The 121,896-nt window shown below is 45.0% G+C and overlaps 1 protein-coding gene and 1 long non-coding RNA gene across 12 annotated transcripts in view; one reads left to right on the top strand and one right to left on the bottom strand.

The window, feature by feature from the left end:
• Nucleotides 1–449: 449 nt before the first annotated feature.
• LOC138736045 (protein mono-ADP-ribosyltransferase PARP11) lies at nt 450–89,626 on the bottom strand. Of its 11 annotated transcripts, none has more exons than XM_069884874.1 (9): nt 82,292–82,384; nt 70,536–70,652; nt 51,075–51,205; nt 40,551–40,671; nt 20,192–20,267; nt 7,599–7,671; nt 7,386–7,516; nt 1,882–2,033; nt 450–1,746 (listed from the first exon to the last, which is right to left on the bottom strand). In XM_069884874.1, exons 3-9 carry the CDS (start codon nt 51,192–51,194, stop codon nt 1,451–1,453), a joined length of 969 nt encoding a protein of 322 aa, XP_069740975.1. In that variant the 5' UTR covers nt 51,195–51,205; nt 70,536–70,652; nt 82,292–82,384; the 3' UTR covers nt 450–1,450. The 11 variants fall into 11 exon arrangements, with proteins under 11 accessions (XP_069740975.1, XP_069740977.1, XP_069740984.1 ...); XM_069884876.1 differs by lacking the exon at nt 82,292–82,384 and adding an exon at nt 81,817–81,836; XM_069884883.1 differs by lacking the exons at nt 70,536–70,652; nt 82,292–82,384 and adding an exon at nt 89,557–89,626.
• An 18,755-nt stretch (nt 89,627–108,381) lies between these two features.
• The window catches only part of LOC138737506 (uncharacterized), a 14,077-nt gene continuing 562 nt past the window's right edge, over nt 108,382–121,896 (top strand). Inside the window, exons 1-2 of the long non-coding RNA XR_011340986.1 lie at nt 108,382–108,501; nt 121,437–121,896. The exon at nt 121,437–121,896 is cut by the window's right edge and continues 562 nt beyond it. This is a non-coding gene — a long non-coding RNA (uncharacterized lncRNA). The remainder of the gene's footprint in view (nt 108,502–121,436) is intronic.

The following is a 121,896-nucleotide window of genomic DNA, read 5'->3' as shown; positions in this document are numbered from 1 at the left end:
ATGTGTGTCATGGGACTCACTTTCATCATGGTCACTACCATCCATCCACACATATCCATCCCCAAACCAGGTGTTGATCCCCTCCCCCAGCTGGATAATGGCTCGGACCTTTCCTAGGTCAAGCTGTCAGCCACACCAGAGAGCTGCTGTGTTTCAATCAGCTTGAAAGCTGCCTCCATGACTTTCATTTCTAGGTTTGTCACTCGCACTTGGGTAGTCTACACTGCCTTCTGCAGAGCACAACAGGGATTCTGTATCCCTATCTCTCTGTGCATCCTGTTGGCCTAATTCTCCTGCATTTCACATTGGTTTCTGAGGAGAGACTCGCATGCACACACACACTCCTCGTGTGTATAGCCAAAACTTTGAACCCTGCTCCCAGCTCCAATTGTTGTGGTTGGAAAGTATCAGGTTCGATGGGTTCACAGAGAGACAAGTTTGAACACGTGTTACATTCAAAGGTAACTTTATTGAACACAGGGGAGACAAACAGGAAGACGTCAAATGATACTTAATGACTACTACTAAACAACTATATAGCCACTCACATCAGACCCAGGTTGGACTTCGATACCAGTGACCGCTCCTGCACATGTATGCCCTTCACAGACAGGGACTTTCAAACACACTCCCGGTTCCCTGTACCAGTGGAAATCTGGCTCTCTGCAAGCACTGATCTATCGCTGTACTACAGCTCAATTATAGTACATACCTTACCTGCAACTTCTCCAGCGATGTCCACAAAAGCGACCCGGCATGGAGTGATGTCCTGGTCTTGGACCAAGAGGCAGAGAGAGCAAAATGTAGTGTGCATCGATGTACCATTCCGTGATGGGTATTGCGCCAGCAATGACACAGAGTCATTTAAATGAGCCAATGGTAATGTGTGCACTAATGGGTGGCCGGTATCGAACCTTGATTGGCAGGTGATACGACTTCCAAACAAGTTTCAGACAGGGAGACCACATGTTCCTCCACAATTCACAGTCCATCTGTTTGCTACAAGGTGCTTGATGCACAGAGAGAACTGGGCTCCATGTGTTCCATTGCAGCCTGTGTTCCAAAAGGGCTGCACTGAGCTAATCTGATGAGATTAAAAACATTACTTGCAAATATTTGGGATAAGGCAGTGAACGTTATGACCACAGGAAAAACAAATGTCAAACTTCTCCAGATTTTAATGGGCAGAGTGGATATCAATATCAGATACTCTGCGTTTTTAAACCTGCTAGTCACTCTATTCCAATGGCTGCTTTGACTACAAAGTGCCAAGTTCCAGGAAGCATTTAGAAAATACAAATGAGCTGTAAGACAATTGTACCATTGAAAGAGTATAAACAAGTTTCACTGCTTTAAGAAATGTCTATATTAATCGAAGCATTTTATCCAATTGTTTATTTTCTTCGACATTTTACTTTCCCTGATAATTCAAGAATTGTTTCATTTCTGCCTAACAAAAATTAATGAGGTATTCTGGATAGATATGGTTTGCATCAAATATTACAAAAATCTTTGGATTCCATTTGTTGTCCACACAGCTATCGTAAAAGTTCACCAGGCTACCGTCTTTCGATGGAGGCCGAATATATTTCGGATATCCTGTAACATAGTCACCCACGAGAACTCGAGCAAGAAACATAGTTTTAAATTGTGGCTTCCATAGATGTGGCTGAAAAGTCATCTCACTCTTCTCATCAACGTGACAATAACTGCTGGAATACGAGGAATCGCGAGCAAAGTAAGTCCCTGTATAAAAAAAATTCAAAATATATAATAAATTCATATACTCTGAATTCTTGGACTAGCAAGTCCATAAGAACATGCAATTTTACTTGAAGTTGTCATGTCTTGTGAACTGCACTGTCATGAGAACAGGTTTACCTTTTCCATAGACGGTGGCATGGGCTCCATTTATTCTCCAATCAAAATTCTGCAAGCATATCGCTTCCACAAATTCATTCCTTGTGCCATGGAACAGCAATCTCTCATTCACTTCCAGCCCATTTCTCATTTTCTGCAAATGAACTTTTTTTCTGAAAAAGTTAAATATTGCCAAATATCAGAATGTCTGGATTAATAATACAAAACCTAGATTCTGGAGAAAATGGCTGAATACAATGGATAAAGCCTTGTCTGACAAAATGTGGAGGTAAGTAAACAAGAACATCTGCAGAGACTGGGGTCCCATGCAGTTCACAAAAGTGATGGAAAAACTCAGATCCCACAGCATCCATAGGACATAAAGGGCAGTTAACATTTGGGGCCTGAGCCCTTCATCAGTGATGTCAAAAATCAGGTAGACCCTTGACTAAAAAAGTAGGGGAAGAAGGGGGAGAGGAGCAGGCTTAGAGGTAGGAGGTAGGGAATTGTGGGGCTCTTCCTGTAGCAAGCAGGGCAAGAATATAGTAATTAAACCATTAACAAAGAGTTGAGTGGTGGTTCTCAACCTTTCTCTTTCCACTCACATAGCACCTTAAGTATTCCCTATGCCACAGGTGCTCTACGATTAGTAAGGGATTGCTTAAGGTGGGATGTGAGTGGGAAGAAAAAGTTTGAAAACCTCTGTTTTAATCATCCCTAATTGACTCGTTATGTGCACGGTTTCAGAACTCAAAAGGAAATGGGTCAATGACAATTTTTCTCCAGCAAAATATTTCAGTAACAATTGGATCTAGAGCAGTGATTCTCAACCTTCCCTTCCCATTCACATCCCACCTTAAGCAATCCCTTACTAATCACAGAGCACCGATGGCAAAGGGATTACTTAAAGTGGGATGTGAGTGGAAAAAAGGTTGAGAACCACAGAGTTAATGCTTTAATAAACAGCTTAGTAAGGACTTTTTAGTAAAATGGCAGACTAGAAAGTTATGCTTTGAGAAAACCATAGAAAGTATATTTTCTGTGGACAAGGAAGAAAGTCACATTAGTTAGAAAGCTGCGAAATATGTACATCATAATTAAATGACTTATTTAACTTGTACATTTTGTTACATACAGAAATATAGTCAAACAAAAGGAGTCTTCAAAATTAACAGCTGACAATCTTTCATTGTGACAGAAAGATAAGCAGGAACAGAGTTTCTCACAGCACGGAAACAGGCCATCTTGGCCCTTCTGATCCGCACCGAACCAAGTCCTCTCCTCTAGTCCCACCTACCTGCACCCTGCCCATAACCCTCCATTCCCCTCCCCATCCATATACCTATCCAATTTTTTTGTTAAATGACAAAACTGACCCTGCTGTCACTACTTCTCCCGGGAGCTCATTCCATACAGCCACCACTCCCTGAGTGAAGAAGATCTCCCTGAGTGAAGAAGTTCCCCCCAAAAAGCTGACAGAAGCAAAAATATTGAATTGCCAATTAGTCAATAATTTGTGCCAATTAGTGAGCCTCTTGAGCCAAGACCTTATTGAACCCCACGTAGTCATTGGTCCCAGTTTACTATATAAATCACACCTGAAACCTGTGTGAGCTGAGTGGGTACACAGTACAGTACTCTTCCTTGTACCTCCTCATTCCCACTAGCATCACTGTAGATGAAGAAATAAACTGTTTGTATTTTAAACTGGTTCTGTGGATCTGTATTCTTTATTCACAGATTTATTCCAAGTACTGTGTGACTTTAACAGTAATAGGCAGATACAGTGGAAGAGTAAAGAAAAAAGAAACTGAGAAGTGATGGGGGGATGGGGTTAGAGGGCTAAGCAAGATAGCTCACTGATATAAGGGGGGTAGGGAGCTGGAGGAAGAGACAGAGGGGTAAGGGAGAGAGATAGAGCCTGGGGGAGGGGATTGATGGAAATTGAAGGTTGATATTGATGCCAACTGGTTGGAGACTGACGAGACAGAATACAAGGTGTTGTTCCTCCAATTTGTGAGCGGCCGCAATGTGGCAGCACGTGAGACCAGGGACCGACATGTCGGTGAGGCAATGGTGTGTGGAATCAGTGGTTAGCCACTGCGAGGTCTTTGCTGCTGTGTCCAGAAGAAGGGGAAAGGGGGAGGAGTACAGGCCAACAGCCAAAAGGGCATAGGATGGTAGGAGAGAATAGCTGAGAACTGAGATGCAGACCAGGAGATTGCTTCGTGGAGCACCTCGGCTCTGTTCACAGAGATAGCTGGGGTCTGCCAGTGGTAACCCATTTCAGTTCTGTGCCCCATTCCCATGGTGACATGTTGGTCCAGTGTTTCACGCACTGTCAAACTGAGACCAGCTGCAAATTGAAAGAACACTACCTCATATTTCATCTGGTCACCCTCCATCCAGAAAGCTTTAACATCAACCTCTCCAGTTTCCATTAGCCCCCCTCTTTCCCTATCCTTCTATCTCCTCCAGCTCTGCATTCAGAGTCCCCCAACCTCTGATCAATTCTCCGTTTTTCTCTCCTGCCCTCCTATCCATAGCCATCTATGGCCTTTTGGATGTTGGCCTGTTCTCTGCCCCCTTCCCGTCTTCCCTCCCCCACCCCACTTTTTTTATTCAGATTCCTTCCTGCTTTTTGCTCATAGCTTGATGAAGGGCTCAGGCCTGAAACGTTGGTTATATCTTTGTCTCCTATGGAGACTGCAAGACCTGCTGAGTTTCTCCAGCATTCTAGAACAATATTTGCTGGTCACAGCAAAACACATTGGGACCATTAACACTAATTCTATTAAGGTGAGCATGGTAGGCGGCGGGGGGGGGGGGTGGGTTCTAAAACTAAAGGGCATGACTACAAGCTCCAGTTTTAGTAAAATAGGATTATCCTTGTAAGGGATAGTATAGACAGGAGGAACTGAATGGTCACAATTAACATTTAACATTTCACACAAGCACCATCACAAGTCACAGCCCAGCAATAATTCGCTGCATTGGAAGAAATGAGGGAAGGATTGCTTAAGGTGGGATGTGAATGGGAAGGGAAGGGAAGGTTGAGAACCACTGCTCTAGACCCAATTGTTACTGAAATATTTTGCTTGAGAAAAATAATCATTGGTCCATTTCCTTTGGAGTTATGAAATGGTGCACATAACGAGTCAATGAGGTACAATTAAAACAGTGGATTTCAAACTTTTTTCTTTCTACCCACATCCCACCTTAAGCAATCCCTTACTAATGGCATAGCACTGATGGCACAGGGAATACTTAAAGTGGGATGTGAGTGGGAAGAAAAAGGTTTAGAACCACTGATGTAGAGGGTAATGAATAGTGTCAAAGGCAGCTGAAAAGGACAAGCAGAGGTAGATTATCTTTGTCACAGAGGACGTCGGTACTTTTGGGAAGAAACCTAGTGAATAGGATTTGCTCATGGAATTCCGTTATACATCAAGGAATTGGAGCTAGAGTCAGATGAACTCAGGATTATCTGTGAGGCTGAGAGAGTAGTCAGAGTTTGCAGCTGTAGGGTGTGTTCACACCTTAGGTGCAGGCTGCCGGTGACTACTAGGTAAAGGAAATAAGCAGGTAGTGTAGAGTTCCCTTGTATCCATTCCCCCTGTCAACAGGTTTACTGCTTTGGATACTGTTGAGGAGGATAACCTATCAAGGGGAACAGGAGCACCCAGGTCAGCAGTACCACAACTGGCTCTGGGGCTTAACAGGGAAGGGTTAAGTCAGCTAGAGAGAAGGTCAGATAGATTTAACTGTCAGGGACATGTGACCGTCCTGTGGTAGTACGAGATTCCAGGATCAAGGATTTCTCTGAGTGAGTACACATCATTGCAAGAGGCAAGGGTGAATGTGGTTCATGTTGGTACTAATGACAGTTAGGAAGGACAATGTATTGCTGAAGAATGATTTCAGGGTGCTTCAGGACTGGTAAGGTAAGAAATAAGCTGAGAATTCATCCTTTGCTGTAAGTGGCTGATAAATGCCTAAGGAACTAGTGTAGGAGGGAGAACTTCAGATATATGGATCAGTGGGCTCTCTTCTGAGGCAGATGAGACCACTACAAGAGGAATGTGTTATACCCAAACTGGAGGGGAACAAAGTTATTATCATTATCTGACTGTACATGTTACAACCAGATGAAACAGCATTTCTTCAGGCCCATGGTGCACACACATGATATACAGCACATAATATTTACATTCCTGTACATACAAAAAATAGAATATAAAATATATTGGAATAATTTACTTGTTTCATTTACATTATAAGAAACTCAAGGTGACAGGATACCATTCATCAATCTCACAGGCATTTCCCAGTCTGGCAGCCCTGATGGTAGTAGGTCAAAGATACTGTGTGATGTATGGTAATAATTCTCAACAATTTGTGGAGCCTTATTTAAGCAACATTCCCAGTGAATGTCATCAATAGAGGAAGGGAAGTCCCAGTGATCTTCGCAGATCTTCTGTTTTGAACTCTGGGATGTATTCCACATGGTGAATTGATAGCATGAATTCAAAATTGGTTGTGCCACCGAAGTCAGGGGTCGTGGACGGAGTGTATTATTTTGGCTGGAGAGCCATGAAATCTGCTGGGACCAGTATTGGGACATTTGTTTATGAAAAGTTTGGAGATGACATTAAGATTGGAGGTTCAAAGTGTATTGCAGTTTCTTGGAAGTCTGACTCCTATCTAGGTATGGCACACTGGAATGTAGAAATGCATCGCTGTGTTCCCCTTGAGAAAATTACTTACAACCTAAGAAATAAGTATGGCATATTTGGAGACCCTATTTACATATCTCAGGTGTAAATCTTTAGTTGAATTTATTCCAGTCCTTGAGTTAACATTAACCTTCTCTAAAGGAGAAGATTAGTTAAATAATAAATTGAAATCCGTGGAGTGAAAGGCACTTTCCAGTGACCTTTCTTATTTTTCCATTCTATTCTTTTTTCTTTTTCTCTTCTCACACACTTAAAGGGATTACTTAAAGTGGTGTGTGAGTGGAAAGTTAAAGGTTGAGAACCATTGCTCTACATTGATGCCATTCCACTAATACCCATCTGAATTGGACTGCACTCATCTGGTTCCATTCTTATTTATCGAGTCATCTCCTTCAATAATCTTTCTTCTTCCATCTGCAGCATCTCCTCAAAGGTCTTCAAGGAATCTATTATTGCCTCCTCTAATTTCTCAACCATTTGTTGCCCAACAAGATCATCTACAAATTCATACTCAAATGACTTTGCTCTGCCTCACTATAACATTCTTAATCTGTGCAGTATCACTGGTTTCTCCAACACTAGAAATGGATAAGTAGGGGGATGAAACCTTGGTTTCATCTACCACTGTCATGAGGAGCACAGAACTAGATGTTAAATTTTGGCAAAACACGGAATTCTTTTCCTACAAGAAAAATACAAAGATCGTTCTAATCATCAGTAGATACATTTTTCTCATTAAGAAAAAGTGTTGATAAAATCCAAACCAAATGAGATAGGCCTCAGTATTACCTGCAGTAGAACTCCCACAAATCTAAATTCTGAATTCTTTGAACTTGCTTGATTCGGTTCTGATCCATTGTTTGTCCAAAGAGTTTTGCCACTTCCTGATATTCATTTGAAGTGTTATGCAATGGAAAGAGCTATAAATAAGAGTTTATAAGTAAAATTAATTGGTTCGGATGCATGTAGGGTTTTTGAAATCAGGTGCATGAAATTACCTACCTGGTATGGTTTGTCTTGATCTATATTCTCCCAGTGCAAGGGAATGGGAATTTTTTCATTTCCACATATAAAACTTTGAAAGATGTCAGAACAGATATTAAAATTACTATTCCATACCATAAATAAAAATAGAATATATAATATAGAGCACAGAACAGTACAATACAGACTTTTCAGCCCACAATGTTGTGCTAAATTATATAAACCACATTCAATCTAACCCCCTTCCTCCCTTAGACCATTTTTTCTTACATCCATGTGCCTATCGAAGAGGATTTTGAATTCCCTATTGTACCAACCTCCACCACCACCCTGGGCCATGCTTTCCAGGCACTCACCACTACATTGTTAAAAACTCTCTCTGACATCTCACATTCCTCCACTCACCTTAGACTGATGTCCTCTGTTACTGGCCATTACTCCCCTAGGAAAATGGTGTTGGCTGTCCACTCTATCTGTCCCTTTCATAATCTTATACACCTCTGTTAAATCACCTCATCCTCTAGCTTGCTCAGTCTTTCTTCATAAGACATGTTCTTTTATCCAGTTCAATATCCCGGTAAAACCCTTTGCACCCTCTAAACCTTCCATATCCTTTCTCAGAGGTGATCAGAAGTGAACTCAATACAGTTTGAATTCATTATTAACTGATGGTACATGCACAATCTGATGAAATAGCAAGTTTGTGGACCACAATGCACACACATTGCACAGAACATAATAATCACTCATATATAATTTAAATAAAGATGCATAAATATTTTGGGATGATTTACTTGGTTACAGGATACTGTTCAATTTCATAGCCTTTGGGAAGAGGCTCTTCCCCAGCCAGTCAGCCCTGATTTTGATGCTTCTGCTCCTCCTTCCTGGTGGTAGGGATCAAGGATATTGTGCGCTGGATGGAAAGAGTCATCTGTAATTCTTTGAGTCCCATTTAAGCCACGCTTCCAGTAAATGTGGTCAATATAGCAAAGGGAGACCCAGTGATCTTCTCAGCCATTTTGATGATCCTCTCCATTGCCTGCTTTGTAGCTACTATACCATGCATGATGCTTTCAGCTGGACGCTCTCAACTGTGTTAAGATGGGAGCCGATAGCCTTGCCCTCCTCAGCCTCCTTAGGAAGTGTACGCACTGCTGCGTCTTCTTGACTAATGAGATATTGTGTGTGTTCCTTGGTGTGCTTATAGGTCGTCCTTCATATGCATACCAAGGAACTTTGTGCTCTCCACGATGGAACAATGAATGTGTAATAGAGAATGGTTAACCTTCTAAATTAAAATTTTTAAAAATTAGACATACAGCATGGTAACAAGCCCATTTGGGCCCATGAGTCCATGCCATCCAATTTACACCCCAGGTACGCTTCGAACAGTGGAAGCAAACTGGAGCCCCAGGGGAAAATCCAGGCAGACACGGGGGAGAACGTACAAACTTCTTACAGACAGCATGGGACTCGAACCCTGGTTCAGATTGTTGGCACTGTATAGGTGTTGCACTAACCGCTATGCCAATCGTGCTACTCCAGCATCCTCCTGAAGTCCACAATCATTTAAACAGAGTTTAACCAGCTCTAACATTAAGGTTTGCGAGAGAGCTACAACATTACCTTGAGGCTCCTGAACTAAATCTCCTGACGAATGAAGGTCAGTACACCATATGGCATTGTAACCATCCTTTTAACATAAGCAGCAACCTTGCGGATCTATGAACTTGTATCTCCACAATGCTAAGAATTGTGCCATTAACCATGTACTTAGCCTTCAAGTTTATTCTTCCAAAGTGCATCAATTCACACATTTCTGGATTGAACTTCATCTGTCACTCTCTGCCCAACTCTGTATCCTATCTGTATCCCGTTGTAATCTATGACAACCTTTTAAATAAAAATTAGACTGACAACACGGTACAGGCCATTTTGGCCCATGAACTTGTTCTGCCCAACGGCACCCAGATAAGTTTTGAATGGTGGGAAGACCCCAGGGAAAACCCATGCAGACATGGGGAGAATGTAGAGACTCCTTATAGACAGCATGAGATTTGAACCCCAGTCCGATCCCTGGCACTGTAATAGCATTGCGCTAATCTCTATGCTAAACTTGCCGCCCTAATTAGTTCATCCAAACTTCACTGCTTGTCTCCTAGTTCATACCAAGTCCCATTCACTCACCACTTCTGTGATTGCTGACCTATTCTGACAACTAGCAAGGATGGCCCAATCTTACAATTCATATCCTGGTTTTCAAATTGCTCTACCGTCTTGCTGTCCTTCTGTAACCTTCCACAACCCTCCAAGGACTTAGAGCTTATCCATCCTTGAACTCATTTCTACTTTTCTACGTCAAGCGCAACCACCATTGGATGGTTGGTCTGCTGTTGATATGCATTGACCAAACTAATCAATCAAAGTATATTTCTATTTTTAATAAAACCTGTTTGATCAACATGTATCAATTTAGGTAAATATTTGGCAAGTCAGTTTGCTAACACTTTTGCTATAATTTGATAATAGACATTCAATAAAGAAATAGGTCTATACAAAGACACTTTCAATGGGTCTCTATCTTTTTTCAGGATTACAGTAATTAAAGCACTAGTGCAAGATTCTGGTAACTCATGCTGTTCAGTCACTTGTTGTAATACCTTCTCAAACACTGAAGATAAATCTTCATAAAAAGTTTTATAAAATTCCACCGAAAACCCATCATCGCCTGGTGACTTCCCATTGGGAATCTCCAACATAGTCGCCTTAATCTCTAATTCTATAAACGGAGCTTCGAGATCCATAACATCCTCCTCTTCTAATGCTGGTAACGCTAACTTAGATAAATAAGAATAGAACCACTATCCTGTTTCCCCTCAGAAGTATATAACTTTTTATAAAATGAATAAAACTGGTCATTAATTTCCTGAGTTTTATAGGTAACCATTGAATTCTTTTTTACAGCATTAATAGTCCGTGAAACCTGTTCCAGCTTTAACTGCCATGCCCTTATGTGCCCTCTCACCCAACTCATAATAACACTGCTTAGATCGATTAATTAAATGTTCAAATTGATAAGTCTGCAATGTATTATAACGCAATTTCAGTTTAGCCAAAGCCACTTTTTAAAAATCTTCTGTCACTTCCTTCTGAAATTCCTTCTCCAATTCATCAATTTGCTTTTCTAATTCTAAACTTTCTGCTATATACTGCCTCTTAACTTTAGTGGTATAACTAATAATCCATCCTCTCAAGTAAGCTTTTAATGCATCCCACAACACAAAATGACTTTCTACTGAATTAGCATTCAGTCAAAAACAAAGTAATCTGTTCGTTAACAAAGGTAACAAATTCTGTTTTTTTCAACAACATTGTGTTAATTCTCCATCTATAAGATGAATGTACCACTTCTGAACTTACGCAAGAAAAAAATAATAAAGGATGATCTGATATAACCTTGCTTTTATATTCCGCCTGTAATATCCTTCCTTGTAAATGTGCCGATACTAAAAAAAAATCTATTTTAGAAAATGAATCATGTCGAGATGAGTAAAAAGAGAAATCCTTCTCTGTAGGATTGATCCTTCTCCAAATATCTACCAGATTTAAATCCTTCATCAAGGCCCCAATTTGTATCGCCATCTTTGATTTCTTTATACTTTTTGAGGATCTATCCAGCAAAGGATCCAAGACACAATTAAAATCTCCCCCAACTAAAATATTTTCATTAGCTTGATTTAACAACAAAAAAGCATCCGAAATAAAACACTCATCATCCACGTTAGGTGCATAAACATTAAGCAAAGTCCAAGATTCAGTAAAAACTTTACAATTCACCCTTAAAACCCTTCCAACATTCCCTTCCATAGTTTGTAATTCAAAAGGCAAATTCTTATGAATTAAAATTGCTACACCTCTTGCCTTAGAATTAAATGAAGAAAAAAAACACATGCCCAACCCAATCTCTCTTCAACTTCAAATGTTCTTTTTCAGTCAAATGTGTTTCTTGTAAAAAGGCAATATCAATTTTCATTTTCTTGATATAAGCCAAAACTCACTTTCGCTTGATTGGATTATTTAACCCCTGAACATTAAAAGTTGCAAATTTCAAATTAGACATCCTGATAAACTAACAATATAATCACTTACTACAAAATATCGCTCCCCTTATAGTAACTTAAAACCACTCTCCCTCCCCAAATATTAAAAATGTTAAAAAAATTATTCCCCCCAAAAAAATATCCAAAGCCCTAAAAAACTGGGTGTGGTAAACCCCACTAGTGGCAGATGACTATCAAAGATTTCAGTGCCATCCACCCCCCAGCCAGAAATACATCATTCACATAAATACAATCCAGTACTGTAAATATATTCAACCCAATGACTCCATTCCCAATGATCGTTCCGGATCTTCAATGTCAATAAGACTTTCTTTCTTTCCATTTCTTTCCATTTTTCCCCATTCTGCCCATTTCCATTTCCATTTGTTCTCTTTTTAGGCGACGGTGGCGAAACTCTTCCATGTCCTCGTAAATCCGGTAATGAATTACCAAAAATTAATGCATCATGGTCATTCTCAAAAAAATGAGATTGAAAGTTGCCATAAAAGACTTTTAACATGGCAGGGTATCAGAAAGCAAATTTATAACCCTTTTGCCACAGTACTTCTTCAGCCGAATTAAATTCCCGTTGTCGCCTAATAATCTCCTGACTCAGATCTGTGTAAAAAATTACTGTTATTTTGAGTCATCATTGGAGATTGACTTTGTCGTCCCTTCTGTCCCGCCCACCATAGTATCATTTCTCTGTCCTGATAGTTCAGGCACCGATCTACGACCGCCCGTGGCGGTTTCTTCCATAATGTTCTATGTGCCCTCTCCAATACTAAGCCTTCCGAAAAAATCTCTTTGCCCAACACCTCGGGAATCCAATTCTTGAAAATTTTTATTGGATCAGACCCTTCAATGTCTTCTGGGAGACCCACAATTTTCACATTATTTCTCCGACTTTGATTTTCTAATGAATTGATTTTTTTTCAGTAAGCCTTTCTTCTGGATTCCCCAATCCACAAAAGAATCTTCCACTTTCTCCATTTTTTCCTTATTACGTTCAACTTGAATTTTACATTCAGAAAAAGCTGTTTCAATTTAAAAACATTTTTTTTGCACTGTATCCACTGATTTAATACATTTACTGACATCCCTCTTAACTGTAGATACATCTTCAGACATATTAGATATTTTAGTTGTCACATCCAGAAATCCTTGAGTCATTTGTTTAAACATATTGTCCATTTGATAAGCAATCCCTTCCAAGACTGTGCAGACTCCATTCCAGATTCCAATTCCACATTTTGAGGCCTTCCTTCTCTGGACACCACCTCCAATTGTTCCCGTGAAATGCTCATTAAAGGTAAGTCTTCCTCTTCTTCCAGCGTTGTCGGTCCTTTCCCGGTGCGGCTGGGGGTCTGCACACCTGACGGCAGTATCTCGACCATGTCGAGATGCTGCCGCTCGGCCCCCCCACAGCCCACACTCGATCCAGTAGTTCATGGACCCATGAAGCACCACATATGTCCAGTAAGGCCAGGGACTGCGCAGAGGCGGCTTCCGACGCCATTCTCTGCGTCCCCAGCCCACCTGACGGCAGCCTGGATTCAAGGGCTCCTCTCAGCCGGGTCGCCCGCGTGCCTGATATCGCGAACGCACGGATCGATTCTGGCCGAGCTCGTCATCATGCCGGCGCCATCTTGTGGAGACCAAGATCGGCGCCTGTGTAATACTCAGCCTGCCAGGAGTTCTCTGTGCCTTGGAGGTTCCAAACGACAAGTCCGTAGCCTCAGTTGAACAGGTAGGCCTCAAGTCTTCAGCACTTTTAAAATGCAATTTCTTCTGTAGTTGAGCTTTCGTTTTTTTAACATTAGTCGCCATTATGACCCACTAATATTCCAAAAATAAAGATACAACTTTTAATCACTTATATAAACTTTAAAGACGGGTGCTTCAAAAAGTGGCTGAGGAAGGGTGGGATCACACGTCTGCCCTCTATGCCATCTTGCCACGCCCCCCCACCATCCAACTCTTTCTTGAAAGCAACCAGAGAATTGGCCTCCACTGCCTTCTGAGACAGAGCTTTCCACAGATCCACGCCCTCATGGTGGAAAGGATTTTCTTCAGCTCCATTCAAAATGGCCTACCCCTTATTCTTAAACTGTGGCCTCTGGTTCTGGACTCCCCCCCAACATTGGGAACATGTTTCCTTCATGTCCAATCCCTTATACAGGTACACGATCCTTTATCCGGACTTCTAAAATTTGGAAAGCTCCAAAATCCAGTAAGTGGGGAGAGAGGTGGCTAGCGCTTGGGGGGAGGTGGCCGGCGCTTAGGGGGAGGTGGCCAGCAGTTGGGAGAGATGGCCAGGCAACTGGAAGGGGGTGGGGGTGGATATGGCAGCACAATTTGGGTGGGCTTTCTGAAATCCGGAAAAATCTGAAAATCGGAACACACTGTGCCCAAAAGGTTCCGGATAAAGGATCGTGTACCTGTATGTTTCAATCAGATCCCCTCTCATCCTTCTAAATTCCAGTGTATTCAAGCCCAATCACTCCAATCTTTCAACATATGACAGTCCTGCCATCCCACAAATTAACCTCATGAACCTACGCTGCACTCAATGTCACAGTCATTCCAAGAGTCCTTCCTCAAACTTGGGAGACCAAAACTGCAAACACTCCAGGTGTGGTCTCACAAGGGCCCTGTACAACTGCAGAAGGACCACTTTGCTCCTATTCTCAACTCCCCTTGTTATGAAGGCCAACATGCCATTAGCTTTCTTCACTGCCTGGTGTACCTGCACGCTTACTTTCCTAACGAAACCATTCAGATAGTAATCTGCCTTCCTGTTTTTGCCATGAAAGTGGATAACCTCACATTTATCCACATTAACCTGGATCTGCTATGCATCTGCCCACTCACCCAACCTGACCAAGTCACCCTGCATTCTCATAACATCCTTACATTTAACACTGCCACCCACCTCTCCTCTTATCATATTCAATTAACACCTTTTGTTGACCTGGACTCTTTCCCCAACCAGCTTTGTCTTTATTCTGATGCCTTCTCATTCTTTGATCATTCCTTGATGAAGGGTTCAAGCCTGAAAGGTTGGTAATATATCTTTACCTCTTATGGATGCTGCGAGACTAGATGAGGTCCTCCAGCATTTCTGTGTGTTTTTACTACAATCACAGCATTTGCAAATTTTGTGTTTCACGCAGCACTATTAATACAACTGTTAAGCCATTCATTTTAAAGTTCTATTCATCAAGACAACCCAAATTTGCTATTCCTGTGTGTTGGAATTGTCAATGCCTTTGTATATCTTTGCAGATTTAAAAAAAACAGGCTATATTCTGCAAAGATTAAGAACAATGCGTGATGACGGTCTCCATTTGTGGTGTCACTTGAGAAGATTCTACACCAGCTGTCTGCATTTGACCAATAGCTGCCAAACTCCATGCTAGTTCACCACCCTAATTCTTAATTCTTCTTCCATAAAATGCACACATCCCAACCCATTTATGCTTCAGGCACTGCCTTCCTCACCATCTTACTACACATACCGTCTTTTTCTTTGGCTTGGCTTCGCGGACGAAGATTTATGGAGGGGTATGTCCACATCTGCTGCAGGCTCATTGGTGACTGACAAGTCCGATGCAGGACAGGCAGGCACGGTTGCAGCGGTTGCAAGGGAAAATTGGTTGGTTGGGGTTGGGTGTTGGGTTTTTCCTCCTTTGTCTTTTGTCAGTGAGGTGGGCCTTCTTCAAAGGAGGTTGCAGCCTACCGAACTGTGAGGCGCCAAGATGCACGGTTGGAGGCGATATCAGCCCACTGGCGGTGGTCAATGTGGCAGGCACCAAGAGATTTCTTTAGGCAGTCCTTGTACCTCTTCTTTGGTGCACCTCTGTCTCGGTGGCCAGTGGAGAGCTCGGCATAGAACACGATCTTGGGAAGGCGATGGTCCTCCATTCTGGAGATGTGACCCACCCAGCGCAGTTGGATCTTCAGCAGCGTGGATTCGATGCTTGCGGATTCTGCCAGCTTGAGTACTTCGATGTTGGTGATGAAGTCATTCCAATGAATGTTGAGGATGGAGCGGAGACAGCGCTGATGGAAGCGTTCTAGGAGCTGTACGTGATGCCGGTAGAGGGCCCATGATTCGGAGCCGAACAGGAGCGTGGGTATGACAATGGCTCTGTACACGCTGATCTTTGTGTGTTTCTTCAGGTCATTGTTTTTCCAGACTCTTTTGTGTAGTCTTCCAAAGGCGCTATTTGCCTTGGCATACCGTCTACTTTTTCACTAACTGCTCCATCATCTGGCCTAACACTGTAAACCCTAATCCCCTGCCAAGCTTGGTTAAACCCTCCCTAAATCAGTCTAATGAATTTCATTCACCTGGTCGAGCAAGTAGATCCATTCTTCAGTGAGGAGACCAAAACTACACAGAGTCAAGAATGCCTTTGCCAGGAATTTGTGAAAATAGATCTAGCAAGACTTCCATACTTCTGGACTCAGTAGAGCAAGCATGCCAATTGTCTTCTTAACTGCATGCACCACCTGCATGTTTGTTTTCAGTGACACCCAAGTCTTGCAGTATCAATATTTGTCAGTCCATCATGTAATAAGTAATGGTCTTCTTTCGATTTTCCATGGTAAAGTGAAAACTTCACACTTCTCCATGCATTACTGGATCAGTTTTATATTTTCAACTCGTCAAAATAACCTTGAAATCTTTTGCACCCAACTGCAAAATTAGAAATATTACATCAGGTTCCATAAACCATAGAGCACCACAGGCCCTTCAGCCCATCTAATCTATGCCAAACTATTTATTTTGCCTAGTCCCATCAACGTGCATCCCTCCAATCCATGCAACTTTCCAATCTTCTCTCTAATGTCAAAATTGAACCCAGATTCACCATCTCAGCTGGCAGCTCATTGCATACTCTCACTATCCCTCTAAGTGAAGAATTTCTCTCTGACATTCCCCTTACACATTTCACTTTTCACCCTCTGTGGAAAAAATCCTGTTTGCATTTACCCTATCCATACCACTCATTCTCCTATGCTCCAGGGAATACAGTCCTAACTATTCAACCTTTCTCTATAATCACTCTTCAAGTCCTGGCAACATCCTTATAAATTTTCTCTACACCCTTTCAATCTGACATCTTTCCAGCAGGTGATTAAAACTGCATACTCCAAAAACTCCAAATTTAGGCTCACCAATGTCTGAAACAACTTATGTATTTAATACTTTGATTTATGAAGGCCAATGTCAGATTAGATACGATTTACTGTCATGTAATAAAAGAAATGTTACATTACACAAAATGGTCTTTAATCTGTCAATGAGGCAAGCAAAGATTTGCCATTAATATTGCCCGATGCCCCTTACAGTCAGAGAAAGGGAAGCAAAAGAGAATCTGAGTGCCTCCAGTGCTCTCGCAGCCTTTGCCACCGCTTAAGCCGCCAATGCAGTTCAAACCATCACCCGAGGCCAGATCCAAACCTCCAACCCGATGAGGAAGCATTTAGGGAGCCATTCTTGCCCTCAGCACCCTCTCGAATCCCGGTTCCATACCTGGTTCTTATGAGCCAATCTCTGGTGTGAGTCCTTGGACCTCAAGTTGCCAGCAACATGCAGCCCACAAGTCGCCATCGGTTGGCCACCTCTGTTTGTCCTTCAGACACTGGGCCCCTTGTTGGTCTGCCACCTGGTCACAGTCCTCAGTCCAATTCTGATAGTTTTAATGTCGCAAACTTACACTACAACCCTACCTACTTGTTACCCCACTTTTGAAGTATCTATATTCCGAGATCCCTCTGCTCTACATTCACTGTGCATATCCCACCCATGTTAGACTTCCCAAATGCTCTTGAGGAAGTAGAGATGCTCATGCAATTTCTTGGCTATTGCACCAGTGTGTGTGGATCAGGATAAGACATGTTTACACCGAGGATTTTATACCTGTCTTCTATCTCCACCTTTGCACTGTTGTACAGACTAGGGAGTGAGCTCTGGTCTTCTTCTGGACTAGCTTCTTGGACTAGCTGACAATGAAAGGTTATTGTCCTGGCACTAATCCCACCATCTCCCTTCTGTACTCCAACTAGTCATCATTTGAGATCCTGCCTGGAATGGTGGTATCATCTGCAAATTTATAAATGGAGCTGAGTGGAGTTTGGCCATGCAGTCATGAATGTTCAGGGAGGGCAATCAGGGACTAAGTGCACAGCTTTGCTGTGCCCCAGTGTTGAGAACAATCGTGTAGGAGGTGATGCCACCAATCATCACTTATTATAGCCTGTGGGATAGAGAGAACAGATCCAATTGCAGAGAGGAGGGCTTGGATTAAGCTCGTGGAGTTTGGAACCATTGTGTTGAAGGTGAAGGTATAGTCATCTGACATAGGTATCCTTGCTATTCAGGTGTCCAAAGTCTAAGTGTACGGCCAAGGAAATGGACCTGTTGAAATGGTAGGCCAATTGGAGTGGATCGAGGGTGACTGGAATAAATGTGAGCAATGACCAATCTTGAAGCACTTCATTAAGGTGGACTTCAGAACAACCGGCCAGTACTCATTTAGGTCCATCACTGCATTCTTCTTCAGCACTAGGATTCTACTGGCCTTCAAGAAGCAGGTGGGTACTTCTGCCTGTTGGGGAAAGAAGTTGAAGATGCCTTACATAAGAGTTTGAGGGTTGATCTTATAGAGATATTTAAAATTATGAGAGGCACAGATAAAGTAGAAGATTCTGAAAGTAGAGGGTAGAGTTTTAAGGTGAGAGAGAGAGAAATTTAAGATGTGTGCTCAGCCACCATTGTTCATGCTGCTGTCTCATGATGGTACTGCCAGATTCAGCTCCAATAGAATCATCGGATTTGCAGACGACACAACAGAAGTTGGCCTCATCAGGAGCATCAGAGAGCAGGTTGAAAGGCACATAAAATGGCACGAGAACAACAATCTGAGTCTCAACGTGGACAAAGCAAAGGAGATGATTGTGGACTGAAGGTGGAACATTCTCCACTGCACGTCAATGGTTCCACCATGGAAAGAATGGAAAGCCAAAGTTCCTTGGTGTGCTTAGAATGGATGATCTATCTTGGACCCACAACACCTCCCCATTAGACAGGAAGGCGCAGCAGTGCCTACACTTCTAAAGGAGGCTGATGGGGGCAAGGCCCCCATCTTTACAACCTTTTTACTAGAGCATAGCTGAGAGTGTCCTGTCTGGCCACATAATTTTGTGGTATGGTAGCTGCAAAGCATTAACTGGAAATCTATGCAGAGTTTCATTAAAGCAGCTGAGACAATCACTGGGATCTCCCTTTCCTCTATATATGACATTTACTGGAAGTGGTGTCAAAAGAAGGCTCAAAGAATTATGGAAAACCCTTTTTATCCAACACACATCTTCAACCCACCATCATCAAAATGAGGTGTCGGATCATCAAAATCAGGACTGCCAGACTTGAGAATAGCTTCTTCCCACAAGCTGTGAGACTGCAAAACAGTACAAATATTTATATATGTATTGTGTATGCAACATAGTGAGGATCATCAGGTTATAAATGTACACAGAGATGATAATAAACGTGAACATATGGACAGATACATTGACAGGAAAGTTTAGAATATGGGTCAAATGGAACTATTCAAGAATGCCAACATGATCAGCATGGGTAAAAATGGCAGCTGCGTGGATCTGGGAGAGCAGAGAGATAGTGCTGCTCCGAAGGGCTTCACGCTGCCGGCTCCACACAGGCTTTCAACAGCCTGTTAAAGCACCCGATGATGTCTGTAAGTTAAGTCCTGCAACCGCAGAGGTCTGTGCCCAAGATGGCAATGCTCGTGTTCGGCAGCGGCCAAGCAGGGTTGCGACTCCAGGTTGGTGCAGGGTACCCAGAAATGGGGAGAACACCCCCTCACCACTGTTGAGAAGGAGAAGCAGAGGGGACAACACTACAGGATGATGACCATGGCAGCGAACCAGCGAGAGGCTCAGTGGCCGAGGGACCCTCACATGCTGCAGGCGACTTGTGGTTGGGGGACCCACACAGGCTGCAAGCTGCTGGAGACCGGCTCATGAGAACGAGGTATCAGAAGTGGGATTCGATAGGGTGCTGAGGGCAAGAGGAGTTCCCGAAAGGCCTTGGACACTGAAGGATTCCTGACTGTGTTAGAGGTTTGCATCTGGAGTTCGGGTTGCCAGTGGACTGAAATACGAGCCTATATGGATGCAGAGGCTGCGGGAGCACTGAAGGCGAATCCACGGACACTCTTGTTTGACTTTCTCTCTTACTGCAAGGGTCATGGGGCGACACTAATGGAAACCCTTTGTCTGCCTTATTGCAAGCAGAGGGCAATTTTATGTAATATTATGTTTTGTACTATTATATGACAATAAAAGAAACGGAATCTGAATTTGGGCTCTGTGCTATACAACTCTAAGGTACAGAACACTCTCTGTAGATTTTAGCTTGATCAATGAGTTATTTATGGTCAATTTTCTTTATTCTGGTAATAAAGCATTCCTGACCTGAAAGCAGTGACAGAGAAGGCTGCACGTTTCACAGGCCTTTGTTTGCCAGTTGCTGTATTAGTTTGTTTCATTGCTGCAACACAAATACATTGGTTTATTCATTCCAACAATTTGTAACCATATTCCAAATTTAAACAGGACAATCACTGCATGTAATTATGGCAACTGTAGCAAAATCATACAGATCCAAGAGATAACATGATGATATACTGGAGAAGGTCAGACTGATAACATCAGGGAGGCATGGTTAGCGAGGCGGTTAGTGCAACGCTACCACAGCGCCAGTGACCCGAGTTCAAATCTGGTGCTGTCTGTAAGGAGTTTGTACGCTCTCCCCGTGTCTGTGTGGGTGTCCTCCGGATGTTCCAGTTTCCTCCCACCCTTCAAACCGTACGGGGGTTTTAGGTTAATAGGGGTATTTGGGTGGCATGGCTCGTGGGCCGAAGGACTAGCTGTATGCCCAAATTTAATTTTTAAAAACTTCAAATTTAAAACATTTAAATAATTGATCGTCCTCTTGAAATAATACTTCTTCATTCCCTCCAATATATTTGTTAATCATCTGCAAATGCATTGGTCACAGTTTGCTTTTCCAAAGTTCCAAGCAATTTTCAGAAATTCTTTGGGACAGTCTGCCTTTTCAGAAAGACAGACCAATTTCAGATGTATATATGAGTATTGAGGAAAGATCATAAATGACTAATTTGATTGAATGTTTTGAGGAAGCAGAGTGCTTGATCATCGTGGAGTGGGGCTGGAAAAAGATCATGTTAAGACTGCATATAAAGATAGTAATCAAAAAATTGTGCAAAGTAGAAATAATGCTTTGAGGTGTGTCCATTTCAATGCAAGGAGTATTGTTAGAAAGGCAAGTGCGCTTAGAGCGTGGTTTGGCATGTGGAATTATGACGTGTGTCCATTAGGGAAACTTGGTTCCATTAGGGGTAGGCAGATCAGATTCAGCTCAAATTTCAGATTTATTGTCAGAGTACATACGTGATATCACATACCACCCTGAGTTTCTTTTTTCTGCAGGCGAGGCAGAATGACCACTCATTGGTGGTGCAAAAAATGGACACAGCGTATTCATATAAAGAAATCAAGAACTGTAAACAGATAACGTATGTAAAGAAACTCTGCAATTCAGAGAGAATTTAAAAAAATCAATAAGGTGCACAAACGAGACTCCTTAAATGAGTCTCCAATTAAGTTTGTTGTTAAAGAGTCTGATGGCAGAGGGGTAGCAGCTCTTCCTGAACCTGGTAGTGAGGTGCAGTCCTGTGGCACCTTGACCTCTTTCCTGATGGCAGCAGCAAGAACAGAGGGTGCACTGTGGATCCTTGATGATTGTTGCTACTCTTTGATGGCAGTGTTCCCTGTAGACGTTCTCGATCGAGGGGAGGGTTTTGCCTGTGATGTCTTAGGCTGTGTTAACTACTTTTTGGTGGGCTTTTTGCTTAGGGCAGGGGTTCCCAAACTTTTTGTTCCTCTGTACCCCTTAGGCATTTTTATAGGTTCCCGTGTACCCCTAAAAATTAAGGATCTGCAATCTGACTGCAGATTACAATATCTTGTATTGTACAGTAGTGGTTATTCTCTCAGACCCAATGTACCCCTGAAATGTGCAAATGTACCACTGGGGGAACATGTACCCCAGGTTGGGAACCCCTGCCTTAGGGTATTAGTGACCCCATACAGCCTTAGGGTATTAGTGACCCCATACAGTGATACAGCCGGTCAGCACACTTACCACCACACATCTATTGAAATTTGTCAGGGTTTCTGGTGTCAAACAAAGCTTCTGCAAACTCGGCAGCTCAACGTTCTGATGTTTCAAACGTGATAAAGGGGAAATGGTGCCATTGCTTGTCAGGTAAACTGTTACAGCAATGCTTAATGCTGAATCTATATGGGTGGAACTAAGAAATGGGAAAGGTATGACCATATTAATTGGATTGTATTATAGACCACACAGTAGTCAGCAAGAAGTGGGGAGCAAATCTATAGTGAGATAGCAGACGGCTGCAGGAAAAAAAAAATGGTGATAGTAGATGATTTTAACTTTTCACATATTGACCGGAACGGTAAAAGGGCTGGACGAGTTAGAGTTTGTCAGGGAATCTTTTCTAAATCAATAGAAAGAGGTACCAACTAGACCAGTGATTCTCAACCTTTTTCTTTCCACTCACATACCACTTTAAGTAATCCCTTACTAACCACAGAGCGCCTAAGGCAATAGGAACAATAGGAAAATCAGGTTGGTGTTGGATCCCAAGAGAAGGAATTTGTTGAATGCCTGCAAGATTGCTTTGTAGGGGAGCTTGTGGTGGAGCTCACTGGGGAAAAGGAAATTCTGGATCTGGTGTTGATTAGGTCAAAAGAACCAAGAAGAATTAGTAATTACAATATGATAGAATTCATCCTGCAGTTTGAGAGGGAGAAGCCAAAATCAGATATGACGGAATAACAGTGAGTAAAGGTGACTACAGAGACTTGAGAGAGGAACTGCCCACAGTGGATCAGAAGGGGACCCGAGCTAGAAAAAGAGTAGAACAGCAATGGCAAGACCTTATGGGAATAATTCAGAAGATGCAAGACCATTTCACCCCAAAGAAAAAGTAGTATTCTAAAGGGAAGGTGAGGGAACCACAGCTGGGAAGGGAAATCAAAGACACCAAACAATAACCTAGACAGATTAAAAAAAAGAGGAAGTGGTGCCAGTCTTGAGGAAAATAAGGGTGTTGGCCCGCCGCGGCGGCAATCGAGCCAGTGCTCTGGGCGGCGAGCTCAACCAAAGGCCAGCAGCCCGTTCAGCGGCACTGCCCCCAACAAGCGAACCTGTGGGTGAACAGCAAGGGCATCTTAAAGGCCAATGACCCCAAAATGGCGCTGGCCTTGCTGCGCAGCCAACAAACAGGGACAGTGCGCAGGGAAGAAGGGCATTATTATGCAGGAAAGTACCCACATGCTGGATACCTGTTTTTGTTATGCTTATTGTGACATCAGTTAAGGGGGGCTACGGCGGCAACAGAGCAAGTATAAAAGTCAGTGCTGAGCCCCAATAAAACTCAAGAGCTTAATCTGACGACACTACATGTGTGGGTCTTCCTTCGAGTAGCGCATGGCTACAATTGGTGACACCGACGGTTTAGACAACATCTAAATCCAACGATGAGTTAACAGGCAGCATCAACGCAGTCACTCTCAAGCTGCCGACCTTCTGGACAAATGGACTATGTGTGGTTTGACCAGGCTGAGACACAGTTCCAGATCCAGCAGAGTCCACCCGGTACTACCACGTGGTGAGGGCCCTTGACCAGGACACAGCAGGCCGCGTGGTCAACTTCATCCAGGAGCCCCCATTGGATGGCGCGTACACCGGCTTCAAGGACTTGCTGATCAAGATCTTTGGGCTCTCACAGCGTGAGCGAGAGGCATGTCTGCTCCTCCTGGACGGGTGAGGGGACAGGCCCCCGTCAGCCTTAATGAATGAGATGCAGGCCCTCCTGGGCAAATACGAGCCCTGCATCATGTTTGAGCGGGCATTCCTGAAGCAACTGCCAGAGGACATCCAACTGCTCCTGGCTGACACAGATTTCAGTGACCCCAGAAATTAACAGCATGAGTGGACATTCTGTGGAAACAGAAGAGAGAGTGCTCGATGTCCGTGGGGCTTGTCACTAAACTCAACAGCCAGACTCATGCAGAGCCGCTGAGAGAACAGCAGCGCCCCAGAAGAGGTGATCCAGATGACCAGTGGTGCTTCTACCACCAGAGATGAGGTGCCAGAACCCGCCGGTGCAGGCCGCCATGCACGTTTCAGGTACGTCAGCCAAGGGGGGGCCATGGCGGGAACAGTGCAAGTATAAAGGTCGGGCCTGAGCCCTAATAAAACTCAGAGCTTATCCTGACTACACTACATGTGTGTGTGTCTTCTTTCAGGCTACAGGTGAATAAATTCTCAGGGCCTTACAAATATACCCTCAGACTTTGAGGGAGGTTAGTGTAAAAACTGCAGGGACCCTGACAGATATATTTAAAAAGTCCTTAGCCACAGATGAGGACCTGGAAGACTGGAAGATAGCTAATGTTGTTCAGGAAAGGCCCCAAGAATAATTCAGGAAATTATAGGCCAGTGAGCCTAACATCAGTGGCTGTTAAATTATTGGAAGATATTCGAAGAAATCCAATGTACAAGTATTGTGACAAACAGGCTCCGATTAGGGATAACCAACATGGTTTTGTGCATGGTAGGCCATGTTTGACCGATCTAATGCAGTTTTTCAAGGAGGTTACCAGGGAATTTGATGAAGAAAGGCTGTGGATGTTGTATACATGGACTTTAGTAGTAAGTTGTACTAAACCTTGGGTTTGGGGAAGAAGCCAGAAGGTAGTAAATGATTGCCTCCCTAATTGGCAGCCTGTGATTAGTGGTGTGCCTCAGGGTTCAGTCCTGGATCCATTGTGGTTGTATTAACAATCCGGATGATAATGTAGTAAATTGGATAAGCAAGTTTGCATATGGCACAAAGATTGGAGGTGCAGTCAACAGGGAGGAAGGCTTTCAAAGCTTCCAGCATGATGTGGACCAGATGGAAACATGGGCTGCAAAGTGGCAGAATTTAATGCGGACAAGTATGAGCTGTTGCACCATGGGAGGGCTAACCAGGAAAAGACATACACGATAAATGGTAGGGCACTCAGGAGTTCAGTTGAACAAAGGGATCTGGGAATACAGATACATAATTTCCTGAAAGTGGCATTAAAGGGCAGAGTTGTAAACAGACCTTTTGTTACGTTAGGCTACATCTGCCTAACCTGTGAGGCTGATGCATGATTGGCCCTTGCACAACGACAGATTAACTATCACCTGAGACCTAGGCTGAGCTTTAGTAAGCAACCCCCCCCCCCACCACCACCTGAAATATTCCCCTCTACCCTTTCTTTCCTGTGAGCCATCCCAATGTGACCTCCGACGCGCAGTCCCAAAACTGGTTGGCTTCCTTCAACCGGTCTCAGCTCAAACTCTCTTGCCCAAATCAGTTCTTTGCCCCCACCCCTCCCTTTTCTCCTGAAGCATTGACAATGCTGGAAAAGACTATCTCCCTGTTTGTTGTTTCTAAATGTTTCCCATTGGCAACTGACAATACAACCCACCGACCTCTTAGCCATGGCCACTGGGGAGAGAGCTGTTCACTTGTTGCAGCTGCTTCAAAAGGGCATCTTAAGCTGTGAGCTGCAGCCACTCATTACACAGTGCCTGTGGTTGGTTGGTACTGTAGGTTTAACCCTCATTTTTTCTTTGGCTTGGCTTCGTGGACGAAGATTTATGGAGGGGTAATGTCCACGTCAGCTGCAGGCTCGTTTGTGGCTGACAAGTCCGATGCGGGACAGGCAGACACGGTTGTAGTGGTTGCAAAGGAAAATTGGTTGGTTGGGGTTGGGTGTTGGGTTTTTCCTCCTTTGCCTTTTGTCAGTGAGGTGGGCTCTGCGGTGTTCTTCAAAGGAGGTTGCTGCCCGCCAAACTGTGAGGCGCCAAGATGCACGGTTTGAGGCGATATCAGCCCACTGGCGGTGGTCAATGTGGCAGGCACCAAGAGATTTCTTTAGGCAGTCCTTGTACCTCTTCTTTGGTGCACCACGGTGGCCAGTGGAGAGCTCGCCATATAACACGATCTTGGGAAGGCGATGGTCCTCCATTCTGGAGACGTGACCTACCCAGCGCAGTTGGATCTTCAGCAGCGTGGATTCGATGCTGTTGGCCTCTGCCATCTCGAGTACTTTGATGTTGGAGATGAAGTCGCTTCAATGAATGTTGAAGATGGAGCAGAGACAACGCTGGTGGAAGCGTTCTAGGAGTCGTAGGTGATGCCGGTAGAGGACCCATGATTCGGAGCCGAACAGGAGTGTGGGTATGACAACGGCTCTGTATACGCTTATCTTTGTGAGGTTTTTCAGTTGGAGACAAGATCTCCATCCTCAACCGATGGTCAGAACACTTCCAATCTCTTTTCAGTGCCAACCGCTCAGTCCAAGAATCCGCCCTGCTCCAGCTCCCTCAACAGCCCTTAAGGCTAGAGCTGGATGAGGTCCTCACCCGGTAAGAGACATATAAGGCAATTGAACAACTGAAAAGTGGCAAAGCAGCAGGTATGGATGGAATCCCCCCCAGAGGTCTGGAAGGTTGGCGGCAAAACTCTGCATCCCAAACTGCACGAGTTTTTCAAGCTCTGCTGGGACCAAGGAAAGCTGCCTCAGGACCTTCGTGATGCCATCATCATCACCCTGTACAAAAACAAAGGCGAGAAATCAGACTGCTCAAACTACAGGGGAATCACACTGCTCTCCATTGCAGGCAAAATCTTCGCTAGGATTCTCCTAAATGGAAAAATACCTAGTGTCGCCGAGAATGTTCTCCCAGAATCACAGTGCGGCTTTCGCGCAAACAGAGGAACTACTGACATGGTCTTTGCCCTCAGACAGCTCCAAGAAAAGTGCAGAGAACAAAACAAAGGACTCTACATCACCTTTGTTGACCTCACCAAAGCCTTCGACACCGTGAGCAGGAAAGGGCTTTAGCAAATACTAGAGCGCCTCGGATGCCTTCTAAAGTTCCTCAACGTGGTTATCCAACTGCACGAAAACCAACAAGGTCAGGTCAGATACAGCAATGAGCTCTCTGAACCCTTCTCCATTAACAATGGCGTGAAGCAAGGCTGTGTTCTCGCACCAACCCTCTTTTCAATCTTCTTCAGTATGATGCTGAAACAAGCCATGAAAGACCTCAACAATGAAGACGCTGTTTACATCCGGTACCGCACGGATGGCAGTCTCTTCAATCTGAGGCGCCTGCAAGCTCACACCAAGACACAAGAGAAACTTGTCCGTGAACTACTCTTTGCAGATGATGCCGCTTTAGTTGCCCATTCAGAGCCAGCTCTTCAGCGCTTGACGTCCTGTTTTGCTGGAACTGCCAAAATGTTTGGCCTGGAAGTCAGCCTGAAGAAAACTGAGGTCCTCCATCAGCCAGCTCCCCACCATGACTACCGCCTCCATCGGGCACACAAAACTCAAAACGATCAACCAGTTTACCTATCTCGGCTGCACCATTTCATCAGATGCAAGGATCGACAACGAGATAGACAATAGACTCGCCAAGGCAAATAGTGCCTTTGGAAGACTACACAAAAGAGTCTGGTAAAACAACCAACTAACCCTCATTTAGTTACTTGTTATACTGTGCCCGTGGGTGGTGGGTACTGTGGGTTTAACCCTAGTTTAGTTACTCGGTACTCTACTGTGTCTGTGAGTGGTGGGTGTTATGGGTTTAACCCTCGTTTCACAATCGTGAGTTGAGATTATTTTGCAGTGATTTTCTTGCACCGAATATTATTGCTGTGTTTTTGAATGTGTTCCCTTTTAGGAATTCCCTTATGTGTAAATAAAGAGTGTTGTTGAATTCTAACACTTGTCCAGCCTTGACTCTCTTTGAACCTGTATAACCTATTCTGTTCATAACATGGCATATGCTTCATTATCAACTCGACATGGTGCACAAATGTAATGGTCAAGTCTCAGCCTGCTCCCTCAAACTGGAACATCCGGCGATCAAGTGCCATCTCTTCTACCTGCCAAGGGAGTTTTCAGCCATCATGCTGGTTGCCCCAGGATTAAATTCTGCCCCAGACTTACATCAGACTGGCACTGGAGGGGCTGGACACTGTAATCAGCAGCCACAAGGCTGCACATACGGATTCCTTCCCAATCATTGTAGGGGACTTCAACCAACCAAGAAGTATCCGCCAAACTACCATCAACATGTTATCCATGCAATCAGAGGAGCCAACATACTTAACCACTGTTACACCGTCATCAGGATGCTTGCTGTGCCATTCTACGCATGCACTTTGGCAACCTGATTACCTGGCTGTACTTCTACTCCCGGCGTACAAGCAGAGACTGTGGACCACAGCAACAGCAGGACTGCTTTGAATTGGTGGATTGGACTATATTCAAGGATTCCTCTTCAGAGTTGAATGAATATGCCACCAATGTCTCTGACTTTATCAGGACCTGTGTAGATTAGTGTGTGCCCACACATACATGTCGAGAGTACTCTAACTAAAGCTGTGGATGAACCAAAGGATTCGCGGTCATGGAGGGCTAGATCGATTCTATAGAAGACCTGATATGATCAAAGAAGCAATTTTGAGAGAATTTTAAAACAGAATCAGATACACACTAGCTCTACAAGGCGAAACCCAACATCATAAATGGCTGTGATACTTTACTACCCAATTAGCTGCTCAGCTTATTTAGAAAAGGAGAATTCAACTGTGCCTGTGAGGAAAAAATACAGAAATGCTGGAGGAACTCAGCCAGTCACGCAACATCCATAGGAGGTAAAGATATATTGTCATGGTCACATACTTACCTGCATTGGGAGCGGTGCCAGTCGCTGATGATGTAACCAAAGTGATGGATGGGAATAACAGTATGCATGTGTGGGTTGGCTAAGCAGTCAGCATATGGGGGGATGGATCTCGGACACAGGAGGAAGAGAGTGAGAGCATCAGGATCACCCATGTGGCGGTGAGCCAATGATGTCAGACAGGTTTATCTGGGTGGTGTTTGGGGAGTTGAACAATGCAGTGGGAGTCTGAAGAGAATAAGGAAAGTCAACTCCATTTTTGTGCCTTAAAGAAATGAGTGAGTGTATTCTTTAAATGTGTGTAAACAGTGCTGTTACAATATAACCAACATTTTGCACCTGAGACCTTCTTCAAGTTCTCCACCTTCAGGGCCAAGCCTCCATTACTAACTCTTTTTCTGGCACCTCTCACCTTTCCCCTCCCCTCTCTGACTTCCCCAATCCCCCCCCCTCTCGGATCATCCTACCTTCCACCACTTGATCCACTCCAACATCCTTACCCCCCTCCTCCCCTGCACCCCCCCACCCCCCATTGACCCTGCGCCCTCTTCCAATTCTTGCCTGGTCTTTATCATCCCCATCTGACCTTCCCCTCTTGGAGACAGAATACTTTGTCCTCAGTAGAGGCCTCACCTTCCTCTCACTTCGCCCACACCTCAACGTGTTCTGCACACTCCATGATGCAAACTCTTCTTCTGTTGGCTCCGTTTCTGTGCCCACTTCTACAAACAGGATTCTCCAACCCCCACTACAGTCCACTTCTTTCACTTTAAACCTTTCCTATGGAGACTGGGAGACCTGCTGAGTTCATCCAGCATTTCTGTGTACCTTCTACAATCCCAGCGTCTGTAGTCCTTCAGAGGCCAACACCATTACATTTTTCATGAGGGTGAACCCTTGCAAGGCATCAAGTCCTGATTGTGTACTTGGCAGCATATTGAAAATCTCTGCCAACCAACTAGTGGTAGAACATAACAGGACAATACAGGCCCTTCAGACCTTGATGTTTTGCCGACCCAAATAATTCTAACAAAAAAAAGTACTAAACCCTTCCTTCCTGGTAACCCTCTTTTTTTCTTATATCCATGTGCCTGTCTAAGAGACTCCTAAATGCCCCTCATGTTTCAGCCTCCATTATCATCATCCCTGGCAAGGCATTCCAGGCACCCACAAATCTGTGTGGAAAAAAAAACTTACCCCTGATGTCTCCCCTAAACCTTCTTCCCTTCACTTTGTACATATTTAGACATACAGCACGGTAAAGGCCATTTTGGCCCATGACACCCAATTACCCTACACCTTGGTGGGAGGAAGCTGGAGCACTCGGGGAAAAGCCACACAGACACGGGGAGAACCTACAAACTCCTTACAAATAGCATAGGATTCGAATCCCGGAATCGATCACTGGCATTGTAAAGGCATTGCACTAATTGCTACACCAATCGTGCCACCCTGTCCCCTACTGTGACTCGTTTCCTAAAAGGAGATCCAGTATTGCACTCTCTCTAGCTGGCACCTCTATATATTGATTTAGAAGACTTTCCTGAATGCATTTGACAAACTCCAAGGCATCCAGCCCTTTTACTGTATGGGAGTCCTAGTCAATATGTGGAAAATTAAATCTACTATCACAACCTTCTGTCTCCTGCAGCCGTCTGTTATTTCTCTACAGATCTGCTCCTCCAATTTTTGTTGACTATTGGGTGGTCTATAATACAACCCACGAGTGTGGTCATACCTTTCCCGTTCCTCAACACCATCCATAAAGCCTCATGTCCTCCGGTGTTTGCTATTCCTGTCCTCACAAAGAGGCACTGGCTGTCTACCCTGTCCATGCCTCTCAGAACCTCTACTAAGTTTCCTCTCATCCTCCTTCACTCCAAAGAGAAAAGTCCCATGTTACTTCATGACTTATTTTCCAATCCAGGGAACATCCTGGAAAATCTCCTCTGCACCCTCTCCATAGCTTCTACACCCTTTTTATCATGTTGTGACCAGAACTGAACACAACACTCATGGTCGCATCAGAGATTTGTAGAGTTGCAACATAACCTCTCAGCTCTTGAACTCAATCCCCCTATTAATGAAGCTCAACATCCCAATGGCCTTCTTGACTATCCTATCAACCTGCGTGGCAATCTTGATAGACACAGTATATGGTTTTGGAACCCCCCCCCCCCCGCCACCAAAGTCCCTCTGTTCATCCACAGTCTTAAGTAATAAACCATTGACCCTACACTCATCCTTCTGGTTTGACCTTCTAAAGTGCATCACCATAGAACACAACCACCCAGAAAACAGATCCCTTTGCAAGCTTTGAAAGCTTTTCTTGCTGTCCACAATGCCTCCAATCTTGATGTCATCAGCTAAGTTGATGATCCAATTTACTACATTATCATCCAGATAATTGATATAGACAATAAACAACAATGGTCCCAGCACCGATCCCTGAGGACACCACTAATCACAGGCCTCCAGTCTGGGAAGCAATCATCCACTACCACTCTCTGTCTTCGCCCATTCAGCCAATTTTGAATCTAATTTACAATCTCTCCATGGATACCTAGTGTCTGTACTTTCTGAGCAAGCCTTCCGTGTGGGACCTTGTCAAAAGCCCTACTAAAGTCCACGTAGACAACATCCACAGCCTTTCCTTCATCTACTTTCTTGGTAACCTCTTTGAAAAACTCTACAATATTCATTAAACACGACCTAACATGTACAAAGTCATGCTGACTATTCTTAATCCACCCTTGGCTGTCCAAAAACTTGTATACCTGATCTCTCAGACACCCTCCAATAATTTACCTACTATTGACTTCAGGCTCACTGGCCTGTAATTTCCTGGTTTACTTTTGGAGCCTTTTTTAAACAACAGGACAACATGAGCTACCCTCCAATCCTTTGGCACCTCACCCAGGGACAAGGATGTTTTAAATATTTCTGGCAGAGCCCCTGCAATTTCCACACTCGGCTCCCTCAAGGTCCGAGGGAATATCATGTCAAGCCTGGGGGATTGATCTACTTTTATTCGCTGTAAGGCAGCAAGCCCCTCCCCTCCTTAATCTCCATATGTTCTATGTCACTACTGCTTGTTTCCCTTCCTTCCTTATACACGATGCCAGTTTCCTGAGTAAATACTGATACAAAAAAACTGTTTGCGATCTCCCCTATCTCGTGAGGCTCCACACATAGACGACCACTCTGATCTTCTAGGGGACCAATTTTGTCCCTTACTATCCTTTTACTCTTAACATATTTGTAGAAGCCCTTTGGGTTTACCTTCACATTCTCTGCCAAAGCAACCTCATGATTTCTTTTTGCCTTAATTTCCATATTAAATTTTTCTTACATTTTCTATATTCTTCTAGTACCTCTCTTCTTCTTAACCCGATCACCCTTGAAAACCATGGTTACCTGTGCCTGTTAACTTTGCCTTTAATCCTGACGGGAACATGCAAACTCTGCACTCTGAAAATGTCATCTTTGAACACCTTCCATTTACTGAACACATCCTTGCCAACTTATCCCAATCCATTCTTCCTAGATCCTTTATCATTTCCACAAAATTGCCCTTTCTCCAATTTGGAATCTCAGCTCAAAGACCAGACCTGTCCTTATCCATAATTCTTCTTTCTTTGGCTTGGCTTCGCGGACAAAGATTTATGGAGGGGGTAAAATGTCCACGTCAGCTGCAGGCTCGTTGGTGGCTGACAAGTCCGATGCGGGACAGGCATACACGGTTGCAGCGGTTGCAGGGGAAAATTGGTTGGTTGGGGTTGGATGTTGGGTTTTTCCTCCTTTGCCTTTTGTCAGTGAGGTGGGCTCTGCGGTCTTCTTCAAAGGAGGTTGCTGCCCGCCGAACTGTGAGGCGCCAAGATGCACGGTTTGAGGCGATATCAGCCCACTGGCGGTGGTCAATGTGGCAGGCACCAAGAGATTTCTTTAGGCAGTCCTTGTACCTTTTCTTTGGTGCACCTCTGTCACGGTGGCCAGTGGAGAGCTCGTCATATAACACGATCTTGGGAAGGCGATGGTCCTCCATTCTGGAGACGTGACCCACCCAGCGCAGCTGGATCTTCAGCAGCGTGGACTCGATGCTGTCGACCTCTGCCATCTCGAGTACTTCGACGTTAGGGTTGAAAGCGCTCCAATGAATGTTGAGGATGGAGCGGAGACAACGCTGGTGGAAGCGTTCTAGGAGCCGTAGGTGATGCCGGTAGAGGACCCATGATTCGGAGCCGAACAGGAGTGTGGGTATGACAACGGCTCTGTATACGCTCATCTTTGTGAGGTTTTTCAGTTGGTTGTTTTTCCAGATTCTTTTGTGTAGTCTTCCAAAGGCGCTATTTGCCTTGGCGAGTCTGTTGTCTATCTCGTTGTCGATTCTTGCATCTGATGAAATGGTGCAGCCGAGATAGGTAAACTGGTTGACCGTTTTGAGTTTTGTGTGCCCGATGGAGATGTGGGGGGGCTGGTAGTCATGGTGGGGAGCTGGCTGATGGAGGACCTCAGTTTTCTTCAGGCTGACTTCCAGGCCAAACATTTTGGCAGTTTCCGCAAAACAGGACGTCAAGCGCTGACTTGAAACTAATGACATCACCTCAGACTTAACCAGTTTGAACTCCATCTGCCACTTTTCCGCCCAATTCTGCATCCTGTCTATATCCTTTTGTAACTTGTGACAACATTTAGCACAATCCAACATTCGTATCATCCGTAAACTTACTAACCCATCCTTTTGCCTCTTCATCTAGGTCATTTATAAAAATTACAAAGAGCAGGGGTCCCAGAACAGATCCCTGCAGAACTCCACTCGTCACTTACCTCAAGGCAGAATACTTTCCATCTTCTACTACCCTCTGCTTTCTACATGCAAGCCAATTTTCAATCCACACAACCAAGGTTCCATGGACCCCATGCCTCATGACTTTCTGAACGAGTATCTCTTGGGGCACCTTACTAAAATTCATATACACCACACCTACCAGCCTACACTCATCAATTTCTTTTGTAACCTCCTAAAAAAAATCAATTAGGATTAGACTTGTGAGACACAACCTTCCCTTCACAAAACCAGGCCGACTATCCTTGAGTAGACTTTACTTCTCCAAATGCTCAGAGATCCTATTATTAAGAATCCTGTCCAATAGTTTACACACTACTGATGATGTAAGACTCACCAATCTCTGATTCCCAGGAGATTACCTTTTTTTAAACAAAGGGACAACATTTGCCATTTTACAATCCCCGGCACCTTTCTGTGGCCAAAGGGGACTCAAGGATCATAGCCACTGCCCCAGCTTTCTCCTCCCTCACTTCCAAAAGCAACCTGGGGTATATTGTATCTGGCCCTGGGGACTTATCAATCTTAATGTATTTAAAAAAGATCCAACCTTCCTCTTACTTAATCTCAACATCGTCCAGCACACAAACCTGTTCTATTCCAACCCCTGATAAAGTCCGTTTCTCTTGTGAATACTGAATGAAAGTACTCATTTATGACCTCCCCACCCTCCTCCACTTCCAGTTGCATGTTGCCTCCTTTATCCTTTAGTGGCCCCACCTTCATTCTCATCATCCTTCTGTTCTTCACATATGCATAGAACGGCTTGGAGCTCTCCCTAATCCTACTTGCTAAGGCCTTCTCATGCTCCCTTCGAGCTCCACGTCCTTTCTCAAGCTCCTTCCTGGCTACCCTATAATTCTCATGAGCCCTTTCTATTTCCTGCTTCCTAAATCTTTCTTCTTCCTCTTAACCATATGCCTCACCTGTTTTGTCAACCACAGTTCCCTTTTTCTTCCATCTTTTCCCTGTCCCAGTGGGACAAACCGATCCTGAACCCAGTGCAAGTGGTCCCCAAACCTCCTCCACATTACTTCTGTGCTTTCACCCTTGAACTTCTGTTTCCAATTTACTCTCGCTAGTTCCTGCTTCATCCCATCATAATTAGCCTGTCACCAGTTAAACATTTTCCCATTTTGTTTCCCAAATGTTCATATATTTTAAATTCTCACTGCTGCAGTTGGTGGTTCCCACCTGCTTCAAAAGGGCATCAATTATACCAGTATCCAAGAGCAGAATGAGCTGTCTCCATGACTATTGCCCAGAAGCACTCATATCTACTGTAATGAAATGCTTTGAGAGGTTGGTTACGGCCAGATTTAACTCTTATCTATGCAAAGAGGTGCATAGATAAGAGGTGCACTGCAATTTGCCTACTGCCACAATTGTTCCACAGCAGATGTAATCTCACTGGCTCTCCATTCAGCCATGGTTCATAGCAATACAGGTACACAATCCTTTATCCGGAACCCTTGGGGGGTCAGTGTGTTCCGAATTTCGGATTTTTCCGTATTTCAGATCAAAAGCCAGCTGCCCCAGATTTAAGCCCACCTGAATTGTGCTGCCATATCCACCCCCTGCCAGTCACGCAGCATATCTCTCCCCCTCGCCCACCCGAGTCTATCTCTCCCCCTCACTCACCCAAGTTGCACTGCTGTCTTTCCCCCCATCGCACACCCAAGTCGCGCTGCCGTCTCTCCCCCACCTTGCCCACCCGAGTCGCGCTACTGTCTCTCCCCCACCTTGCCCACCCGAGTTGCGCTACTGTCTCTCCTCCCTGCCCAACCTAGTCACGCTGCTGTGTGTGTCCCTTTCTCTCTCCCCCTCTGCTGTAGCAGCACCAGTAAAACAAAGGAATTAATTGTGAACTTCAGGAAGGAGAAGTCAGGAGAACAAAAACCTGTCCTCATTGAGGGGTCAGGAGTGGGGGGGGGGGGGAACAAACTTCAGATTCCTGGATGTCACCATCTCTGAAAACCTATACTGGAACCACCATGTCGATGCAATTCTGAAGAAGACGTTTGTCAAACATATATTTCATTAGGAGTTTGAGGAGATTTGGTACATCACCAAAGATTTTTGAAAATTTCTACAGGTTTACCGTGGAGAGCATTCTGACTGGTTACATCACTGTCTGGCATGGAGGTGCCAATGCATATGACAAGAATAAGACCCAAAGGGTGGTAAACTCGGCCAGCGCCATCATGGGCATTAATCTTCCCTTCACTAATGATATTTTTAAGGGGAGGTGCTTCAGGAAAGCAGCATCTATCATCAAGGACCTTCACTGCCAAAGTCATGCCCTTTTCTCACTGCTACCATCAGGAAGGAGGTACAGGAACCTGAAGACAGCTCCTTCCCCTCCATCATCGGATTTCTCCACACTACCTCGCTTTTTCTCTTTTTGCATGACTTATTTATTGTTTTAAAATTTGTATTTACGTAATTGTAATTTTATAGTAAAATTTGCACCTTGCTCTGCACCACACTGCTGCCACAAAACATCAAATTTCATGACATCTTTATGTTAATCAACAGGATTTTGAGTAAATATGAAAGACTGATAGAAAGAGAGAAAGAAACATTGAAAGAGTGCAGAGAAGATTTAACCAGGACTTGAGGAACTAAATTACAGGGTGAGAACTTTGGTCCCTGGAGCAGAGAAGAAGAGGGAGAATTGATGAGGGCTAGCATACTTTTTCCACTGAGGTCGGGAGAAACAAGACGACATGGATAAGAGTGAAAGGTGATATGTATAGTGGGAACATTAGGGGAACTTCTTCGTGCAGAGAGTGGTAGGAGTGTGGAATGAACTGAAGCGATGAATGTGGGCTCAACTTTGATGTTTAAGAAACATTTGGATAGGTATATGGATGGGAAGGATATGGTATGGGTTCAGGTCAATGGGACTGGGCAGAATAATAGTTTGGCCTGTAGATGGGCCAAATGACCTATTTCTGTGTTGGAGGGCTCTATAGTTCTATAATGGCAAAATAGAGGGTACTGCAAAAATTAGTGGGTAATTGGAGGATTGGATAGTTTTTAAAACCTAACTGAAGGCAACAAAGAAAACAATATTTAAGAAAATATGATCTATGAAAGTAAGCTATTTGATAACATAAAAGACGACACCACAAGTTTCTTCAGATATATAAAGAGTAAACAAGAGGCAGGAGTGAACATCAGACCACTGGAAAATGACGCTGAAGAAGTGGTAATGGAGAATAAAGAAATGACGGAGAACCGAACCAAATAGGCATTTTACATTGGACTTCACTATGGAAGACACTAGTGATATGACAAAAATTCGAGAGTCGGGGGGCAGAAGACAGTATAGTCACGATTACCAAGAAGAATGTGCTTGGTAAGCTGAAGAGATGGTGAATGAATTAGTAGTGATCTTTCAGCAATCAGGAATTAGTAGTGATCTAGTCATGAATGGTTGCAGAGGACTGAAAAATTGCAAATGTTACTCCACTTTTTAAGAAGGGAGAGGAGCAAAGTACCAGATATTATAGGCCAGTTAGCTGAACTGCAATGGTTGGCGAGATTCTAGAGTCCATTATTAAGGAGGAGGTTTTGGAGTACTAGAAAGCAAAAATAAAATAGGCTGGTCAGCATGGTTTTCTTTGGCCTGACAAATCTGTTGGGGAGTCCTTTGAGGAAATAATGAGAAGGGCAGACAAAGGAGAGTCAGTGATATTGATGACTTGGATTTTCAGAAGGCCTTTGACAAACTGATAAATAAGATGGAGCCCATGATATAGTGGGAAGTATACCAGCATGAATAGAAAATTGGCTGACTGGCAGAAGGCAAAGTGTGGGAGTAAAGGGAGACTTTTCTGGCTGACTGCTTGTGTTCTTCAGGAGTTGGTGTTAGGTCTGAAACTTTTCAGTGCTTGTAACTGACTTAGATAACAGAATTGATGACTTTTGTGGATGATATGGATACAAGTGTGTTGAGGAAGCAGCGAGTCTGCAGAGAGACTTTGGAGAAATGGCAAAGAGGTTGCAGGTGGAATAAAGAGTAGAGAAGTGCATGCTTATGCATTTTGGTGGAAGGAATAGACTATTTTCTAAATGGAGAAAGAATTCAGAAGGCAGAGGTCTAAAGGGGCTTAGCAGTCCTAATGCAAGATTCCCTAAAGGTTAACTTACAAGTTGTGAGTATTAAGGGAGGAAAATGCAATATTAGCATTAATTTTGAGAGGATGAGAATATAAAGGCAAAGATGAAATGCCAAGGGTATGCAAGGCATTGAGAGATTGCATTTGAAGTGTTGCGATCAATTTTGGGTCCCACATATGAAGACAGATGTGCTAGAGTTGGAGAGTCAGAAGAGGTTTACGAGAATGATCCCAGAAATGAGAGGGTTGACATCTCTGGGCCTGCACTTGCTGGAATTAAGAAAGGATGAGGGGTGATCTCGTTGAAACAGATAGTGGTGATGCTTCCAACATTATTTGTTGACCATATTAATGGCTTAATGACAATGAGATAAGTATGGTTATTAAGTTTATAGATGATACCAAAATTGGTGGTGCAGTGGAGAATGAAGAAGGTTATCAATGATTAACAGCTCTAGATAGACTGTGAAAGTGGGCCAAGGAATGGTAGGTGGAATATCTTAGAAAGTGTGAGGTGTTGCAGTTTGAGTAAAGTGGGGAAGACATTCAAGGGCCCAAATAGACAAGAGGGTACAGGTGCTAGGCTGGATAGAGTGCATGTGGTAAAGATGGGAGAATTTAGGGCCAAAGCACATAACCTCAAAATAAGACGTTCCTTTAGAACAGGGATGGGGAGGGCCGTGACTCTGGGAGTTGATGCTCATACGGCTGTGGCCAAGTCATTTAAAGCAGAGTTTGATAGGTTCTTGATCAGTAAGGGTGTCAAAGGTTACTGAGAGAAAGGAGAGTGGGATTGAAAAGAAAAATACATCAGACATGATGGAGCAGACTCAATGGGCTGAATGGCCTAAATGTGTTCCTCGATCTTATGGTCTTGAGGTGCAATGATTTTCACTTAGTGGGTGGTCCATGGCCAAAACTGAAAAAGCTGGTACAATTTTTGACATTCAAACGGCATATGGACAGATATGGCTTAGAGGTATATGGACCAAATGCAGGCAAATAGGACTAAGGCAGAACACTAATTTGGTGGGATTAGACAAATTGGGCCAAGGGGCCTGTTCTGTGCTATGGTCAAAGCCGCAATGTGGTCTGCCCAATGCTTTGAACAGCAATTAAACAATGTCCCTGCTCTTAATGCCCTTACCAATGAAGGCAAACATGCCAAACGCCTTCTTCACCACCCTGTATACCTGCTTCACTACTTCCATGGAGCTGAGCACCTGTACCCTCTTGTCTCTTTGTTCTACAACACTCCCCAGGGCCCTTGTATGTTTACCTTTGGTTTACTCCACCTAAGTGCAAAACCATGCACTTTCTGAGATATTCCACCTGCCATTCCATTGCCCACTTTCACAGTCCATCTAGATCTGTCAATCATTGATGACCCTCATTCTCCACTGCACTAACAATGTTATCTCCAAACTTACTAATCATGCTTATAACATTGCCATCCAAGTCATTAACATATGACAAACATTATTGGAACTGTCACCAATATCTGTGCCATACCATTAGTCACAAGCCTCCAGACTGCAAAACCATCCTCCAGCACCACTCCCTGACTCTTATCATCAACCCAAGCCTGAATCCAAGCTCATGCTGGATCCCATGCTACCATGTAGACTAGCCCACCATGCAAGACCTTTCTAAAGGCCTTTCTAAAAATACATGTAGGCAACGTCTACAGCTCTGCCCTCATCAATCTTCCTTGTCACCTCTTCAAAAGAGGCTCAGTTAAGTCCTTTATGCGTGAGACAGAATTTCCCACCCATAAAAGCCATGCTGACCATTCCTAACCAGTCCTTGCCTTTCCAAATACAGGTAGTTCCTGTCTCTCAGAATCCACTCCAGTAGCTTACCCATTAATCACTGGCCTATAGTTTCCTAGCTTGCCTTTAGACCTATTTTTAAATAAAATCACAACAGTAGCTACCCTCAAAGTCTTCCGACTCCTTACCAATGCTTATCACTACTAGAAAAATAGCTCTGCCAGGGATCCTGCAAATTGTTTTCCCTGGGTTCCCACAATATCTGCGGAAACACTTGATCAGTCACCAGGGATTTATCCTTTAAGACCTCCTGCACCTCTTCTTCTGAAATGTAACCCTAGATAAGACATCGCTTTAGAGTTACAGCATGATAACGCGCCCTTCCAGCCTGTACTGCTCAAATACAACTGTGTGACCAATCAACTTTCTAATCCCAAACATCTTTGGTATATGGAAGGAAACCTGAACATCCAGAAGAGATTGACATGGACTTGGGGTAAATTTACGAAGTCCTTACAAGGCAGCAGCTGGTCTTGAACCCATGTCATTGCCACTGTCACAATATTGCTTTACTTCCTTGAGTTTCTTAGCCTCCATATCTTTCTCCATGTTAAATACAGATGAGAAATGCTCATTAAGGATCTTACCCATCTCCTGTGGCTTCTCATCTGCCAGAACAATCTCACCCAGCTCTTTGCCCTCCTTATTGTCCTCTTAGTGTCCTGACAACATCCTGGTGACCCTCTTCTACACTCTCTCTACTGCTACCATATCCTTCCTATAGTGAAGCAACAAGGATTGTACACAATACTTTAAGTACTGCCTAACTCTAACCAATCGTTTGTGCAACTGAAACACGATGTCCCAACTCTTGTACTCAATTCATCGGACCTTTCTCAAACCTATCCACAGTATCACTGTTTTCAGAGCATTCCAAGGTGCCCAGAGAATGATTGAAGAATTTGATCTCTTTTGCATTGTGTAGTCCAACAATATTTCTTCCTCCAGTTTCTAGACTAAAGATTAAACTGGATTTTTTCCACCCAGAATATTTTTTTCCAACTATATTTCCAAGTACATTCAATTTAACAAACAGATATTAGTTCCTAATCATTCTTGTTTTTGAAACAACAATTAAGGGAAAGAAGTACCAGTAGATGCAGAAGAAAAAGGAGATTACCTTTGAAATCTATTGTATAGTTGTATTTTGCAGTGGAAAATGAAAAATTGGCATCTGAATTCATCCTAAAAATTCTTTCAATATCTTCACTGCTTACGGAGCAGGGAATACTGGGATCCCTCTGAAATAAAGAAATAAGCAATACTGATATTAACCTCTAATTTTTTTATCCAGTTAACAAGTAAACATGCACTCAGAGTATGAGAATACATGAGTACAATGGACAGATACACCAACATTCGTTCTTGTTGTAGCCATGCAGGTATGTACGATACCACAAGAGTATAAATTAAATTACCACAATATTCCAAGAGATATAAAATATACAAAAAGACAAAGAATATTCACAGTTACTGTTAATTCAAAAAAAGTGCAGTCAGATATTTTAGTGGTCTTGGAGTAGTTTCTTTGGCTTGGCTTCGCGGACGAAGATTTATGGAGGGGTAATGTCCACATCAGCTGCAGGCTCGTTTGTGGTTGACAAGTCTGATGCGGGACAGGTAGACACGGTTGCAGCGGTTGCAAGGGAAAATTGGTTGGTTGGGGTTGGGTGTTGGGTTTTTCCTCCTTTTGTCTTTTGTCAGTGAGGTGAGCCCACCTCACTGACAAAAGACAAAGGAGTAGTTTATGGCTAGAGTAATAACGGGGAAGTCTAAGAGCCTGGCCTGGGAAAAAAAAAGAAAAAAAAAGAATGAATCCTACTACAAGAAATGCTATACATTTGACCTTGCAGCTAACATCTGATTGAATATTAACTGCTTCACCATCCCATGTGGTTGCCTTCGCCTTCCCTATCGCAAGAAGGGCCATATTAATGAGACGGAAAGATGGTGTCCCTCCCAATCACACTCAATAGTTATCTGATACGGGGGGGCGTGGCAAGATGGCGTAAGGATCAGACATGCCTTCCAGTCTTATTGTTTTGTCTAGAAATGCCCGTTAAAATTCTTTAAAAGTTTAGATAACTTCAGTGCTGTTAATTTAACTTATGATGGTACAATTGGTCGAAAAGAGCAAAATAAAACGACAACAGATCATCAAAAAACTACATTTTCCAAAAGTTCAAGTTTTGGAGCCTACCTACAAGAAAGACACTGGGACTCAGCCTGAAATGGATCCCAGGAGAGAGGTACAGCTTTCGGATGTAGAGATCAATGTTACATCGGTAGAGCCCTCTAAAGAGGGCGCCAAACTGCCTTTAGAACAAGGAGTTACTCAGGTTCGCACATGTGCAGTAGCATCTGACGGCAATGTTATGAATGAACCACTTGTAGTAACATCAGTTGAAGTACCGGCTGGGGAAAGGCATTTGTCAACTGTAGCGGTGGCACTGCAAACTGCACCTCTTGAGATAAAAGAACCTATACAACTTGATGTACTGGGAGAAATTAATACATTATGGATTGGGGAAAATCCTGGCCAGCGTCCTCCAGTCACTGCTGGAAAGCCTGTGGCTGGAGTTTCCACACGCAGCTATACTACAAGGAAGGCAACCAGAATGAAGGAAGCAACAGAAGACCCTTTGGTTATGCAGAAGAAGCAGGAATCTGTTGAGCAAGAATCTCTTCCAATTAAAAAGATTCTTGTGAATCTTGAATCTAAATTATCTTATACAATGCAGGGATTATCTAAGATTATGACTGAACTTGGTACTAGGTTTAATACCCTGGTGAAAATACATTCTCAGCAGATGGCTGAGTTTGGAGCTTTTAAGCTTGAAGTGAGAGATAAATTTAATTCGTGTGAAGAAGATATAGACGAAATACGAGATCAAGTTTCAGATATGACCAAAATGGTCGAAGATTTACAAACTCAAAATAAAAATTTGGTGAAAAAGATTGATTATTTGGAAAACCAATCCAGACAGAACAATATAAAGATTATTGGTTTGCCGGAAGGAATGGAGGGACCAGACCCAAGAAAATTTTTTACTGAATGGATTCCACAGGTGCTGGGTCAAGAACATTTCCCGGAAGGTATAATACTGGAACGTGCTCACAGAGCCTTGCGTAGAAGACCTATTTCAGGTCAAAGTCCAAGACCTGTTTTGGTTCGTTGCTTGAATTATTACGACAGAGAAATAATTTTACGAGTGGCTATTAGAAATGCACAACAGAGAAAATCACCCTTGATGATTCAAAATAATCGAGTTTTCTTCTATGCGGATTTGAGTCAAGAAGTTATGTTCCAACGACGGGAATTCAACTCTGCTAAAGAGTTGTTGTGGAAGAAAGGTTATAAGGCAACCTTTAGATATCCAGCTGTTTTGAAGGTTTTTCAAGATGGTTACCAACCAAAGTTCTTTGATTCTTCAAAGGAAGCTATAGCATTTGCTCAAGAGCCGCCAATTACTCAGTTTCAACAGAGACGTAGTCCGCCGCGATCTCTAAGGAGACAAGAGATGGAAAAGAGCCATGCTCCAAGAAGGAATGGTTGTAATGGTGACTCAGCAGTTGGAGTTGATTAAAAGAAGAGTTGTTCTTTTTTTTCTAATGTTTTTGTTAAAAAAAAGGAATATTAAATAATGATGATGTTAGTTTAAGATGAAGTGAGAGTTGGGGGAGAGAACTGGATAGGCACTATTTCCTGAAAGTCATCTGCTACGTGTGAGTTATCTCACACCCATTTTTTTTGGGAGTTACCGCATTGTGCGGTTTAGACGGGAGGGGGTATTTTTAACCTCCTACCTGTTTATTTTTTTCCTTTTTTTGTATTATTAGATTAAAAAGTGAAGGGTTTTTTTGGTGTTTATAAAAAAAGGCATAAGTATTTGATTGTTTAAAAAACTAAAAATTGATGTGGTTTTTTTTGTAAAGTTTATTCAGTAGATAAGGAATATTTGAAATTTAAATGTGAATGGGATGGATAAGTTTTTTTAAATATTTTTCCTTTAACTTTAAGGTGAAAGGAGTGGTAATTCTGGTGTATATTATTTTGCTATTTTAGTTATAGAACGAAGGGAATAATGGTGAAAGTTATAAATTGAATTGTACAATTCTTAATGAGGCTTGAATTTTGTTTGTGGTTTATGCTCCATTTGTTGAAGATATAGATTTCGTTGTAGATGTGTTTTATTATTTGGATATCTGAATTTTAACGTAATGATTGGGAATATTTAAATGTGGTATTGGAGCTTTTATTGGATAATTATTCAAGAGTAAAAGGGAAAAATGGTGGAAGAGTACTAAAATTGAATTGTACAATGCTTAATGAGGTTTGAATTTTGTTTTAAGATGGTGGTTTATTTGACTAATATGATGATAGATGTGAAGTTAGTTGACATTTGGTGAAGGTTTATCTCTATAGAGAAAGTTTTTTTTTCATTTTTTTTTCTCATGCTACAATTTTTTTAAAGAATTGATCATTGTTTAAGAATTTTTGATAGACAATGTTACTAACTACTAATTTTTTATATTAAGTTTGAGTTAAATATATGTTTCATCTTAACTCTGTTAAATATATGCATTTAAGTTTGATTTAAATATGTTTTTTAAGTCTGATATCTTAGTATTAATTACTTCTCTTTTTGTTAGTATTTTAATCGGTTATGTTTTTGTTTTTTTGTAAGTGGGTTTTTTTCTCATATATTATTAACTTTATTAATTCTTCACTCTTTATTTTGGGGGGGAAAGGGGAGGTTGGACTAATTTGAGTTGGGTTATTAAAGTGTAATAATTATTGGGGAGGGTATAGTTTATTTAGATTACTGATATTGTTTTGTAATTTTATTATTTTATTCTTAAATTTTTTTTAATGTAATCCTATATGTTATTCATGTTATAAAATCTTAAATAAAGTTTTAAAAAAAAGTTATCTGATACTATGTCTGACTTTGGAAAAAATATTAGATGCTCCACTACTGAAATGAATCTTAATTTTGTTTCTTATGGAGCTCATTTCTTAATTATTTTCAAAATTTGTAAGGTTAGTTTACTTTTGATTTTTTAAAAACCCCATTGATTATCTTCTTTTTATCAGGTAGTGGACTGTTTATATTTAGCCAGTAGCCTCTGAAGGGAGAGGGCTGACGATTAGTATAGTGTTTTTTTTAGTTTTTTTCTTTTCAATGTAGCATAGATCTTAACACCATTTTTATTATTATATGTGATTTGTTAATACTTTATCATGTACCTATGTAACATTTACAGAACAACTCTCTGAAATCCTCATTTATCCAAAGTTTTTTTTGGAGTCGAACTGACCGAGGACATCGGGTTCCCAGCGGTGGCAACAGCGGACCTCGGGCTCTTGGCACAAGCAGGGACATCGGTGAGGAGGTGCTGGTGATCAGCGATGGCCAGCAATTTTTTTTGGGTGAGAATCAAACATTATTTTAATGCTTAAAGATCTTTCTCTTGTTGTTTAAACACTGCTACAAGTGATTTGCTGTTGCTACTGAGCTGTTTTAAAAATAATGACTGGTTCTCCGAAAGAAGCATTTGTCTGAAATGAGCCTGCTCCCGACCATTTCGGATAATCGGAGTTGTTCTGTACTTGAAACCAATAAAAATATTGAACAAGAAGAACATTTGATAGAAAACAAACTTTTAAAGCTGCTTGCATGAAACCATTTTTAAAATACACACTGATAGAAAAGTCTATTATAATTTATTTGATTAAAACATTTATAGATAAAAATGTAATAATTTGATATGAAAATAAGATCATATGTGGAACAAGCATAAATGGCAATTGAAATGGTTTCTTCTCCTGACAGAACCATAATTTGTTATTGCAGTTAAATATTCTCAGTGCTGGAGTCACCTAGAGCTTGAGGCAATGTACATAGATGCCAGTATTCTGAACCTCTGGTGTACATTTCCATAGGTCTGGGGATAGTGAACCTTACAGGAGTACAGCCCCACAAGCACTGGGTGCAGTTCTTTGTTGGGTCACTGTATCTCACCTGGGCTGCATTTTACTAACCATCCAAGCACCAATATACAAGATTCCCTAAAGTCTCAGCACAGGTAGAAAGGGTGGTGAAGGCAGAATTTGTTTTAAAAGTAGAAAACCAACACTTGTTATATAGAAACAATTGTATTAAGCTTGGGGGGGGGGGGGTAGGGGGGGAGAAATTGTGGAGGGTCATATGACTGCTCCATCTGGAATCTGGTGGGTGGATTGTGGAGGTCATGTGGCTTCTTTGTCTGGAACCTGGTGGGAATGTAGATTGAGGAGTAACTCTGTCTGCAACCTAGTCAGAAGTCCCATCGCCTGCCAATCAAGGTTGGACTCTCCCCACCCATTAGTGCACACCTGACCTTTAATCACCTAGTGGTTACCTGGGCCGGAACCTCCAGCTACTGTACTATAAAGCCTACTACGAGCAGTATCACTCTCTCTCTTGCACTTTGGCCCTGATAAGAACCCTGCAGTGGACAACACTGAAGGAGTCACTAGCAAGGTATTCTCTGCATAGGGATCAGGGCTGTTGTATACTGATGTAGTTGTAGATAGCATCTGAGCCATGCCCACATTAGACAAGGAACGGTGGGTAGCGTATTGTAGTCCTTGGTTGAGATAAGTCTATATAAACAGTTGCTAGTATTGGAGGTAGTATGTCTGATGTGACTGGGTTGTACTGTGCTTGAGAGTGTAAGCAGTTGCTGGTATCGGTTGTGTTAAGTTTGATGTGACTGCTTGCACTGTGCTGTGTTATTGAGAATAGGTAGCGTGTGTTATCCCTGTTACAATCCTCTTAATTTGTTTCAATAAAGATTATTTGTGCATTCAGCCTGTGTCCAGACCTGCTATTCTTTGAACCCACCAAATTTTTCCCTTCCAACACAACAGTCATCTACACAATATTAACAATCAGGATGATAATGTGGTGAATTGGATCAGCAATTTTGCAAATGACAAAGATTGGAGGTACAGTGGAAGGTAAGGAAGGCACTGAAAGCTCAACACATGATCTGGACCAGCTGGAAAAATATGATGCAAAATGGCAGAAAGAATTTAATGCAGACAAGTGTGAGGTGGTACACTTTGGGAGGACTAATCAATGTAGGACACACATGGTAAACAGTAGCACACTAAGGAGGGCAGCAGAACAGAGGAATACAGATACATAATTCCCTGAAAATGCCTGCATAGGAAAATAGAGTTGTAAAGAGAGCTTTTGACACTCTGGGTTTCATAAAATTTTAAGTAGAGTTGGGATGTTATAGTGAGTTGCATTGGACATCGGTGAGGTCAGATTTGGAGTATTGTGTGCCATTCTGGTCACCTAACAATAGGAAAGATATTAGTAAGATTGAAAGAGTGCAGAGAAGATTTCTAAGAACTTGAGGAACTAGGAACTAGAAGAATGAAAGGTGAGATGTTTGGGGAATTACATGCAAAGAATGTGGAATGGACTGCTAAGTGAAGTGGTGAATGTGGGCTCAATTTTAACATTTAAGAAAAATTTGGATAGGTAAATGGATGGCAGGGGTATGGAGGGCCCGGGTGTAGGTCAATGGAACTGGACAGAATAATAGTTCAGCATGGATTAAAGGGTTTGTTTCTGCACCATATCATTCTATGGTTCTCCACTTACCACCTGAGTGAACATTCCCCCTAATGTTCTCCTTAAATATTTTAGCTTTCACCTTTAACTCGAGTTCTTGTCTCACCCAACCTCAGAGGAAACCGTCTGCTTGGATTTACCCTATCTATACCCTTCATAATTTTGTATAAGAAAATTAATAAATCAGCAGACAGGTATGAAAGAAGAAGGTGAAAGGTAAGCAAGTCAGAAATGCAACTAGACAAAGTGGGTAATGAGAAGATGAAACCAGGTGTGGAAAAGATTGAAAAGCCGAACAAAGGGAGAAAAATTATAAAGGTAAAATTTCCATCATTGTAATGTAATTCTACATTTAGAATGTTATGTACATGAAATTCTTTCACCTTGTCTACTGTAAGGCTGACAGAGAGTCGCCACTTTGTCCAGCGCCCCTCCCAGAAACCTACAGCACCTGGTGTTCCTGGTGGTCTCCCCTCTAAGTACTGACCAGGCCTGAGCCTATTTAGCTTCCAAGATCAGTCAATCTCAGGTGCATACAGGCTAATTATATGGGTGATTGGCAGATAATAAGGGAGAATGATAATTCTAAGCTAATGAGAAGGAGGGAAAGAAACATGAACAAAGGGAGAGACTCCCTCAGTGGATTGGTGGGAGTGGGAAAGAAATACCTGGGGTATGAGTTACCTGAAATGAGAAAATTTAACATTCATATCATTGGGACCCAAGCAGAATACAAGGTGCTATTCCAGTTTGCATTTAGCCTCATGGCAGGTGACAATCAAGTTCTTGTGGGAACATGAAGTGGGAGTTAAAATTACTTGAAACTGTAAAGTCAACATTGCCATTGCAGTCAGAGTGCAAGTGTTCTGCCATAGAGCCACCTTGCTAAGCTTGGTCTCGCTAATGTAGCAGAGGCTGCATCACAAATGTAATGTTGGAAGAGGCACATGTAAATCTTTATCTCACCTGGAATGACTGTTTAGATCCTTGGATAATGGTGATACCTCCCATGATTGCAGGGGTAAGTGCCAGGGAAGGAGGGAACGAATGAGCAGACCAGACAAATGATGTTGGTGTGGTTACATTGTTCTGTCAGTGTAGAGCAGTGGTTTTCAAACCTTTCCTTTCCACTCACATACCACCTTAAGTAATGCCATAGGTGCTGTGATTGGTAAGTGATTGTTTAAGGTGGTATGTGAGTGAAAAGAGAAAGTTTGAAAATCAGTTTTAATCGTACTCATTATGTGCACGGTTTCATAACTCCAAAGGAAACAGGCCAATGACAATTTTTCTCAAGCAAAAATTAGGTCTACAGGATGGTTCTCAACCTTTTTTCCCACCACTCACATACCACCTTAAATAATCCCTTACTAATCACAGAACATTTACGGCAAAGGGATTATTTAAGGTGGTAGGTGGAGTGGAAAGAAATTTTGAAAACCACTGGTGCAGAGGGATATTACCCAGCATCTCATCTGTCCTTTCCTGGTTTACTTGACACATGGTTGCAGAGACAGTGGAAGTACTGGAGGCAAATCTACAGACACTCAGTGTTTCCGGGGGACTCTTTTTTTTCCCCTCTCTCTCTGATTGTAAGAGGCGCTTTAGGCAATTTCTGCCGGTGGCGAATATGTCTGCCTTTTTTAGCAGGCAAAAGGGAATTTCATGTAATATGACACTGTTTAATTACAATGACAATAAATCAAATCTTGAAATCTTAGTTGATTTCAGAATATAAATCTTGTACACATTGAAAAGTTAACAAATTTTGCGCTAAGGAAATATTTTTTTTATGCCATTTGTTACTTTAATACAATATTAGCAAAACCACAATATTAAAAAAAGATATACATATTGATGGAAGAATTTTATGACATATAAAGATTACACATCTAGTTGTAAGGTCAGATAAGATCCACTTATTATATTCAACAAACATGGAACATCATAGCGCAGTATAGGCCCTTCATGCCACGATATTGTGCTGACCTACTAAACCTACTCCACAACTATCTAATTTTCCCACTTCACCCCAATAACCCTCTATTTTTCTTGCATTCACATGCCTAACTAAGAATCTGTAAAATTCCCTATCGTACCAGCTTCCACCACCATCCTTAGCAATGCATTCCAGGCTTGCACCATTCCATGTGAAAAAAAACGTAGCTCTGATATATCCCTGAAACGTCCTCTGCTCATCTTAAACAGATGTCCTCTGATATTTGCTTCTGTTGCACCAGAAAAAAGGTGCTAAGCCCCTTATAACCTTAAATACTTCTATGAAGTCACCTCTCATCCTTTGATGCTCCAAAGCTTGCCAACCTTATTTCATGACATGTTCTCCAATCCAATGTCATGTGACTAATATAATAATAATGCTGCTTCTGCTCTGTTCTAACTGATCTCTCTTTGTAAGTCTTCATTCGGTACTATGTCTATAACTGCTGCACTATGTACAGGCTGACTAACTGGGCTGCTCACAAAACCCTTTCTCAACGTGTCTTGGTGCAGTTGACAATAAATTTGCATTAGAACTTGAATATATTAGTTACTGGAGTTGCCTTTGAGTTAATCAATGATTGGATACAAGTGACTGATCATTTCATGTGCTGATCTCCTGTTGGGAAAACCACAACACAAAAATGGTATCTTTTAGGCAAAAATAAAGCACCAAAGAGGAAATTCTCATGAGAAACGCGGTATGAGCTACAATTTGCAAGAAAATTACCGAATATCTGGTACTCGTGTAATCATTGATATTGTGTAATGGTCAACACCCCATCTGTGGCCCAAAAATCTGGTGTTTTTATATGACGTGTGGAAAAAGTCGAATCCCTATTTTTGGCCCTGACTGCCCACCCATCTGTGCTCCCGATGCCTCAGCAGCCTACACCACTGGACGCCTTGAAATGACACAGGTCTGGAGAAAAGCCTCTGATCATCCACGTGATCAATGCCTCTCATTATCATTCCATCAGACCACCCCTCATCCTTGACTGCAAATATTGTTAAACATGAAAGGAAATTAAACATATGGCTAAAATTAACTTTCTGTGAATCATTCATGATTAGATTAAAGGCACAAAAATCAAATTAAAAGACATTTAAAATTTAAATATAGAGCATGGTAACAGGCCATTTCGGCCCATGAGTCTGTGCTGCCCAATATATACCCTGTTAACCTACTCCCCGGTAAGTTTTTGAATGGTGAGACGAAACCAGAGCTCCCAGAGAAAACCACACAGACATGGGGAGAATGTATAATTCCTTACAGTCAGTGCAGGATTCGAATCCTGGTCCCGATCACTGGTGCTGTGAAGGCACTGCCCTAATCTCTCCAGTTTTCAATCATACATGTTGGCTCACATCATTTAGGCATTCCACTGTTATGTCCCAGAAAGTCAGCAATGATAGAAATGAGCCCAAACAGTTTTATATTTGAAATAGTTTTAAATTCTTAATTGACAATAATATAACATCTTAACAAACCTATCTACACCTATTCCCAACTATGCACATCTTAGATATGTGTGGAATACCCCAAGCCACTACGGCTCAAGGCCCAATTCTCAAAAGGCAGTTCAAAGTTCAGTCTCCAAAAAATCTCAATGTTGACATTCCCCTATACTCTAGAGAAATCAGATAAGTTGACTATAACCACACACGAGGCTGATCCAGCACAGAATTCCTTTCAAGAACTCTTTGCTCCTGTGCCGTCTCTTTAAAATGGCCTCCTAAGTAAACTATACACTGCAGCTTCAATATGCTGGATCACATAGACACATAGTCTCTACACCTAGGATTTCTAGAGCTTCTTTCCTCACTCTGCAAATGTATCCAATTTAGGAACATGCTGTTCAAAGCCTGATGCCAGTTCACAGTCACTTTCCAAAAGCCTGTAGAGCTGTGCAAAATTTATTCTGTTAAAATGACAGTCCTACACAAATTTAGAAAAAACTGAAAAATGGGAACATGGAACACCACAAACAGGGAAAACAATAAATTAATACCTCAAATGTGTGCCATTTTCCACATTCACCCAAGAAGTACCAATTCCATTGTGTATCAGATGTATCCATCTCCTCCACATCCTCTTCTTCCACCAATGAAGCAACTTCCTCCCCGGCCATTGTTTAAATCACTGCAAATCAAAATTGCAAAAGCATTCTAAGTTGATAAAGTAGCAAAACCTATCAAAATTGTCTTTATTAAATCTCTCAAACTTCTGCTCCACAGTTTTTTAATCAGTTGCTTACTATGTCCATTGGCTCTAAAGGTTGTCATAGCCGAAGAGCGGTAGTGGGCACGAGCTCCCACAGCTGCACAAATGCTCTTCATGGGGCATGTGTCTCAAACAGCCTCTGACAACCAAGTCCAACTTCTGGCCTTCATGTGTGGCAGAGTTCTTAAGCCCAGCAGAGCTGTTTTCAGACAGGAGAAAGGGCAAAGGCGGGTCAGTGGCGCCTTGAAACCAGTTGCTCGGGGCAAATAGGGGTAAATTAACCACAGACGGTAACTAATCTAGGAGAGGGAAAACTGAGATTTCAAACCCCCGCTGCCTTGTGGCTATACCCGCTCATGGGAAAGACTTTGGGAGTAAGCCCCCCCCGAGGAAAAATCTGGGGTTGGAGTCCCGAAGGTAGCTGTTTGCTGTATTCTGCATGGGCTCGGCAACTCCTGTGATGCTGCTGGCATCAAATTGTATCAACCTTTGCTGTTCCTTTGGACCTGTCATTAGTATGGGGGGGGGGGGGGGGGAAGTCCGACTACATGGGCAACTCCATATCATTTCTGCCCTGGCTTACGCCCTGGAGAGGCCACTCCACAGCGGCTACCAGAGACACAATACCCCTTGTTCAACCACAATCGATGGAGGCCAAATCACTGTACTGATCCGTATTATTTTATTACCTGTGTGCTCTCAACAGTCACTGTGACCTGCCCTTATCCACATCACTGCAGTCATCTGCTAATGTCATCATTTCCACTTCTTTTAATTGCCCAATTGTCTTTTCTGACGCCCTTTCACTCAGTTGCTGAGTGTGGTTCCATAAAATTCTGCATCACTGTCCGGGACCAGTTTGATGATTGTGTGAAAGGTTCTGTATGCACTGTTAAGTCTCTGAAATAATATTCTTTTTAAATTTGGAGATATAGCACAGTTTTCAGCCCATGGGCCAGTACTGCCCAAATACACCCAATTAAGCTACAAACCTCTTTTTGGAGAATGGGAGGAAAGTGGAGCACCCGCAGGAAACCCATGCAGACATGGGGGGAAACGAGCAAACTTCTTATAGACAGTACAGGATTCGAACCTGGGGTGCTGGTAGTGTAAGAGCGTTGCACTAACCACTACACTGACTGTGCTACCTCTATAATATTTATTACAAAATTTAATTTAAGCTTAACTGTATTTGTACATTATGGAGTTTTGGGTAGATAACAAAGCGCAAATCAAGATAATGGGAAGCACAGAAGGGAAGGTACAGGAGCACAGAGAGAGAAAGGATTAGAATTGTTTCAGAAGAAAGGGTGAGAAGATGTGTATTCAAGGTAACTGTGGGAGGCAGTAGGTTTATAAAAGATAGTTTGTCCTGGAAAGGACAGAGATCAAGAAAGGGGAGAGAGTTACCAGAGATGAACTAAGTGAATTTGAGGGCAGGGTGGAAGTTAGCAGCAAAGTTGATAAGCTCATCATGGTTGAGGAGCCTTGTCCATGTAGGTTTACAGCATAGATTGCTCCACATTGCCAACAACAAAGCCAGACATAACTGGGCCCCATACAAGTTGCCATAGTGACACATTATGTTATTCAGGGTGAATACAAGCTCTGCCAGGCAGAGTATGGTGGTGGTGGAGGAAGAGAAGCGGTTAGACCAGTTATTCAGGAAGAAGTGGAGAGCTTTGTCACCTAAGCAAGGGAATGGAAATCTGTCAGTGGTGGAGATCATGCAAGGTGATCTGTATTTGTGGAAAGGGACTGGGCCACGGGGGGGACAAACTGAGTTGAGATAGGGGCAGGAGCACGTGGAGGCAAGAGGGCTACTGGGGTAATTGGGTTTGTGGATCTTGGGTAGAAGGTAGAAATGGACAGTGCATGGTTGGGAATCAATGAGGTCATAGACTGTGGAAAGGAGATTTCTGGAAATGATAAATAAGGTCAGTGATGTTGTGCGAAATGGTAGTCTTGTGGCGGTATGCTATTAGGCAGGCAAACCGGCCCCACTTGTCACGCATGTGGCGGGGCAGCCAGCCAAAATGGCGCCGTCGGGGGTTTTCTCCCGACCTTGGCACCGGGCTCAGAAGCCCGCGCTTGGCGACCCATGTGACACCCCAGTGACATCGGGGCCCCCAGTGCAGTTCTCAGCCAGGTCCGGGCTGGGAGTACAAGACCAGCCAGGCAGTCTATAATAAATGTTTTGCTCACTGAACTCAACCCGTCTGGTTGTGCGATCCTTCAGTTAGCAGTGTAGCCGCTGCTACAATTGGTGACCCCGACAGGTTCAGACAACTTTGAACCCGACATGAACGACCCTTCGAACAACGCTATAGCCATCAAGCTTCCTGATTTCTGGGTTCAGGAGCCGGAGACCTGGTTCAGCCACTCAGAGGCTCAGTTTCACCTCTGCCAGATTTCATCGGATTCGACCAAGTTTTACCATGTGGTCGCCACCCTGGACCAGGCCACCGTCAAACGAGTGCTGCACCTCATTCAGCACCCACTCGCGGAAGATAAGTACAGGACCATCAAGCGGGTGCTCACCGGCTCCTTCGGCCTCTTCAGGTGTCAGCGTGCCACTCGGATGCTGCGCCTTGAGGGACAGAACCCCAATCGAGTTGATGGATGAGATGTTCGTGCTCATGGGCGGTCACACCTTCCTCGACCATCTGCCTGAAGACATCCGGCCATTACTGTCCCAGAAGAGCTTAGTTGACCCTAGGAAGGTCGCTCAAAAGGCTCAGGAGCTATGGCTCGAACAATTCCCAGAGGGCTCAGCAGTCCAGCAGGTTATGAGTCATGGGCATGACCACGCCAAGCCTTCCTCTAGCGCTGCGGTGGAACACCCGGCCCCGCAGGAGCCTCAAAGAGCATAGCCAGAAGCAAGCCATCCACTTCAGGTCTCTGCTTCTTCCACCAGAGTTGGGGAGCCAAGGCTCAGAAGTGTCGTCAGCCCTGCTCGTCCCAGGGAAACGAGCAGGCCGGCCGCTGTTAATGGCTGCGGCGGCTGGCCAAGAACACAGCCTTCTCTACCTGCGGGATTTAGTCAGCGGCCGACGCTTCCTCGTCGACACCAGGGCCCAGATCACCGTCATCCCGGCCACAGCCATCGAGCCCCGGAACTGGCCTCGAGGACCTCCCCTCCGTGCAGCCAATTCGACGGAGATCCGAACGAATGGAGACAAGACCGTCCACTTCCAGATCGGCCAGCAGAAGTTCTCATGGAGGTTCACCATTTCATCCCTCCCAACCGCCATCCTGGGTGTCAACTACCTCCTCGTCCACGCATGACTACATTCGAGGTAGGCGACTGGTAGATGCTCTTACCTTCCAATCCGTTCGCCTCAACGCCTCCCGCACAGAGCAGCCACAGATGGCCATAGTCAGCTCACCCAAGGATGAGTTTCAGCATATTCTGGACGAGTTCCCGTCCCTCCTCAAGCCGCAGTTCGCCACCGCCTCACCACGCCACGGGGTGTTTCATTACATCCCCACCCAAGGCCTGCCGGTCCATGTCAAGGCACCCCAGCTCCCGCAGGATAAGCTCCAGATAGCGAAGGAAAGGTTCTCGCATCTGCAGGAGCTGGGGATCATTTGATGCTCCGACACTCCTTGAGCCTCACCACTCCACTTGGTCCTGAAAGCCTCCGGTGGCTGGTGACCCTGTGGAGATTATCGACAGTTTAACAACATGACAGTTCCTGACCGTTACCCAATCCCTCACGTCCAGGACTTTAGGGCCAACCTGCATGGCGCGAGTGTATTCTCCAAGATCGACCTAGTGCGTGGGTATTACCAAATCCTGTTGCACCCTGAGCACATACCCAAAATGGCCATCATCAACCCCCTTCGGCTTGTTCGAGATCCTATGCATGTCGTTCGGGCTCAAGAACGCTGCCCAGACCTTCCAGCGCCTCATGGACACAGTGGGCAGGGATTTGAATTTCGTATTCATTTACCTTGACGATATCCTTGTTGCCAGCAGAGACTGGGCTCAACACAAGTCTCACCTGCACACCCTCTTCTTCCAACTGGCCGACTTTGGCCTAACGATCAATTCAGCCAAATGCCAGTTCGGGAAAGAGTCCATGCAGTTCCTGGGCCATACCATCATGGCCAAAGGAGCTACACCTGCCGCTACGAAGGTCGCTGCAGTCAGGGAGTTCCCATGCCCGGACAACCTCAAGGGGAAACAGGAGTTCGCGGGTATGGTCAATTTCTATAACCGCTTCATTCCAGGCGCTGCGCGCATCATGCAACCGCTCTTCGCCTTCATTGTGGCCAAAGACAAGACACTCGCCTGGACTCCAGGGGCCAGCAGGGCATTCGAAGCCACGAAAGATGCCCTCACCCACGCGCCGACCTGCATATGGCGCTCTCCGTCGATGCCTCTGCCACAGCCGTTGGCGTCGTCCTGGAGCAGCAGATGAACGGACAGTGGAAACCACTGGCATTCTTTAGCCAATTTCGCCCGCCAGAGCGCAAGCATAGCGCGTTTGATCGTGAGTTGCTGGGCCTGTACCTGCCGGTGCATCATTTCTATTTCCTGGAGGGGAGGCCTTTCACCATTTTTACTGACCACCTCGCCTTCGTGTCTGAGTTCACCACCGACATTTGGCACAAGGCAGGGAAAGACAACGTGGTCACCGACACACTCTCACGACCAGCCATTTGCATGCTGACACCTGGCCTCGACCGACCAGCTTGCCCGGGACCAGAAATCCGAGGAGGAGACGCGGGCCTTCAGGACTGCCGTCACGAGCCTGCAGTTCCAGGACCTCTCGACTCCTCACAGTGAGGGCATTGTCCTGTGCGATGTCTCTATGGGCACCCCATGTCCAGTAGTTCCCCAGCAGCGGCACAGGCAAGTCTTCCATCATATGAATGACCTTTCCCACCCTTCCATCAGGTCCATGGTCTGTATGGTGGAAGAACGTTTTGTCTGGCATGGGCTTTGGAAGCAGATTGCAGACTGGGCCAGAACCTGCACCCATTGCCAGCTTTCCAAGGTACACAGATACACCAGAGCGCCTGTTCAAGATTTCGAACATGTCTGGGAATGGTTCAGCCACATTCATGTGGACGTCGGACCCTTACCTGTTTCCCGAGGTAACCGTTACCTTTTCACAGTAGTAGACCGCACCACTCGTTGGCCTGAGGCGATCCCGATGCCAGATGCCTCCACGGACTCCTGCTCCCGAGCGCTTTTGAACAGTTGGGTTGCCCGGTTCGGCATCCCGATTTACATCACCAGTGATTGGAGCACCCAGTTCACCTCTGCGTTCTGGGCACAGCTCACCAACAGGCTGGGGATCGAGCTACATCACACCATGGTCTATCACCCACAGGCCAATGGGCTAGTCGAGAGATTGCACCGCCACCTTAAGTCGGCACTGATGGCCCGCCTCACCGGCCCCGACAGGGTGGTCGAGCTACCTTGGGTGCTCCTGGGCATCCACTCAACACCCAAAGAAGACCTACAGGTGTCATCAGCCAAGCTGGTCTACGGTGCACCGCTAGCCCTGCCCGCTGAGTTCGTCAACGCACCTCACAACCCCCAGCAGTCACCACACGGTCTACTTCCCCGCCTCCGGGCCCAGTTGGTTTCCTTCACACCCCCACCACCACACACACACATGGAACACAGGCCTCTTACATCCCCAGCGAGTTGTATTCCGCAGAGTACATTTTTATCAGGTGGGGTCCGTCCACAGCACCTCTACAAAGACTATAAGAAAGGCCATACAAAGTCATCCAGCATTCAGGATCCACTTTCACACTGGACATCGGTGGTAAGAGGGAACTGTTTACAGAGGACAGGTTAAAGCCAGCCCACCTCGACCTCACCAAGCCAGTAGTTGTGGCCCAACCCAAGAAGCAAGGCCGCCCAGCAAAAAAGGACATTGGAGCCAGTTCTGGAGTGGGGGGGGGGGTGACGGTAGGCCATTAGACAGGTGAACCGGCCCCACTTGTCATGCACGCGGCGGGGCAGCCGGCCAAAATGGCGCCGTCAGAGGTTTTCTCCTGACCTCGGCACCAGGCTCAGAAGCCCACGTGACGTCCCGGTGACGTCGGGGCCCCCCAGCGCGGTTCTCAGCCAGGTCCGGGCTGGGAGTATAAAATCAGTTTTGCTCACTGAACTCAACCCATCTGGTAGTGCAATCCTTCAGTTAGCAGTGTAGCCGCCTCTACAGACTGATCCTTGTTGGTGGAGACCTGTTCAAGGTGGAAGAGGAGGTGCCTGAGAGCTGCCACAAGCCTCTGCCAACCAGAAATCAGTGTGTTAGACTAAAAGATACACTCTTTTTTGAGTATGATAGTAAGTTTGGAGGTAAATCACAAATATCTGTAGACACTGTGGCTGAAGTAAAAAAAACAAAATGCTGGAGAAGCTCAGGTCAAAAGTGTAGCAAAGGTAAAGATGCATTAACTGTTGTTTTGTTAATAATAAGATTGGGGTTGGAGTCAGCAACAGTTGGAAATATTTAAGGATGGAGCAGGCAGGAGGAGGTCAGGCTGAGGTGTCAGTTCGCAATGGGGTGTGAAATTTAAGTGGCCAGCCACTGGGAGGTCCTTGCTGTTGCTGTGAAGGTGCACAGTGAAGAGGTTCCCTGCGATCTGCATCCAGTCTCCCCAATGTACAGTAGGTCACATTAGGATCTCCAAAACCACTAAATGGCCCGTGCAGATTTACAGGTGAAGTGTTGCTTCACTTGGGAGGACTATTTGGGGGCTCCAAATGGTGGTACAGGAGGAGGTCTAAGTGCAAGCGTAGCATTTTGTGCAGTCACAAGGTTAAGTACTAGGTAGTGGTGGGGGGTGTGCGGGAATCAATTGGGAACAACATCTTATATCCTGTCTCTGCAGTCTCCAACCAGACAGCATCAATATCAACCCCCAGTTTCCAGTAGACCCTTCCCCAGATCTCTCGCTCTCTCATCCCTCTGATTCCCTTGTTCTCCACCAGATTTTCTCCTATCAGAGAGCATCCTTTCAGTCCTCTTTCCCTTCTCTTACACCTCTCAACTCCTTTCCTTCTCCCTCTTGTAGCCTCCTATCACTTGTGAGCTTACCCTTCCCCCATTCCACACCTTCTTATTCAGACATTTGCCTGACTGTTTTCTGACATACCTAAAGGGCTCATGCCAGAAACATCGACTGCCTTCTACCTTCCATGGATGCTGTAATGCCCGAGTTCCTACATCTCCAGTCCTCGGCTTACCTCAGACCCCAGTGTCCTAATGGGTTTATACTTGCACCCTTAAACCTCACTCAAATAGCTTTGAGCAGCAAAGACTGATGAGGGCAGAGCAGCATACAGTACATTGGGTGCATGGGGTTTAGCAAGGCTTTTGTCAAGGTCCCACATCGTAGACTCGTGTGAGCTGACCAACTGGATGCAGAATTAGTACAATGGTAGGAGTCAGAGGGTGGCATCCAGATTTCATGACTGAGACCAATGATATGTCATAGGGATCAGTGCAACATTCAGACTTGTTGTGCCCCCTAATAATAATATAGTTAGCGTGATTAGTTCTCTGATGACACCAACAAGTGAAGCACGCTTATCATAGTGGTTAGCTCCAGCCCCAGCGACCAGGGTTTGAACCTGGGGCTGTTTGCATGGAGTTTGTATGCTTTCCCCGTGTTTGCGTGGCTTTTCTCCCATGCATCAAAAATCAAACAGGGTTTGTAGTTAATTGCCTGTTACCATGCTGTAGCTCTAAATTTAAAAAAAAATGGTCTAGTGGTTAGTGAGGAACATCATCAGAAATTGCAACAGGATTTCAATGAACTTGGAAAGTGGGCCGAGGAATAGCACAAGGAATTTAATTCAGCCAAGTATCGAGCTGTTGCACTTTGGTACAGTAAACTAAAGCAGCATTTTCACAGCAAACAATAGGGCAAACTGGAAAGTGCGGCCAAAGTACTGGTACATAATTCAATGAAAGTCGTGATACGGGCAGAGTGGTGAAGATGATGTTTGGCATGCCATCGGTCACGCCATTGAGTGCAGGAGCAGGGACATCACATTACAACTGTACAAGATGGTGGTGAGACCATGCTTGGAAATACTGTGTGCAGTTCAGGTCATCCAGCTTTGGGGAAAAAATTCATGAAAGCTGAAAGGGGTGCAGAAAAGATTCACAATAATGTCATGGGAACGGGTGAGTGTGAATTATAAGGAGTGGCTGGTAAGGCTGGGACTTTTTCCCCTTGGAGCAGAGGAGGCTGAGCAGGAAACTTGCAGAAGTGTATCAATTCATGATGACTGTAGATAAATAGTCCTCATCTTTTTCCCAGGGGAGGAAAATCCAAAATTAGAGGGCACAGATTTAAAGTGAGAAGAAAGATTTAAAAGAGACCTGACAGGCACCTTTTCTTTTACACAGAGGATGGTGGGCATAAACATCAAAGAAGTTGGAGAGGAGGATACAATTATAAAACTTTAAAAAATTATTTAGAGAGTTACATCAATAGGGAAGGTTTAAAGGGATAGGGGCCAAATACAGGCAAATGGAACTAGCTGAGATATACAATTTGGTCAGCATGGATTAGTTCCTATAAGACTTTTGACCCCAAGAAGGTAGCTAAGGTTACGATTACTCAAGGGGAAAGGAGGGAACATGTCTGGAGCCAGAGAAGTTGAAAAAATACTTCAGATCAATATTCACAAAGAAGTACATGGAGGATTGAGAGATCAGATAGAGTTGATATCCTAGTACATCTTGCTATCAAGATGGTGGTGGCGTTATGTCTCAAGCAGAATATGAAGATCAGGTGACTCTTGGCCAATGAAATCAAACCATAACTGTTGAGCTGATAAGGAGCAATATAAGAATGGAGAATTTAGGGCGGGGGGGGGGGAAAGGAGCTGAAAAAAACTTTGGTGACTAAACATCGTGGAAGTGATTTACCCCACTCTGGAAACGTGGAGATTTATTCAGGATCAAGAGAAGCGCCAGGCCAGCGAAAACTCTTTTTCGTGGGTATTACTTTTTCTATTCTTTGTTTGGGAAAAGTCAGAGAAACCTTAGTGGGGGAAGGGATGTGAACCCATGGGGTGTGGAGGCACAGCACTCTCCCTCAGGGTCCAAGCACCCAGTCCAACTGTTGATGGCTTCGAATAGGCTTTAAATGGCCTGTTCAGGGATGACGGTGGTTTATTTTAAAATCCTGTAACCGTGGGGTCTGGGCCCAAGACGCAGCGCCCATGTTCAGGAGTGGCCTTGAGGGGGTTCCTGACTTCAGGGGAGCAGAGGACTGACACAAGACACCATAAAATTGGGAGACCACCCCGCTCCCATTTGGTAAGGACAGGGGAACCGACCCTATGGACAGTGACCACGGCTGCAGACCAGCAAGGGGTTGAGGCTGAAGAACACACAGGCTGTTGGTAACTTGAGGCGAGGAACCCACATAGGCTGCTGGTGTTAAGTGACTTGCACTAGGCTGCGGACTGATGGAGACTGGCTGAAGGGGTATTGGAATCGAGATGCAAGAGGGAGCCAAGAGTGCTGAAGACTTCCTGGCCTTGTCAGAGGTTGGGATCTTGAGCTCGGGTTGCCGATGGTTTGGACTGAACGCTGTGGGGCTGTGGAAGCACTGGAGGCAAATCCACGGAAACTCAGTGATTCTAGGGGGACTCTTGTTTCTCTTTCTCTGACAGTAAGGGGTGATGGGCAATTCCTGCTGATGGTGAATTTTTTTCCGTCTTATGGAAATTTCATGTAATATTGCATTTTCTGTTTTATTACATGACAATAAAAGAATCTTGAATCGATACTTAGTTTTGTATGACTTGAATGGTGTCTGTTGTTGTTAACTGTTTTGTCTTTGTTAGATTAATACAGATTTTCTCTGGGTAGTGAGCCATTTTCTCAAATTGCTGCTCTCCTACTAATGAAAGTAATCTATGGCAATGATGGGCAGGGCATTTCAGAATTGAAACCTGGTAACACTAAAGTTTTCATAATTATATTTCAAGGTCAGCATGGTGTGAATTCTGTTATCAGTCTCACATTTCCCATTACTGATATATACCCTACGCACTTTCCATTGCTCACATCACTTTCTGCCTTCCTCTTAAAATCTCTTTCCCAATTTTTGCAAATGGTCTTGGAGTTGAAAAGCTAACGGTTTCTCTTCCCACGTATGCTGCTTGACCTGTTGAGTGTATCCAGCATTTTCTGTCCATCTCGCACAAGATGCGAGATTGATTGTTGGAGGTCAATCATCCCAGCAGCAGTACAAAGGACAATATTGTCTTCAATTGCCTCATTAATGTCCTTCTATTGCAAGCAACTCCTCCACCATCAAACTCCTCAACGATAAACTCAATCAGGGTCTTATTTAAGAGCTCTTACTTATGCACTTTATTGAATTTTTTTCTCCCTGAATTGCAGTTTGTTCACGTTTATTTATTTACATGTTCACTGAGTCAGGTTTTTTTGTGGTATAAATGGTCATTCTGCCTCACCTGCAGGAAAAAGAATCTCAGGGTTGTATGTGATGTCATGTTTGCACTCTGACAATCTATCTGAAGTCTATGCATCTTTATCTTTGCTATATAAAGGACACTGTTTGATTTGCTGAGTTTTCCAGCATTGTGTTTTTACTTCAATCAAGGTGCCTGCAGACACTCATGTTCTACTTAAAACATACAGCACAGTTAAGGCCCTTCGGCCATCAATGTTGTGCTGACCCATATGTTCCTTAAAAAAACCTAAATCCTCCTGACCCCGAAACCCTCTACTTTTCTTCCATCCATGTGCCTGTCTAAGTCTTTTAAATGCCCCAATGTTTCAGCCGTCACCGCCATCCCGGCAAGGCATTCCAGGCACCCACAACTCTTTATAAAAAAAACTTACCCCTCATGTCTCCCCTAAACTTCCCTCCCTTCACTTTGTACATATGTCCTCTGGTGTTTGCTAATCCTGGCCTGGGAAACAGTTGCTGGCTGTCCACCCTACTTATGCATTTCATAATCTCGTAGACCTCCATTAAGTCTCCTCTTGTCCTTCTATGCTTGAAAAAGTCCAAGCTCTGCTAACCTTGTCTCATAAGACTTTCCAATTCAGACAACATCCTGATAAATCTCCTCTGCACTGTCTATTGCCTCCACATCCTTCCTATAATGAGGTGACTGGAACTGAAAACAATACTCTAAGTGTGGCCTCACCAGAGATTTGTACAGCTGCGACATGACCTCTTGATTCTTGATCTCAATCCCCCTATTAATGAAGCACAACATCTCATAAGGCCTTAACCATCCTATCAACCTGTGCGGCGACCTTTAGGGATGTATGGATCCCTCTGTTCATCCACACTCCTAATCAACCCTGTTCTCAACCTTCTGGTTTGTCCTTCCAAAAAGCAAACTTCTTTCCACCATCTACAAGGCACACATCAACAGCAAGAAAGAATACTTAAACTTTCCAGGATGAATGAGAATCAATAACACTCAAGAAATTCAATGCCATCCAGGACAAAATGGTATGCTTGGTTCTCAGAACATGGTTCCAAACATTCATACCCTTTGACACTATTATTCCAGTGTATACCATATTCAACATACACTGCCCATTATTTGCCAAGGCTACTTCAAAAGCACATCCTAAAGTGAACCTTGTCATCAGTAAGGATAGAAACAGCAATATATTTGAATGTGAAATTGCCATCAGGCCGCACATCACACCAACTTGGATATATAATGACAGTATTTTTTGTTGGCAGATTGCAATCCTATAATTTCCCCATTCAACAAGTCAGGAGTGTGACAGAATATTCTTTACTTGCCCGGATAAGTAGAACTCCAATAACTCTCAAGAGGCTTGATTAGTTTTGTAGGACAATATCTCCCAAATCTGTAATCCATATCACAACCAAAGGTAAAATTGCATAGAAATACCACCACCTATAGGTTACCTTTCAAGTGACACACTATCTTGACTTGGAAATATGTTGATAATCCCTTTTTGTTACTGGGTCTAAATCCTAGAAGTCCTTTCCCAACTGCAAGATGGGAGCACCTTCATCAGAAAGACTGAAGCAGTTCAAAAAAAGATAGAACATTAGCAATGCTCAAAGTATGAAAATCAGCTTGTCTCAGCAAGATTCATTGTAGACTACATAAACAAGTATGAATGTTAAGTGAGGAAGCTCTGGACACAATCTTCAGGAGAAGCTAAATGAGTGGAAGATTTAAAATTTGCATCTCATTAGTCAAGGGATTGAGCTCAAGAACCCTGAGATAAGGTTGCAGCTCTATAAAACTCTGGTTGAACCACACTTGGTGTATTGTATTCAGTTACAGGAAGGATGTAGATGCTTTAGAGAAGGTGCAGTGGGAATTTACCAGGATGTTGCCTGGATTGGAAAAAATGTCTTCTGAAGCCAGGTTGACAGAGCTTGGGCTTTTCTCTTGAGAGCAGTGATTTTCAAACTGTCGCCCTAAACTCACCACTTTAAGCAATCCCGATGCCATTGGTGCTCAGTGATTAGTAAGGGATTGCTTAAGGTGGTATGTGAGTGGAAAGGAAAAGGTTTGAAAACCACTATTTTAAATGTACCTACTTGACTCATTATGTGAATGGTTTCAAAACTCCAAAGAAAATGGCTCAATGACAAATTTTTCTCAAGCAAAATATTTCAGTAACAACTGGGTCTGGAGCAGTGGTTCTCTGCCTTCCCTTCCCACTCATGTACCACCTTAAGCAATCCCTTACCCATCACAGAGCATTTAAGGCATAGAGATTGCTTAAATGGAATGTGAGTCTGGGGGGGGGGGGGGCAGTTTGAAAACCACTACTTTAAAGTGATGAAGGTTGAAAGGTGACTTTATATACAAGTTTTTGAAGGGCTTAGATAGGGTTAGACAGACAGCACCCATTTTCCTGGAGTGACAATACAAATACCAGAGGACATCTTAAAATAATGGAGGAAAGTTTCAGGGAGATGTCAGAGGTAATTAAAAAAAAAATTAATACAAAGAATGGTGTGTGCCTGAAATGTGGGGGAGTTGATGGAGGCTGGTACAATTGCCAACCAAATCATTAGGATAAATAACGATGTATTTAACACAATTCATTAATTTGCAGATGACACTAAAATTGGTAGTGTAGTGCACAGTGAGGAAGGAAGTGTACACAGGATCTAGATTAGTTAGGTACATGGGCCAATGAATGGCAAATGAAATTTAACTCTAACGTGTGACGAGTTGCACTTTGGTAAATCAAACCATGGCAGGATTTATTCAGTGAATGGTATGGCCCTGGAGAGTGTTGGGAACAGAGACCTAGGGATACAGGTGCATCATTCCCTGAAAGAGGCAACTTCGGTGGATAAGGCAGTGACCGTGACATTTCATTGGGAAGCGAACAGAGTACAAAAGATGGACCTCATGATTCAGCTGTACAAGGTATTGGTGAGACCACACAAGTAAAGGTTAACCAACATTTCAGGCCTGGCCTCTGTCAACAACAGCAGGCAGGTGCCTAAATAAAAAGGTGAGGGGAGGGAAGGTGGACAGGCTAACAGGTAAAGGTAATAGGTGGATACAGGTGAGAGGATAGAAGAAAAAAATCTGAGATGGGGGAAAGAGGGTAGTGGGTAGCTCTCATAGGAGAAGGGAAAGGGAGTTAGAGGAAATGACACAAAGGGATTAGGAAAGAGGGACACGGGTGAGGGGGTTAACAGAAATTGGAGAAATCAATGTAATTGCCGTCTGTTTTGTGTCTGCTGAGATGGAATACAAAGTGTTGTTTCTCCATTTTGAGGTGGCTTTGGTTTGGCAGCACAGGAAGCTATGGACAGATGTGTCAATGATGTGTAGAATTAAAATAATTGGCCACTGGGAGGTCCTAGTTGTTCCAGTGGGTAGGTTGAGGGTGCTCAAAAAAACATTCAGCCAGTCTACATCCAGTTTCCCAGATGTATGGAGACCACATCGGGAGCATCGAATGCAAAAGTGATCCAAACAGATTCAAAAGTGAAGTGCTACTTCACTTTGGAAGGATTGTTTGGGACCTAAATGCTGGTGAGGGTGGAGGTGTCAGTGCATTTCCTGCAGTCACTTTATTTGATCAATAGGCAAATGGGTGAGAGAGTCCTGGAGAAAGCAGTTCCTACAGTAAATGAAGATGTGTCTGGTGTGGGATCCTGTTGCAGGTGGCAGAAATTTTGTAGGATAATATGTTGGCTGCAGAGACTGGTGGTGTGGTAGGTGAAGACTGGGGAACCCCATCCTGGTTGCATTTCAGGGGAGAAGAGCCAGAGGAGATGTGCGAGAAATGGAGGAGATCCAGGTGAGGACGGAATTAATGACAGGAGAGGGGATGCTCATTTTTTCTGAAGGAGGAAGACATCCTAGAATGGAAGGCCTCATCCTGCGACCAGGTGCAGCAAAAGCAGAAGAATTGAGAGAAAGGATCAGTATTGTTTCAGGAGATAGGGTGGGAAGAGGTGCAGTTAGGGTAATGGTGACAATTAATGTGTTTATAGAAGATGTCTGATTATGGTTTGTTTCTGGAGACAGAGACTGAGAAAGCGTTGTCAGATATGGACCAAGTGAACTTGAGTTCAGGGTGAAAGGTGGCAGCAAAGTGGATAAGGTTGACGAGCTCATCATGGGTGCAAGAGGTAAAGCCAACCAAGTTGTTGATGACCAGAGGGTTGAGGAGCGATGTAGGCTTGCAGCATGGATTGGTGCACAGAGAGGTTTACAAAATTATGATTGCATGGATAAAGTGAATGTTCACAGTTCTTTTCCCAGTGAAAATGATTCTAGAACTAGAGTACATAGGTTTAAGATGAGAGGGGAAAGATTTAGGATGGACGCTAGAGGCAACTTTTCCACTCAGAAAGTAGTCCGAATCTGGAATAAGAGGCCGGAGGAAATTGTAGAAGCGAGGCCAGAACAAGATTTGGACAAATTTATGGATAGGACGGTCTTACAGGGATATCGATCAAATGCAGGCAAATGTGATTAACTCAGAATGCTAACTTGGTCAGCATGCACTAGTTGGGCTGAAGGGCCTATTCTATGCCGTATAGCTCTATGATTACTGAGAGGACTCAAGCCCAAAACGTCGATTGCCTTTTACATTCTACGGATGCTGTGTGATCAGCTGTGTTTCTCCAGCACAATTGCGTACTGTACGAGTCCCTCAACATCTGCAGATTTTAAATATTGCACGAATTTTAAAAATATTTGGAGAACAGTAGAAGCAGATTCTGGGCATTTAAACCTGTCCCATCCAATTATACACAAATTAATCAACGACCTTGTACATATTGGAGGGTGGGGGTGGGGAGAAACTGGAGACCCTGGGGAAAACCCATGGAGTCACGGGCAGAACGTACAAACTCTATAGACCACACTGGCATTGCAAAAGTGTTGTGCTCAGCACTCTGCTAACCGTGCTTTTTTCTTGTTTGATTCCAAGGCAGGGAGATCTGCTCCAAACCACTTCCATGGGCAGAGAAATCCTCTCTTCTGGTGGGAGGATGGCCTTTCAAATTCTGTCCTGAAGTTATCAGGACTGGTGGGCTTGAATTATAAAGAGAGGCTGGGTCTCTACTCCCTGTAGTGTAGGAGGCAACGTGGAGTTAGTAGAATCATGATGGCCATGGAGTCACAGAGCTTGGAAACAGACTCTTCTGCCCACTTGCCCATACCAACCAAAATATCTCACCCACCCTCATCCAACCTGCCTGCGTTTGACCCACATCCCTTTAAAGTGCCAAACGTTGCATAAGAAAGCTCAAGCAAGACATTAGGAAGTCCAAAAGGGGCCACAATATGTCCTTGGTGAGCAGGATTAAAAAAAGCCTAAGACATTTTATATTTACATTAAAAACAAGAGGATGACAAGTAAGAGGATAGGATCATTCAAGGGCCAAGAAAGGAATTTATGTTTGGAATCAGAGGAAGTGGAGAAGGTAATAACTAATTGGCATTGTGTGCTTGTCAAGGGCATGGACAGGTAGCAAAATGTGGAGAATGCTTGTATATTAAGACATTTTAAGAGCAAGGAAATTATAGGACAGAAAGTGGTAGGGAAACGAATGAAAATTATACTTGGGGATACATGGATCAAAGTCAATGTGGATATTAGAAAGATTTGCCTGTCTGAGAGGCAGGAATGGCTGCTGAGTGTTAGAGGTTTCAAAAAGGACAGGGAAAGAAGGAAAAGAGGTGGGGGAGTGGCATTGCTGGTCATGGATCCATCACAGCTGCAGAAAAGTGGGGGGGGGGGGAGAAACTGTCTTCTGAATCAGTGTGGGTAGAAGTTGGAAACAGAAAGATGTCAATAACCCTACTGGGCGTATATTTTAGATCCCATAATAGATCTTGAGGAGCAGACAGGGAAGCATATTCTAAAAAGGTGCTAATGTAACATGGTTGTAGTGACATGTGATTTTAATTGATTGACACCAGAGAACACTACAGCACAGACCCTTCGTCCCTGTGTTGTGCCAACCCATATATTTCTTTTAAAAAATTACTAAACACACCCTGCCCCAAAACCCTCTATTTTTCTTCCATCCTTGTGCCTATCTAAGAGTCTCTTATATGCCCCTAATGTTTCAGCCTCCACCACCATCCCCGGCAAGGCATTCCAGACACCCACAACTCTCTGCATAAAAAAAAAATACCCCTGATGTCTCTCCTAAACGTCCCTCCCTTCACTTTGTGCATATGTCCTCTGGTGTTTGCTATACCTCCCCGGGAAACAGATGCTGGCTGTCCACCCTATTTATGTTTCTCCTAATCTTGTAGACCTCTATCAAGTCTCCTCTCATCTTTCCACAGTCCAAAGAGAAAAGTCCCAGCTTGCCTCATAAGACCATTTCCCAATCCAGGTAACATCCTGGTAAATATCCTCTGCACCCTCTCCATAGCTTCCACATCCTTCCTATAATGAGATGACCAGAAATGAAAACAATACTCTAAATGTGGTCTCAACAGAGATTTGTAGAGTTGTTACATGACCTCTCTCCACCTGAACTCAAGCCCACTATTAATGAGGCCCAACATCTTTTTGGCCTTTTTAACTCATCTATCAACCTGTGCAGTGACCTTGAGGAATGTATGGATTTGAACCCCAAGGTCCCTCGGTTCATCCACATTCTTCAGTAACCGACCATTAACCCTGTACTCAGCTTTCTAGTTTGCCCTTCCAAAATGCATCACTTCATACTTTTCCAGACTGAACTCCAACTGGCACTTTTCCGCCCAACTCTGCATTTGGTCTCTATCCTCTTGTAACCTTCGACAACCTTCAGCTCCATTCGCAACTCCTCCAAACTTCATGTCATCCGCAAACTTACTCACCCATCCTTCCATCTCTTCATCTAGGCCATTTATAAAAATCACAAAGAGAAGGGGTTCCAAAACAGATCCTTGCAGCACTCCTCTAGTCACCAACCTCTAGGCAGAATACTTTCCTTCCACTACTACTCTCTGCTTTCTTCATACAGGTCAATTTTTTATCCACACAGCCAAGGTTCACTGATCCCATGCCTCATGACTTTCTGGATAAGCTCTTGTGAGGGACCTTTTCAAATGCCTTGCTAAAATCCATGTAGACCACATCTATTGCCATTCCCTCAACAATTTCCTCCGCCCCAATAGTATCTAACAGCCACAGAGTGCTCTGCACTGTCTGCCTTTACCTATTCCTTCTCCCAACAGTCACCTGTCTCCCTGAAGCTCCTCTCTATGACTACCTCTGCCTCCCAAATGATCCTGTTTACACAGCTCCAGTTCCCTAAAAGGTCTCCAAGGAGCTGGAGCTGCGTGCACCTCTTGCAAGTGTAGTCATCAGGGATAATTGTGCTGTCCCAGATTTCCCACATCCTGCAATCAGAACATTCAACTACCCAAGATGCTGTGTCCATTAACCCTTCCTAATTTAAATTCAAAGATCTTACCTTATTGGAATCAAGCTCGCCACTCTCCAAGTCCCATTCTTACCCTGGGCCACCCACACATTGACCATTCTGCTTGTGCTAACCCTCTTTTTGTCATTGTCCTTTATCTTTATTACTTTTCCCACCAATCACCATTCTATTTAACCCTTTACTTACTTTTTAAAGGCACTCGCCTCCACCTCGATCCCAGCTCTCTCAATTCCCATGCTCCTCCTCCATCAGTAAGAGTCTGAGCTTTTCAAATCTTGCCTCCAACTGCTTGGGTCATCTGACTTTAATTGCCCAATCAGCTGCTTTCTGCTTTCAAATCTTGCCTCCAATGGCTTGGGCCATCTGACCTCTATTACCCAATCAGCTGCTTTCTGCTTTCAAATCTTGCCTCCAATGGCTTGGGCCATCTGACCTCAATTACCCAATCAGCTGCTTTCTACTGAGTCTGAGCTTTTCAAATATTGCCTCTAAATATTTAGGCCATCTGACTTTGATAGCCTATCTTAGAATGAAGGGTTTTAAATGGAGTGGAATTTTGTAGGTCTGTTAAGGAAGGTATCTTGACATCATAGGCATTGGAAAATAAACCAGGTCAGGTGTCAGATCTCTCAGTGGGTGAACATTTTGGCAAAAGTGAGCACAACTCTCTCTCCATTCTCACAGCACTGGAAAAGGATAGGGATAGACAATTTGGGGAAAAAAATTATTGGGGTAGGGGAAAATATGATGTTGTTTGGCAGGAGCTCTGGACCATAAATTGGGAGCAGATATACTCAAGGAAATATAAGGCTGAAATGCAGCAAATGTTCAGGGAACATGTGCATGGCACTCTGCACAAGTATGTTCCATTGAGGCAGATAAAGGATGGAAAGGTGAATGTGTACAAGAAATGCAGAAAATCTTGTTAAGAAAATCTCATGAAATGTTTAAGAAGATAGAAAATAATAGAGCTCTCAAAAATTGCACGATTGCCAGGAAAATGTTGACGAAATGTCTTATGAGAGCAGGAATGGGCGATGAGAAGGCCTTGGAGAGCAGGATTAAGGAAACCCCCAAGGTATTTTACAAGTAAGAGAAGATCAAGAGGATGAGTCGTGTGAGGTTAACACTTATCAGGGGTGAAAGAGGAAACATGTGCATGGAGTCGGAGGAGGGAGTAGAGGTCCTTAATGAAGACTTTCACTAGAGAAAGGGATATTGGTAACTGTAGGGATGATGGACCAGACTGAAACACTGAACATATTGACATTATGAAAGAGGATATGTTGAAGATTTTGAAAAACTTGGAAGTTTAAGTAATGCGCCAGGACCAGATGAGACTTACCCAAGGCTACTGTGGGAAGAGAGGGAGGAGATTGCTGAGCCACTGGCGATGATCTTCTCATCGTCACTAGGGACAGGAGAAGTACTGGAGGATTGAGGAGTTGCAAATGTTGATTCCCTGTTTAAGAAAGAGAGTAAAGAAAATCCAGGAAATTACAGACTAGTGAGTCTTACTTTAGTGATGGGCAAGTTGTTGGAGAAGATCCTGAGAGACTGGATTTATAAGCATTTAGAGGCATAATCTGATTAGGTATTAGTCAGTATGGCTTCGTCAGGGGAAGGTTGTGCCTCATGACCTTGTTTGAATTCTTTGAAGATGTAATAAAGCCCACTAATGAAGGTAGAGCAGTGGATACGGTGTACATGGATTACAGGAAGGCATTCTCAGCTGCATCTATTTCAATGCAAGGAGATTGTAGGAAAGACAGACACGCTAAGAGTGTGGATTGGCATATGGAATTATGACATTGAGGCCATTAGTGAAGCTTGGTTGCAGGAGGGGTGGGACTGGCAGCTCAATGTTCTGGGGTTCCATTGTTTCAGATACAACAGAGAAGGAAAATATCACAGCTGTGCTCAGACAGGGCAGACCAGAGGGCTCATCTACTGAGGCAAGATGAGTGGAGTTGAGACATGGGAAAGGTAATGACCACACTCATGGGGCTGTATTATAGACTGCCCAAGAGTCAACGAGAGATAGCAAACAGCTGCAGGAAACCAAGTTGTGTTAGTAGATTTTAACTTTCAACATATTGACTGAGACTCCCATACTATAAAAGGGCAGGATAGTTTGGAGTTTGTCAAATATGTTCAGAAAAGTTTTCTAAATCAATATATCGAGGTATCAATGAGAGAGAGGGCAATTCTGGATCTCCTATTAGGGAACAAGACAGGACAGGTGACAGAAGCATGCGTAGGGAACATTTTGGTCCAGTGATCATCATGCCATTAGTTTCAAGTTAATTCAGGATAAGGATAGGTCTGATCCCTGGGTTGAGATTCTAAACTAAAGAAATACCAATTTTGATGAAATGAGAAATGATCTAGAAAGTGTGGATTGGGACAAGTTGTTTTCTGGTAAGAATGCATTTGGTAAGTTGAAGACATTCAAACCTGAAATTTTGAGAGTACAGAGTTTATGTTGCTGTCAAGATTAAAGGCATAGTTAATGCACAGGGAACCTTGGTTTTTGAGGGAGATTGGGGATCTGGTTAAGAAGAGAGAGGCATATATAGGCAACAAGGAGCAAATGGGGTACTCAAGGAATATAAAAAATCCAAGAAAAAAATTAAGAAGGAAATTAGGAGGGTTGAAAGACATGAGGTGGCTTTGGCAGACAATGTGAAGGAAAATCCTAGGGTTTCTACAGGTATATTAAGAGCAAAAGTATAGTAAGGGACAAAATTGATCCCCTTGAAGATCAGAATGGTCAGCTATTTATGGAGCCACTAGAGATGGGGGATCAACCCTCTTTATTATCTTCTTCAGCATGATGCTGAAACAAGCCATGAAAGACCTCAACAATGAAGACGCTGTTTACATCCGGTACCGCACGGATGGCAGTCTCTTCAATCTGAGGCGCCTGGAAGCTCACACCAAAACACAAGAGCAACTTGTCCGTGAACTACTCTTTGCAGATGATGCCGCTTTAGTTGCCCATTCAGAGCCAGCTCTCCAGCGCATGATGTCCTGTTTTGCGGAAACTGCCAAAATGTTTGGCCTGCAAGTCAGCATGAAGAAAACTGAGGTCCTCCATCAGCCAGCTTCAAATCATGACCACCAGCCCCACCACATCTCCATCGGGCACACAGAACTCAAAACGGTCAACCAGTTTACCTACCTTGGCTGCACCATTTCATCTGATGCAAGGATCGACAAAGAGATAGACAACAGACTCGCCAAGGCAAATAGCGCCTTTGGAAGACTACACAAAAGAGTCTGGAAAAACAACCACCTGAAGAAACACACAAAGATCAGCGTGTACAGAGCCGTTGTCATACCCATGCTCCTGTTCGGCTCTGAATCATGGGTCCTCTACCGGCATCACCTACGGCTCCTAGAACGCTTCCATCAGCGCTGTCTCCGCTCCATCCTCAACATTCATTGGAGTGACTTCATCACCAACATCGAAGTACTCGAGCTGGCAGAGTCCGCAAGCATCGAATTCACGCTGCTAAAGACCCAACTGCGCTGAGTGGGTCACGTCTCCAGAATGGAGAACCATCGCCTTCCAAAGATCGTGTTATATGGCGAGCTCTACACTGGCCACCGAGACAGAGGTGCACCAAAGAAGAGGTACAAGGACTGCTTAAAGAAATCTCTTGGTGCCTGCCACATTGACCACTGCCAGTGGGCTGAGATTGCCTCCAACCGTGCATCTTGGTGCCTCACAGTTTGGCGAGCAGCAACCTCCTTTGAAGACCGCAGAGCTCACCTCACTGACAAAAGACAAAGGAGGAAAAGCCCAACACCCAACCCCAACAAACCAATTTTCCCTTGCAACCGCTGCAACCATGCCTGCCTGTTCCACATCGGACTTGTCAGTCACCAACGAGCCTGCAGCAGATGTGGACATATCCCTCCATAAATCTTCGTCCGCGAAGCCAAGCCAAAGAGAGAGAGAAGAAAGAGAAGAGAGATGGGGGAGATCTGAAACTGCTTTTTGCAACTGTATTTACCCAGGAAAGTGGCCAGAGTCTAGGGAAGCAAAGAAAACAAGCAGTGAGGTCATGTAACCTATACAAATTAAAGAGGAGGAACTGCTTGCTGTCTTTAAAGCAAATAAGGGTGGATAAATCCCCTGGGCCTGACAAGATATTCCCTTGTCCTTGAGGGAAGCTAGTTAAGAAATTGCAGAGGCCCTGGCAATTGGAGGGTAGCTCACATTGTTCCATTGTTTAAAAAAGACTCTAAAAGTAACACAGGAAATTATAGGCCAGTGAGCCTGACGTCAGTAGTAGATAAATTATTGGTATGTGTCCTAAGAGATCGAATATATAAGTATGTGGAAAGGCAGGGACTGATTAGGGATAGTCAAAATAGCTTTGTGTGTGGTAGATCATGTTTAACCAATCTTGTTGTGTATTTCAAAGAAAGTTAATGAAGGAAAGGCTGTGGATGATGTCTATATGGGTGATAGTAAGGCCTTTGACAAGATTCCACATGGGAGGTTAGTCAGGAATGTTTGGATGCTCAATATTCATGCTGAGATAGTAAACTGGATTCAACATTGACTATATGGGAGAAGCCAGAGAGTTGAAGTCGATGATTGGTTCTCAGACTGGAGGTGTGTTTCAGGGATCAGTGCTGGGACCATTGTTGTTTGTCATCTATATCAATGATTTGGATGATAATGTTTGCAGATGTCACAAAGATATGAGGTGCCGTGGACTGTGACAAAGCTGGAAAAATGGGATGAAAAATGGCAGATGGAATTTAATGCAGAAAATTGTGAACCGTTGCATTTTGGAAGGACAAACCAAGGTAGGATATTCAAGGTAAATGGCAGGGAAATAAGGAGTGTGGTGGAACAGAGACTTTTTCCACTGAGGGTAGGTGAGATACAAACCAGGGGACATAGGTTAAGGGGAAAAGTTCAGGGGGAACATGAGGAAGGACTTCTTCACTCAGAGTGGTGGGAGTGTGGAATGAACTGCTAGCTGAGGTGGTGAATGTGGGCATGATTTTAGCATTTAAGCAAAATTTGGATAGGTACATGTATGGGAGGGGTATGGAAGGCTATGTGCAGATAAGCAGGATGAGGCAGAATAATAGCTCGACACAGAGTAGAAGGGCCGAAGGCTGTTTTCTGCACTGTAATGTTTTATGGTTCTATTTGATAAGGTTCCCCATCCAAGGCTCACTCAGAAAGGGGGCATGGAATCCAAGGAGGACTTACTTTGTGGATATAGAAGGTAGAAGAATGTTGTTGTAGATGGTTTGTATTCTGCATGGAGGTCGGTGACCAGCGGTGTTCTGCAGCGATCTGTGCTTGGACCCCTCCTCTTTGAGGAAGGATAGGTTAATATGTTTGCAGATGACACAAAGGTTTGAGGTGGTGTGGATTGTATGGAGTGTTGCTTGAGGTTACAGAAGGACATTGATAAGATACAGAGGTGGGCTGGGAAGGGGCAGGTGGAGTTTAACCCACTGTTGGAACTGTGAACTGCTTCATTTCAGTAAGTCAAATTTGAAAGCCGATACAATGTTAATGGGGGAGCAGTGTGGTAAAACTAGGGGTGGGGGTGGGGGAGGATCTTAGGAGTCCATGGGACACTCAAAGCTGCTGCACATTGTATTGATAATGAATATGTATGAGATGTACCGGAAGTCACGTGGTATGAGAGAGAGAGATAAGAACACAAGCAGGAGAACAAAGGAAACGGGAAAATAAAGCCACTGAGAAGTTTACCTGATAAAACTTGTGTTTAATGTTTTATTAACTTCACATTTCGGGCCACAAATGTGACATTGGCGACGAGGATGAAAGAAGCTTGAAGAAATTTAAAGACTAAACAAGATTACAGAGGATTACAGGCAACTTCAAGGTGATAAGAATTTTCTCTTTGTCTCAGTACTTTTGGGGCTGGAATATTTCCTCATGGCTGGGGCAGACGATAACTTTCTAACACATAGTGGAATTGCTCATTTTGACCCAACGGGTGATGCAAGCACTGTAAGTGTGAAGTGGAAGGCATGGCTGGAAGAATTTGAATCCTACGCCGACAGTCGTGGCCTATTTCTAGATACCGGTACAGTTGAACAAAAAGCGCAGAGAAGGGCGTTACTTCTTTTCACGGCTGGACCCGCAGTTCAGGAAACATTTAAGACACTTTTCAATACTGGAAGAAAGGATGAGTACCGGAAAGCAGAAGATGCATTAAATGCACACTATATAGTGACACCGAATGCTACATTTCAATGCCATTTGTTTCGGAGAACGAGACAAGAAGATGGCCAGACAATTGCTCAGTACGTGACGAGACTACGCCAGCTAGCTGTTGGATGCAATTACATGCCAGCTGATTTGGACAACCAATTATTGGATCAAGTCATACAGCACTGCAGATCAGATAAACTCAGAAGACATCTACTGGAAAGAGGGAGTGAGTTGGAACTCACCGATGCTTTAACCATTGCTGCTGCATTAGAGGCTGTTGAAGGGCAATTTCATACCATGACCCTGAAAGACAACTCAAGCCAGCAAATTAAGAGGCTCTCACATCGCCATAACCAGCCAAGATATACGCCGACACAGGACGTGGAGTGTTATCGATGTGGAAACCGAGGTCACTTTGGAAAAGACCCATATTGCCCGGCCAAAGGCAAAGTTTGCAGAAAGTGTGGAGGTAAGGACCACTTTGCAAAGAAGTGCAAAAGCAAGTCCAATGCAGACCAGAAGAGGAAGAGTACAACTTCCAAAGGCAAAGCCTGGGGGAAAGGAAAGTATCCTGGAAAGAAAGATACCATTCGCCAGATAGACGGTGACGATGATGATACCCAGGAGGAACAGAGTTGTTACCAATTTACGTTGAATGAAGTACATCATGAGAAGGTCCCAGTGATCATTGGTGGAGTGACAGTTCAGGTCATTGTAGACTCAGGCAGTGACAGTAATGTGATTGATCGACATTTATGGGAGAAGTTGAAAAGGAAAAAGATCATCTGTACCTCAAAGAAGTGTTCCAAGAAACTGTATCCATACACAGCAACAAAGCCATTGCAGACCATTGGATGTTTTACTACAACTGTTGAAGCTGGAGATAAGTACACTGAAGCAGAGTTTATGGTCATAGAAGAGAGGGGAGAACCATTGTTGAGTAGAAGCACAGCGCAAGACCTGGCAATACTTCATATTGGAGCTTGTGTCAATTCAATTCAGTCATACGAGGATATGAAGCAAGAATTCCCCGCAGTCTTCCAAGGAGTAGGAAAGCTGAAAGGTCGACAATTGAAGCTAGCGGTAGATGAAACGGTCAAACCTAAGGCACAACCAATGCGCCGAACTCTGTTTGGACTTCGTGGGAAAGTCGAAGCCAAAATTAAAGAATTGATCGAACAAGACATTATTGAACCTGTGGAACATTCAACTCAATGGGTCAGCCCAGTAGTGATTGTGCCCAAACCAAAGGGTGACATAAGACTATGTGTTGACATGAGAATGGCCAATGAAGCTATAATTAGAGAACGACACCCTATACCAACAGTGGAGGAAATACTTCAAGAACTAACTACCAGCAAGGTATTCTCAAAAACTGATCTGAAATGGGGCTATCATCAATTAGAGCTGGATCCAGGTTCCCGAGATGTAACAACATTTGTGACTCACTGTGGATTGTATCGTTACAAGAGACTATCATTTGGAATTAATGCAGCTTCGGAGATCTACCAGTATGAAATCCATCGAGTGATTCAAGGCATTCCTGGAGTTGCCAACATTTCTGACGACATCATAGTCCATGCACCAACGAAGGAAGAGCATGACAAACGGTTGAGGCGTGTACTATCTAGACTACAGGAGGCAGGCCTTACCGTGAATGGAAACAAGTGCCAGTTTGGTGTGTCAGAAATGGACTTCATGGGACACAGACTTACACGGGAAGGACTAAACCCTGCAGAGGCCAAGGTGAAAGCTATTGCAGAGGCACGTGCACCTCAGAATGCAACAGAGGTGAGGAGTTTCCTGGGATTGGTCAATTTTTGTGCAAAGTTCATTCCTAATTTCGCTACAGTGGCAGAACCACTAAGGAAACTAACCAGGAAAGGAGTACCATTTCATTTTGGATCTGAGCAGAAGAAAGCGTTCACAGCGCTGAAGCAAAGCCTGACAGATGCAAAAACTCTTGGATATTACGATCCGGCGGCATCAACCAAAGTCATAGCGGATGCCAGCCCAGTTGGTTTAGGAGCCGTGTTGGTCCAGATGCATGATGGAGGACCGAGAATCATTGCCTATGCCAGCAGATCGTTATCAGATGTGGAAAGAAGATACTCTCAGACAGAGAAAGAAGCACTCGGACTTGTATGGGCCTGTGAGAGGTTCCATGCATATTTATACGGCATTGAATTTGAACTCATCACAGATCATAAGCCATTAGAGGTGATCTATGCACCTAGATCCAAACCATGTGCCAGAATAGAGAGATGGGTACTCAGACTACAACCCTACAAATATAAAGTAATCCACATTGCAGGGAAAGCAAACATTGCAGATCCGCTGTCCAGATTGGTGAAGGATGGTGGTCCACAATCCAAGTCAGAATTGGGAACAGAAACAGAGAGCTTTGTACGCTTCATAGCTATTCAGGTGACACCGAAAGCAGTGACTACGAAGGAGGTCGAGAGAGAATCCGAACGTGATCCAGAACTCAGGGAAGTAAGAGAATGCATACAGAGTGGACAATGGGACAAGTGTACTCACAAGGCTTACATTCCCATTAGAGACGAACTTTTTGCATCGGACAATGTGTATTGAGAGGTTGCAGATTGGTGATACCACAAAGATTGAGACCGAAGATCGTATCCTTAGCGCATGAAAGACACCTAGGTATTGTTGGTACCAAGCAAAACCTCAGGACCAAGGTATGGTGGCCAGGTTGTGATAAAGACGCAGAGAGATTTGTTAAAACTTGTCACGGATGTCAAATCACAAGTAGGAGTAATCCGCCAGAACTGATCCGGAGTACGCAACTCCTGACTGGACCATGGATCGACGTAGCTGTTGATTTTCTTGGACCTTTACCGATGGGTGAATCAATTATGGTAGTGATAGATTACTACAGCAGATACTATGAGTACGTGGTGTTGAAGTCCACAACCACTGAAGAAACAATACAAGCGTTAGCAGAGATATTTGCAAGATATGGATTACCTGTTACATTATACTCTGACAATGGTCCACAATTCATTTCAGAGACATTTGCGGAATGTCTCTGATGCATTAGAGGCTGTTGAAGGGCAATTTCATACCATGACCCTGAAAGACAACTCAAGCCAGCAAATTAAGAGGCTCTCACATCGCCATAACCAGCCAAGATATACGCCGACACAGGACGTAAAGTAACTCCGAAATGGCCGCAAGCCAACGGGGAAGTAGAGAGACAAAATCAGTCCATTGAAAAACGATTGAGGATTGCACACGCAGAAGGACAAAATTGGCGAGAAGCATTGCTATCTTATGTGGCTGTCTATCGAGCAACGCCTCATGCAACCACTGGAAAAAGTCCTGCAGAAGCATTTTTTGGGAGAAATATCCGCACAAAAATGCCAGAAATAAAGGAAATCCGAGACGATCAGGAGATGAGGGACCACGATGCTGAAAAGAAAGGTGCAGCAAAGCTGTACACAGATTCGAAACGTGGAGCCAAGTACTCAGACATCATGCCAAGAGATAATATTCTAGTGAGGCATGAAACTGGTGGTAAGCTAGACACACCTTATTACCATCAACCCTATACTGTCGTATCCAGAAGTGGCAGTATGGTGACAGTCAAGTCTCCGACTGGAGTCCTGTATAAGAGAAATGTATCAGGTGTAAAAAGGTACCAGTCCAGAGATACATCGAGCGAAGAGGTTGAAAGGCCAATACGAGATGTTGAAACTGAGAGACCTGATGATGTTCCAGAGGCAGTTACCAGCACTCCTGATGAAGTGACTAGAGCGCCAGAAAGCCGTGGTGAGCAGTATTTCCGACGCTGAGAGTGAACAACCGAGAAGCGACGACAATATCGCAGGCAGGCCGAAACGAAACCGGAAAGCGCCCAAACAATACGAAGACTTTGTGCCATAGTTTTAATAAGAACTTTGGGACAGTATTTTAATCTTATATCATAAAGTGCATGTATGAGTGCTGTAGGAAGTAAATTTTATGTAGTTGAGTTATAGTATTACCATTAGTTACGATGTTTGTAGGTTTCCGAGGGATATTGGAAGGTGAAGGTAAAGTTTATTTCTGATTAAAGGAGGGATGTCATGATAATGAATATGTATGAGATGTACCGGAAGTCATGTGGTATGAGAGAGAGATAAGAACACAAGCAGGAGAACAAAGGAAACGGGAAAATAAAGCCACTGAGAAGTTTACCTGATAAAACTTGTGTTTAATGTATTACACAAGTTTCGGGCCACAAATGTGACACACATGTTGATAGTGTTGTTAAGAAGGTGCATGGTGTGTTGGCCTTCATTAACCGTGAGCCATGATGTAGTGCTGAAAGATCTTATTTAGATCTTACCTGGAAAACTGTGTTCAGCTCTGGTCATCTCACTATGGTAAGAATGTGGATACTATTGGAGAGGATGCAGAGTAAATTTGAAAGGTCACTCCTTGGATTGATGAGCATGACTTATGAAGATAGGGTGAGTGAAATTGGTCTTGGAACACTGGACGATGAGGGGTGATCCCAAGACATGTATAAATGATGAGATGCATTGATTGTTTGGATGGCCAGAGGCTTTTTCCCAGGGCTGAAATGGCTAACTCTAGAGGGCATATATTTGAAAGTGATTTTCACAGTTTGGTGGGTTCATGGACTGTGCTGCCAGCAACAATGGTGAAATCAGAACTGTTAGATAGGTACATAGAACTGATAAAAATGCATTTGGGAAATTCTACATTGTCGTTGGAGCAGGTTATTAGGTCAGCACGTAACAGTGGGCTGAGGCTCCTGTACTTTGCTGCAGATTTCTATGTTCCATGGGTTAGGATTAATGCATATTTGGAAAGTCATGGTCAGATTAAGGACAGTCAACAAGGATTTGTGAGGAACGAGTCACATTTCAGCTACTTGATTAGGTTTTTTTGAGGAAGTGATGAAGGCAGTTGATGAAGGTAGGGGAGTTGTTGTTGGTGACGCAAGGCATTTGACAAGGTCTCTCACGTTAGGCTGATTCTGAAGTTGTGGATGCTTGAGATCCATAGCAGGTTGATAGTTTGGATATGAAATTGGCTGGCTCATAGAGAGAAATGGGGCAAGTCTGTTATTCAGGCTGGAGGCCTGTGACCAGTGGTGGTCCACAGGGATCGGTGTTAGAATCCCCATTTGTGATGAACGTAAATAACTTGGGTGAAGAGGGTGAGCTTGCAGAAGATGCAGAGATGTGTTGAATTGTGGAGAGTATAGAGGGTTATCGATGTATAGAACAGAATATAGATAATCTGGGGAGAGAAATGGCTGATGAAGTTTAGGTTCAGATTTATTGTCATCGAGTACATCTATTTCATCATATACAACCCTGAGATTCTTGTTCCTGTGGGCCAGGCAGAATTACCACTTAATGGTAGTAAAAAAAAAACACTGTACACAACATACACATGTAAACAAATAAACAAATGTAAACAAATGACTATGCAATACAAAGAGGAGAAAAACAAACCATAAAGGGCAAACGTAAGAATCCTGAAATGAGTCCCAGGTTGAGTTTCTTGTTGAGGAATCTGACAGTGGAGGGGTAGCAGCTGTTCCTTAACCTGGTGGTGCGAGTCTTGTGGCACCGACACCTCTTTCCTGCTGGCAGCAGTGAGAACAGGGCGTTTGCTGGGTGGTGTGGATCTTTGATGATTACTGCTGGTCTCCGACGGCAACGTTCCCCATACATGTTCTCAATAAAGATAGGGGTCTTAAAGCATTAATGAGCAAAGGGATTGGTGGGGCTGGGGTGAGAGGAGTCCAGGTCCTGAGTTCATCGAAAAGTGACCATGCAAGTAGATAGGGCGGTAAAGAAGGTGTGTGTTAATTTGGTTTCCTTTGGGTGATTCAGTTCCTTCCCATGTTCCATAGACATATTGGGTTCGAAGGTCACATGGGTGTAATTGAGTGGTGCAGGATTGTGGGCTGGAAGGGCCTGCTATCATTCTGTATCTCTATGAAATATGAAAAAGCTAGGATGGTCTTCTCTGGCGTGCAGGAGAGTGGGAAGCAACCAGACACTGAGATATAAAATCATGGACAGTCATAATCTTTTGCCCCAGGACAAATATGTCACCCACTCGAGGACATCCATTTCAGGTGAAGGGGAATGTTCAGGACAAATAATTTACACAGAGTGGTGTGAGAGAAAAGCCTAATAGCCTGAATACGCCTGGGATTGTCTGATCTCAGAAGGTAAGCAGGCGCAGGCCTGGTCAGCCCTTAGAGCAGAGACCGCCTGGGAACACCAGGTGCTGTAGGTTTCTGTGAGGGGACAAAGTGGCGATCCTTGCAGTGGACAAAAGTTAAAGAATTTAAAGAATGGCTCATTCTACACTTAGAATGAAATTACCCGACAAATAATGAAACCTTTACCTTTAATACTAGTCCACTTGAAGGGTTGATGGGATAACTCTCAGGTATAAACAGTTTGACTTGGACACTATCTTCAGCACAGACATGTAACTGGGGACAACGTCTAAAAGACATTTGGGTAGGAAAGGTTTCGAGTGAGATGGCCCAACACAGGTTGGCAGGGACAGCCTTGGCCCCTCCTGGCACCTTGATGCAGGGCTCAAGCCTGATCCTTTGCTATCTAACGAGTGACCTGCTGAGTTTCTGCAGCATCGGGTTCTCGCCCTCCTGGTACAAGGGTCTCCGTGACTTCTCGACCGGGGACCGTTCAGCCCTTCGAGTCTGGACACTCCACCCACCAGGAGTGGCCGACACGGCGGCTCCGGGTCTCCCAACGGGGCACTTCCCTGTCCCCATCTCCGGCAGAGTCACGACCCCTCCCCCCCTCCCCCCCCTCCCCCCGCCCCCTCCCCTGGCCGGGCCGAAGCGAGCTCACCTGCGGCCGCAGTCCTCCCAATCCGTAATCCCTCCCACTTCGGGGGGTCCGAGCGACGCGCCGAGAAGCGCCGTCTACGTCACAAGCAGGCGAGCACTTCCGCTTGTTGCAGAGGCGGCCGCCAGCGCCGAGGTCGCGGCCGTCAACGAGGAGGGATGTTTAACGGCTCGTCATTCTCTGCCTTCTGGCTAAACTACGCATCCTTTCCTCCAAATTCGTGTGTCCGGTACTTCCATCATGAGGAGAAACCGACGGGCACCATGGAAACGGACCCAGCGTCTCCGGGCACAACTCCCATTGCAATTCCCCGTTCCCTTCTGCCCCTGGTCTCACGCACTGCCAGACGGAGACCACCCGCTGTCTGATGCACTGCCAGACTGAGACCACCCGCTGTCTGATGCACTGCCAGACTGAGACCCCTCCCCCTCCGCTGTCTCACGCACTGCCAGACGGAGACCCCCTCCCCCTCCGCTGTCTCACGCATTGCCAGACGGAGACCCCCTCCCCCTCCGCTGTCTCACGCACTGCCAGACTGAGAACCCCTCCCCCTCGCTGTCTCACGCACTGCCAGACGGAGACCACCCGCTGTCTCACGCATTGCCACACTGAGACCCCCTCCCTCTCCGCTGTCTCACGCACTGCCAGACGGAGACCACCCGCTGACTCATGCACTGCCAGACTGAGACCCCCTCCCCCTCGCTGTCTCACGCACTGCCAGATGGAGACCACCCGCTGTCTCACTCACTGCCAGACTGAGGCCCCCTCCCCCTCGCTGTCTCACGCACTGCCAGATGGAGACCACCCGCTGTCTCAATCACTGCCAGACTGAGATTCCCTCCCCCCTCCGCTGTCTCACGCACTGCCAGATGGAGACCACCCGCTGTCTCACGCATTGCCAGACTGAGACCCCCTCCCCCTCCGCTGTTTCCGCACTGCTAGACGGAGACCACCCGCTGTCTCACGCATTGCCAGACTGAGACCCCCTCCCCCTCTGCTGTCTCACGCACTGCCAGACGGACACCACCCGCTGTCTCACGCATTGCCAGACTGACCCCCTCCCCCTCCGCTGTCTCATGCACTGCCAGACGGAGACCACCCGCTGTCTCATGCACTGCCTATCTGAGACCCCCTCCCCCTCGCTGTCTCACGCACTGCCAGATGGAGACCACCCGCTGTCTCACTCACTGCCAGACTGAGACCCCCTCCCCTCCGCTGTCTCACGCACTGCCAGACGGAGACCACCCGCTGTCTCATGCACTGCCAGACTGAGACCCCCTCCCCCTCGCTGTCTCACGCACTGCCAGACGGAGACCACCCACTGTCTCATGCACTGCCTGACTGAGACCCCCTCCCCCTCACTGTCTCACGCACTGCCAGATGGAGACCACCCGCTGTCTCACTCACTGCCAGACTGAGACCCCCTCCCCCTCGCTGTCTCACGCACTGCCAGACTGAGACCACCCGCAGGCTCACGCACTGCCAGACTGAGACCACCCGCAGGCTCACGCACTGCCAGTCTGAGAATTCTGTGCAACAGAATTCTACTTACATGGAGTCTATGTCAAAATGTACCTGGGAAATAGGTGCTTTGAGATCTTTGAACTAGGACAGTGACAGAGCCAGTGATTAACTCAGTTGGGAAAAAAAAAATCATCTACTGGCTTGTTACTGGAGATCAGTGGAGTCAGAAGCTATTGTGAAGATAAGGATACTTGCTCCTTGATACTTGTGCCACTAATTTCAAAACGTATTTGGGGAGATGGTGGGGGGGGGGGGGGGTGCGGAGGGGGGAGGTGTAGGATAATTCCACTCTTAATTTAATTCATTTCATTTTCTATTATATTTTTATTTGCAAGTACCTGATCAATTGCAGCAAGGTAGGATTTTGGCACATATGTATATTGTACAATGTATATGATAATCATGACCACATTTTAGGTTATTTAATAATTTAATCAAGCCCTCTTCACTCTGCTACCATTGGGGAAAAGGTACAGGAACCTAAAGACGAGCACCCAGTGGCACAAGGACAGCTTCTTCCCCACTGCCATCAGATTCCTGAATGATCAATGAACCAAAGACCTTTTTGTGCACTACTATTTTAATTTTGTTTTGTAGTAATGTCATAAGATGGTTATAATATGAATGTTTGCTCTATGACGCTGCTGTAAAACCCCGAATTTCATGACTTGTTCATGACAATAAATTCTGATTCTCATTACTCTGGTTTTAGACATCATTGGTTGAAAACTAACTGAAGAAACACAATTTTACCCCTTGACTGAATCCTGTGAAAATTCAGCATTTATCATGAAATTCTGAAATTAACAGAATTGCTGATAATGTTTCAGGAAGCATTCAGTAAGCTGTCAGTGCTGGTGCAGCTCGGTCGAACCAGGTGGGAGCAGGGAATGGAGGTGTGTCTTTCAATGTTCCTCTGCACTTACCATCAGTTGGCCAATATAAGTTTAAACCACCCATAGAACGAGGCCAGTAATGTTTTCTTTACATTGAAGATCCATGCAGTTCAAAGCTAAAGATGGCAGCACCTATGCTTGGCAACTCAGACCACAAGGTTTACATGCTCTGGGGGATCAATGGATGGGCACCGGTCACCACAATGGGAGGACAACCCCATGGCGAGGAGAAGCCTGTGCGAAAATCCTATGGGTTGGGAGACCACAGCTGTGGACCAACAAGGGGCTCACTGACTGAAGGACCTGCACAGGCTGTGGGGTGTTGGGGACTGGCTTGTGGGAACCGCACATTTTGGGACCAAGATCTGTGAGGGTGCCATTGGTGAGCAGGCCTCCCAAAGAGCCTCAGGCGCTGACGTTTTCCTGGTTGGATCAAGGATTCAGAAACAGGGGCCAAGGAGAGGTTGGAGCATGGATTCACCACTGAAAAAGACAGGATGCCATGGAGGGAGGTAAGAAGAGCACAGGAGATGGTACGAGTAAAGGAGGCAGTTGGATCCATGGACACTCTTTCTGAAGGGATTCTCTTTTGCTTCTTGTCTTGATAGTGGGAGGGGCTATTTGTGTGTCTTTCCAGGGCAAGGAAAAATAAACATATTTTGTGTATTTCATGCACATGACCATAAATTAAATCTTGGATCTTGCTGACATGAAATATAAACAAATTTTAGACATTTTCCTGAACCATCCTGTATTATCTGTCATTCATGTAGCTACGATGTATAGTTCTTGTCAACACCAAATATAACGTGACAGGAAGGTTTTTTCCTTTTTTTTTCCCGTGTTATTCATTTTTTAATCAATTATATAAGGGTTTAATTAGGTCTTAGATCATATTATCACATTAGACAGGAATTACTCTGTTATGACGAAGACTTGGTATAATGTAACTCATTCGGTTTCTATCCAGAATTATTTTTAAGAAATGTTTAATCAACAAATATGGATGGATTTGAATTACATTTATATTAATTGATATGTCTATGAAGTGACATGCTTTTTTTCTATATTAGTAGAGTTTGTATGTAGTATATTCATCCTAATGAATATGTTAAACTCAATAAAAATATTTTAATAAGAAAAAATAGTTCAACTATAAGTCCACTCCTCAATCAATTATTCCTACATCACAATCATCCAGCAGTTCCGCGACGGTATGATGGTGAAAGTTCTGGATGACGGCAACGAGTTGGAGGCCTTCCCAGTGACAAATGGCGTCAAACAAGGCTGCGTTCTTGCTACGACTCTGTTCAGTATGGAATTCTCTGCCATGCTGACAGATGCCTTCCGTAACTACGAAGAAGGGATCCACGTCATGTACAGGACTGACGGAAGGTTGTTCAACCTCAGGCGCCTGCAGGCAGTTACAAAGGTGCAAGAGACTGTCATCAGAGATTTCTTCTTGGCTGATGACTGCGCACTCAATGCCAGCACAGAGCAGAAGATGCAGCATGAAATGGACTGCTTCTCACAAGCCAGTGACAACTTTGGTCTCACTATCCAAAAAGACTAAAGTTATGTACCAGCCTTCTCCAAGAAAGCCGCGCATCACGGTGAAGGGCCAGAACCTCCAGGCAGTCGACAACTTCACCTACCTGGGTAGCATACTCTCTCGTGCAGTGAACATAGGCACTGAGGTCAACAACAGGATTGTCAAAGCCAGCGCTGCCTTTGGAGACTCCGTTTATGAAGGCTCTTGCCGAAAAAACTTCCCCAATCAGGGTTCTCCAGGTGATAACCTTTGTCTGGGAGCAGAGAGGACTCAACCTTACCACCAGGCTGAAGGTCTACTGTGTAGAGGTTCTTACCACATCCCTTTAGGGCCCAGATTGGCCTCACCAGTCACCTCCAGACCCGCAGTCTATTTGACTTTGAAGCCATGGTCATATTCGACTACGAAGGACAAACAACATCATCATTCCTACATATTCAGGAAATAGATCCTTCCTATTTTACAGATGGACCAGGTAAACACTCTGCAATTTTATCAGTACAAGGTATTTCACTCAATTACATGTTTCACAAAACTCTGCACCTCAGCGTGAAATGGGCTGAGATGCCAGTTTCCTGGACCCAACACATGATGGCATCGTGAAGAAAACACATATTTCCTAAGGAGTTTGTGGAGGCTGGGTATAACACTAGAAACCCTGGCAAATTTCTATGGATGTGTGGTGGAAAGTGTGCTGCATCAAGGTCTGATGTAGGAATTCCAGTACCCCTGTGTATAAAGCCCTGCAAAAGAAAGTGGACACAGCCCAGGACATCACAGGCAAAATCCACCCCACTATGCTGCTGTTGGAGGGCAGCAGCAATCATCAAGGATCCACACCACCCAGCACATACTCTGTTCTCACTGCTGCCACCAGGAAAGGGGTATAGGTGCCACAAGACTCACACCACCAGGTTCAGGAACAGCTGCTACCCCTCCACCATCAGACTCCTCAACAACAAACTCAATCAGGGATTCATTTAAGGACCCTACTTGTGCACTTTATTGATACTCTTTTGTTCTCTCTGTATTGCATAATCAGTTTGTTTACATTTGTTACCTGTTTAAAATTCTTTATTTGTTTTTATGTATATTGTTATGGGCCCAGAGGACCCCAAAACCCAGCAGCAATAGAAATTCATCAAGACAAATGGTTATTTAAACAAAATATGCTTTTAATTACCTTTAATCATGAAAACAAGATCAAACTTTAATTTATTGGTAATAACTAACTTAACCTAACTTAACCCCTTTCTAATTTTAAGCGCATGTATATGTAATGTGTGTGTAAGTTTCAAAAAGTTCTTTGATTCACAGTCCAATCTCACTTCTCACTCCTCCAAGTACACCAGTATCAGGCATTTCTTATACTGTGCATAGAATTTAACATTTATGAAGTTCACCAGCCTTTAATGCTTGAAAGGTAAATGGTTATCGCTCAGGAAGGCTCTTGTCAGTTTTCAGAGAGATTTATTGCTTGTGGGACACCCACAACTGATTCCTTCCAATCACCCACTTCAGTGTCTTGCCGAAGAAACTTGCCCCATCAGGGTTCTCCAGATGATAACCTCTTTCTTTCAGGTCACCAGCCACTTCAGAGTCTTGCCGAAGAAACTTGCCCCATCAGGGTTTTCCAGATGATAACCTCTTTCTTTCAGGTCACCACAGAGTTCCTTTTTGTTTCCCTTACATTATACAGCCAGCCATATCCTCTTGTATAGACCACAAGAGCTATGACCAGGCTGAACCAAGAACTCACAACCCATCTTCAAAATTGGGTGTTTCCACAAGCTTGCCAGCTTGTCCTGTTCTAGTCCCAGCTGCTGCTGCTGAACTATAGAACTAAATTCTCTCTCTCTCTCTCTTACACACACACATGACCCCCGGCAGCAAACTGCACTCTGACAGACTGCGGCTCCAGACCGAATCTTTCGAGTTCGTTCACCTGTTACTTTCCAAAGCAATCATTACTCCACACCATGACCAATTAACACCTATTTATGAAGTTGTAATCCATGTCCACTTAACACTTACTTGTGAAGTCTCTGTAGGCATCCTTCAAAGTTATTGCAAAGGCACTCAGAGCCTGGACTGTCTGGCTTGAGCAGAGCTCTGGGATCTTAAATGAAATATGTTTTGAAGTGTTTGTATCTTGTGTGTGACCTACACTAAAAAAACCTGCCAAAATTTATCTCCTTCAACACATATTTATATATAATAAAAAAATATAATCGGTCACAATATGCTGTGTACAGTCTCCCTCCCCCCCCCCCCCCCCCCCCCACTACCAATAAGTGGTAATTCTGCCTCGCCTACAGGGGAAGAATCTCAGGGATGTAAGTGATGTCCTATATGTACTCTGACAATAAATCTGAAATCACATTCTCATCGGAATCAAAGCCCCCGCCTTTGTGATATCTATGAATGCAATCGCTTGAATGGACAACATGGAACTCGTACAGGGGGACAGAGGCGGACGTTTATTATGCAGTAGTGTCTGCGAGTCCAGGGTCCACGAAGCGGGGTCGACGAGAGACAAGCGTCGTGCGGAGTCAACTCGGGACGGTCGTCTCCCCCCCACCCACCCCCCCACATCCACCCCCCCCCCCCCATCCCCCACCTCCTCGCCTCCAGTTCACCCGCCGGCCGTTTCGAGATTCTTTATCTCATTCGGCTCGATCTACCTGCACGATGGCACCCGGAGGGAGTTGCGGTAGACTGATCACCAGCTGCTCGGAGGTGGGGGGTGGGCTGCGAGCGGGAACGGCTCGCCCTGGCACGGTGAGCCCGGTTCGGACACCGCGCACTGAGTCCAGATGCCATGAATACCCCGGCGCTCATTCCTGTGCACGGGAGTGGGGCTCAGAAAGACGGATTCGCTTCCAGACCGGATCAGATACGGGTTCAGGGACAAGCGAAGGATCTGGGAAATGAGACCCTTCAATCGTGATGATTTATTCGTCGATAATCGTATCCTTTAAGGTATTTAAATCCAGATCCAAATCGAGGGGCAGGTCATTAGAGAGCCCGCAGTAATTGTACCTGTTGAGGCCGAAATCTTCCTGCACTTTCTGCATCTGCACTCCGGAAACGATCAGCCTCCTGCCCAGAAGGGACACCTTCACCTTCTGTGGGTCGGTGCCAGCCAGGTGCAAGGACCCCGCGAAACCGCGGCTCCATCCACCCGCCTTTGCCCCGCTCATGTTGGCCTCGGTCCACGAGGTCCAACTCTGCGCTGGGGTTGACGTTCTGGCCCAGGGTGTTGTCGCTTCACCGTGCAGGGCAACGTTTCTTACCTCATTGGACGTGTCACCCACTTGGGGCGAAAACCCGGGCATTCATTTCACTCGCAACTTCAGAGATCAGCCACATCTCAAGGTCCACGTGTGTATTCACGGAAGGACGGGGTTTTTAGAAATCACACTAGCCCGAGGGAAGGAAGGTGATGACATCCAAAGCTGACTTTAAAGCCTATTTTAATTGGGGAAAATTCTGAACAGAACCCGAGATCTACTCCCGGGCTTCACAGCCCCTGAATCCTGCATAGAACTCTACATCTACTGCCAGTTTTCATGACCTTGAATTCTGAATAGAACCCTACATCAACTGCCAGTCTTCATGTCCATGAATAGAACCCTAGATCTACTGCCAGTCTTAATGAGCCCTTGAATCCTGAATTGAGTAAAGAGCTCTTCCGCCTGCTTTGTGGAAACAAGAATCCCACTTGGCCTCATTGTGTGGTTATAGACCAGTGGTTCCCAAACTTTTTCAGGTTGCTGGCCCTTTGGCTACCAGGCCAGATCCCTAATACCCCTCCATAAACACATACAATGAATGCACACCTCTTTCTTGGTATTAGGTCTACCACAATTTTAAAACAACAACAGAGGGACCTTGGGGTCCAAATCCATGCATCCATCAAGGTCTCCACGCAGGTTGATAGGATAGCTAAGAAGGGCTATGGTGATTGGGAAGCGGATATGGTTCCTGTTGTGGATATCCGGAATCTGTTTCTGGAACACTGGCAGACTACAGCATTCCTTGACCTTTGATAGCCATTCTTTGCAGATGGATCATCGGCCAGTACTCTCAGTCCACAATATTGAGCCAACCTATACAAGGCTATCCACCTGTAACTCTAACCCTTTCCTCTCTCACATCCTCTATTGCAATCATGTGCTGATCTAGGTTTTCAGTGTCCCTATTGTACCAGCCGTCACCATGCAATGCTTTCTGTGTAAAAACCTACCTCTGAAGTCTCCCCTAAACTTTCCTCCACATGAGAGGTCATGTTGCAACTCTACAAATCTCTGGTGAGATCCTCCTTGGAGGATTGTGTTCAGTTCTGGCCACCTCATTATAGGAAGGATGTGGAAACTATGGAGAGGGTGCAGAGGAGACTTACCAGGATGTTGTCTGGATTAGAAAATAAATCTTATGAAGCAAGGTTAGCAGTGCTGGGACTTTGGTCTCTGGAGCGTAGAAGGATGAGAGGAGATATAATAGAGGTCTACAAGATTATGAGAGACATAGGGTGGACAGTCAGTGCATTTTTTCCAGCAAACACCAGAGGACATCTATACAAAGTGAAGAGAGGAACGTTTAAGGGGTGTTAGTTCTTTTTTAAACATAGAGTGTTGTGGGTGCCTGGAATGCCTTGCCGGGGTGGTGGTGGAGACTGAAACAAGAGAGGTATTTAAGAGACATATACAGGCACATGGATGGAAGGAAAACTGAGGATTACAGGGTGGGGAAGGTTTAGTATTTTTGGTAGAAATATATGAGGTGCCTTGCCATTGAGGGCCGAAGGGCCTGTACTGATTTGCAGTTTTCTCTGTTCTGTTAAAAAAATGAATCTAACACTCTATCAAGAAGGTGCTGGTGCCCAAGGGCTATGACGCAGCGCATACCCTTTTCCCCCATCGCCCCCTTGGATTTTTTCATTGGCCCCTTTGGGGCAGCATCACCCACTTTGGGAATGACTGTTATAGACAAACTGTCAGATTTCCTCCTGTTAGTCATTGAAGAATGAGAAGACCACTTTGTGACCAAAAAGAGTGAAGGTCACTTTTTGTTCGGCTGACCCACAGAAAGAGTTCTACGTTCAGGAGAGATACTGAGCTTGGATGGTGACCAGAGTGGGAGTCACATGAGTTCGGCTGACCCATGGAAAAGGTTCTGGCAGCTTCATGAGCATTGCTTGCTTTGTGTCCCCTGTGCCAAAGAAGAGGGGAATTTTAGTTGAAGCATCTCTACAAGGTTTTTGTGACTTAATCAACATTTTGTCACCCCGATCTCTTTCATCCACTTCATGAACTGCTCATTTCATCTGTGTGTTTGATCCATCTAATGCCTGCTTGTCGCATCAACTTCAAGCTCACATGACATCACTGAATTTCTGAAACTGAACTTTGAACTGCCTTCCAAGAATTGGGCTTTGAGTTGTAGTGGCTTGGGGTGTTGCTCACACATGCGCGCACACACACACACACACACACACACACACACACACACACACACACACACACACACACACACACACACACACACACACACACACACATTCACAAACACACACACACGCACATATGTTTGCATATCGTTGGGGTTAAGTTAGATAAGTTTGAAATTAGATTAAGTGTTATATTATTGTTTATTAATAATTACAGATATGATTTTGAATACAGCACCATCTGGGCTCATTTTTAGTCACTGCTGTCTGATACATAACAGGCAGAGAAATGGCAGATGCAGTCAAACCTGACAAGTGTGAAGTGATGCACTTCTAGAATTCCCAGCAGCATGGAGGAACAGAGGGATCTCGGGGTCCAGGTCCATAGATCATTCAAAGTTGCTGCTCAGGTTGATAAGGTGGTTAAGAAGGCGAAAGGTGTATTGGCCCACATTAGTCAGGGGCTTGAGTTCAGGACCTTCGGGTGAATGTTACAGCTCTATCAAACTCTGGTAGGAACACACTTGGAGTACACCCATATTGCATTCAGTCCTGTTCTCTTAATTACAGGAAGGTTGTAGGAGCTTTAGAAGGGGTGCAGAGGATATTTACCAGGATGCTGGTTGGATGGGAGAATGTGTCTTGTGATGAAAGACTGAGCAAACTGCTGGTTTTCTCTTTAGAGCGATGGAGCATAAGAGGTCACTTAGTAGAGATGAACAAGATTTGTGAGAAGTAGCCAATGAGCTCCTCTTTCCTAAGGTCAATTCAAGGGGACATTTGTTTTGGGTGAGTGAAGGAAAGTTTAGGGGAGACTTCAGAGGTAGGTTTTTACACAGAGCATTGCATGGTGGTGGCTGGTACAATAGGGACACTGAAAACAGATCAGCCCAGGATTACAATAGAGGATGTGAGGGAGGAAAGGGTTAGATTTACAGGTGGATAGCCTTGTATAGGTTGGCTCAATATTGTGGACTGAGGGTACTGGCCATCTGCAAAGAATGGCTATCAAAGGCCAAGGAATGCTGTAGTCTGCAAGTGTTCCAGAAACGGACTCCGGATGTCCACAGCAGGGACCATATCCCTTCCCAATTACCAGTGCTTGGAGCGTGGTCTCCCGCGATCTGCTATGTTAAATACTCCTCCAGCTACCTCACTACTGTGAGATACCTGCCCTCAGCAACCCCTCAGGCAAGGCATCCTTCACTCTGACCTGCTTCTGGCCATGATGACTGTTGTAACCGCTTTCAGGTGGCTAGAATACCCCAACGTAAAACTGCCTAAAATACCCGAATGCAGCTGTTGAAAGCGGAGAACCCTGATCCGAGGAATACTTACCCAACCCTCTTCTGGTAGGCGCATTCTCCACTTCCGGGCGCTCTTCCATGGCACCTAAAAGCAGACTGGGCTATGGCCACGGTCAACAGGAGTCAGCGTTTGCTCCACGGTGCCTCTCCCCGCTGCAGACCTTTTGGGTGCCATCTGAATGTTGCTTCACACACACCCGCAGCAGACCCTGGAGCCGCATTTTCCCAGCTATTCCTCCTGAAAGCGGCTTGTCTCTCTCACACACACACATACTTTCCAACACCCATTACCCTCCCTCAAAAAGCTTGTCTGACTCCTTTCAAGATTGAGATTTATTCCCTGATGCAGGTTGGGCCATTGTTATCGTCCGCTTTGCTACGAAGAAAGGAGAAAGATGCATTAAGTTAGCTTTTTTTTGGCATCCGTCACACGGCGAAGTTGCTTGATGCCACTCCAAGATACAAGGTCAGTCACTGTTGTTCCAAGAAGACACGTCAAAATGGGAATGAATTGCCTCCCACGCTGCTCCAAGCCAGTATAAAAATGTTGTCCTGGCTTCCCAGCGACTTGGTGAGAGCCCATCACTCATCTGATGCAGGGAAGATGATATTATTTGGGGAGATGTTGCACACGCTCCCCGGCAAAGAATGATGGCAAACATTGACCAATGGTCTCTGGCTCTTACAGCGGGTCCCGGGAATTGGTAAAAGACAAGGTGTCCAGAAAGGGACCTGCTTGTTCTTTGTATCTTCTCCATCTGGAGTGGATGGGCTGGTGTATCTGTAGACAATCGGGAGAAAGATTGGCTGAAAGTACTCATCGTCCTGGTCTTGCACTTCTAACAGAATGCCGACGCCGTGATAGTGGGCTTCGATGGTGAGCAGGATGTCGTCGGTGACCGTGGCGGACAGGGAGTTCAAATCCAGGTTAGGAGGGAGGCGCAGCTCATTGCAGAAGCCGCAGTAGTTGTATCTCGTGATCCCGATCTCGCCTTGCCTAAACTTGCGGAGGTGCTGGCCAGTAATCTCCAGCCTTCTGCCCGCCAGGCTAACCCGAACCTTCCGGGGATTGACGCCTGCCACGTTCAAGCACATGGAGAACTTGTCCTGTTCCATCAGCGACCAGGTGGAGCTGTGTCCTGCTCACTTGTGGAATATTTTTCCAAGTCCTTGCCAACTCCTCACCATCAAAGGGGCAGCCAGTTGCAGAGGGGCGTTTTAAGCCTCTGTGACGTAAACATTTACATCATTTAGTCAGTATTATAATGAGGTGCAACAAAATGAGAAAATGACTTGCACTGAGATTGTGCTTCAGCAAGTGAATGGACATATCATCAGATTCCATCACCTTGTCTGCGGGCGGACGATCGTATAATACGCAAGTGCTGGAAGAACTCCACGGATCACGCAGCATCCGTAGGAAATAAAAAGGCTGTTGACAATTTGACCCTGAGCCCTTAATCTGGAATCTGGAAAGACAGGTAGACACATGAAAAGGTGGGGGAGAAGGACAGGAGGGAGTACAAGGGAAGGCGAGGAACATAGGCTATCAGGCAAGAGGGTGGATCTGGGTAGAGGGATAGAAAAGAAGGATGCTTAGAGGTGATAGGGGAATAGGGAAGAGGTAGCTCTCTGGCAGAAGGAAGGGAAAGGGGGTGAGCAGCTGGAGGAAGGGAGACAGAGAACATGGGGGAGGGAGCTGAGGGAAATTGGGGAAGATATTGATGCCCACTGATATTGACTGCTGAGCTGGAATATAAGGCATTGTTCTTCCAATTTGTGAGGGGCCTTGATTTGGCAGTGCATGGGGCCATGGACAGACGTATCTGCATGGCAATGGTGTGTGGAATTAAAATGAAGGTTGCACAGACCACACCCATTGATATTTTTTTATTATCTCCAGGAGTGCTGTCCTGCAAGAACTCACAAGACTGTCGTTCCAGCATTTCGGGGGCCGCTCTGGAACTTTGGGGCCACTCAGGCACAGCATGGGGCCACTCCAGGGGCATCTCCACTCTGGTACCACCACTCTGGTACCTCATGGGGCTGCTTTGGCTCCTCATGGGGCAGCTCTGTCACCACATGGTGCCACTCCGGGCACCTCCATGGGCCGGTCTGACAGCTCCTTGTCACTGTTTTTGGTGAGCTCCTGCACCTAAAACATTAGCCCTGCACCACTGATCGTGTCATTTTCTCAACATGATTTGAGGTTTCTCTTTTATCACCCAGTCCATGTCTTCTGCTCCTTGTTCACATGCCTCCTTCTTGCGTTATTGATTTGATTTGACATCATGACGTGTTTTCTTGCATGTCTGATTTTAACCAGCTCGCCACCCTTTCAGAACTCACAATAATTGGCCCTGCTCAGAATGGACATTCTGACCAACATCTTCACTCATTTATTAGCCCAGACCATCCCTGACAAAGCAGTTAATCACTATTCTTCCTCCATTGCCTGAATGAATGTCTCATAAGAACTTTTGAGTTAAGTTTCAAGTTTATTATCACAAAATACCTGGTCTAGTGAAAAGAGCTCTTCTGCCCAAAGGCAATGAGATTCTCTCCAACTTTCATTCAGTCATGTAAAGAGCACAATTTACAAGGTGGAGAATAGAATGGAAAGATTCAGTAGATTCAGAGGGCAGGAGGGAATCAATCCATACATTGTGAGGGTGTAGGAAGTAGAGATGTAGGTGAGGACAGTAGAGCGGAAGCCAGGTTTTGTGGACTTCAGGAGGACAAGGAACGACCACCCTCCACTACACATCAATAACTCTGTAGTAGAGTGGAGAGCTCCAAGTTCCTTGGAGTTCACTTAACTGGTGACCTAGCACGGACACTCAACATCTCCTCACTTGCCAGAAAGGCACAACAGTGACTGCACTTTCTGAGAGGACTGAAGCGGGCAAGGCTACTTGGCCACCATTATGTCAACCTCTTCACACTGCTCCCATCAGGAAGGAGGTACAGGAGCCAGACATGAACAGCCGATGGTTCAAAAAAAGCTTCCTCCCCTAGGCTATCTGATTTCTGAATGGCCGATGAACCACAGACACTACCTCACTTTCTCTACTTTTGCACCAATGTATCTATCATTCAATCTATCAATGTATTCATTCTTTTTTAACATAACTAAACCAACAAGGTCGGGTCAGATACAGCAATGAGCTCTGAACCCTTCTCCATTAACAATGGCGTGAAGCAAGGCTGTGTTCTCGCACCAACCCTCTTTTCAATCTTCTTCAGCATGATGCTGAACCAAGCCATGAAAGACCCCAACAATGAAGACGCTGTTTACATCCGGTACCGCATGGATGGCAGTCTCTTCAATCTGAGGCGCCTGCACGCTCACACCAAGACACAAGAGAAACTTGTCCGTGAACTACTCTTTGCAGACGATGCCGCTTTAGTTGCCCATTCAGAGCCAGCTCTTCAGCGCTTGACGTCCTGCTTTGCGGAAACTGCCAAAATGTTTGGCCTGGAAGTCAGCCTGAAGAAAACTGAGGTCCTCCATCAGCCAGCTCCCCACCATGACTACCAGCCCCCCCACATCTCCATCGGGCACACAAAACTCAAAACGGTCAACCAGTTTACCTATCTCGGCTGCACCATTTCATCAGATGCAAGGATCGACAATGAGATAGACAACAGACTCGCCAAGGCAAATAGCGCCTTTGGAAGACTACACAAAAGAGTCTGGAAAAACAACCAACTGAAAAACCTCACAAAGATAAGCGTATACAGAGCCGTTGTCATACCCACACTCCTGTTCGGCTCCGAATCATGGGTCCTCTACCGGCATCACCTACGGCTCCTAGAACGCTTCCACCAGCGTTGTCTCCGCTCCATCCTCAACATCCATTGGAGCGCTTTCATCCTTAACGTCGAAGTACTCGAGATGGCAGAGGTCGACAGCATCGAGTCCACGCTGCTGAAGATCCAGCTGCGCTGGGTGGGTCACGTCTCCAGAATGGAGGACCATCGCCTTCCCAAGATCATGTTATATGGCGAGCTCTCCACTGGCCACCGAGACAGAAGTTCACCAAAGAAAAGGTACAAGGACTGCCTAAAGAAATCTCTTGGTGCCTGCCACATTGACCACCGCCAGTGGGCTGATATCGCCTCAAACCGTGCATCTTGGCGCCTCACAGTTTGGTGGGCAGCAACCTCCTTTGAACAAGACCGCAGAGCCCACCTCACTGACAAAAGGCAAAGGAGGAAAAACCCAACACCTAACCCCAACCAACCAATTTTCCCCTGCCACCGCTGCAACCGTGTCTGCCTGTCCCGCATCGGACTTGTCAGTCACAAACGAGCCTGCAGCTGACGTGGACTTTTACCCCCTCCATAAATCTTCGTCCGCGAAGCCAAGCCAAAGAAAGAAGAAAGCAATATTTGAACCTGTAATGCTGCCGCAACGGATTTTGTGACATGTTCATGACATTTAATTCTCATTCTGATTCTGACCAGTAATCTGGTCTCCATTGTTACTTCTACCAATGTTAACCTTGCTTTCCACCTTATATGGATTACAGAGCTTTTAATATTTACTTTCGTTATAAAATGAGAACTGAATTAAATGCTGAAATTGTTATTATTTATTACTGAACATTTTATTGCATTGGGTGATTGTCTCCATCAGTAATTAAAATGAAATGTTTATGCACTCTGGATTGATAACAAAGCTATTTTTTATAGAACATTGGAAAATCCTGCCCATTATGACATTTCTAGAACACTTGTAATTGTTTCTATGAGAACCGCCTTTCATTTTGTGAATCAGTTACAAACCTGGCGATTGGAAGATCTGGTTGGAAAGTGCCATTGTTTTTGAACACAAATCGTGTTCAACCAAGGTAACCACTACAAATTGCAATGCTCTTTAGAAAAAGATGTTAGCAATAAATTTTTATTTGCTTTATATTCTTAACTCAATTCTGGCTCCTCGTCCGCAGAACTTGATTCATTGCTCGTCTAACTGGCAGATATCGCCCAGGTTGTGTCCTTCCCAGTTTTCAGACAGGGTGTACATTTTAAACCTTGCTCTGCGCTCCCCCACCAGCCCCACCCCCTCACCTCTCCCCATACCTCAAACATGCAGGAGGATTCCGACCAGAATGACTGTAATTCCCAAAGGTGTCTTCTGCAGCAGCAGAGGATGCCAGGCCCTTTCAAGTCTGCCTTTGTCCTGGTCATACCTCTTTACTGTGCTCATGGATGGATCACAATTGACACATGAAGAGAGGAAGTGGCGATTCAACCCATGTGTCTGTATCAAACAGATGCCCAAATCAAATCCAACCCTGCTCTCTGCACCTGATAGATAACCTTCCATCCCTTCATATTCTTGTGTCCATCTCAAAGCCTCTTAAACACCTCTGTTGTATCTGCTTCCACCACTTCTCTTGGCAGCCCATTCCAGGCACCACCTCTCTCTGTGTAAAAATAAGTTGCTTGCACATCTGCCTTAAATGTTCTCTCCCTCTCTCCCCCTCACCCTAAACGCATGTCTGCTAGCATGTGATGCTTTTTACCCTGGGGAAAAGATTCTGACTGTTTGATTGATGCCACTTGATTTAATACATCTCTATCAGGTCTCCCATCGGCCTCTGACGTTCCAGAGGAAACAACTCAAATTTGTCCAACCTTTCTCCATACTTTCTAAACCAAGCAACTTCCTGGGTAACATCTGTACCTTTTCCAAAGCCTTCACACCCTTCTTTATAATGGGGCAAACAAAATGGCACACTGAATTCCAAGCACCACAGTTGTATACAGCTGTAACGTATCAGAATCAGGATTTATTGTCATGAACAAGTCATGGAATTCGGTGTTTTATGGCAGCATCAAAGTGCAAAAGTTCATATTATAACCATCTTACAACTTTACTATAAAAAATAAAATAAACTGATAACAGCAATAATACTGCATGAAAAGTAAGGCAGTGGTTTTGGTTCATTGATTATTCCAGAATCTGATGGCATGGGGAAGAAGCTGTCCTTGCGCCATTGAGTGCTTGTCTTTAGGCTCCTGTACCTTTTTCCCAATAGTAGTAGAGTGAAGAGGGCTTGGCTGGGGTGGTGGGGTTTTTGAAGATAGAGGCTGCTTTTTTAAGACAGATCTCCTCGATGGAGTGAAGCCTGGTACCTGTGATGTCGCAGGCCGTGTTAACAACTCTCTGGAGTTTATTCTTGTCCTGAGAGTTGGTACCTCTGTACCAGACAGTGATGCAACCAGCCAGAATGCTCTCCACGGTACACCTGTAGAAATTTATGAGAGATTTCGGTGACATACCAAACCACCTCAGACACAACACAAAGTATAGCCACTGGCAAGCCTTCTTTGTGATTGCATCAACGTGGAGGCTCCAGGACAGATCCTCAGAAATGTTGACACCTAGGAATTTGAAGTTCTTGACCCTCTGCACTACTGAGCCCTCGATGGGGACTGGTTTGTATTCCCGTGACTTCCTCCTGAAGTCCACAATTATCTCCTTGGTTTTGCTAACGTTGACCACAAGGTTGTTATCATTACACCATTGACGAGGTGATCTCTCTCCCTCCTGGACCCTTCCTCATTGCCCTTTGTGATTCTGCCAACAACTGTGGCAAACTTGTAGATGGCATTGAAATTGTGCCTGGTCAGACAGTCACAGAATAGAGCAGTGGGATAAGCACGTATCCTTGGGTGCGCCTGTGTTGATAATCAGTGAGGAGAAGATGTTGTTTCCAATTCATACCGACTGTGGTCTTTCAATGAGAAAGTCAAGGATGCAGTTGAAGAGTGGGGTAGAGAGGCCTAGAATTTGTAACGCCTTTACCAGCACTGAGGGATAATGGCCGAGCTGTAGTCGATAAATTGCTGTTTTCCAGGTGATCCAAAGCTGAGTGGAGAGCCAGTGATATTGTATCTCCGTGGAGTGTTTGTGACGATGGGCGAATTGCAGTGCATCCAGATCTTTACTGAGGTACCTGTTAATTCTGGCTATGACCAGCCGCTCAAAGCATTTCATCACAGTAGATGTTAGTGCTACTGGGGGTAGTCGTTGAGGCAACTCACCCTACTCTTCTTGGATACTGGGCTGATTGATGCCCTTTTGAAGCAGGTGGGAACCTCTGACTACAGCAATGAGAGGTTGAAAATGTCCACGAACACTCTGGCTAGTTGATTGGTGCCGATTTTTACTACTCTGCCAGGTAAGCCACCAGGGCCTGACACCCTGCGAGGCTTCACCCTCTTGAATGATGTTCTGACGCTGCCCTCAGAGACAGGGTCCTCGGCCTTTTCAGGGATTCTAGAAGGCACTGTTTGGTTCTTCTTTTCAAAGCAAGCATAGAGTCGTCCTTACTCTTATACTCAGGCCCTTCCCAAATGAATGCAATTGTACCATAAGCCTTCTTTACCACCCTATTTACTTGTATGATAGCTTGCAAGGAGCTCTGCATCTGTACCTCCAGATTCCTCTGCACATCTGTCCCATTATTAAATGTACATGTCCCCCTAACGTTTGACCTCACTAAGTGCAATACCAGACACATCTAATTTAACTCCCATCTGCCATTTCTGATCTGCCTAACTGATCCATATATCCTTTTGTATTTTTTCATAACCTTCTCCATTGTTTTCAACTCCACCATTCTTTGTATCATCTGAAAGCTCATTAACCCACCCATCTACTTTTTCATCCAATATATAACAATACCGATCCCTGCAGAACATCATTAGTCCAACAGAAATAACAGCCTTCCTCCGCCATTCTCTGTCTTCTCTGGGCTGGCCAATTTAGTATTAAAACTTTCAACTCATCCTTGAGGCAAATTGTCCAAATGCCTTCCTGAAGTCCATGTGGACAACATTCATGTTCTTATCCCCATAAACCACTCTTGTCACCTCTTCAAAAACTCATCACATCGGTAAGATGTGACATGCCTATCACAACACCATGTTGACTGACCCTAAGTTGAGTGACTTTCCAAATGTGCCTGAATCCGATCCCCAAGTATCCTTTCCAATACTTTCCCTACCAGTGACGTGGGGCTCACTGGCCTCTAATTTCCTCAATTATTCTCTTTTTCTCTTTTCCTCCTATTTCAATTCAAGTATAACAGCAGCCACTTTTCTGTCACCAGTGAGGATGCAAAGATTTTTGTCAAAGGCCCAGCAATCTCTTCACTCGTCTTTTTCAATAACTGGATATATACCTAATCAGGCTCTGGGCGCTTGATCACCTCAATCCATCTTGATCTCAAAGTTCTCCACATGATGTTCCCCGTCACTGACCAGGTCTTTCTCCTTGGTGAACATTAATGCAAAGTACTCATTCCTCTTCCACTTCCTCTGACTCCAACCATAAATTTCCTCCTTTGTCGTTGAGTAGTCCAATCCTCTCCCGTGTTATTGTTCTTTAGTGAAGTAAAAAATGCTTTGCAATTTTCTTTAATCCTGCTCACCATTGACATCTCATAGCCCTTTCTGGCCTTCCTAATGCTCTTTCCTGCAGTCTTTACATTCCTCCAGGGCCCAATCTGGTTGTAGCTCACTGAAGCCTACATACATCTCCTTCTGGACTAAGCTCATGACCTCTCTTGTCATCCAAGTTTCTTTCACCTTGCCATCCTTACCCTTCCTTCGCACTGGAGCATGTCAGCCCTGGGTTCCCTAAACAACTTCCTCTTGTCAGTTGTGGGCTTGCCCAACAACAGCTGCTCCGATTTATCTCCCACCCCACCCCAGTACTTGTCTAATAATGTCATAATTTTCCCTCCCCTAATCTATTACTTTTCTACAAGGCCCAAGCCTATCCTTGTCCATAACTATTAAGGAAGTTAAGGAATTGTGATCACTATTCCGAAGGACTTCCCCAAGAAACTCCACTCATCTGACCTTACCAGACTCATTTCCCAGTACAAGATCCTTCTCTGGTTGGACTATCCACATACTGCCTCAACAACTAAAGTGAACAACAAATTCAATCAGGGACTCATGTAAGGACTTAATAAAGTTTGTACTTTATTGATTTTTACTCCTCTCTGTATTGCACAGTCAGTTTGTTTACAGTCAGTCAGGTTGGGGGAGTGGGCTGCTGAATGGAAGATGACGTTCAATGTAAGCAAATGTGAGGTTATCCATTTTGGGGGCAATAATAGGAAAGCTGAGTATTATTTAAATGGAGACAAGCTAGGGAGTGGGGAGGAACAAATGGATCTGGGAGTACTTGTTCTCCGGTCACTGAAGACTAGCATGCAGGTTCAGAAAGCTGTGAAGAAGGCTAATGGCATGTTGGCTTTCATAAAGAGGGGATTGGAGTATAAGAACAGAGACGCCCTTCTGCAGTTGTACAGGGCCCTGGTGAGACCCCACCTGGAGTATTGCGTCCAGTTCTGGTCTCCAATTTTGAGGAAGGACATACTAGCTATAGAGGGTGTGCAGCGCAGATTTACAAGGTTCCAGGGATGGCGGGGTTGACATATGCTGAAAGGCTTGAAAAACTGGACTTGTATCCGATGGAGTTTAGAAGGATGAGGGGGGACATGATTGAGGTATACAAAATCATCAGGGGGATAGACAGGGTGAAGTCGGATTACTTGTTCCCAATGATGGGGGAGACGAGGACTAGAGGGCGTTTAAGAATACAGGGTAGGCCCTTTAGGACGGAGATGAGAAAACATTCTTTTACCCAGAGAAGTGTGAATCTGTGAAATGCTCTGCCACAGAGGGTGGTAGAGGCAGATTCGCTGATTATGTTCAAAAGAGAGTTAGATAAGACTCTAGTGGGCAAAGGAGTTAAGGGTTATGGGGATAAGGCTGGAAAGGGGTACTGATGGTAGTGATCAGCCATGATCTGTAAAATGGCGGTGCTGGCTCGACGGGCTGAAGGGCCTACTCCAGCTCCTATTGTCTATTGTCTATTGTTTACATGCGTACATTGTGTACAGTTTGATTGCACTACCAATAAGTGGCAATTCTGCCTTGCCCGCAGGGAGCAAACATCCCAAGATTGTAAGCATGTACTCTGACAATAAATCTGGAAAAAAAAACAGCTAACAAATTCTGCCCCATCTAAGCCTCTGGCACTGAGAACAGCCCAGTCAATTTTGAGAAATGACATCACTGTTGCTTTGTATATGTCTGTTCCTCCACTTCCTGCTGGCTGTTGGGAGGCCTTGAGTATTGGCGTGATTGCACCTTTTTTAGAATATAGAACACTACAGTACAGGCCCTTCAGCCCTCGATGTAGTGTCGACCCATACATTCCTAAAAAAAAGTACTAAACCTTTCCTACCATGTAACCCTTGATTTTACTTCCATCCATGTAACTGTCTAAGAGTCTTTTAAAGGGCCTTCATGTTTCACCCCCACCACCATCCCTGGCAAGGCATTCCAGGCACCCACAATTCTCTGTGTATAAAGAACTTAGCCCTGATGTCTCCCCTGAACTTCCCTCCCTTCACTTTGTACATAAGTCTGCTGATGTTTGCTATTCCTTCCCGGGATAAAAAAAAAAGGCACTGGCTGTCCACCCTATCTATGCCTCTCATAATTTTGTGAACCAGGGAAGGAGCCATACCAGACATTGTTCTGGGAAATGGGCCTGGTCAGGTCAGGTGAGTGGAGTTTCTTGGGGAACTCCTTGGGAATAATGATCACAATTCCTTAACTTTTATTCTGATCTGCACCCACACTGTCTCAGTAGTTGAGCTCACCAATAGGTCCTCTCTGAGAACAGCTGTGACACTCTCCCTGACGAGCAAGGCGACACCTCCGCCTCTCTCATCTCCTTCTCTATCCTACTCAGGGACCTCGAGGTGCCAATCCTGCCCTTTTAGCTACATCTTCTTAATGATCACAACATCATCATTCCAAGGACTGATCCCATTCTCCTGCTTTCCCCACAATACCCCCTACATGAAAATAAACACACTTCAGCCCGTCAGTCTCGCTGTGACCATTCATCTGGTCCTCCCTTTCAAACTTGCTTGCCCAAGCATCTGCCATTTCCTCAAATGCCCCACTTGCTGCCCTGCTGCTCTGGTCCTGACCCCCTCCCCCACCTTGTATTAAACTCTCCCAGCAGCACCAGTAAGCCTCCCCACCAGGATATTGGTTCCCCTTTAGTTCAGGAGTAAACTGTCCCTCCTGTGCAGGTCCCAGCTGCTTAGAAGAGAGCCCAATGATCCAAATATCCATATCCCTCCTTCCTGCACCAACTCCTTAAACTGTACTAAATTCCTGTACCTTCCTTCAACAGCATGGGTAGTAACAACCCTGCAATTCCTGCTTTGAAACTTGCCACCTCGCAACCTGAGCTCATTCTGCAGAACCACATATCCCTTCCTACCTGTGAGATTGGTATCCAAAATGGATCACAGGCCTCCACTTTCTCTCCCTCCCATCTCCGAATGTTGTGTGCCCGCTCAGAGATACCCTAGGCACTGGCACCCGGGAGGCCACGCACCATGCCTCTTCTGTGCTCCTGACCACGGAGTCTTCCATCTTCATCACTCTCCCCTGCTGACCCTCCAACCCGAGCATGGTGCCAATGAGCCAATCTCTTTTGCTCCCTCTAACAGTTCATTTCCCCTGCAAAGCAGTGCACCTGGTTCTGACGGGAATAGCCAAAGGGAAGCCCTGCAATATCTTCTGCTCTGCTGAAGATCGGAAGCTGCAGAAGATCATGAATGTAGCTCCGAACATCGCACAGACTTCTCAGCGTGGACTCCATTTACATCTCATGCAGCCCTAGAAAAAGCATCCACCATGAAATCACTTTTCTTCCTTCTCCCATCAGGTAGAAGGCTCAAGAGTGTGAAAGCCCACACCCACAGGTTTCACGACCACTGTAGCCATCAGGCTCCTGATGGAACCCCACAATAGTGCTCTCGTGCTGTCTCTGCTTGGTGCTAATTGATAATCCTCTCCATTGTAATCCTGTATTCTGTAAATTTTGCAAAGGCAGCACAGTTCACATAGTGCTTAGCGCAACGTGTTCCACCATTTCAGCTGGCAACTCGTTCCACACTCTCACTACTCTCTGGGTGAAGGTCCCCTTGAATGTTCCCCCTAAACATTTCCCCTTCCACCCTTAACCCATGTCCTTTCTGTGTCTCATCTACCCCCACCCTGTGTGTCTCATCTTCCCCCACCCTCTGTGTCTCAACTTCCCCCACCCTGTCCGTCTCATCTTCCCCCACCCTCCGTGTCTCATCTTGCCCCACCCAATCCCTTTCATCCCTGCTCTCTCCTGTGGTCTGGCACTTGCCAATCTACTGCCTCTCTCCTTCGTCCTCACCCCTCCATGGTTTACCAATCCCCACTGCCCCTTGTCTATCCCCTCCTATCCCTGTCCACATTACACTAGCCACCTCGCCCTCTTCGCTTTTCTTGATGAGAGTATCAGTTTGGAAAGTTGACCATTCTTCCTCCCACACAAATACTGCTGGATCAGCTGAGTTCCTCCAGCGGGTTGTGTTTAGCTTCAGACTCCAGCGGTTTCTTGAGTTTTCCAAGTTCATGACTCCACTGTGAAGTCTCCTCATGGCTGGCTGATGTCGAAGATGTTTCCCTCCTGTCTCCAGTCAAAACCACCAGCAACCTGAGCTCCAGATCTGAACCTCCGATATAATTAGGAGCCCTCCAGCGCCCTCGGCACCCTCTCGCACCCCGGTTCCGATACCTGGTAACCCTTCAGCCAGTCTCCAGCAGGCCGCAGTCTGACCTCTGTGGTTTCCTCACCACGGGAGCATCTTAGAAAGGGTGGACAATGGGCGGCAATAGCAAATACAAAAGGATATCTGTTTCAGGTAAGTGGGGGAAAGTTGAGGGGAAATGTAGAGGTAAGGATTTTACACAGAAAATTGTGAATGATTGTAATGCATTGCCGGGGGTGGAGGCTGGTACAATAGGGACATTCATAAGTTTCTTAGACAGGATGTAAGGAAAATAGATGGTGGTGGGAGTGAGGTTGGGAAGGATTAGATTGTCGAGGAGTTGCTTTACATCATTGGCTCAACATTGTGGGCTGAAGGGCCTGTAATGTGCTGCACATTCTGTCACTGCTCTGTGCAGACACTCAGTTCTCCCTCCATATCTGACTGCACCATCTCCACCATGCAGTGACACCTTTCCGTTCTTTCTGTTTTCCTCCCACATCTCCAGCATTCTCGTACCCTACAATTCCTCTATCCTCCATCAAATCTATTCCTTCCACCTCGCCTGATCTATCCCTTCATGTTGCTGACCTTCATTGAGGATTGGAAACCAGGCCCACTCCTGATTCTTGACGCTCCGTGACAGTCTCCTCTCTGGCCCGATCTCTGGTTCCGTATCTCCCTCTGGCTCTCCCCAACCTCTGGCCGTCCCCTCCACTCCTCCTCCCCAGCTCTCTTGCCTCCTTCCCTCACTCCCTTCCTCCTACCTCACCACAACCCAATTGCTGCTAACCTCATCCCCTGCATCACTCTTCCTCTCCCCTCTTTCCCCCGAGCTCCCCCTCTTCTGTGAGCCCGCTCCTCCAGCATTGTGTTCTTGGGTCTGACCCCAGTCAACCCTTCCCACTCTGCCCTATTGCACAGCCATGTCTCCATTGTCACCCAACCCCCAACCCCTCCCTCTACCTTAACCCACCCCCAGCCCCAGTCATAGCACCGTTCTCCCTCGTCCTCCCCTCTCTGCCCTCAGCAGAGGCTTTACACATATCGTGTGCTCATCTCCTTGGGGTTGAGGACTGCCATGATGGTGAGTTCTTCCCCTGCTTCCATGCTGGTTTCTTGGCTGAGGAGCCTCTATTCCCACAGATGTGCCCACCTCACATCATTGCCACTGCCCCTCCCCTGGACAACCTTTCGCGTCTTTACCCTCTCGACATTTTCATTTCTAATTGTCGACATGACATCAATGGCCTCGACTCTTCCTGTCCACTCCCCCACTCTATCCTCACTCTCCTCTCCCCAACACACAACAATCCATCTCCACTCCCCTAACGCCAACACTCAACTCCATCCCCACCCCTCACCTTGCACCTCTCATTCAACACATGCCACTCCATCTCCACCCCTCCCCCACACCCCTTCCCAATAAACAACTGACAATTCCCACCCTTCCCCCACACCCCTTCCCAATACACAACTGACAATCCCCACCCCTCACCCACACCTTTCCCCCAATGCACACCCCTCCTCCAAAACACAACAGTCTATCCCTACCCCTCACCCACACCCCTCTCCCAACACACAATAGTCCATCTACACCCCTCACCTGCACCCGTCCCTAGCACACAACTCCATCTCCACCCTTCAACCATACCCCTCTCCCCAACACACACCACTCCATCTCCACCTCTCGCCGACACCCCTTACCAACACACAACAGTCTATCCCTATCACTCACCCACACTCCAGTCCCAAAACATGAGTCCATCTTCACTATTCACCCGTACCCCTTTCCCCAACACACACCACTCTATCCCCACCCTTCTCCCACATGCATCTCCCAAGCACCCAGTGGTTTTCTCCCTAATGAATTCCCTCTCTCTTCTTCCCAACTACTTGCTTTCTTTTCCCATCACCTCCCTACACCCATGAGACACAGCCCTGCTCAGCAGGGTTTGACTGACCAGTTCTAATGCTGATAATCTGTACAGGCTTTGAATGGCCTGCTGGAGGAGCCAATGGTGTTTTTTTTTAAACATCTTGCAACCACAGAGATCTGTGCCCAAGATGGTGGCATGACAGCGTATCATGAGGGGGATCAGCGGACCAGTGCAGAAATAGGAGAACACTTCCTGCTGAGAAGGTGGAGCAGAGGAGACCGTGGCAGCAAGACCAGTGAGGGGGCTCAGTGGCTTGAAGGACCCACACAGTTTGTGGCCTGCTGGTGGCTTGCAGTGGAAAGTCCCACATGGGCTGCGTGCTCCTGGAGACTGGCTCATAGGAACATATCAGAGCCAGGATTCAAGATGGTGTAGAGGGCAAGAAGGGCTCCCAAAGGGCCTTGGGCGCTTCCTGATCATATTGGAGGTTTGGCTCTGGAGCTGATGGTTTGACCAGGAATCTGTGAGGCTGCAGGAGTGCTGGAGGTGAATTGATGGACACTCAGTGATCTGAAGGGATTCTTTTTTGCTTCCCTTTCTTTTGTAGTTAGGGGCACCAGGCAATGCTCATGGCAACTCTTTGAAGTATATATATATCATTTTGTACGTGACAATAAAAGCTGGTTGTGAGTTACATGACCAGCTCACAATCAAGAGTTAACAGGCTCTGTTCGTGTCATCAGTTATGACAGCTATTGACTCAGACACGAGTAACAAAGCAAATTATTTTGCAATTGAGAAGGACTTTTGAAGTATTGAGCAGAAGGTATGTATTTTTTCATGGGTCTTCAGAGAACAGGGTAATAATTTCAGCCAACACACATGGCCCTCCTTTGATGGCACAGCATCCCTGAGGACTTCCAATATGTATGAATGATTCAGGACTGGTGTAAAGGTATAACATTTTTAACTATTTGTCACCATGATATTGCAACTGTCAGAGGTGATCGACATTTCTGTGGCCATCCCGATACAGATGTGGAATCAGGTACAAGCCTCCAGTTAGAGAGGCAATCATCCATTACCACTCTCTGGCTTCTCCCTTAAAGCCAATGTCTAATCCAATTTACTACTTCTCTAAGAGCGACTGAACCTTCCTGACTTCAAACAACCCCTCATCCGTAGCTAGGAACATGTTAAATGTATGAGCGAAGGGCACAGCAATTTCAAGGTCTGGGAGAATACTTTGTCAGGCCCTAAGGATTTATCCACCCTCATTGGGCTTAAGACAGCAAGCTCCTCCTCCTCTTTAATCTCTATAGGTTCTATGACCTCACTTCTTGTTTGCTTCACTTCCTTAGACTCTCGATCAGTTTCCTGTGTAAATACAGATGCATAAAATCCAGTTAAGATATCCCCCATCTATTTTGGCTCCATACATTGCCAACCACTCTGATCTTCAAAAGGACCAATTTTGTCCCTTCCTGTCCTTCTGGTTTTAATATACCTGTAGTAACCCTTAGGATTTTCCCTTATCTTGTCTGACAAAGCAACCTTGGCTTGTTTTAACTCTCTTAATTTCTTTCTTTTGGCCTGGAAGTCAGCCTGAACAAAACTGAGGTCCTCCATCAGCCAGCTCCCCACCATGACCACCAGCCCCCCCCCACCTCCATCAGGCACACAGAACTCAAAACGGTCAACCAGTTTACCTACCTCGGTTGCACCATTTCATCTGATGCAAGGATCGACAAAGAGATAGATAACAGACTCGCCAAGGCAAATAGTGCCTTTGGAAGACTACACAAAAGAGTCTGGAAAAAACAACCACCTGAAGAAACACACAAAGATCAGCGTGTACAGAGCCGTTGTCATACCCACGCTCCTGTTCGGCTCCGAATCATGGGTCCTCTACTGGCATCATTCCTAGAATGCTTCTATCAGCGCTGTCTCCGCTCCATCTTCAACATTCATTGGAATGACTTCATCACCAACATTGAAGTACTCGAGCTGGCAGAGTCCGCAAGCATCGAATCCATGCTGCTGAAGACCCAACTGCGCTGGGTGGGACACATCTACAGAATGGAGGACCATCGCCTTCCCAAGATCGTGTTCTATGCCGAGCTCTCCACTGGCCACCGAGACAGAGGTGCACCAAAGAAGAGGTACAAGGACTGCTTAAAGAAATCTCTTGGTGCCTGCCACATTGACCACCACGAGTGGACTGATATCGCCTCCAACCGTGCATCTTGGCGCCTCACAGTTCGGTGGGCAGCAACCTCCTTTGAAGAAGACCGCAGAGCCCACCTCACTGACAAAAGACAAAGGAGGAAAAACCCAACACCCAACCCCAACCAACCAATTTTCCCTTGCAACCGCTGCAACCGTGCCTGCCTGTCCTGCATCGGACTTGTCAGTCACCAACGAGCCTGCAGCAGATGTGAACATACCCCTCCATAAATCTTCATCCGCGAAGCAAAGCCAAAGAATTTCTTTTTTTTCATTGTTTATACTTCAATTTGATGCTTATGAGCTATACCTGCTTTACACCTCTCTTCTTCTTAACCAGATCCCCAATATCCCTCGAAAACCAGGGTTCCCTATGCCGGTTAACTTTGCCTTTAATCCTGACAGGAGCATACAAACTCTGTACTCTTAAAAATTGCACCTTTGAAGGCCCTCCACTTACCTTGCACATCTTCGCTGGAAAACAACCTTTCCCTATCCATGGTGTTTAGATCCTTTCTCATTTTCTCAAAATTGATCATTTTCCAATTTAGAATCTCAACCTGTCCTTCTCTATAATGACCTGGAAACTAATGGCATTATGATCACTGGACACAAAGTGTTCCCCTGCATACATTTTTGTCCCCTATCCTGTCTCATTTCTCAATGGGAGATCTAGTATTGCCCTCTCTCTCTCTCTCTCTCTCTCTCTCTCTCTCTCTCTCTCTCATTGGTACCTCTGTATATTAATGTAGAAAACCTTCCTCAACACATTTGCCTAAAATTTAACCCATCTAGCCCTTTGACAGTATGGGAGTCCCAGTCAGTCTGTGGAAAGTTAAAATCACCTACTGTCACAACTTGGTTTCCTGCAGTTGTCTGTGATCTATCTGATTCCAATTCTCACTGACTATTGGGTGGTCTATAATAAATATGGTCATTTCTTACCTGTTCCTCAGCTCCACTCATGTAGCCTCAGTAGACGATCCTTCTAGTCTGTCCTGTTTGAGCACAGCCATGATATTTTCCCCTCACTAGGAATCCCACCCCTCCTGCTTTCGGTTGCATCTAGGAGGTGATGTTGAGACTGTTCAAGGCATTGGTGAGGCCAAGTTTGGAATATTGTGTGCAGTTCTGGTCTCCAAATTGTTTGGACATATATCAATATGGTAGAGAGAGTGCAGAGAAGATTTACTAAAATTTTGCCTGGATTGCAGTATCTAGAATACGGAGAAAGATTGAGTAGACTGGGTCTTTATTCATTGGAGCGTAAAAGGTGAGGTGGGTTTTGATAGAGGTATATAAAATTATGAGGGAAATAGATAGAGTAGGTGTGAATAGGCTCTTACCCTTGAGGGTAGGGGAGATTAGAACGAGGGGTCATAAGTTAAGGGTTTGGGGGAAAAATGTTAGAAGTAACATAAGAGGGAGCTTCTTCACTCAGAGAGTGGTGGCTGGGTGGAATGACCTTCCAGAAGAGGTAGTTGCAGCAGGGTCACTTCTGTCATTTAAGAGGAGGTTGGATGAATACATGGGTGTGAGGGGGTTGCAGTGTTACGGGCAGGGAGCAGGTAGTGGAAATAGTGGAGTTTCACTTAAATCGGTGCAGGCTAGAAGGGCCGATATGGCCTGTTTCTGTACTGTAATTGTTATCTCTCTTCTTCTTCTTCTTCTCTTTGGCTTGGCTTCGCGGACGAAGATTTATGGAGGGGGTAAAAAAGTCCACGTCAGCTGCAGGCTCGTTTGTGGCTGACAAGTCCGATGCGGGACAGGCAGACACGATTGCAGCGGTTGCAGGGGAAAATTGGTTGGTTGGGGTTGGGTGTTGGGTTTTTCCTCCTTTGCCTTTTGTCAGTGAGGTGGGCTCTGCGGTCTTCTTCAAAGGAGGTTGCTGCCCGCCAAACTGTGAGGCGCCAAGATGCACGGTTTGAGGCGTTATCAGCCCACTGGCGGTGGTCAATGTGGCAGGCACCAAGAGATTTCTTTAGGCAGTCCTTGTACCTTTTCTTTGGTGCACCTCTGTCACGGTGGCCAGTGGAGAGCTCGCCATATAACACGATCTTGGGAAGGCGATGGTCCTCCATTCTGGAGACGTGACCCATCCAGCGCAGCTGGATCTTCAGCAGCGTGGACTCGATGCTGTCGACCTCTGCCATCTCGAGTACTTCGACGTTAGGGATGTAAGCGCTCCAATGGATGTTGAGGATGGAGCGGAGACAACGCTGGTGGAAGCGTTCTAGGAGCCGTAGGTGGTGCCGGTAGAGGACCCATGATTCGGAGCCGAACAGGAGTGTGGGTATGACAACGGCTCTGTATATGCTAATCTTTGTGAGGTTTTTCAGTTGGTTGTTTTTCCAGACTCTTTTGTAATTGTTATATGGTTATATGAAATAACAGAACACCAGAACATTGAGGAACCAAGTTTCACAAATAACCACTAATGACCTCAATGTCATAATCCCATGTACCAATCTACACTCCAAGCTCTTCTCCCTTTCCGACAGTATGCCATGCATTGAAATAGACACCTGAGAACATTTTTCCCACCATGCACATGCTTTTGATTCATGTCTTTATATGCAGTCTTAACATAATCATTTTCCAGCCCCTACCCTGGCCCTCTGGCTCCCATCCCCCTGCAAATCTAGTTTAAATCTCCCAGAACAGTAACACTCACACTCTCCAGATCAGATGCAAACTGTCCCACCCTTACAGGTCCCACCTTCCCTGGCAGAGAGCTCCATGATCCAGAAACCTGAAGCCCTCGCTCCTGCATCATCTCTTCAGCAACGTATTAAGCCGCATTATCTTCCTATTTCGAACCTTACTAAGCAAACCTGAGATCATTACCCTGGCTTGTTCTGTCTTTCAACTTAGCACCTAATTCCCTGAACTCTCTTTGCAGGCCCTCATCACCTTTCCTACCCACATTATTGGTCTCTACATGGATCACAACATCTTGCTGCTCACCCTCCCTCTCAGAAATGTTCAATATGAGATATCCCAGTCCCTGACCCCTGGAAGGCAACATACCATCCAGGATTCTCAATCTCTTCCACAGAATCTCTTATCTGTTTCCTTAATAATCAAATCTCCTATCACTACAGCTCACCTTTTCTCCTCCCTTCCCTTTGAGCCACAAACCAGATTCCATGGCCGAAAACTGATCGTCATGACTTGCCTCTGGTAGGCCATCCCCTGAATGGTATGTGTTAAAGAGGGAAACCACCACAGGTGTGCCCTGCAGCGACTGCCTGTTCCCTTTACTGACTGTCACCCAGTTGCCTTCCTGCTGCCTTCTAGGTTTGACTGTCCCCTGTAACTTTTGTCTTCCCAAATGACCTTTTCATCCAGTTCCATCTCCAATGTTTTGCAAAGAGCTGCAGCTGCACACATTTCTCACAGATGGTCACCAGGGGGAGGGGGAGGGTTGGCTTCCCTGACTATACACATACTGCAAAAGAAGCAGGCCCTGCCCTGTTTGCCATTCCAACTATCTATGAAATAACAGAAAATATAAGAAAACCTGCCCTTACCTGTGCTTTCGTGCTGAATCCTATAGGGTAGTCTTTCCTCAACTCCTGCACCACGTCAACTCCTGCGCTGTTTCATCATCCACTCACCAAAGTCTTGTGCGCTAAAGTCATTTTTACACTGGTTCCATTTATTGGCTAAAAGTTGTTCGCCAATGGAGAAAGTGCCTAAGGTCTTACCCTCCCTGGTTTTTTTGAGCACTCCTTCTCCCATTCCACTGTGGTTGTTGTGGATGTGTACTCACCTTCATCGGGAGCGCTGCCGACGCTGCTGCTGAAGTAAGCGGTGTGACACGCGGGAGTAATAGTGCACATGCGCGGGCGGGTTAAGCGTCAGTATACAGGTGTTGAATCTCAGATGCAGTGGGAGGAGAGTGAGGGCGTCAGGATCACCCATGTGGCAGTGGGCCAATGAGAAAGTCAGAGCTGGGTGGTGTTTGGGGAGTTGAGGAATGGAATGTTGTGTCTAGGAACTAACAAAAGAAAGTTGACCAGGGTGGCTGAAAGAAAGGAATGAGTGTATTCTTTATTTGTTTGTAAGCTGTGGTTAATCAGTGATGACCCTGTGAGGTTACAGGACCTTCTCATTTAAAATGAAGATTTTAAATGAGAAGATAAACTCCTTACAGGAGCAGTTGGGGAGGTCAAATTGACGATTTCCCCTTTTTTTAATTAAGAAAGCACCATCATGGTTCACGATCCCCAAAGCGCGTTTCTCTGTCCTCAGTCTCACGAGTCAGAAGAGGAAGCATGGTTTACTTGTGGGGCGTCCTCCAGAGCACATTCCTGTGAAGTGGAGGATGTCTGGGTGGATCTGGATGGTCATCTCCCATACAACATGCTTAAGGCGGCCCTTCGGAGGCGCCCACAGCCATCTAAGGAGACTCGCATTGCCCAGACATTTATGGACCACGTACTCGCCGGCCTTGATTCTGTGTTTGTTTACATGGATGATATTCTGGTCACTAGTGTGGATGAAGAGGAGAACAAGCGCCGCCTTATCTCATTGTTCCAGAGGCTTGATGAGTTTGGCACTGTAATCAATCCCAGTAGATGTGGTTTTTTTTTGGCGTTGCTGATCATACATTTTTGGGACAGAGTTACGCAACATGGTATTTTGCATGATGAATCGGAAGTGCGAGGGATTCAAGAATTTCCTACACCCATTAGATTTGGCCAGTTGTGACGGTTTTTTAGGGGTGATGAATTTCTATCGCTGATTCCTGCCAAATGCTGCTGGATCTCTATTACCCCTTACTGAACAACTGAAAGGATCTGTAAAGTTCGTGTCCAAAAGACCATTAACTTTGGGAGACGATGCCGTGCACTCTTTCAACGATGTGAAGAGTGCGCTTGTGAATGCCGTGATGCTTGTACATCAAAAGCCCTGCCCTCTATTGCCACAGATGAACCTGTCAGTGCTGTGGGAGCAGGGTTAGAACAACGAGTCAGTGGGCAATTGGAATCGCTGGCGTTTTTTTCAGCCAAGTTGTCATCTGCTCATGCAAAGTTCAGTACAGTTTCGCCAAGAACTGTTGGCCATCTATCTCGCAGTGAAACATTTCTACTTTTTATTGGAAGGTTGACCTTTCACCATTTATACAGGCCACGATCCTCTCACGCATACCGCGAGTACAAGCACACATCTCTACTCGCCCAGAGAGATTCAGCACCTGGACTGCATCTTACAATTTTCATCGGACATACGGTGCATCTGAGGAAAAGCGAATGTCGTGGCTGATTCCCTGTCCAGGCACAACATTGGTGCCTTTCATACGACTACTGCCATCGATTTCACCGCCATGGCTTGTGCACAGCCAACTGATCCTGATCTCATCTGGTATCGCCAGATCAACTCTGGTCTCTATCTTCAAGATCTGACCCTGGATGAATCGGGGTGAAAAGTTAGCCTATGATTTTTCCACAGGAAGGCCTCGGCCTTTTGTGCCGGCGGCTATTAAGTGGGATATTTTTAGGTCTCTTCACAATCTATCGCATCTGGTAGAAGAGCATCAATCAAACTAGTCATGGAATGTTTTACCTGGCCTCATGTTAGATGGGGTGTTGGATTATGGGCAAGGACCTGCTTGCCGTGTCACTGCTCTAAAGTCTCCAGACACACGAAGTCCAAGCTGGGGGATTTTGTTGTTCCCATGTCCAGTACGTCCACCTAGGCTTGGTAGGCCCACTTCTGCCATCCCTGGGATATACTTACCTGCTCACATGTGAAGACCGCACTACCAGGTGGCAGGAGGCCATTCCTGTCACTGACATCTTTGTGGAGCCAGTCGCTAGGGCTTTTGTGGATCATTGGATTCCATCTTTTGGCGTTCCAGTCACTATTACAACTGATTGAGGGTCTCAGTTTGAGTCGGCGTTGTTCTGAGCTCTCACTGATCTTCTCGGCCCTATTTATAATCACATTGTAACTTACCAACCGCAGGCCATCCACCTCGTTGAGCGTTTCCATCAACAATTGAAGGCAGCATTAACAGCAGGTGGTGATGCATCTACACGGAGCGAACGTTTGCCCATGATTCTCCTTGGAGGCATACTGTTGTTAAGGCATATCTTGGATGTTCAGCAGCAGAGCTGGTATATGGCACCACTTTAACCTTACCAGGCGAGTATGTGAATCCAAGTCCAAGCCCAACGCTCTATGATCCGGCCAGTAACGTTTGATTGATTGTCTTCAGGAAAACATGAGATTACTCTGACCTACTCCTACACGTCAGACATCACCTGTGTCGAATGATTTGCAACGCTGTATTCATGTGTTCCTCCGGCATGATGCTGTTTGCAAACCATTTCAACCTATTTATGATGGTCCTTTTCAGGTCTTTCAACACCACCTGAAGGCTTTTATGATCGACAGGAATGGATCCATCGACAGGTTAAAACCGGTTCATGTTCTGCTTTGGAGCCAGAGTCAGTGGATCTGTCACACTCTTGGCAGTCGGATCGTACATCGCCTCTCTTCCACTATTGAATGAGGTCAGGCCAAACTGTCAGCTCTCCAGACCGTTACATAGTGGAACAAGTTTTCCTTTTGTGGCTTGGAGGCTGAGGGAAGTGGGGTACTGTCATGGTTGTGCACTATTGGAAGCGGTTGCCGGTCGTCACCGAAGATATAAGTGATGCGACACGTGGGGGTAATAGCGTGCATGCGTAGGTATATTAAGTGTCCGTATATGGGTGTTGGATCTCAGGTCCAGGAGGAGAGTGAGAGCGTCAGGATCACCATGTGGCGGTGAGCCAATGAGAAGGCCAGAGGAGTTTAGCTGGGCGGTGTTTGGGGAGTTGAGGAATACCGTGTTGTGTCTAGGAAATAATTTAAAAAAAATTGACTTCAGTGCCGTTACATGCTTCTCCCAGAGAGGTGAAGATGTGGATTTCTTGAACCAATGAAGCAGTAAATGTATTTTAGACACCCAGATGGTTGGATTTTTGAATAACAATTGAATTTGTGTTTTGGGGAATGGGCCGGTAGGTGGAGCGGAGTCCATGGCCTAATATTCATACCCTGATAAAGGGCTCAAGTCCGAAACATCGGTTCTGTATCTTTACCATTGCTACTCAGTTTGACCTGCTGAGATTCTCCAGCGTTTTGTGCTTTTACTTCAACCACGGTGTCCACAGAATTTTGAGAGTTACTTCAAATGTCATGCTGCACCTGGCCAAGTGATGAGGCAAACAGGTGAACCTGTGTTAATTGACATGGCTGCATAAAGTAAAACAGTTACTGAGCGTAGAGTTAGAATAAAAAGATCAATTATCCCCGAGCAAGGGCAGCAAGCGAGCTCTATTGTGGTGTTCGTCGAAAGCCTGATGGCTGCGGGGTAGAAACTTCAGCCTGTTGGTGCACGATTTTACATTCTTTTTTTTTGAACATTTTATTTATAGTTTTACAAACTTTTTCCTTTCCCCATCTTTCCCTACTCCCCCGTCGCTCACCCTCCCTCCCATTTAACCCAAGCAAAAACATAAATATCAATCATTAAAAATAATAATGCAAATATTGTCCTTTCAAAATGCAACACCCCCTCCCCCCACACTTGTCTGCATTAAATTCCATCTGCCATTTTTCCAGCGGGTCCAGATCCCTCTGCACCTTCCTTGCTGTCCATTACCAATCATTTTGTCAGCTGCAAACATGCTGATCTGATTTACCGCATTATCATCCAGATCGTTGATATGGATGACAAACAACATGGGACCCAGCTTCGATCCCTGAGGCACACCACTAGTCACAGGCCTCCAGTCAGAGAAGCAATCATCCGCTACCACACTCTGGATTCTCCCACAAAGTTTAATCCCATTTACTGCCTCATACGGAATACCAAGTGACTAAAATGTTTTGATCTACCTCTCATGCGTGACCGTGTCGAAGACCTCACTAAAATCCATGTAGACAACCTCCACATTCTTGGAAAAGAAGGGGCTGTTTGTGGGGTTCATATGATCAATGACCCTTAACTTTAAATTCTGCTTCAATCATGTCCTTTTCACAGTTACTGTCTCCAAACATTCACCACTTTCTGCTGTTCTGCAGGGCCCTACTGCCCATTTCTAATGGTGATGGCTTCAATCGCCATGTTAAAGGGGTTGATGGTGATTTATCTGTAAACATGGTTGCCCAAGATGGTGGTGCCTGTGCTGGGCCACAGATACTGAGGAGTTGACCTCCAGCATGCCCATGACATCTACAGCCTCACGGGCTGTCATTCAAACCATTGGCAACCCGAACTCCAGATCCAGACCTCTGGCACGATCAGAAAGCCTTCAACGCCCCAAGGCACTTCAGGGGCCCTTCTTGGACTCAGAGAAGTCCCCAGGCAGGGGACCGACGCAGGGCACAAGTAATGAGGAGAACACCCCTTGAGGAAAGCGAGAAACGTAGGAAATGGTCCTGCAGGTCAGTGACCAAGGCAGCGGACCAGTGAAGGGCTCAGCGGCAGAAGGACCCACGCAGGCTGGTGACCTGTGGTCAAAGGACTTGCATAGGCTTGGGGCTGATGGTGACTGGCTCATGGCAATCAGGTATCAGAGCCAGGATTCAAAACAGCGCTGAGTCCAAGAAGGGCTCCTGAAGCGCCTTGGGGCGCTGAAGGCTTTCTGAACGTGCCAGAGGTTTGGATCAGGAGCTCGGGTTGCCAATGGTTTGAATGACAGCCTGTGAGGCTGTAGATGTTATGGGCATGCTGGAGATCAAGCCACTGACACAATGTCTCTGAAATGACATTAGGTTAGGTACACTGTTTAATGTCCATGATGACTTTTTGCCTTACAGCAGACAATACAAAGTTTCTGATGGATATTACTTATTTCTGTATTATTTGGGTTAGGGTTGGAGGACACCTCACCGCGTATGTGAGAACACCTCATTGGAATACCTTCCTGGCTTTGAGATCTCTGCAGTTTCCCACTCTCACCAGTTTGTTGCAACACACTTGATGAATGTTTCTTATAGCCTTGGTGCCAAGACATGGAGGGATTCAGACCAATTGCAGGTGAAAGGGCACTTAATAGTTGACACTGTAGTCTCCAGATCCTACTTCTGTGTTTCAATACTTTATGAAGTAGGAGGACATTCAGCCCATCTAGTATATTTGAAGTCTCAGATCAAATAATTCATTAATTTTCCCTGTAAGCCGGTGGTTCTCAACCTTTTTCCTTCCATTCACATACCACTTTAAATAATCCCTAAGCTCTGTGATCAGTAAGGGATTGCTTAAAGTGGTATGTGGATGGGAAGGGAAGGTTGAGAACCACTGCTCTAGACCCAATTGTCACTGAAATAGTTTGCTTGAGGAAAATTGTCATTGGCCCATTTCCTTTAGAGTTCTGAGGCCGTGCACATAACGAGTTAATTAGGAACAATTAAAACAGTGGTTTTCAAACTTTTTCTTTCCATGCACATACCATCTTACTAATCACACCCATGGCATAGGGAATACGTAAAGTGGTATGTGCGTAGAAAGAGAAAGGTTGAGAACCACTGCTGTAAGCTCTTCTCCCCACATTTTATAAATACCTCACAGGATTCTACCATTCATCTGCACACGAGGCAGTTCACAGCAGCCAATTAAACACTCAAACCACATGCCTTGGGGAAGTGGGAAGAGATTGAAAGTGGCATGGTAACAACCTCCCAACATCATTAAGACAAAGGAGATGATCATTGATTCAGGGTAGAATCCAAATTCACATCAACATCAAAGGCACTGAAGTGGAAAGTGTGGATAAGGAGTAAATATCTCCAATGACTGGATATGGGATGAGCACGTTGACTCGATGTTGAAGAACCTGAACCAACTCCTTGAATTGCTGAGAAGACTGAGGGAGTCCCCTCATCCCTCAACAACCACTATGGAGCACCTTTGAAAGCAGACTTGCTGAATGCATTGCAGTGTGGGACAGGAACTGTTCTACTCAAAATTGGAAGAAGCTGCAGAAGGTGGTGAATGTAACTCAGAACATCGTGCAACCCCCACCCCGCCTCCATCAACGTGGTGGCATGGTTGGCGTAGCGGTCAGCACAATGCAGTTACAGCACCAGCAATCAAGACCTGGGTTCTCCCCGTGTCTGCGTAGGAGCTGACATGCTTTGTCACCAGCCTTTCGAAACACTTCATCACTGTCGACGTGAAATGCCACTGGTCAATAGTCATTTGGGCAGGTTACCATATTCCTCTTGGGCAACGGATGGTTTTGCACTCTCTGTTATGCTGACTGTACCAAATAAACATAGAATAGTGGGCAAAGGAGTTAAGGGTTATGGGGATAAGGCTGGAAAGGGGTACTGATGGGAGTGATCAGCTATGATCTGTAAAATGGCGGTGCTGGCTCGACGGGCCGAAGGGCCTACTCCAGCTCCTATTGTCTATTGTCTATTGTCTATTGTCTAAAATCTGGTGCAACTGACGAACATCCATGCGGATGAGGGAGTAGGCATCAGTTCTACACAGATCGGACCTAAAGTCAGGACTGAATCCATATCGCTTGTCAAACTCTGCCTGCACTCCTCCCCCTCTCTGGGTAACATGGAAAGAAGAACAACAGAAAATAATGGAAGTCCTCATCATGTCAGGCTAAACTGTCTCCTTCTGACACAAGCAAAGAAGGCAAATTAATTGAGGTGGTTGATTTGATATTGAGTCTGGAAGATTGCAGTGCACCCAGAAAGAAGGCAAGCTTACAATGGCCTGGAGGGTCAGAAAATGAGGGCAGATTTGACAGAGATGTATAAAATTATGAAGGAATTTAAAGTGTAAACACAATTTTGGTGGCACAGTTAGCGCAATGCTGCTACTACGCTAATGATCGGGACTGGGGTTTAAATCCTCTGCTGTCTGTAAGACGTTTGTACGTTCTCCCCTGTGTGGATTTCCTCCGGGGGGGGGGATTCTGGTTTCCTTCCACTCTTCAAAATGTATTGGGGCTGCAGGTTAATTGGATGTAAATTGGGTGGCATGGTCTTGTGGACCGAAAGGACCTGTCGCCGTGCTGTATCTCTAAATTAAAAGAAAAATCACATTGAAGCCAGTTTTTTTTCCCGTTGAGGTTAAATGAGCCAAGTACCAGAGGATGTGGGTGAATGGTGAAGTGTTTAAAGGGCATGTTGGAGGGAACTTCTACACTCCAGAGGGTGGAGAGGGCAGAGTGAACTGCTGGTATAGGTGAGGGATGTGGGTTCGATTTTGATTAGTTAGGTGCATGGACGGGGGCTCTATGAACTAAGGTCATGGTGCATGTCGATGGGACAAGATGTCATTGACTAGATGGGCCAAAGGGCCTGTTTCTGTTCTGTTGTGTCTGCGGTTTTACTCCTTTAAAGCCCTCATTGGAATTGTACTGGAGACACTGGTCTCATTGACATCGATTGATGCTATCGCAGAGGAATTGTAAGTTTGGTCTTGCCTTGCATGTAGGATTTTAGGAATATACATTTAAAAGTTACATGCAACAACTCAATAAGGTGTCTTTTTGGTGTTGCTGTCATTTAACACATTGCTGAAAACGCAAAATGTTAAGTTCAATAATTATATTCTGCAAAGATTAAATATTTAACTTTTAGTGAATAATTATTTGAATCACCTGCACATGTTTGTTAATGAGCTTTATTTTCCCCTAGGTGATTGTTTGTGTTGATTCTAATTGAGAACAATCTCTGGTGTTGAAATTCTCCAAATTGTAATTTCTGCCGCTGTCTCAATGCACTGCTGTGGGTGAAACCATCTAGGGAACAATCCGGAATCTGTGAAAATCAAATACCATAGTCTTTCATGACCAATGCATTCCATCTCCATTGGCTCTGACACACTTTGATCAATCAATTCCCTCACAAGGTACTATGGAATATCTAGGACAACAATGGAAACAATGGGGAAATTATTATCCAGAAATTTATCCCCAAGGCTTTTATGAAGCATATTCATTAAACACTGTGCCCAATAACCAGGCAGATTACTTGCATCACCAGAATTACTTCAACCATCCTACAATAGTGTTGAGCTTACAGAACCTTGTTCCAAATCACAGTGGACCTTCACCTCATGTCATTCAATTCCAGCAGCTAGAACATTATCACCTCC

The sequence above is a fragment of the Narcine bancroftii genome, chromosome 6 (genome assembly GCF_036971445.1).
Source record: "Narcine bancroftii isolate sNarBan1 chromosome 6, sNarBan1.hap1, whole genome shotgun sequence".
In the NCBI taxonomy this organism is placed as follows: Eukaryota; Metazoa; Chordata; class Chondrichthyes; order Torpediniformes; family Narcinidae; genus Narcine; species Narcine bancroftii.
Note: the sequence above shows the minus strand (reverse complement) of the source record. Positions and strands in the feature narration are given on the sequence as shown.

Excerpts from the sequence above, each read along its gene's own strand:
- LOC138736045 (XM_069884883.1), bottom strand. The coding sequence starts at position 51,194 with ATGGCCGGGGAGGAAGTTGCTTCATTGGTGGAAGAAGAGGATGTGGAG. Across the intron at positions 20,268-40,550 it reads CTATACAATAGATTTCAAAG|CAATGAAACAAACTAATACA; the intron begins GTAATCTCCTTT and ends TTTGTGTTGCAG. Across the intron at positions 7,517-7,598 it reads ATCAAGACAAACCATACCAG|CTCTTTCCATTGCATAACAC; the intron begins GTAGGTAATTTC and ends TCTTATTTATAG.